The sequence below is a fragment of the Vanellus vanellus genome (assembly GCF_965231255.1).
Source record: "Vanellus vanellus genome assembly, contig: HAP1_SCAFFOLD_63, whole genome shotgun sequence".
NCBI lineage: Eukaryota > Metazoa > Chordata > Aves > Charadriiformes > Charadriidae > Vanellus > Vanellus vanellus.
The window spans coordinates 1-140934 of NW_028127298.1; the positions used below are offsets into that span (position 1 = coordinate 1).

General features: G+C 53.0%; 2 protein-coding genes across 2 annotated transcripts; one reads left to right on the forward strand and one right to left on the reverse strand.

The window, feature by feature from the left end:
* Positions 1–264: 264 nt before the first annotated feature.
* LOC309685368 (electroneutral sodium bicarbonate exchanger 1-like) lies at positions 265–53695 on the reverse strand (the record flags this gene model as incomplete). Its single annotated transcript, XM_082501142.1, has 11 exons — positions 265–399; positions 496–669; positions 1941–2009; positions 2801–3052; positions 3649–3810; positions 4164–4277; positions 4980–5123; positions 6310–6484; positions 7366–7499; positions 7634–7808; positions 53667–53695. Coding segments are annotated over 11 exons (1563 nt in total), but the record flags the coding sequence as incomplete, so codon positions are not given.
* Positions 53696–53877: 182 nt separating this feature from the next.
* LOC309685359 (electroneutral sodium bicarbonate exchanger 1-like) lies at positions 53878–82890 on the forward strand (the record flags this gene model as incomplete). The annotated part of the gene is made up of 24 exons (XM_082501135.1): positions 53878–53901; positions 68302–68383; positions 69066–69209; positions 69613–69748; positions 69939–70099; positions 71048–71236; positions 71383–71492; positions 71624–71781; positions 72155–72242; positions 72676–72822; positions 72987–73078; positions 73568–73742; positions 73877–74010; positions 74897–75142; positions 75245–75350; positions 76243–76404; positions 77107–77220; positions 77574–77735; positions 78334–78585; positions 80036–80104; positions 81368–81541; positions 81642–81776; positions 82195–82292; positions 82803–82890. 24 exons carry the CDS (start codon positions 53878–53880, stop codon positions 82888–82890), a joined length of 3246 nt encoding a protein of 1081 aa, XP_082357261.1.
* Between the last annotated feature and the right edge of the window lie 58044 nt (positions 82891–140934).

The window sequence follows — 140934 nt, forward strand, 5'->3', positions numbered from 1 at the left end:
GGTTAAAACCACCCTTACGAGCAAATCTTTCCATCATAATTATAATGTTGATTATAAATGGCACCTTTAAAAATTATACCGCTATTCAAGTGTTAAGCTCACTGCTAATTTAAAAACAAGGTTATGATGCGGGATCCAGGCTGTCAGGATCTATTTCTATTGAGTTCGGATCTTCCCCCAACATTTCAAGAGAAGCTGTGACAGAAAGAGGCAATCTCAGAGCCCGAGGGAGACATCCAGCCCCGAGCACCCAGCAAGCATCACCTCTTCTTCTTTGGCTTCATTTTTGGCATCGGCCAACTTCTTCCTGCTTTCTGGCATAAGGTCATCCAAAAAGCTGAGCTCCCGCTTTGAGAAGCAGAAGTCCATCACTTTCCGGACAAACACGAGAGCCAAAACCTTCATAAAATAAGAAGGAAGAGGGGGTGAGGTCTGAGATGATGTTACATCTCCGACGCTGCAAACGTCCCGCTGCTGAGCGGCACCGGCTCTTACCATCATGGGAAAGATGATGGCAGCACGGGACACCTTGATGGCCCAGAGCAGGACGAGGCAGATGAGCTGGATCAAGGTGAAGAAATGCACCTTCCGCAAGGGAACGTGCCGCAGGTAGATGAAATCCGGCTGGTGTTTTGCCGGCATCCAAAAGAGCTTCAAGCGGTCGAAGAACTGCAAAATAAAAGCAGAAAAGTTACCCCTTGGGGCTGTGGAAAGTTTCTGGCCCTGTTGGGACGTGGAAGGAGTTTTCAGGATCTCACGTGCAGTGAGAAATCCTGGATCCCACTTTGTTCCTCCCAGGAGCAGCACCCGTTTTCCCTTTGCTCCATCTATAAACCAGTGTGTCCATGAGAGCTGCCCACCAAATTGCAATTATTCCACATCCTTCTATTATAGAATCACAGAAGGGTTTAGGTTGGAAGGGACCTCGAACACCAGCCAGTCCCACCCCCTGCCCTGGGCAGGGACACCTCCCACCAGCCCAGGTTGCTCCAAGCCCCGACCAACCTGGCCTTGAACACCTCCAGGGATGGGGCAGCCACAGATTCTCAGGGCAACCTGCGCTGGTGCCTCGCCACCCTCACAGGAAAAATTTCTCCCTGATATCTCAATCTGCCCTCTGTCAGTGTCAAACCATCCCCCCTCGTCCCATCGCTCCCCTCCCTCATCCAGAGTCCCTCCCCAGCTCTCCTGGAGCCCCTTTAGGCACTGGAAGGGGCTCTGAGGGCTCCCCGGAGCCTTCTCTTCTCCGGGCTGAACACCCCCAACTCTCCCAGCCTGTCCTCCCAGCAGAGGGGCTCCAGCCCTCCCAGCAGCTCCAGGGCCTCCTCTGGCCCCGCTCCACCAGGTCCATGGCTCTCCTGTGCTGTGGTCCCAGAGTTGGAGGCAGCACTGCAGGGGGTCTCCCCAGAGCAGAGCACAGCAGAGGGCACAATCCCCCCTCGCCCTGCCGGCCACACTGCTGATGCAGCCCAGGATGCGGTCGGCCTTCTGGGCTGTGATCGCGCATTGCCGGCTCACGGTGAGCTTCTCATCAGTCCGCACCCCCAGGTCCTCCTCAGACCATCTCACCCCCCCTCCCTGTTCTTCTATAAAAATATATGTTTAATATATTCTATTCTTCTGTTTGTTATTTGGCATTTCTCAGCCCACTGAATCCCCCAGCGAGGATTCCCACCGGCAGTAGAAATCGCCTTCACTTTGCACTGAATTCCCCCATTTTCACCACACCAAACACTGCCCTGTCCCAAACTGTGACGCAGAGCGCGCTGAACTTGCCTGGTCCTCCCGCCCTACGTACCTCCTGTGCCCCCACCAATCTTCTCCTTATACAAAATACTTTCACTGCCTGCTTTTGGGGAGGTTTTCTCCCACACCACTGCTTTTTTCCTGCTTCTCTGGAGATGACACAGCAGGGAGCCGCACGCTGTAAGAGTCCATACCTGAATCCCTCTGAGCGACGACACACCCATGTAGAGAAAGACACCGTAAAGCACAGGCATGGGTATAAACTGGGAAATTAAAAAAAAAGAATGAAATAATTTATTTTTTTAATTGCTTTTTCAGTATTACTGCTCTCTTCTAGAGGCACTGCCTAAAATTGCCTAAAGCTTTCCAGTTTCCACAGGGTTGGAGATGTGTCACCTCTTAACCTGTAGAGGTTTTGTGCGTGCGAGTGAGTGAGTGAATGCTCTGCTTTAGGCTGAGCTTCTGAGTTACGTTTCATTAGAATAATCCTATTTTCCTGAAAGGTTGGAGGAAAATAGGTCATTTCACCAATGAAACTGTACACCACGTTCTGTGATGGGAGAAGAACATTTCTACACATTTTTGTGGCAACACGCAAAAGCGAAGTGCCTCCTTTTAGCCTTGAGCTGTGGTGACTTTGTGGGAGGAACACACAAGGAAGCCCACGGGGATGATTTTGGTGTGTTTAGCTACTGGGAACGGCTGTTGGGAGGCATTTGGGGGAGCCAATTGCATCCCATAAGGTGCTGCCTGCTTGAAAGAGAGCAGTGTACTGGTCTGAATCCGCTTCATCGTAACCCATAAACACAGGTGGGCCTGAGAGACACCTGGGAATTAAAGCAGTTGTCCTGCTCGCTTGCCTCGAGGACACCAAACTGGGGTGTGAAGGGCTGGAAAGGGTAACTGAGGCTGGTTCCCACCGTGGGCCAAGCCTCAAGGTTTGGGATCACCTCCTTCTCTGCTCCACACCTACTCAGGCCTGGAGGGAGGGGATGGTTTTTGTCAAACCTCCAAAAAGCTCACGCTTGTTGGGCGTTTTGCATTTTCCTCTTACCTTTAACACCGAAGTGAAGAAGACAGAGCAGCCCATGAGCACAAAGATCATCAAGCCGGTGACTCTCTGCTCTCGTATCCCCAGAAACTTGGGTTGTTCTCCTGGAGCTGAGCAGCCAGACTCCACTTTGAGGCTATTGACGTGGGTGATGGACAGGACAGTCGCAGCCACAAACCAGGGCAGCCCCATCACGGAGCACACCCCGAGCATCACGGCCACCATGAAAAGGTCCAGGTGGTACCCGCATCCTTTCTGTGGGCAGCAAAACAAGGAACAGAGCATCCCACAGCACAAGAGCGAGGACAACGTCGCGCCTCAGACTCAAACCCTACTTGGGCGCAAGTCACCCTCTTGAAAATTTAAGAGAAGAATTGGCAAAAATAAGGATGGATCCGGTCTTTGCGCAAGCACCTTGCATGAAAATCTGGCAGGAGTTCAGACCAAGTGGATTTGGGAGGTTTGTGCAATAGCTACTTCTCAAACAAACACACAAACAAACAGACTATTTTCATTCATAAAGAAATTTCTACTGCTTGTAAGCAAGATGTGACCCTGAGTTATCCCTGGCAGTGCGTCAAAACAGTTCGTTCCCCCAGCTCCTGCTGGCATTCTGAAACAAAAACACGCTTCTATAGTGCTCGAAAATTAATTTGTTCCTCCAAAAGATTGCTCATCTGAACTGCCCTCGTTTGCTCCCTGTGACATCACTAATCCAGCAGAGCATCCTGCCACACAGCCTGACATTGTCCCAAACCAACGCCTTCACAAAGCACTTGGCATAGGAGCTTCTCCCCACACCTGCAGCCCAGAGTGGGGTGGGGATGGGGTCAGCTCTTGCAGCCCCTTACCTTCAGCTTGTGCTCCTTCCTGTTGACAATGACAGCCGTGATCTGCTGATCCATGAATATCAAGATGGTGCAGAGCAGAGCTGGGATGGGCGCGGCCAACACCGTCCACCAAGGGTTGGGCCCTATGGGGTTGACCAACCACCCGCGGTTGTCTCTGGTAGGCTGCAACAAAGCCAAAACACACATCAGGATCAACTCCCAGCCCAGCCACTTCACTGGCTTTGATTTTCCTCTCCATCGCTGTGCCGCCTCATCTCCTGGCCCTGCCTTCATGTCACCCTCTCCTACGGGGTTCAGCAGTGCCAGCGTCCTCGTCGCAAGCACCTATAGATACTTCTGTAGGTATCAAGTTTTGGGGCTGGTGTCTTCTTTCCAGAAGGAAATGATGCATTCGGAGGTGGAAGAGGAGATGGTAACACCACCAGCATCCCCAGACTCAGCCCTGTCCTGTCCCAGCATCACCCTGTGGCATCCCCAAGGGCCGAAAGTGGCTCCACACCAAAACACCCCATTACCTTGAACATGTGGGGGACGTGGAGCTTCGGCGATGGGATCCCAACCAGGAAGTCAATGAGGACCATGACGACGATGATGAGGAAGACACCAAAGTCACTTACTGTGGACCGTACCTGGGGCAAGAAAGCAGAGCTGAAAGGGACAGCACAAACGGGGCCATACCGTGAGATGGAAAAGTTAAAGACATCAACAGCATTAAGGCTGGTTAACAAATTCCCACCACTCTGAGAAGATGCAGCCAAATCCCTCGTTTGGATAGTGTTGCTGTGTTTGTACCTGCAAGATCTGGTGTCAGGCAATAAAAAAAGTTTAATTAGGTGGAAAAGGGTGGTTTAAATTCAAACTTAAAAAAAAAGCCAATAAATATTAAAAAATAACGAAACAGACGTCTGCCACTACAGCTGCACTCACAGCTACAATGGGAATAAGGCACTGAGGCATCATTTGCTCCTCAAAAGGAAGAAACAGTGTCTTTTGTGTCTTTTTCTATGGCAGTTCCTCATTTGAATCAACTTTCCCCTTGGGCACACAAGGTGAAAAAAACCACAAATGAAAATACAACAAACAACCAACTTTGGAAGACCGATTTCCCACTGCCTGGGGAAAAAACCACTCCGGGGCAGGTCACGAGGCAGGTGGGAAACACTACGATTGTTTTGCACTCCTGGAAATGAGTGAGGGACATCCAAGTTTGGCCTTCAAGGTCCAATATTTCCCAGTTTGACCAAGCGGTGGCAAACACTGCTTAGTGCTCCGGGAAAGCCATTTTGGGAAATGAGTGTGGAGACTGCTGCTGGCCACCGTCTTCTACCTACTCTGGTCGGGAAGTAGCGGCTGGTTTTAAACTTCTTCAATAAGCCCGACAGGACAAAGGTGGAGAAGAAGAGGATGCAGCACCAGAAGAGGACATCGGGCGTGTAGGGGCCATCGTGTCCACAGGCAGGTCCACGAAACTCTCCATGCAAATACCGACATTCCTGGGGAAACAGCATCAGGACACAAAGGTAGTGCACATGCGTCAAGGAAACCTCAGATAACTAGGGGGTTTGGAGGATCTTGCTCCAAGATCTGTGACCTCGGGACTGCTGCAGCTAGCGGAGATTTATATTTAACGATCAACAGCAGCTGAATAAGTGACACATGGAACTACACAGACAGCGGAGAGAGGAGATGTGATGGGACACCGTACCACAGACCTATGGCACATCCTCTGCTTGAACAGCAGGTAACCGTGGCTGAAGAAGACACCAGAGGGGAAGGAAACACTGGGAACTCTTGGGGAGAGTGAAAGAGGGAACGGGGAAGGAGGGCTAAGACAACAGTGACAGGAAAGGAGAAGAGACAAATTGTCCCTTCCCAGGGGCAGGCTCACAGGACACGGCCAAGGGGGGTGAATATGTCCATAAGAGCGTCCCACCCTGTGCCTGAGCTCTGCTTCCAGCAACAATGGCCCAAGGGGCTGCTCAGACATGCAAGTTTATGCACGTACCTTCAGACAGCGCTGAGTAAGAAAGCAAGGCCTGGAGTTACTAGGAACCAATTAAGGAAGCTAATTACAGCCTTCAAGCATGAACTGAAGTCCTCCAACTTCTCCAATAACCAAAGCACCCACTGAACCTTGCTCCCAGACAGAAATGCTGTCCTGAGGATAACAGTTATTGCCCACCATGTCGGGGATGAGGTGGAGAGGTGGACTCTCCTTCCCAGGCCTAAGGAGGTTAAACACACTGAAGTAATGACTTTTCAGAGCAGCACTGGCACAAGTTGAAGCCCACCATCACCTGAAGGGCTCTGAGCTTTGCACCAGGCCAGTGCCCCTGGACCCCGCGGCCGCGGCACGAGGAAGCAGTGACTCGGGGCACTTACAGTCACCGTGAGGTTCTCCCAGGTGATGCCAGACACATTGATCTTGTTGCTCTCCCAGAACTGCAGGGTTTCGTTGCTGGGATGGGTCGGTGCCTCACACTTACAGCTGGGAGGAGAGAAGCCAAGACAGGGGTGAGGGGAAGGCGATGGAGGTGCAGCCCTGAGCTCCTGCCAAGGGGCAGTGGCGTTTTAGGAGGAAGAAACCCACTAGGAGATGGTGAGGAAGTCCAGCTTGCTGTGCGTGTGCACAGGGTAGGTCACTCGCAGGTGACTCAGCTTCTCCAGAGCCTCGTAGATGAAGATGATGCAGATGAGGGAGGCGAAGGCTTCTTCGGTGAAGCGGGTGATGTAGCACACCAAAGAGCTAGCGTCAGTGGCCACCAGCACTATGCAGAAGAAGGCGGTCCACAGCCCGATGCATGCCCGTAGAGAGAGATAGGAGAGCGCGTAGTCCCTGGGAAAGCAAAAGAAAACGCAGGGTGGAGAGGGCAGCAAGAGACTCCGAGCCGTGCCTTCCTTCGGGGAAAGTCGGCAGCAATTCAGGAGCGTGTCAAGGCTGCGGATGGTAAATGCAGTTTCCGGTCCTACGACAGACAGCCTCGGGGCTGTGGCACAGGGTGTGGGCCCGCAGGAGGAGAGGCTAATTAATCCTTATTTAACAATGACCTTGTGTTAATGCCTCGGAGGCTAATTGAGGTCAGGTCCCTGTTGTGGAAGGTGGTGTTCTCCCACATCACCCCGATGCCCTAACAGCGAAACCGGCTGGGTTTGCACCCAGTTACCTGCTGCCAGCAAGTTGGGGCTTCAGAATAAATTTAATTGCAATAAGGGGGTTAATCTCCCATCACAGTTGCCACAACAAAAAGACTGTCATGGAAAATATCCATTTCGCGTGAAAAGCTCCTGCTTTCTCAAAAATCATCAAAACATTGGACCAGAAAACTCTTTGGATATGTGGGTAAAATATATTTCCACTTCCAGCAAAAATCATGCAAAAAAGTGCCCGAGTTTGTACTGAGAGGAAAGCAAATCTTCCCTCATTCCCAAACCAGAGTCATTTGTCTCATCTTCCCTGTGCAGCCCATCTCGGGCATCCACATCCTTGTGGTTTCTCCTCCTGCTCTTTCACTTTAACCCTAAAAACCCCGAACCACCCATCCATCCTTCAGAGACCGAGGGCTCCTGCACCGTCACATACTAAAGCAGCAGCGCGTGATGTCTGTGACACAGAAGACAACTTAAATCTACCAACTACCACTAAGAAAAACATCTTTTCTCCATCCCTGCCTTCTTCCAAAGGCGCTCGCAGCACCTGGCCGCAGCAGCCAGCCTTACTTGCAGAATTTGTAGAGGATCTTCTCGAACACGAGGACGGGGCCGGTGCTGCCGAGGATGGTGAGAGGTTGGCCAGCAAAGAGGGAATACACCACGCCGGTCATGGATGCGCCCAGCAGCGACTCCATGGCACTCTGTCCGGGGAAGAGAGGCAGCAGCGAGTAATTAAATCATTAGGGGGAAAAAAACAAGTGCAAATTCACTGCAGCAAGGACTTTTGCATGAGTTTTGTCCTCCCCCGTGCCACCCAACAGAGAGAGGTGCTCACTATGTGGCCGTTGGTCGCCTCCCCCAGCAGTCCCCCGAAGGTGATGATGGGGGACATGCAGGCACAGTAGAGGAAGAGGAAGGACGCCAGACACTGCAGGCTCAGACCATCCCGAAAGTCACTCCAGAACCAGGGGGCTTTTCGCTTCACATCCCGGATCAAACCTCCAAAGAGCCTGGAGGAAGGAAAAAAAAAACCAAACCATTTTCGTGGAAGACAGCGTTAAGTTTTCTTGGCTGAGGAAGGACAATCGCAAGCACAGAGTAACTTCCATTGCTAAAAAGAAGTCTCCTTCTCCCATTTTAGCCCCAGTAGAAACTGAGGCATACAAAAAACCCTCCAACAAAAAGAAAAAGAGACCAAACCTGAGAGCCCGTCCCCTCTTATTGCAACAGTCCCTCACTTTGAGAAGCAGCAGAGCTCTACCTGGAGGTACTTACACATCTGCTTCCACCCCAAAGCAAGAAAACCTGTGTGCAACCATGCTGCGGCTCAGCCCAGCTGCCCAAATCTCCCACCCGCCCAGCCCAGGGGACCAAGCTGGGAACCTGGAGCCCCTTCACTGACCCAGTTAACCCCAAAACTCTGCTAGAAGGGAGGTGTGCGCTCTGATTTTAGGGGCAAACAGAAAAACACCCCACCAAACTATTTCAGTTCACACCTTCCTGTCCGCTCCAGTTCAGGACCGCTGTGCTTCTCCGGCTTGCTGTGAGAAGCGCTGTCATCGAGAGCTTCTGGCACCTTCCTTTTTTCCTGTTAAAATGGAAATAAGATAAAGATATGTCTTTGCAGCCACTGGCTTGTTTTGCTTTTTGGGCTGGGTACGTGACCTGTGAATTTGGGCCCCTGAGCAGCACCCCCAGCCATGCTGCCCTCCTGCCCGTCCCCCTCGTGCCTCCTTCTGCCGCAGCACCCACCTGCGAAGGGACGTTTTTCGGGGGCTCAATTCGGATGGAGGGATCCCACTCTCCTGGCGGCAAAACCATGACCTGATCCAGAAACTCATCGATGCCAGCCACCAGGTCAGCCCGGTTCTTGGCTTTATAGGCAACATCATGGAAAACCTGCCGTAGGAGACAACCTGGTGAGAGCATGACCCATCTCGGATGTCCTAACCAGTGCAATAAGCTCTTGGCTAAATGCAAGGTCATTTCCCCCAAATCGCCTGTTGGAAGTGGCAGGAAATATTCCCCCCAAAGCAAAAATCTGTGCATCACAGTATTTGTAACCATCTCCACCAGGCTCCCGTCCCCCATGGCACACCACAGCCTTCTGCTTCAAGCAGAGAAGTTTCACTGGCCCTGGCAATGCCACCACTGGGGACAGCGTGCTGGGGACCCTGGGGAGAAGGATGAGGCGCGGGCTGCAGCCCAGGTGGGATTTTAGCCTCCAGCAGGCAGCTAACAGGGACAACAAACCCTCTTCCTCACTACTACAGAGACAGGGAGAGGTGAAGAAAGCCCAAAAAAATGACCCGGAGATATCTCTTATCTCGTCACACCTCGTCCGTCATGATAGTAGCCATGGACCTGCCGATCTCATGGTACTGATGGGCTTTTCCTCCTGGTCCAAGCAAAACAAACAGGAACCTAGGCAAGAAAACCAAAATGAGAGAGAAGAACATGGCCTCACTCAAAGGGCGCCCAAGGAAATCCCTGGGAGCTCCCAGCCCAGAGCGTGGCTCCAGGGGGGACGTGTAGGCTCACCGACTCCAGTGATGAATTTGAAACGCATCAAAACCAAATGCAAATTTGAGGTTTGGGCCAACTTTCATTAAAATTGGCCAATGGGTTTAAAAGCTCCAGCAGGGAAGGGAGGAATGAAAGCACGGAGATGTGGGTGGGAGAAACGTGCTTGCTCCCACTGGCCGTGTTCCCCTGGGACGCCCAACTGATGCGTGCAATTTGGTGTTTTGTTGTGGTGGGTTTTTTTTTTAAATAAAAACTTTGTGCTTCTCATTCAGACCTTGTTGGGATGGGAACTTCCGTCATGCCCGAGAGGAGGACAGCTGGGCTCAGGCGGACAAATGCCACGATGGGCTGGCAAAGGAAATCCAGCTCTCCTACAAGCACATTGGACGCTTCAGCCCCGGTGGGAATTTTCTTCATGAAGCGCAGCTCCGCCTGAGCACGACAAGGGATTTTCAGGCCATTACCCCAAAAGCAAAGCCCACAGCGCTCTGCAGAACACTCTGCAGCCAAGTTTGCAAGAGTAAATCTGGCCCTAAAGGTGTAAGAAAGCTACGAGTGACTCACCTTGCTTAGATCCATCGCATTGGTGTCATGGTTCACCCCATTTTTAGCTTCTGCAGTGGTGGGAGATGGATGAGGAGTGAGTGTTTGGGCTGGGAAGAGAAAGAAAGACACTCAGAAAGACGGGCAAGGAGCAATTGGGACGCTTCTCCTTTGCCAGGAGAAGTCTAATGTGGCCAAAGCCCTGCAGAAACCTTCACCTGGTGCCAAAGCCGGCAGAAACCCTCACCAGGTACCAAACCCTGCAGGAACCCTCACCTGGCTTGTCGAGGGGATGCACGTCTAACTGCTTCTTGCTCATGTCAGCAAACGAGTGGACGATGGGGAGAAGGTTGTTTCTTTTCTTCTCATTCTGATGGTGATGCTTCTTCAAAAGCACTTCTTGAACTTTCGCCCACGTGCACTCATCAAACTCCGCAGACTGCTCTTGCTGGCCCAGGATCATATCTGGAGATGGCAACGGGAAACAAAGCCGTCAGAGCAGAAAGTCCCCAAGTCCCGACCCCTCAAGCCCCTGGCGAAGGCTGCGACACGCAGGATACCCTAACGCGGGCTCAGCCTTGCTTAGCAAGACATTTTAATGCAGTTCAGCCTTTGCAGCAAAAGGAAGAATTCTCTTTTGCTAAAAGCCATCATCAAAGTGCTTATTCATCACTCCGCTCAGATAATTATTTCCCATCCTAGATAATGACATTTTTTGCCCGATCTGGCGTTTCTCCTTCTCCATGGCTCTGTGCAAGCCTGGCCAGACCCGGGGGAGAGGGGCTAGCCCAATATTTAGGGCTGAACTGGTGCCAATCGATGGCCGCTTTGCATGTGAGCGTGACAGGCCGAATGCAGGTGTGGTAACGGGATTTATCTTCTGCCCCCAGACACCCCATCCCAGCGGGTGTAGTTCATCCTCGGCACCGAGGAGGATGAGCAGCACATTCTCCACCACTTGTTCACCGAGCTGGATGAGATCTTCCTGAAGGAGGGTGAAGATGCCGAGTGGAAGGAAACGGCAAGGTAAATCCCTGCTGCCAGCTGCAGTGGCGGCCGTGGGCTCTGCCTTCCGCTCTCTGGAACGTGAAGCTTTTGCAGCTGCAGGTGCCGATGCGCGGAGCCTTCTCCTCTTGCCGCCCCGTAGCTGCACCAAAGGGGTTGCAGAGCTGAGGCTGTTTTCTTGCAACGGGGCCGATCGTGCCCGATGTCCGCAGGTGGCTGAAGTTTGAGGAGGACGTGGAAGACGGCAGTGAGCGCTGGAGCAAGCCCTACGTGGCCATCGATTGGCACCAGTTCAGCCCTAAATATTGGGCTGGCCCCTCTCCCCCGGGTCTGGCCAGGCTTGCACAGAGCCATGGAGAAGAAGAACCATCTGTTCCACCTCTGCATAAGGATGGGCCACTTTCCTTCCCCACGTTTCCATTTTTAAAGGCAGGATCCCTCTAAGGAAGACCAGCCTCAATCCATTATGCCTTCAACTGCCTCCCAAATAATGCCACTTTCCCTCAGAAGAACAGCAAACCACACCAATCAGCCACACGGACCTGCTTGCAGAGGACCCCGGCACCCATGCAGCCCCGAGGAGGCTCATGAATGCTGCGGGGGGACTTACAGTGGTAGCCCTGCTCCATCGGGGCACAGTCCTCCCGTTCCTTCTTCCGATGCTTCTGGCGGTGGGGTCGGTGGTGCCGGTGGCTTTGCCTCACCAGCGGCATCCGCATGCCCACGGACAGGGTGTGGTGGCCTGCAAAAAAAGCAGCGTTCTCATCACTCTCGATATTGCGGAGACGGTTGACGCCGCTGCCATGATTAAACCAGCACAGCCATCCCAGGAGGAAACACCAACTTCTCTTCATTTTAGTTTCACTGCATTCCTGAATGTCAGAGACCCGTCCCTTTTTCCAAGCCTGTTTTACTCTAACTTTGCAACAACAGAGCAACAACAAGCGATGGCTCCGGGTCACCTAAAAGTGCCCTGAAAGTATCAACCCTCGTCTCAAATTCCAGCTTCAGCTGGACAACACTCAGACCTGCTCATTAAGCAGCCACAGAAGGTAATTATTTTTAAAATCTTTGTCGGCACAAGGCGACAAGAGGAGATCCAATTAGTCCTGTGATAATGAAGTCTGGAACAAAAAAAAAAGAAAATCACAGCCCTGTGTCTGCAGCCATCAAATTATTCTCCTGACCTCTCCAAGCCAAGAGCAGCCTCTGAGAAAACAAGCTGGGAACTGCCCAGCTCCGTGGCCAACACTCACACCACAGATGCCGCGGGGGCTTTTTCCCCTCTGTCTAAAAGCCACAACATTAAAAAAAATGTGAAAATAACTGTGCTTGTTTATTTAGAAGCACGCCACGTTTCGCTGCAGGTGATGCGTACACTGAGCACAGGACGCGGCAGGGACTTTGCGCAACGGGAAAACGCGTGGGGCTGGTGGCACCTCTCCCGACTCACCTTCCAGCTCCTCCTTCTCATAGTGAATATTGGCAACGGTGCTCGTTCTTCCCTGGTCCATCACCGCCTCCTCGTCGTGTCTCTGTTTAGCGAGAAGAAGAAGGTACAAGTTGGGGCCAGGTGAGGAGAGCTCCCTTACGTCCTCCCAGTCATCACCCATCCCCACGGCCACGCGAGCCAACGAGCATCACACCTCTGCATGTCTCCTCCTTCAGGCACAGCCCTAAAAACACGGACTTGGAGGAGGTTTTTTTTCCCCTACCCAAATAAAACCACCTGTAATGTCACCTGTATTGTATACACCGTGAGTCTGGAAGGATTTACTAAAAGGGGAGACAGTTGAGTGTTTCAAACCAAAACCAAGCCTCCTGCTTCATTCTTGTGGTTCCTTTCGAAAAATTAAAATAGGGATTTCCAAACTGGGGGTGGGCTGGGGTGGGGAGACCCAACCCCACACTTTTGAGCACAGCCAGTTTCATTCTCCAAACGTGATACCTGCAGGACTCACTAGATGGCACTTGGCCACAGGACATGGCCACCACCTACCTCCAAAGGCCCTCAGAACCTACAAGGGTGAAGCTTCGTCTTCAGCCCAACCAGGCTCAGGCTTCTCTTGCTGCAAGCCCGCTTTCCACACAAAACTGCATTTTTCTCCTCAAAAAAAAAAAGCCAAGGGCTGACAGCTAATGCCCTCCTTGGCTGAAATACCACTGCCAGCGCTGCACAAAGAGCATCTGTGCCTTAAAAGCTGAAGGAGAACTACAGGCGTTCTCTTCTCCCCTTGCCCCCGGGGCTGGGGAAGCATCACTGGGATCACCGCGCTCAAAGAAATAAAAAACCAACCACGTCTCACACTCGAGTCGCAACTGCAGCTTTGAAAGGGCCTCCAGGAAACCCTTCTCTTTAGAGAAGAGCAAAATACCGGAAATCTGCTTTTTATCCCCCAAATTCCTGCTTCGACCGAATGGCATCGCCTGCCGCCGCGCAGCAGCGACGCTCGGGGAAGCTCACACCTCCCACTCGCCAGCCAATTTAACGAGCAAAAGGAACAAACGTTCCCATCTGGGAATGAGCTTTTTCTGGCCCCCGAGTACTTTGTCCTTCGCCGCCGCTGCCAGGTGCCTGGAAAACATCAAAGCATCGAAACTGGGCTGGGAAAGGGGATGGCGAGATCACTTTTGAGTTTCGGAGCAGAGAGTGTTGTTCCATCTCAAGAAAACTTCTCCAAATTATTATTTTGCTGCAGCGTTTTTTTTGTCCCAGCAGGAGAGAGAGGGATTTTTGACTGTCCTGCCTCAGTTTACCTGTCTCAGTGCAACTCCTCCAGTTAGAAAGAAAAATCTTTCCCTGGGGAAGCGTTGGTGTAATTGAGGATGAGGAAAAGTACAAAGCAGAGGTTCACGTCCGGCTTTGAGTCCTCCCGGTGCCAGGGGAGGCCAAAAGCATCGCACGAGCACGCAAACTTCCCACCTCGGCCCCCTCGTCCCGTCACACGCAAGCTGGACTGGCCACCAGCAGCAGGAGGGAGGATTAATGTAATTAATCTCGAGCAAAGTGTAATTAATAACACTGATCCCAGTGTTATAAGGGGATGAGGGGCCAAACTGGGGGAGCTGCTCTGGTGACGGAGCAGGCAAACCCCCTCCTTGCCCCTCTCCATCTCCATCCTACCCAGTCGAAGCCACCGGTCCTGTGGCTCCCTCCTTTGCTATCGTGGGGGTCAGCACCGTACCCTGCGGGGACCCCTCTGGCTCCTGAGCCAGGATTTGGGCTGTGACGGGGACTGGACCCGGGAGAGGACACATCTCCAGAGCCCCAAAGTGGGGCTGTGAGGGGGGGACACACGCAGGTCACAGCTGAGCATCACCAGGACGTGACCGTCATCCCTTGCTGGCGGAGACGCAAATTCCTCTCAGTCTTTCCCGTGAGCTGTAATTTCAGGGCAGATTAATTAATTCCCCACCTCTCGTTTGCCCCCGAGAGCAGCTCCTGCAGCCGGGTCCCATGGGTGCAGCGGGGGGGCGGACAGGCCCTCCCCCAGGCTAAGGAAATGCAGAAAGATGGGGGGACCACCCAGCCACCTCCTGCCTGCACCCCAACACCAGGCGCATCCGCACAAGCGCCCGGTGGGACAATAGCTGAGGTGACCGGGTGGCATGGGCCTCTGTGGGGACAGTGGCCTTTGTCCCCCTGCTCTGAAGGGCCACAGCATCACCAGGGGTCACATTGAGATGCGGAGGAGGGGACAAGGAGGGGGGGTCTGGTGGGGAGACCCCCAACAGGCATCGCCCAGGTGCCTCCCTCCCACACCCACCTTGGGTACCCCTCACCTCCCCCTTTGAGCCCCCACCCCTCCGCCTTGCAGATGCCTTACACCCCCCTTCAGCGGCCTGCTGCCCCCCCTCCTTGCACACCCCCAGCACCCCATTTTAGACACCTACCACCCTCCTTACCCCCTCCAACCTTGCAGATGCCCTTCACTCCCCTTTCCATGGCCCTCACAGCCCCCCCCCTCCCCCCCCCGTGCAGATGCTTTGCCTCCCCCATTTGCCCCCACCCCCTGCTCCCCCTGTGTTTCCTCCCTGCCATGGGAAATGCCGCAGTGAGCAGCCATGGAGCATCCTCCAGCCACACCGGCGGCATGGCCCGCCCGGGGGTACCGGGCATCCCCCTCCCTGCCCTGGTGCCGCTGCCCCCCACCTGACAGCTGAGGACCCCATCGGCCCATTGCTGCCAGCGGGCATGGCGGGGCTGGGGGGAGATAATTGCTTGATAACGATACTCTTAAGACATCCAAACAAAACACCAACAAAAATCACTACGATCACAAAAATGAATAGGTTTCGCAATAGGCTTTGCAGCCGTCAGCTCAGGGCAAACTCAAAGCCATGCAAGATTTTGTTCAACCATCCGACTTCTATTGCCTCTCGTAGATTTCTGCCATCCAAGTAGAAGGCAAATTAATTTTTCTTATTTTCTCTTTTGACTGATTCCCTGTCCAATCAATACACCAAGGAGTAGATCGCATGTAATGCCATTCTCCGTGTTCTGCCGTCTTCCAAACGGAAGGGAACTGCATTCGAGAAAGTGCTCGAAAGCCCAGCAGTTATCACCTCTGTTTTGGACCCGCGCTTCAAGGAGATGCAGTTTCTCAGCCCCAGCCTGAGAAGCGAGCTGCACCAGCCAGTGAGAAACACGCTGTTGTGGGTTTGCAACCACTAGTCCCCATCTGCCACCCAGTCTGGGGTGCCAAACTCGGATTCCAAAGCCACAGGCGCAGATGCCGGCAGCCAGCTGCCTGCTCGCAAGGACCCATGCACCAGCGCCCCATCTCAGAGCATCTATGACATCCTTTTGGGGTAGGACCCATGGAGAGCATACCCGAGATCCACCAGCAACTGGAAAACTACATCCCGGAGCCCCTCTGCAAGCACAGCACCAGCTGCTGCGCTGGTGGAAGAAGAATGAGCATCGCTTCCCGGCCGTGGGGCGGCTGAGCCGGCAGTACCTCGCCATCCCCACCACCGCCTTCCTGCCACACCAGGCCTTCGCTGCCGGGGAAAGCACCCTGGAGCATCGGTGCACTGTCCTGGCGCCGGAGAATCTGGTCCAAATTCTGTTCTTGCATCCGCATTCTGATTTTTCAGAATGCACAATTTTTGGGATGGCGACTGAGAAATTAGGTCTTGTGGTTCCCATTGAAACACCCATTAATTCATACAACCAAAACCCAGCCAAATGAAAAGGCGATGTTAAACCTCAGCCCCGAGGGAAAAGAAATGTGCCCGACCAGGTGCTAAAAGGCGCTCTGGCAAACCACCCCCCCTCTCCAAACTGCAGTTTGCTCCAGGAAACTGACAAGTTTTCTTCCTCTGCAGCCTTAGCGAGGCTGTAGATTTTTCCACCCTGCAGGGAAAGAAACAATCCTCAAAAGCAGATGTTATTCTGCCTGCAAGTAAAGCTTTAAAATATTTTTCTTTTTTTAAAGGCAGAATGCCTAAATGGAACATCCGAGCTGGTTTCTCCATGAAAATAACACTTTGCACTTGCACAGCAAAGCAACACTCATTAACCAATCTCGGAAAGCTTCGCAGGCGTTAAGAAACACTCCAAGTAACACACCTGCGTGCACCCTGTAAGCACACGTGCAAAGAGGAATCCCCGTTTACGCACCCCGGCTATATCAAACCGCACTATTTCCCTGACAAGCCATGATGGAAACGGGCCACCCTCCCATTCCTCGGCTCCAGAGCTCCAGCGATGCCGGGATCATGCCGACCCTCAGCCGCTGCGGGCATCAGCTCTGCTAACACCCCGCTGATGGGTCAGCGACAGGAATCTGGGAGCAGGAAGGGGATTGTACCACCCAGGCTCCCCAAAATCCCCCGCACTTAAGAGGAATGCAAATCTCAGGCTCCCCTAAGCCACCACGTTTCTCACCGTGACCACTGCACTAACACCCAGAGCAGTTTTTAAGCAGCACGCACCAGGTTTAACCTCCAGCGCCTGAGAAAGTCCCTGTCCTGAGGGCTGCCGGTCCCCTCGGCCCAATGCAGGAGGCAGCAGCAAACCCCTCCAGACAGGGCAAGAGGTGCTTGGAAGAGTGACATCCAGCTAATAACCAAAAAGCACTTAAACCAACCCCAAACTTTGGAGACATTTAGTCTTGGGCCAGCAGCAGCATGTTGCTCAGTAAAGCACGCTTCCACGACTCCCCTCAATTAACCGTCACCTCCAGAGCCCGATCTCTGAAGGTGAGAAGTTCCTTTAGGTTGACTCTTGACGTCCCTTTCCCTCCCACAGGCAACGAGACCCCAAGTATTTCCACTTGAGAGTGCAGTTCCCCTTCCACAAGCACCCAGCTCGCTCTGCAGTTTTGGATTATCACACAGCAGGGAGTGCGGGAGTCGCGACAGCAGTTGCATCGATAAGCAATCTGTGCAACAGTTCCTAAAACAGGGGCTGCCCACAATCAGAAGTTGACTCTTTGGTACAAACTCCCTCCACACCAGTCATCACACAGGGGGAAAAAAAACAACCAAGCTATTGTAGGGCTCAGTATTACCCATTTCTCCACAGCTGGGCAGAAATACACACTTTTGCGGCTTTTCCCACACTGGAAAATTCAAAGCATTAGTACTAAGAAAAAGACTTCTTTTTCTAATGCCTCTGTTGGAGGGCTCCGGCACGTGGTCTGCAACGAGCGAATATCCACACAAAAACAAGCCCCAAAAGTCCCACAAAGCTGCTTTACCTCTTACGGTTTATTGCTGGGGTCCCCACCAACACCTAAACCCACGTCCCACCCCCCACACGGTACATCCTTTGCCATTTTGAACTTTGCTGCAAAACATTTTACCATTTTCCACCCCTCTTTCTTGGGAAAAGACAGAGGGAACGAGACAACTCCAAACCGCTCTCTTTTATTTGATTTGCAGTGATCTGACAACCCCAGCCCTTCCCGCTGCCTTAGGCTTTGGGAAACAATTCAAGGGTCCTCAGCCACCAGTAAGGAACGAGCTGTTATTCATGGGCGAATCAGTAGAAACAGCAGCCCCGATCATTAGGAGAAAGTCTCATTTTTCAGTCATGGATTTTCATGGGTTTTGTTTTCAGGCCACCCAAACAGGGCGCGCTTTTATAGCCATCAGCAATTAAATTCTCTGTCCCCTCCAGAAAAGCCTTTTCCTAAAGGCGCTCTCCTTCCAAGGGCAGACCCACAAAAAGAAGCCCACACTGCTTAATCCATTTCACAGAGAATTTCAAATGCAAACAACAATTAAACAGGACGTCTTTTCCCCGCTTCAGGGAAAGCCAGTAATATACACCTTGGCAACAGATTTAGCAAATCTGTCATTGTAATGCCTTTGCATTGCCCATTTCCACCTGGAGAGCAGGCTGAAAGGACTCTCATAAAAAAAAAACCAAATCAACCACAAAACATATTCCTGTCTAGGGGGTAATTTTATGAAACGATTTGAACACCTTAACGATTTGAACATCTTTTTACAGGTACAAGGCAACAAGAAACATTCTCGAGGTGAAAAAAAAGAAAACCCCACCTAGTCACCTCTTTACCCCAAAGATCTTTTCACCACATGGATTCCACCACCAATACACAGCTGCTAAATATCCCCGGCTGCTGCCGATCCGTAAGAAACCCTTCAAAATACAAGAGAACGCCGAGCCCGGCATGCTGACAGTGCTGCCAGGGCTGTGAGTCGGAGCTGGACAGAGTTGCAGCCCCTGAGGTTGAAATCAGACCCACGTTTAGGCACAACCCGGGGTTTTAAGCCTCGCTACAAACCAGCCCACTGCTTTTGAAAAAAAAAAAAACAAACAGGGAGATTCACCTCAAAAAAAAACACGTTCTCGACACCAAAGGGGCGCTGGTCCATGGCCGCCGTTGCCCTTCGGGCCAGTTCCATGGGGCTTCGCTTGACCTGGAGCAGAACTCGAGGGCGTGAGGACAACAAGCCCCCTACACAAAATCTAAAAAAAAGGAAAAGTTCAATAAGATTTGCTGTTACTCACCCACCAAAGCCTAACCACTACAACTGGCCCTTTCACAACCAGGCCTGATCGCAGAAGAAAACTGAAATATCCCAATTCCCGGTTCAAACACAAGGCGTGGAGCTGCCCAGACCCCACGTGTGGGCTGGGCAGATGGGGGGCTCTTCTTCTCAAATCCCGCAGGAAGAGAAAGGGCAGGAGTGTTTTTCCAGCCCTGGAAGAGGCTGTGGGGAGAAGGTGGGAGGGAGGAAAAGGCTGCCCAGGAGTGGAGTCGGGGGAAGGAGAGGGCTCCATCCATAGGGGAAACGCCATTCCTGGCCACACAGGAGGCTGCAGGACCACCCTGGGGATGGATTTGGGGGCTCTCCCTGAGGGAAACCCCATTCCCGGCCACGCAAGAGGCTGTGGGGACACCCCGGGAATAGGTTTGGAGACTCTCCCTGAAGGAAACCCCATTCCCGGACACACAGGAGGCTGTGGGGCCGCCCGGGGGACAGATTTGGGGGCTCTCCCTGAGGGAAACACTGCTCCCAGCCATGCAGGAGGCTGTAGGGCAACGACAGAGATGGATTTGGGGCCTCTCCCTGAGGGAAACCCCATTCCCAGCCACGCAGGAGGCTGTGGGGACACCCCGGGAACGGGTTTGGAGACTCTCCCCGAGGGAACCGCTGCTTCCAGCCTCACAGGAGGCTGTGGGGCCGCCCGGGGGACAGATTTGGGGGCTCTCCCTGAGAAGAGCCTGTGGGGAGGAGGGAGGCGGGGGCCGCCCCAGGGCCGGGGCCACTCCTGGAAGGGGAGGGGGGGATCTCCAGCCGCCCACGCGGGGCTGCCCGAAGCCTGAGGAGATGAAAAGAAGAGGAAAAAAGAGGAAAATTCCCTCCCCGCCATCGCCTCTCACAGCCCCGGCCCTCCCCGCTGCGCCTCATGGCGGCTGTGTGCGGTGTCACCTGAGCGGGGGGCGGGGGCTGAGGCAGGAAAAGGCGAGAGGGGGAGGGAAGGGCCATTTTGAATGGGAGGAGAGGGGAAGGGGGGGCGAAAGATGGGGGGAGGGGAGGAGAGAGGAAGAGAGGATGGTGGGGGGTGTGGGAGCGAGTGTGTGAGGGGAATAGGTGTTGCGTGAGGGGGGAGCGAGGGGGGAATGGCTTTTCGGGAGAGGGAGGTTTGCAGGGCTGTGAGGTGCCTGTGAGAGAGGAGGCCCCGGAGGGAGGTGAGTGGAAAGGGCTGTGTGTGAAAAGAAAAGCTCTAAGGATAGGCTGGGCTGGGGAAAGGTGGTGGGCCCTGAGGGAGGGCTTGGGGAGCGGGGCTAGAAGCGTGGGTTTGGGGGCAAAACTCTGGGAAAGAACTGCAGGAAAGGGCCAATCTGAGTATACAGTTTTCGCGAAGCTTCAAGGAAAAGGTGACCAAACGCGGCTCTTGTCCTTTTGAGAGCTGGTTTTGTCTAAATTATTCATGTGAGTGGATTTTTTCCACATGGGATGGGAACTTTCGCTTCCCGGGATAGCTGATGCCCCTGGATAACCACTGCCCGCGAAGCACTGCGAAACCCCGTGTTCAAAAATGAGAACAAAGGCCGGGTTTTGCCTCTCGGAAGGATCTCTAAGCACCGCCTCCACGTTATTTTCAGTACCTTTCTGGTTGTTTTCTTCCCCCCCATCCCCGTGATGTCCGTCGGAGGGGCTGGCGGAGCTCTGCAGGCGGATGTCCGGCTCTTTTTGGGGAAGGCTGGGCTGGTTTCGTACTCGCATTACCCGACGCGGAGAGAAGCTGTGGTGCGGGGCTCGTTCTCCTCGGCGCGGCCCCGCCCCCTCACTCGCGTTTGCCGCGGCGACGCAGGGGGGCGTGGCCCGGGTTTTCGCCTCGGCACATGCGCGGGTGGGCGGACGTGAGGGGGAGCACTTCCGGTGTACGGCGTCGGGCGGGAGCTGCGACGGTCGGTACCGGGGGAGACGGGGGGACGGGAGCCGAGGAGGGCGGGCGGGCGGCGGCGCGGAGGTGTGCAGGGCCAGTTCGGGGGGTTTGTGGGGTGGCGGGACCGGGCTGGGGGGCACGGGGGGCGGTCTGGGCCTGTTTGGGGGGGGCAGAGCTGAGTGGGGGGTCCCCGGGGGAAACAGGGCCGATTCAGGCCCCTCCCGTCCCCCGCTGCCGCCCCCTCACCCCCCGCTCGCTTCCCGCAGGTGGCGGCAGCCCCGGCCGCAGCGCAGGGTGCCCGTGGCCGGCCTGGCCGGGCGCTTGGCTCCGCTCTGGGCTCCGCTCTCAGCACCCCCCCGCCCCCGGCAGGTCAGCCCGGCCGTGCCCCCTTCGCCCGCCTCCAGCCCACGGCCGAGTCCTCCCAGGTACCCCCGAGATGGGTCGGGGGGTGTCAGCGCTGGGCCCCCTGAAGCGGGGGTGTGTGGTGGGCACGGGCATTGCTGGGAGCCCGTGGGCAGCCCTGGGACCCCCTTAAAGCCCACGGAGAGCCCCGGGGCCCCCTTGTCTCCCCCAGAGCCGACGGGGAGCCGTAGCTGTGGAGTCAGCTTAAGGAGTCTGCCCTAAGGACTGCCGCTTTTTGGAGCGTTGGGGGAGGGGGAAGGTTGTCGGTGTGGGGAGTGGAGGTGTGTGGGAGGAGTCCCGTGTCTTGAGGGAGGTTTGGGGATGTTGGGCAGATTTGGGGGAGTGGGGGAGGGGTCCCCTCACTTGGAATTCCCTGGTTCTAAACTGTGGGAGGCAGCGGGCGTAGGGGGAAGGCAGTAGAGAGGGTTGCTGTGTTTCAGTCCTTGGTTGAGAGTCAGCGACTCTGCTCCCTTGCTGCTCAGCAGACTATTGGCTCCGTGGGGCTGTTTCTCCAGGCAGGCTACGACTACAGAAACGGACCGACTTCCTCAAAAGGGTTGTTAGCGGTGACGTCTCCTGTGAATGTACTGCCTGACGTTGGATAGACCTGGCACCACGCAGCAGCTCAGAGCCCCACAGCGTATGCTGCCGCTCTCAGTTGGCTCCATCAAATCCTCTGACCTGAGAATACCAAAGGTACGGAGTTGAAACGGGCCCTTCCTCACCCGCTGAGTCAGATGAACCTTTTTGCACCCAAGTTGGCTGGGGACTGCTCCTGCCTCGCCGCCTTCAGGCGGAGCATGGCTGTGAGCAGGGGAGCTCAACACACAGTGCTTGCTGATTGCAGCCTGCTCCCTCGGGGGAGCACCCGCAGCCGTGGGATGGGAGGAGGGAGGACAGCACGAGGGCTAGAGACAAACATTTTATTTCTTTAACGTTTCACATAGGGGGTACCCCAGAGGGGTTCCCGGCCCCACACCCCACAGCCGCTCAGTATTCGGGGCACTGTTGGTCTTCTGGGCCTGGCGCTGTCACCACTTGCAGGGCTGGCAGAAGCAGACACGGCTAGTGGCATCTCCACCAGCCCTTCGGGTAGCCCCACAGCCAGGCGCAGCCCTGCCGTGGGCATCTTCCTGCCCTGCACAGCCCTGGGTCTGCCTGGCCACACTCCCTGCCCGTGGTCTTGCAGGACTCCTCTGTCTTTGCCTTCAAGGCCTGGAAAGCGCAGGTGGTCTCCCGCACCCGCTCCACCTTGTCCATGTCCATGGCTGGGGGCCTTCCGTGGGACAGTTGCTCGTCCGTGGGCCTCTGTGTCCTGTCCATCCCCTGCTGGGGAACCCACTCTTTCTCGGTCCCTGCTGGCAGCTCCTGTGGAGGCTCCTGGCTGAGGACCAGCCCCAGTTTCCCCACTGCCCCACCAGCAGCCATGGGAGAGCGGGGTTGTCCTGAGTGTGTGAGCACCACTGGCTCTGTTGCTGCACTGGGCCAGGGCTCCAGGAAGTGGTAGAGGGAGCTCTGGGAAGAGGAGCTGCTCCTCAACAGGCTGCTGCAGTCCTCCGAGTTGGCCAGCGAGCACAGGCTGCAGGGGCTCTTGCGGTGGCCCTCGGGGGGCCCAGGAGCCCGGGGGGTGCCTGGACCAGAAGGAGCTGTCCCCACTGATAGGACCTATAGGCGGGAGAGGAGGGCAGGGGGACCTGGAGGCTTGGGGGGGACAGGGGGTAGAGAGAGGCATCTCTGCTCGGATGGTATATGGTTGGCAAGGAGCCCAGTGGGTCCTGTGGGGCCCGGTGCTGCCTCCTCGCTGCCTCCTCAGTTGCCCTGCAGAGGAGGAGAGAGAAGAGAGCCCGCTGCACCCCGTCTCCTCCGCTGGAGCCCGCGGGCAGCACCCCCTCCTCAGCAGGCGGGCAGGGCTGCCCAGCGCAGGCAGGGCAGGGCACGGGCTGAGGGTCTGGGGCAGGATCTGGGGGTCTCCCACACACTCCCTGCTTCTCCTGCATCGACTTGAGCTCCCATCCTTCATCTGCTAGCCGAGAAGCTGCTGAGGGAGGGGACGGAGTGAGCGGGCGGCAGCCCCCGGCACAGCCCCGGCTCAGGGCTGCCGTGGGGTGTGGGCTGTTTGCATGGTGCTCGGTGCCAGGGCCACTCACCGCTCTGCTCCTCTGGGCGGGCTCTCGCGTCCGTCGTCCCTTGCTTTGGCTTCTTCCAGTCCTTCTGCAGGACCCCGGGAGCTGGGTGAGACGGGAGCAGCTCCCAGCCCCGCGCCGCAGCCCCCCACACCACCCCACGCTGCGGCACAGTGCGGTGCAGCAGTCGCCTACCTGGAGCCGCTTGGTCCGTAGCACAGAAGAGACCGCGCTGAGCCCCATCAAAAGCATCACGAGCGGAGCCAGGTGAGCTGTGGGGGGGACGTTGGAGTCCCTCCTGGCACCAGCTGCGGTGCAGCCGCGCAACCCTGGTGTGCCCCCCATGGGAAATGTTAAAGAAATAAAATGTTGGTCTCTATCCCTGGTGCTGTGGTTCCTCCTCCCATCCCGCGGCTGGGGCTGTGCCCACCTCAGTGCCCGGGTTGGGACAGGCTGGCACTGCTGGCACCCACCAACCTGGGGGGGTGGGGGTGTCGGGAGGTGGGTGGGCTGGAGAAAGGGAGGAAGCACCTCTTGAAACCAGCTGGGCCCTCTCCAGCCACAAAAGCCTCCCCAGAGGCACCAGAGGGGACCCCCAGATCCTTGAAGGGCTGCCCCAGACTCCCTCTGGCCTGCAAGAGTCCCCCCCAGGACCCCTTACGGACACCCCAGTGGCATCCCAAATCTGGGTTCTTTACCTGCTGGGCAAGCCAGTAACACACTGTGTGGGAGCAGCCAGCCAAGCCGGTTTCAGAGCACCAGAGGTGAGAGGCAGGGAGCTGCCATCCCACTCAGCTCCATCCCCGCCGTGCCGTGGCTGTGCAGAGAGAACTTGGGGGGAGCTGCAAAACAGCTCAGCCCGGGCTTATCTCCAGATGGCACAGAACAACCAAAACCAAATGGCCCTTAACAAACAAAATGCCCCGAGTCCCATCCCACCACTCTTCCCGTGACGCTGAGCGCCGGACATCACAAATTGGCAACAGAGACTTCGCTATGGCACCACCAGAGGGAAATATCCCAGACAGTGTAATCCACTCGGGCATAATCCTGCACCCTCACCGAGTCAGGAAATATAAACCGCAGGGTCTGGGGAGACAAATGGGGAATCCTCCAAGGATACAGCTGGCCCCTCGGAGATCCGTCCCCCCCATCCAGGACGCTGTACAGGGTAACTTCCCCGGGATGGAGCGACCTCACCTGAGAGAGAGAGGGTAAGTGACTAAGAAACACCTGTACGGTATAGGGCATGCGATTGAGTTTGTGACTGGTGCACTCTTCTAAGGCATTAATATCTAGCGCCCTTGTGGTTTGTGTTGCTACTTGTCGGGGGCATTTGTAGCTCGCAATAGTGGATCCCGCTAATTTCTTTTAAATTGCAATAGTGTTATCACCATCGCACACACAGAACTTGCAATAGTGATGTATTGGGCCCGTGAGCGAAGTCCAAAGAAATTGTTAATTTGAACCTCTCAGTGAAGCCCTTTTTCCTGTTTCGTCCCACTCCCCGAGCCACTGGGTAAAGCGACACCTGGCAAAAAACCCACCACCACCACCCCAAAAAAAACCCCACACCACATCCCCCACTCCCCACCCACCCCTTCTCCCTCCATCACAGCCATGGGGCAAACTCCCACCCCCACCCCCCCAATCTCAGCTCGGCCGTGACTCCCCCCGAGACACTGGAACGAAAGCAACGGAGAGCGAGCTCAGGCTCGTGTGAGCTGGAGAGATTTCTCTTTGTTTTTTGATGTTGTTGTCATTGGGTGGGGTTTGGTTGTTTTTTTCACAGAACACTTTGCAGTGTGCTGTCACAGCCCCCCGGGCCGGCGCTGGCACCGCCACCTCACCCCCGGCTCTCGTCCCTCCTCCTGCCCGGTGGCTTTCACCACTTTCCTTGCTTGGTTTGGTTGTGTTTTTTTTTTCCTTTTTACCTTTCTTTTTTTATATTTGGGGTTTTTGTTTCCTTTTCCTTTTTTTTTCTCTTCCCTCCCCTTTTTTCATTTTCCCTTTTTTCTTTTTCCCCTTTTTTTCTTCCCCCCCTTTTATCTCTTTTTCTGTTTGTTCTTCTTTCCCCTCTTTTTTTTTCTTCCCCCATTGTTTTCTTTTGTTTTTTTTTTTTTTTTTTTTTCTTTTTCTCTTTTCAAACATCTCTCAAGCTTTCTCCGAAGGAACGGCCCCCGGCTCTCAGCCAGCAGAAGGAGACTATGGAAGAGCTCTGGCACCCGTGGGATTGCCTTCCTTCTCCCGCCTCGCACTCAGTAGAGAGTTTGTTTTCCAACTCGTTTTTTTTTTATTAAGAAAATAAACAAAAATAATGCTCCAGCTATCAGTTTTACAAGGCATAGAAAATCTCTAAAAGGGAAACAGAAGCGCAATGTGCTGAGGTATGAAAACCTGAGGTAGTTTTTGTGTGTGGATGTGTGTGTGTCATTTGGGGTTGGGGGTTGTGTGTGTTTTACTTTTGAAATTAAAAAAAAAATAATAATTTTGCTAGTGTTTTGTTTTTTTTTTCCCCCAGCCCTGGGCTGACAACCTCTTGGAAATCTGTTTTCCCCCCCTGCCCCTCTTTTCCCACCTTCTCTCCTTGCAACCGGGATCTTTCCCCAAAGCGTTTATGGCCGAGCACGGCCTTTCTTTAACCTCTAGAAAAGCCGGCTTGTGCTAAAAAACAAACATCCCCCTCCCGCCCCCACCCCCTCTGAAGTGAAATAAATAAATAAATAAATAAAAACCTTACAAAACTTAAAAATCGCCGTTAGTTTTGTTATCGTTACATTAATTCTAAAAACTGATGAGCCGCTGCGCTGTGTGCCACAGCCCAACCTCCCCCCCTCAACGCTGGGCGAGCTCCTCTGGCCATGCCTGGGATGAAAAACCGGTGGCTTTTAGGAAATAAAAAATAAAAAATTAAAAAAAAAGAATAATAAAACCTCTCTTTCTCTCTCTCTCTGCCTCTGTTAGTCCAACTAAAGGGATAGCGTCGGGAGGCGAGGGAGGAGGAAGGGGGAGGCTGTGGGATGGAGAGAGCCCTCCCCGTACCCCTCGGCTGTGCATCCTCGCAGCGCTGCGGGGAATGGGGGTGGGGGTGTTTGGGGGGGTCTTTGGTTTGCACAGGGTGGCCGTGGTGGGGGCTCAGCCCCATCCTTACAGTGCTGGGGAGCACGGGGCTACCAGGCGCAGAGTCCCTCCCCCAGTGAGGTGCTTTGGTGCGCTGAGGTGTTAGATGGGGTGGCACAGCCCCTGCCCGCCCCGGGAGGGGGGACACCGCCTCTCCGGTGGCACTGGATGGGTGGGAGGGAGGGAGGGAGCAGAGCTCTGGGAGCCATGGAGAAAGGTGTGGGGGTGTCCCTCATCGTGGCAGCCCCCAGCAGCCCTACCCCGCCACCCGGCCACCCCAAGGGACACCCAAGCCCCATCTTGGTCCTCTCCCCGTTGGGTGATGCCCTTCCACCCACCCCAGAGGTGCGCTCCTCTCCTGCGGGGGGGACGCCCAGCGCTCGCCTGGCTAGAGAAGCACCGCGGGGGTGCTTAGGGGGCATCTGAGCTTCCCAGTTACAAGGGCGTAATTAGTGCACCATTAATAACCATTAGTAACCACTTTGGCTCTGCTAACCAACTGCGGCGAGGCCCCCACCCCGCTTTAGCACAGGCTTCCTGATGCCAACGCCTCCCCGAGCCACTGGGTAAAGCGACGCCTGGCAAGAAACCACCACCACCCCAAAAAAAAACCCCACACCACATCCTCCACTCCTCACCCACCCCTTCTCCCCCCATCACAGCCATGGTCTTATAAGTTGATCCCACAAATTGATGCGAGACAGAGTCAATTAAAAATTTGGAATATTTATTTAGCAAGCGGCAGCAAGCAAAACAGCACTGGGCAGCCCGGGAGTCTCACTCCGCCGACGGCTCGCGCCCGGTTCCCGAAAGTCCCTGGTTTTATACTCTTCTTTTTCCGGTAGAGAGGTACTCTGCATCTGCACGACACGACTTGTTGCTAGGGGGTCGTTTTCTGCTTTCCTTTTCCTCCTGGTTGTCGCAGGGATGAAAGATTCATGTCTTCCTCACATCATGTACTCTTCGTCTTCATGAGCCCCCCTCCCCTCCTCCAAGTCTTTTTCACATCCTACTTTGTTTGCATAACCTGACCTTTGCAGTTTTAGCCTTGCTCGCTCAACAGGATGCTGGCTATCTTGCAACAGCAGGTTCAGCAATTGCCTTTTTGTAAAACAATGTGACAATGCGAGTTTCTAGGTTTGGTGAACAAACAGCGCTGAGCTTATCACAATTCCCCCCTTTTACTTTTTACTATTTTGTTCATCAAACCGCTTAAGCGCTTGTGCTTGAGCTTTTATTGTGCTTGAGATAACCTACTGTCCAGACGGTCCTTGAGCGACTGGTTGGATCAGCAAATGATCTTCTGTTACTTATTACAATCCTTCCCCTCTTTTTCTTTTATTTACAAGAAATTTGCTGATCAAACCTGGACAGTACTTCACAAGCTGCATTTAACTCAGAGTTTTCATCTGGTATAATCTTCATTTCTAGTTTTGATTGCTTTATTACCATTAGTTGCACTGTTTTTAACTTGTTCTTAACAAAAGCTACAAATTTGTTAACAATAACAAGGCCCGAAGGTTAAAATTAACCACAGTATTATGAGGGGCCCTGCCAGGGTGGAAATTAAGGTAGTTAACTATGGTGCCAATTGAAGGGTTGGTGTTCATTTTTTTTTTGAGGCCGTGGTAGTGAAAGGATACCAGCTTTCATTTCCCCACTGTTTAATACCTCTCTGCCTGTCCTCGTCTACTCTCTTGCAGAGAGCAACGGGATATCAACATCTTCTCGGCAGCAGCAGGTAGTCTTCAGGGGAATTTTCTGGCTTTTCTTTTACCACGCCTTTCTCACTTTAGTAACTCTGCTGTTAATTTATCAATAATTCTTAAATATATTTCCACTTGTTTTGTTGCTGGACCTGTTTCCAGAGGAATCTTACAGCACACTGTCTTAAGGCTCAATACCAGTTAATTTCATATACCTCCCAGGGTTCAGATATTGATAGTTCTCATCCCCAAAATAATTTACAGATTTTTGCTTGACTTTCTGATTCTTGATATGTCAGATTTTTGCGACAATTCATACAGCAAGATTGCATGTTAAACGAGACACATGACCACTTCTTACCAAACTTTGCACACTTGCAAACAACCTAACATAGGTGTCCAGAAGTATGGTGCTTTATACATGGTTAAACTATCCGTTACTTCTCTTCTGGAAAAGTGCATTTACCAGTCTTGTTCCTTAATCTTACTCAAAGGTCTCTCGGTTCTGACATCATAGTCCACCTTTCTGGGAAGATAGGTCCTTTTATTCTGCTAGTGTGGGTCTATCCTTTCTCCGCTGTCCATACTGCTGTATCTGTGGTAAGTAAAACAACAAAAAGGTCCCTCCCAGCGGGGCATTAATGATGTTTCTTTCCTGGTTTTGATCAACACCTGATCTCCAGGTTGGATTCGGTGTATGGAAATGTCCAAGGGAGGTCTCTTCTTTTAGTGAGTTCTAAAATATACTCCGTTAAGATTTCATCTTCGACTTTCAGGTGTTTTACTAATATTCTGAAATTGTAAGGCATCCCATACAACAATTTAAAGGGGGATATACCAGTATCTGTTCTTGGTTGAGTTCTAATATGTAGTAAGGCTAATGGCAAACATTTAACTTAATTCATTCTCGTCTCTACCTTTAGCTTGGTTAGATGTTTCTTTATCTCCTCATTCATTCTTTCTACTTTCCCAGAACTTTGAGGATACCAGGGAGTGTGGTATTCCCATTTTGTCCCAAATAATTTAGTTGCTTCTTGATTATTTTGGAGGTAAAATGTGGGCCTCTCTTCCAAGAGAACTTTAATAACTGTTTTCGCCGTAGTTCTTACCACCGAGAAGGCTTCTACAAAGACGATCAACCAAGACTAATAGATACTGATATCTCTCAACCTTCGGTAATTCAGTAAAATCTACTTGTTTTTTTGTTTTTTTTTTTTTTTTCAAATGGTCTTTTAGCCAATTCACGCCCTTCTTGTACTTTTTCTTTAAGTTGTCTTTTATTCACTTTGTGACAGGTTAAACATCTTTCTAAGATCCTTTTTGCTAAACCGTATATCTCGACACAGGCATAGTTAGTTTCAAATTGATCTACAAGGGCTTGAATTCCTCAATGGGTTCTGCTGTGTAATTTGTTAAGTATGCCCCGGGCTAATTCTTTTGGAAGGATTTCCAAAGGTATGTACCACCTCAAAGGCATACTTGGAATCCATATAAATAGTCCCAATTTTATTTTCTAAAAGTTGTTGGTGCTTTCAACATAGCATATGATTCACAGGCTTTTGCAGACCCAGCCGTATTCAATGGCCCCGATTCTCTTATTCGAAAAGTGTACTTATCCATGATGGCATATCCTGATTTTTGTTTCCCTTCCACTACTCATGAGGAGCCGTCCACAAAGAATTTTTCTCTTTCATCTAATTCTTCTTTTTCTAAATCTTCTCTTATTTTGGTCTGTAGATTTATTAACTGGAGACAGTAGTCTTTCTTTGGGCTCTCCGTATAAAAATTGGGCCGGATTTTGAATGGAAGTCATTTCCATTTCTAATCTAGGGGAGTTAATCAGAATTTTCTCATACTTCGACAACCGACTGTCAGTAAGCCATTTATCAGCTCGTTGTTGCAACACTCCCCGGATGTTATGGGGGGTATATACTTTCAGTTCACCTCCTAAGGTGACTTTTCCAACCTCCTTTATTAATAATGCGGTTGCCACTACCACTTGCAGGCAAGTGGTCCACCCCCGCTTACAGGATCTAAGATTTTAGAATAATATCCTACAGGTTTTCTCTGCCCTGCCCATCCCTGGGTCAAATCCACATATGTTGTTCTATTATCCACATTGATGAAAAGTTGAAAGGGTTTACGGATATCAGGTAAGTTGAGGACAGGTGCTTCTATCAATTTTCTTTTTATCTCTTCCCAACGCCTCTTTTCCTCAGAGGTCTACTTTACTAGTTCATTTTTAGTTAATTTCATTCGTATAAATATTTTACTTTATTACTATAATCTTTTATCCATTGTTGACAGTACTCTAACAATTCTAATTGTCTTGTTTGCCTTTTATTAGTAGGTATTGTTAGAGGCAAGATTCCCTTTACTCTTTTGGGATTTAATTTCTAATGCCCCTTTGTAAGCCAGTGCTCTAGATATTTTACTTCTTCTGTAAACTGTAATTTAGATCTTGAAACTTTTAGTCTTTGGAGACTTAGAAAATTTAACAACTTAATGTTTTCAGTTTTAACATCTTCTTGAGTTTTTCCAGCAATTAGTAAATTATCTACATATTGTATCAGAATCAACTCGTGATTTAATTCATAGGATTCTAATAATTGCTCTAAAGCTTGTCCAAACATATTTGGGGATTCTGTAAACCCCTGGGGCAAGACGGTCCACCGTAATTGTTGTTTTCTATGTGTTTTGGGATTTTCCCATTTGAAGGCGAAATAATCCCTGCAATCTTCCTCTAAGGAGGAGGCCCAAAAGGCATCTTTTAAATTTATGACACTATACCATTTGTAATCTGGGCTTAATTGATTAAGTATAGTGTTATACCAGACAATAGGACCCATCCGGCTGCTTTACGGGCAGGATGGGAGTATTGTGAGGAGACATACAGGGTTTTAAAAGTCTTTGGGTCAAAAATCTCTAGATTATTGGTTGCAACTCTTCTCTCCCTTCTCTGGAGATGGGATATTATTTTATCTTAATTGGTTGGTCTGGGTCTCTTATGGAGACTGTGATCGGTTTAATTTTTTTTTTTTTTTTTTTTTTTTTTTTTTTCACCAATCCTGGGCTATACCAGGTTTCTGGATTAATTGTGGCTTCATGTTCCGCAGTTAATAAGCATAATTTTACTTTTAGTTTCTCCTGATCTACTCTCAAATTAATTCCTAATTTTACTATCAGGTCTCATCTCAAAAAGTTATATTCAGCTTCTGGAACTAATAAAAATGTTCTCACTCCATATTTATTTGGAGTTTCTATTGTTACACTTTTTATCAGGGGCACTTTAAAAGTTTTCCTCTTTGCACCAATTACTCGGAGTTTTTCCTTTGATTCAACACATCCAGATGGTAACCTTTGGACGGTTGATCTTTTGGCGCCCAAGTTCACAAGGAACTCGGACACTTTGTGTTGGGGACTCAATTTTAACTTCATTTAGGGCTCGGTGACTTTACGAGTCCCCAGTAAATAGAAACTTTGACCCCTCTAATCTTCATTAAAATCTTTTTGTCTTATATTCCTTTTCAACAATGTTTTTATAAATGTCGGGGGGGTTATCTTTCCTTTGATATTCACTAAAAGTTTTATTTATATTCTGTCTTTGAGGAACAGATTCTTTAATTTCTTGATCAACTCTGGTGCGCAGATCCACCATATGAGTTTTATGTTCAGTGTCTTGATTAGTCCAGTTTGGCCGCTGTAGTAGCCATTTAATGTCTGCGCCTGGACTATGTCGATGTTCACTCTCCTCTATTATAAAAATTCTTTTTTGCTTAGGGCGAACACACAAACTCTGCACCTCACTCACTCAAACACTCACTCAGTCATATAAAAGAGCCTATTACACTTCTCACTCACACCAAAAGATTTTCTAATTAAAACAATAGCTAGTTATGTGTAACTTAAATCTTAAACTATTTGCCGTTTGCCACTAATCTGCACCAAGATAGTCAGACTGTTACCACTAATCTGCACCAAGATAGTCAGACTGATCACAAATCTAAATTGGCCAATATAAACATTTTCTTATTTGTTTCTTTCTCTCCATATTTCCATACAATAGTGAATCAATTTCACTTTGTCCTTACCCCGCCTAGAAGGGGTAATCATCCTAATATTTGATCATTAAACTCAACGGACTGTCTGGTGGTATTTGGGGAAGTCTCACATGAGGTCCCAATCCACCCATGGGATCAGAGGGCTTGCTCTTCCTCTGTCCCATCTTCCGGAGTGCCTTCTTACACACACACACACGCTCCCCCTATTCGTGGCCCAGTCCCTCGCGGGAGATGGGAACCGCACTACTAAGGGGTCCGCACTCGCTTCATCCGGTGGACTACTAAGTCCGGTGGACGTCTCACATGATCACACTCCGGGATACCCAACCCCAACCGAACGGATAACCGGCCTATACTCACGCGTTCCTGCGTCTTCGTTCGGGGCTTCGTGCACAAAGATTACAGGGTTTGCCGGCTTTCTTTTGCTTGTTGCCGAACTTAGGGTTCGTCGGTAGAGGATGTGATGCGATAGCACCCAGCCAGGGCCGCTGAATTTCAGCGGGGCGCCTCCCCGTATGGGGCTTCTCACCAGATTGCCTCTATCCGAGTCACGGCACCAAAATTGTTATAAGTTGATCCCACAAATTGATGCGAGACAGAGTCAATTAAAATTTGGAATATTTATTTAGCAAGCGGCAGCAAGCAAAACAGCGATGGGCGGCCCGGGAGTCTCACTCCGCCGACGGCTCGCGCCCGGTTCCCAAAAGTCCCTGGTTTTATACTCTTCTTTTTCCGGTAGAGAGGTACTCTGCATCTGCACGACACGACTTGTTGCTAGGGGGTCGTTTTCTGCTTTCCTTTTCCTCCTGGTTGTCGCAGGGATGAAAGATTCATGTCTTCCTCACATCATGTACTCTTCGTCTTCATGAGCCCCCCTCCCCTCCTCCAAGTCTTTTTCACATCCTACTTTGTTTGCATAACCTGACCTTTGCAGTTTTAGCCTTGCCCGCTCACAGGATGCGGGCTATCTTGCAACAGCAGGTTCAGCAATTGCCTTTTTGTAAAACAATGTGACAATGCGAGTTTCTAGGTTTGGTGAACAAACAGCGCTGAGCTTATCACACCACCACCACCACCCCCAATCTCAGCTCGGCCGTGACCCCCCCGAGACACTGGAAAGAGAGCAACGGAGAGCGAGCTCAGGCTCGTGTGAGCTGGAGAGATTTCTCTTTGGTTTTTGATGTTGTCGGTGGGTGGGATTTGGTTGGTTGTTTTTCACAGAACACTTTGCAGTAGAAGACAAAAACGTGGTGTCGCAGCCCCCGGGGCCGGCGCTGGCACCGCCACCTCCCCCCACGCCCCCCCCCGCCCCCGGCTCCTGTCCCTCCTCCTGCCCGGCGGCTGTTCCCACTTTCCTTCCTTGGTTTGTTTGGTTTTTTTTTTTTCCTTTCTACCTTTTTTAATATGTGGGGTTTTCTTCTTTCTCCCTTTTGTTTTTTGCTTCCCCCTCCTTTTTTCTCTTTTTCCCCTTTTTTCTTTTTCCCTTTTTTTTGCTCCCCCCCTCCCCTTTTTTCTCTGTTTCCACCTTTTCCCCCGTTTTCACTTTTCTCCTTTTTTCACTTTTTCCCCCTTTTTTTCTCTTTTTCCCCTTTTTTCTTTTCCCACAATTCCCCCCGCCCCCCCCCTTTTTTTTTTTTCTCTCTTTAAACAAGCTCTCTCCCGAAGGAGCGGCCCCTGGCTCTCCGCTGGCAGAAGGAGCCTACGGAAGAGCTCTGGCACTGACACGGGCAGGAACACCCACTCACACATCGCAGCACAGCAGTTAGTTTGGCAACACCCCCACCCCCTGTCACAAGTGAGACCTGCACAGACAAAAGGCTCCTGAGTGAGGGCACTGGGGCAGCCCCACCTTAGAAGCAGCAGAGGAGCAGAGCCGTCCGGAGCCATCAAGAGCACAGGAAGGGCTATTCAGGGCCTCATTGTCTGCGCCGAGTGCCCGTCTGCTGAGAACCGCTCTGGCGGCTCAGAGCTCAGCCCCAGCAGCAGTCTGGAGCCAACGGGGAAAAGTACACTGGGAGGAAGACTGGCAGCCTTCCTCCACAACGCCCCGGAGAGAATGACCACAGTGATGCTTATCCCCATCGCTTTTCCAACTCGGTTCTTTTTTTATTAAAAAATTAAAAAAAAATAATACTCCAACTCTCAGGTTTCCAAGGCACACAAAATCTCTGAAAGGGAGACACAAGCGTGAGGTGCTGAGGTACCCAAACCTGCCCACGTTAGTCCAACTAAAGGGAGAGCGTCGGGAGGCGAGGGAGGAGGAAGGGGGAGGCTGTGGGATGGAGAGAGCCCTCCCCGTACCCCTCGGCTGTGCATCCTCGCAGCGCCGCGGGGAATGGGGGGCTGTGTGTTTGGGGGGGTCTTTGGTTTGCTCCCCTGACCTGCTGGGGGGGGGGGGGGGAGGAGGGTTTGGGAGGGGGGAATGTCCGGCGGCGGGGTTACATTCATCGGGCGGTGCTGGGCAGCAAGGCAGGAGCTTCCCTTGCTGTGCTGCGAGGCCGGGGCTCCCAGAGCGTGTTTCTGCTCCTGCTGCTTCACCTGCTGGAGCATTTCCCTCACCTTGCGCTGTGCAGTCTTGGGGAGGAGAGGGGAAAAGCAAGAGGTGGGGGTCAGGGCACAGCTTCTCCCCCCACCACCCACACCCGAGCTGCCACCGAGCATCTTTTCAACTTTTCACTCCAGACAAACTGTAACTAATTTCAAGTTTGTTTTTTTGGTTTGTTTTGTTTTTGCTTTTTTTTTTTTTTTTTTTTTTAACTTGTGCTTCCTACATCGCTCCTCAAGAGCGCCTGAATTTTTTTGGGGGGCCGCCCTCCCTCTCGAGTTGACAAGAGACAAGGTTATGGAAGATGCACCCAGGTGGGATGCGCGTGGCTTTGCCCGCACCAGGGAGTCCATTCACACCCTGGGTGCTGCTCTGCACGGCATTCAAAACACCCATTTTTAGATCAGTCAAGTCAATCTTCAATTTCAGCGCTCACACAGCCAGGGGGAGCTGATGAAACACCTTCAGTGCCTCTTTTGGGTGGTCCCTGTGCCCCCAAGAAGAGCGGCAGGGTGCTCGGGTGGTGCTGGGCTCAGCCACCCCGCGCCTTTCCTCGGTGGATGAAAGCGGCTGGGGAATATGGGGTAAAGCCATGGCCAAACCGTACCTGACTGGCAAAGAAATGCCCAATGATTTTAACGATGACCTCCTCGTTCTCGTCCGGGGTTTGGTCTCATGGCAAAAGGACTTCCGCACTGGTTAAGTTTTGCAGTTCATTCACCTGGAGCGAACCACAAGAGGCTTCTGTTGTGGAAGAGCCAAAATCCTCTGCTGCTGGTGTCACCATGGCACCAGGCACCCTGTGTGTGTGTCGCCCTTCCTTGGGACCAACGAGAACCACCACCCGGACATGGGGGCTGAGGGTCAAGATGTTGCTGAAACCACTGTGCACCCGGGATTTGTCCCCCTGGGGTGGGCAGGGGTGATGGGTGATGCCCAACTCTGCGTCCCCGGGGCAAAGAGGGGGGGGGCACCCATGCACCCCCCCCCCCCCCCGACTGTCTTGCCACCTTTGCCTATCACACAGCTGGAGGCAAAGGAAGGCACCTTGATGTGGGCTTCAAGCTTCACTTCTTTTGGGTTAAAGAAGTTATCCTCTTTCAGCTTCCCAAATATTCACCCCTGGGCCTGGGGAGGAGACGGACAGAAGGAAAACCATCAGGCAGTGCCCGCTGTGCCTCTCCATCCGCAGAGGGGATGATGTCCCCATGTCCAGCAGCATCAAAACCACGGTACCCAGCAAAGAGCTCCCCCGGCGCTGAGGGAGGCCAAGCCAGGCTGGCAGCACAGTGGTGACCACAGGGATGCTCTCATCTTGTCCGTTAGTGTCCCCCCCACCCAGCGCACCCTGAACTGAGCCTCGGGCGGCCCCGTGATGATAACTATCCGCTCGCTGGCCTCGGGACCTTCTGCCAGGGTGATCTGGGGAGGGATGGGGGAGAAGGAGCATGAGCACAGTGCCCACTTCGGCAAGACCTTCCCTCGGTGGGATGTCCCCCCCACAACGCAGGGCAACCTCCCCATACAGGAGCATCCCCTCCCCCCTGAGCCGGGGTGATAACTGGGGTGCTGCAGGCCTGGCCTTCTACTAACGACAGGCTGGAGAGGTGGGCACATGCCAACCTCCTGAAGTTCAGTGAGGCCAAGTGCAAGCTCCTGCACCTGGGTCGGGGCAATCCCCAGCACAAATCCAGGCTGGGCGGAGAATGGATGGAGAGCAGCCCTGGGGAGAAGGACCTGGGGGTGCTGATTGATGAGAAGCTCAACATGAGCCGGCAACACGTGATCGCAGCTCAGAAAGCCACCCGTATCCTGGGCTGCATCAGAAGAAGTGTGGCCAGCAGGGCGAGGGAGGGGATTCTGCCTCTCGGCTGCACTCTGGGGACACCTCTCTGCAGTGCTGCCTCCAGCTCAGGCGGTTCCAACAGCAGCAGGACACAGACTTGGTGGAGTGGGGCCAGAGGAGGCCCTGGAGATGCTGCGAGGGCTGGAGCCCCTCTGCTGGGAGCACAGGCTGAGAGAGTTGGGGGGTTCAGCCCAGAGAAGAGAAGGCTCCAGGGACACCTTAGAGCCCCTTCCAGTCCCTAAACGGCTACAGGAGAACTGGGGAGGGACTTTTTACAAGGGCATGGAGTGATAGGACGACAGGGAATGGCTTCAAACTGGAAGAGGGGAGATTGAGATGAGATATCAGGAAGAAATTTTTCATTGTGAGGGTGGTGAATCACTGGCCCAGGTTGCCCAGAGAAGTTGTGGCTTCCCCATCCCTGGAGGTGTTCAAGGCCAGGTTGGTCGGGGTTTCGAGCAACCTAGGGTGGTGGGAGGTGTCCCTGACCAGGGCAGCAGGGTGGACTGGATGGTCTTCAAGGTCTCTGTCAACCCATTCTATGATAATTTGGAGAGCAACACCGCAACCCGCAGACTCCCATTCCCTGCCCTCAGCAGTGGGGAGGGGAAACTGAGGCACGAAGCACAGGACCAGCCCCGCAGCACCTTCCTAACCTTGGTGGAGGCAACGCAAACCGCACCAGCTGCTTGATGTGCTGCCCCTTCTTCCCGATGATGGCCCCCACCCCCTGCGTCCCAATGAACAGGTTCACAGCCTCTTGCTCCAGCAGCTGCGGGGGCACAGAAGAGCGAGAGGGTCAGGGGACCGGCCGGACAAGGGATAAAGGAGGTGGCTGTCCCCATGCCACCATCCCATGGTAGTAGTTGCCCACCCTCCCAAGGTGCCCAAGCGAAGAAGGGGTGCCAGGCATTTACCGGGTGCTGATGGGGGAAGGTGCCAGCCAGGTGAGCTCCATACAGACCCGAGAGGTATGCTGAGGAGCTCTATGGTGGGAGAGATAATGAGGGTCAGTGACGGCCCCAGCGTGCCAGATCCTTCCCCGCCGCTCCCAGCCCCATGCACAGCAGCGTGACACCAGCGTGAGCCCAACAGGGACACGGGGACAACCCTTCAGGCCCTGAACCCCCCCCCCTCACAGAGGGTGTGTGCACCCGAGGGTGCATTGGGGTGAGCTGCAGCCCCAACCCAGCGCGATGGGGCTGGGAGGTGGATGGGGGCTCCCGGTTTCTCCCACTCCCTCCCCGCTGCCACGTTTCCACCCGTGTCCTGCCTTTGTAGGGGAAAACCAGGACACAACTCTCTCCTGCTCCGCGTTCCAGCAAGTGCAACCAGATGCTACCTGCAAACCACCATTTCTCAGGGGGAGAAGGAGCAGACCCAGCTCCCCTGCCCAGGCTGAGGGCCGCTCTCGCTCCCAGCCCTCCATTTAAACCCACCACGCCGAGGTTTCGTGCTCCTCCTCGCATTGAGCCCATGCTCCCCGTGTCCACCCTCTGCTTCAGGCCACGGGGTGCTCCACGGCTCCTACACCAACGTGTTCCCTCCTGCCCAGACACTCCTCGATGCCGGGCTGGACACTGCACCTCCTCACTTCCCTCCCTTCACCAGGAGCCTCGTTCCTTCTCCTCCATCCTTCCCACGTCTCTACAGCTCCACTGATGAAGCTACAGCCACCGATGTGATAAGCCCAGCGCTGTTTGTTCACCAAACCTAGAAACTCGCATTGTCACATTGTTTTACAAAAAGGCAATTGCTGAACCTGCTGTTGCAAGATAGCCCGCATCCTGTGAGCGGGCAAGGCTAAAACTGCAAAGGTCAGGTTATGCAAACAAAGTAGGATGTGAAAAAGACTTGGAGGAGGGGAGGGGGGCTCATGGAGACGAAGAGTACATGATGTGAGGAAGACATGAATCTTTCATCCCTGCGACAACCAGGAGGAAAAGGAAAGCAGAAAACGACCCCCTAGCAACAAGTCGTGTCGTGCCGATGCAGAGTACCTCTCTACCGGAAAAAGAAGAGTATAAAACCAAGGACTTTCGGGAACCGGGCGCGAGCCGTCGGCGGAGTGAGACTCCCGGGCCGCCCAGCGCTGTTTTGCTTGCTGCCGCTTGCTAAATAAATATTCCAAATTTTAATTGACTCTGTCTCGCATCAATTTGTGGGATCAACGTATAACAATTTTGGTGCCGTGACTCGGATAGAGGCAATCTGGTGAGAAGCCCCATACGGGGAGGCGCCCCGCTGAAATTCAGCGGCCCTGGCTGGGTGCTATCGCATCACATCCTCTACCGACGAACCCTAAGTTCGGCAACAAGCAAAAGAAAGCCGGCAAACCCTGTAATCTTTGTGCACGAAGCCCCGAACGAAGACGCAGGAACGCGTGAGTATAGGCCGGTTATCCGTTCGGTTGGGGTTGGGTATCCCGGAGTGTGATCATGTGAGACGTCCACCGGACTTAGTAGTCCACCGGATGAAGCGAGTGCGGACCCCTTAGTAGTGCGGTTCCCATCTCCCGCGAGGGACTGGGCCACGAATAGGGGGAGCGTGTGTGTGTGTGTAAGAAGGCACTCCGGAAGATGGGACAGAGGAAGAGCAAGCCCTCTGATCCCATGGGTGGATTGGGACCTCATGTGAGACTTCCCCAAATACCACCAGACAGTCCGTTGAGTTTAATGATCAAATATTAGGATGATTACCCCTTCTAGGCGGGGTAAGGACAAAGTGAAATTGATTCACTATTGTATGGAAATATGGAGAGAAAGAAACAAATAAGAAAATGTTTATATTGGCCAATTTAGATTTGTGATCAGTCTGACTATCTTGGTGCAGATTAGTAGTAAATGGCAAATAGTTTAAGATTTAAGTTACACATAACTAGCTATTGTTTTAATTAGAAAATCTTGTGGTGTGAGTGAGCAGTGTAACGGACCCTTTTATATGACTGAGTGAGTGTTTGAGTGAGTGCGGTGCAGAGTTTGTGTGTTCGCCCTAAGCGAAAAAGAATTTTTATAATAGAGGAGAGGGAACATCGACATAGTCCAGGCGCAGACATTAAATGGCTACTACAGCGGCCAAACTGGACTAATCAAGACACTGAACATAAAACTCATCTGGTGGATCTGCGCACCAGAGTTGATCAAGAAATTAAAGAATCTGTTCCTCAAGGACAGAATATAAATAAAACTCTTAGTGAATATCAAGGGAAAGATAAACCCCCCGACATTTTCAAAAACATTGTTGAAAAAGAATATAAGACAAAAAGATTTTAATGAAGATTAGGGGGGTCAAAGTTTCTATTTACTGGGGACTCGTAAAGTCACCAAGCCCTAAATGAAGTTAAAATTGAGTCCCCAACACAAAGTGTCCGAGTTCCTTGTGAACTTGGGCACCAAAAGATCAACCGTCCAAAGGTTACCATCTGGATGTGTTGAATCAAAGGAAAAACTCCGAGTAATTGGTGCAAAGAGGAAAACTTTTAAAGTGCCCCTGATAAAAAGTGTAACAATAGAAACTCCAAATAAATATGGAGTGAGAACATTTTTATTAGTTCCAGAAGCTGAATATAACTTTTTGAGACGAGACCTGATAGTAAAATTAGGAATTAATTTGAGAGTAGATCAGGAGAAACTAAAAGTAAAATTATGCTTATTAACTGCGGAACATGAAGCCACAATTAATCCAGAAACCTGGTATAGCCCAGGATTGGTGAAAAAAAAAAAAAAAAAAAAAAAAAATTAAACCGATCACAGTCTCCATAAGAGACCCAGACCAACCAATTAAGATAAAACAATATCCCATCTCCAGAGAAGGGAGAGAAGAGTTGCAACCAATAATCTAGAGATTTTTGACCCAAAGACTTTTAAAACCCTGTATGTCTCCTCACAATACTCCCATCCTGCCCGTAAAGCAGCCGGATGGGTCCTATCGTCTGGTACAACACTATACTTAATCAATTAAGCCCAGATTACAAATGGTATAGTGTCATAAATTTAAAAGATGCCTTTTGGGCCTCCTCCTTAGAGGAAGATTGCAGGGATTATTTCGCCTTCAAATGGGAAAATCCCAAAACACATAGAAAACAGCAATTACGGTGGACCGTCTTGCCCCAGGGGTTTACAGAATCCCCAAATATGTTTGGACAAGCTTTAGAGCAATTATTAGAATCCTATGAATTAAATCACGAGTTGATTCTGATACAATATGTAGATAATTTACTAATTGCTGGAAAAACTCAAGAAGATGTTAGAACTGAAAGCATTAAGTTGCTAAATTTTCTAAGTCTCCAGGGACTAAAGGTTTCAAGATCTAAATTACAGTTTACAGAAGTAGTAGTAAAATATCTAGAGCACTGGCTTACAAAGGGGCATTAGAAATTAAATCCCGAAAGAGTAAAGGGAATCTTGTCTCTAACAATACCCACTAATAAAAGGCAAATAAGACAATTAGAATTGTTAGGGTACTGTCGAATGGATAAAAGATTATAGTAATAAAGTAAAATATTTATATGAATGAAATTACCTAAAAATGAACTAGTAAAGTAGACCTCTGAGGACAAGAGGCGTTGGGAAGAGATAAAAAGAAAATTGATAGAAGCACCTGTCCTCAACTTACCTGATATCCGTAAACCCTTTCAACTTTTCATCAATGTGGATAATAGAACAACATATGTGGATTTGACCCAGGGATGGGCAGGGCAGAGAAAACCTGTAGGATATTATTCTAAAATCTTAGATCCTGTAAGCGGGGGTGGACCACTTGCCTGCAAGTGGTAGTGGCAACCGCATTATTGATAGAGGAGGTCGGAAAAGTCACCTTAGGAGGTGAACTGAAAGTATATACCCCCCGTAACATCCGGGGAGTGTTGCAACAACGAGCTGATAAATGGCTTACTGACAGTCGGTTGTTGAAGTATGAGGGAATTCTGATTAACTCCCCTAGATTAGAAATGGAAACAACTTCCATTCAAAATCCAGCCCAATTTTTATACGGAGAGCCCAAAGACAGACTACTGTCTCCAGTTAATAAATCTACAGACCAAAATAAGAGAAGATTTAGAAGAAGAAGAATTAGATGAAGGAGAAAAATTCTTTGTGGACGGCTCCTCATGAGTAGTGGAAGGGAAACAGAAATCAGGATATGCCATCATGGATAAGTACACTTTTCGAATAAGAGAATCGGGGCCATTGAATACGGCTGGGTCTGCAGAAGCCTGTGAATTATATGCTATGTTGAGAGCACTAAAACTTTTAGAGAATAAAATTGGGACTATTTATACGGATTCCAAATATGCCATTGGGGTGGTACATACTTTTGGAAATCCTTCCAAAAGAATTAGCCCGGGGCATACTTAACAAATTACACAGCAGAACCCATTGAGGAATTCAAGCCCTTGTAGATCAATTTGAAACTAACTATGCCTGTGTCGGGATATACGGTTTAGCAAAAAGTATCTTAGAAGGATGTTTAACCTGTCACAAAGTGAATAAGAGACAATTTAGAGAAAAGGTACAAGAAGGGCGTGAATTGGCTAAAAGACCATTTGAGAAAATACAAGTGCATTTTACTGAATTACTGAAGGTTGAGAGATATCAGTATCTATTGGTCTTGGTTGATCATCTTTGTAGAAGCTTTCCCGGTGGTAAGAGCTACGGCGAAAACAGTTATTAAAGTTCTCTTGGAAGAGATTTTTCCAAGATATGGGCAGATAGAGGCCCACATTTTACCTCCAAAATAATCAAGGGAACAACTAAATTATTTGGGACAAAATGGGAATACCACACTCCCTGGTATCCTCAAAGTTCTGGGAAAGTAGAAAGAATGAATGGGGAGATAAAGAAACATCTAACCAAGCTAAGGGTAGAGACGAAAATGAATTGGGTTGAATGTTTGCCATTAGCGTTACTACATATTAGAACTCAACCAAGAACAGATACTGGTATATCCCCCTTTAAAATGTTGTATGGGATGCCTTATGATTTCGGAATATTAGTAAAACACCTGAAAGTTGAAGATAAAATCTTAACGGAGTATATTTTAGAACTCACTAAAAGAAGACAGGAGCTAAGAAAGAAAGGCTTAGTCGCATAGAGACCTCCCTTGGACATTTCCATGCACCGAATCCAACCTGGAGATCAGGTGTTGATCAAAACCTGGAAAGAAACATCATTAACGCCCCGCTGGGAGGGACCTTTTTGTTGTTTTACTTAACACAGATACAGCAGTATGGACAGCGGAGAAAGGATAGACTCACACTAGCAGAATAAAAGGACCTATCTTCCCAGAAAGGTGGACTATGATGTCAGAACCGAGAGACCTTTGAGTAAGATTAAGGAACGAGACTGGTAAATGCACTTCTCCAGAAGAGGAGGAAGGGATAGTTTGACCATGTACAAAGCACCATACTTCTGGACACCTATGTTAGGTTGTTTGCAAGTGTGCAAAGTTTGGTGAGAAGTAGTCATGTGTCTCGTTTAACATGCAATCTTGCTGTATGAATTGTCGCAAAAATCTGACATATCAGGAATCAGAAAGTCAAGCAAAAATCTGTAAATTATTTTGGGGGTGAGAACTATCAATATCTGAACCCTGGGAGGTATATGAAATGAACTGGTATTGAGCCTTAAGACAGTGTGCTGTAAGATTCCTCTGGAAACAGGCCCAGCAACAAAACAGGTGGAAATATATTTAAGAATTATTGATAAATTAACAGCAGAGTTACTAAAGTGAGAAAGGCGTGGTAAAAGGAAAGCCAGAAAATTCCCCTGAAGACTACCTGCTGCTGCCGAGAAGATGTTGATATCCCGTTGCTCTCTGCACGAGAGTGGACGAGGACAGGCAGAGAGGTATTAAACAGTGGGGCAATGAAAGCTGGTATCCTTTCACTACCACGGCCTCAAGAAATGAGCACCAACCCTTCCATTGGCACCATAGTTAACTACCTTAATTTCCACCCTGGCAGGGCCCCTCATAATACTGTGGTTAATTTTAACCTTCGGGCCTTGTTATTGTTAACAGATTTGTAGCTTTTGTTAAGAACAGGTTAAAAACAGTGCAACTAATGGTAATAAAGCAATCAAAACTAGAAATGAAGATTATACCAGATGAAAACTCTGAGTTAAATGCAGCTTGTGAAGTACTGTCCAGGTTTGATCAGCAAATTTCTTGTAAATAAAAGAAAAAGAGGGGAAGGATTGTAATAAGTAACAGAAGATCATTTGCTGATGCAACCAGTCGCTCAAGGACCGTCTGGACAGTAGGTTATCTCAAGCACAATAAAAGCTCAAGCACAAGCGCTTAAGCGGTTTGATGAACAAAATAGTGAAAAGTAAAAGGGGGGAAATTGTGATAAGCTCAGCGCTGTTTGTTCACCAAACCTAGAAACTCGCATTGTCACATTGTTTTACAAAAAGGCAATTGCTGAACCTGCTGTTGCAAGATAGCCAGCATCCTGTTGAGCGAGCAAGGCTAAAACTGCAAAGGTCAGGTTATGCAAACAAAGTAGGATGTGAAAAAGACTTGGAGGAGGGGAGGGGGGCTCATGAAGACGAAGAGTACATGATGTGAGGAAGACATGAATCTTTCATCCCTGCGACAACCAGGAGGAAAAGGAAAGCAGAAAACGACCCCCTAGCAACAAGTCGTGTCGTGCAGATGCAGAGTACCTCTCTACCGGAAAAAGAAGAGTATAAAACCAGGGACTTTCGGGAACCGGGCGCGAGCCGTCGGCGGAGTGAGACTCCCGGGCTGCCCAGTGCTGTTTTGCTTGCTGCCGCTTGCTAAATAAATATTCCAAATTTTTAATTGACTCTGTCTCGCATCAATTTGTGGGATCAACTTATAAGACCATGGCTGTGATGGGGGGAGAAGGGGTGGGTGAGGAGTGGAGGATGTGGTGTGGGGTTTTTTTTTGGGGTGGTGGTGGTTTCTTGCCAGGCGTCGCTTTACCCAGTGGCTCGGGGAGGCGTTGGCATCAGGAAGCCTGTGCTAAAGCGGGGTGGGGGCCTCGCCGCAGTTGGTTAGCAGAGCCAAAGTGGTTACTAATGGTTATTAATGGTGCACTAATTACGCCCTTGTAACTGGGAAGCTCAGATGCCCCCTAAGCACCCCCGCGGTGCTTCTCTAGCCAGGCGAGCGCTGGGCGTCCCCCCCGCAGGAGAGGAGCGCACCTCTGGGGTGGGTGGAAGGGCATCACCCAACGGGGAGAGGACCAAGATGGGGCTTGGGTGTCCCTTGGGGTGGCCGGGTGGCGGGGTAGGGCTGCTGGGGGCTGCCACGATGAGGGACACCCCCACACCTTTCTCCATGGCTCCCAGAGCTCTGCTCCCTCCCTCCCTCCCACCCATCCAGTGCCACCGGAGAGGCGGTGTCCCCCCTCCCGGGGCGGGCAGGGGCTGTGCCACCCCATCTAACACCTCAGCGCACCAAAGCACCTCACTGGGGGAGGGACTCTGCGCCTGGTAGCCCCGTGCTCCCCAGCACTGTAAGGATGGGGCTGAGCCCCCACCACGGCCACCCTGTGCAAACCAAAGACCCCCCCAAACACCCCCACCCCCATTCCCCGCAGCGCTGCGAGGATGCACAGCCGAGGGGTACGGGGAGGGCTCTCTCCATCCCACAGCCTCCCCATTCCTCCTCCCTCGCCTCCCGACGCTATCCCTTTAGTTGGACTAACAGAGGCAGAGAGAGAGAGAAAGAGAGGTTTTACTATTCTTTTTTTTTAATTTTTTATTTTTTATTTCCTAAAAGCCACCGGTTTTTCATCCCAGGCATGGCCAGAGGAGCTCGCCCAGCGTTGAGGGGGGGAGGTTGGGCTGTGGCACACAGCGCAGCGGCTCATCAGTTTTTAGAATTAATGTAACGATAACAAAACTAACGGCGATTTTTAAGTTTTGTAAGGTTTTTATTTATTTATTTATTTATTTCACTTCAGAGGGGGTGGGGGCGGGAGGGGGATGTTTGTTTTTTAGCACAAGCCGGCTTTTCTAGAGGTTAAAGAAAGGCCGTGCTCGGCCATAAACGCTTTGGGGAAAGATCCCGGTTGCAAGGAGAGAAGGTGGGAAAAGAGGGGCAGGGGGGGAAAACAGATTTCCAAGAGGTTGTCAGCCCAGGGCTGGGGGAAAAAAAAAACAAAACACTAGCAAAATTATTATTTTTTTTTTAATTTCAAAAGTAAAACACACACAACCCCCAACCCCAAATGACACACACACATCCACACACAAAAACTACCTCAGGTTTTCATACCTCAGCACATTGCGCTTCTGTTTCCCTTTTAGAGATTTTCTATGCCTTGTAAAACTGATAGCTGGAGCATTATTTTTGTTTATTTTCTTAATAAAAAAAAAACGAGTTGGAAAACAAACTCTCTACTGAGTGCGAGGCGGGAGAAGGAAGGCAATCCCACGGGTGCCAGAGCTCTTCCATAGTCTCCTTCTGCTGGCTGAGAGCCGGGGGCCGTTCCTTCGGAGAAAGCTTGAGAGATGTTTGAAAAGAGAAAAAGAAAAAAAAAAAAAAAAAAAACAAAAGAAAACAATGGGGGAAGAAAAAAAAAGAGGGGAAAGAAGAACAAACAGAAAAAGAGATAAAAGGGGGGGGAAGAAAAAAAGGGGAAAAAGAAAAAAGGGAAAATGAAAAAAGGGGAGGGAAGAGAAAAAAAAAGGAAAAGGAAACAAAAACCCCAAATATAAAAAAAGAAAGGTAAAAAGGAAAAAAAAAACACAACCAAACCAAGCAAGGAAAGTGGTGAAAGCCACCGGGCAGGAGGAGGGACGAGAGCCGGGGGTGAGGTGGCGGTGCCAGCGCCGGCCCGGGGGGCTGTGACAGCACACTGCAAAGTGTTCTGTGAAAAAAACAACCAAACCCCACCCAATGACAACAACATCAAAAAACAAAGAGAAATCTCTCCAGCTCACACGAGCCTGAGCTCGCTCTCCGTTGCTTTCGTTCCAGTGTCTCGGGGGGAGTCACGGCCGAGCTGAGATTGGGGGGGTGGGGGTGGGAGTTTGCCCCATGGCTGTGATGGAGGGAGAAGGGGTGGGTGGGGAGTGGGGGATGTGGTGTGGGGTTTTTTTTGGGGTGGTGGTGGTGGGTTTTTTGCCAGGTGTCGCTTTACCCAGTGGCTCGGGGAGTGGGACGAAACAGGAAAAAGGGCTTCACTGAGAGGTTCAAATTAACAATTTCTTTGGACTTCGCTCACGGGCCCAATACATCACTATTGCAAGTTCTGTGTGTGCGATGGTGATAACACTATTGCAATTTAAAAGAAATTAGCAGGATCCACTATTGCGAGCTACAAATGCCCCCGACAAGTAGCAACACAAACCACAAGGGCGCTAGATATTAATGCCTTAGAAGAGTGCACCAGTCACAAACTCAATCGCATGCCCTATACCGTACGGATGTTTCTTAGTCACTTACCCTCTCTCTCTCAGGTGAGGTCGCTCCATCCCGGGGAAGTTACCCTGTACAGCGTCCTGGATGGGGGGGACGGATCTCCTAGGGGCCAGCTGTATCCTTGGAGGATTCCCCATTTGTCTCCCCAGACCCTGCGGTTTATATTTCCTGACTCGGTGAGGGTGCAGGATTATGCCCGAGTGGATTACACTGTCTGGGATATTTCCCTCTGGTGGTGCCATAGCGAAGTCTCTGTTGCCAATTTGTGATGTCCGGCGCTCAGCGTCACGGGAAGAGTGGTGGGATGGGACTCGGGGCATTTTGTTTGTTAAGGGCCATTTGGTTTTGGTTGTTCTGTGCCATCTGGAGATAAGCCCGGGCTGAGCTGTTTTGCAGCTCCCCCCACGTTCTCTCTGCACAGCCACGGCACGGCGGGGATGGAGCTGAGTGGGATGGCAGCTCCCTGCCTCTCACCTCTGGTGCTCTGAAACCGGCTTGGCTGGCTGCTCCCACACAGTGTGTTACTGGCTTGCCCAGCAGGTAAAGAACCCAGATTTGGGATGCCACTGGGGTGTCCGTAAGGGGTCCTGGGGGGGACTCTTGCAGGCCAGAGGGAGTCTGGGGCAGCCCTTCAAGGATCTGGGGGTCCCCTCTGGTGCCTCTGGGGAGGCTTTTGTGGCTGGAGAGGGCCCAGCTGGTTTCAAGAGGTGCTTCCTCCCTTTCTCCAGCCCACCCACCTCCCGACACCCCCACCCCCCCAGGTTGGTGGGTGCCAGCAGTGCCAGCCTGTCCCAACCCGGGCACTGAGGTGGGCACAGCCCCAGCCGCGGGATGGGAGGAGGAACCACAGCACCAGGGATAGAGACCAACATTTTATTTCTTTAACATTTCCCATGGGGGCACACCAGGGTTGCGCGGCTGCACCGCAGCTGGTGCCAGGAGGGACTCCAACGTCCCCCCCACAGCTCACCTGGCTCCGCTCGTGATGCTTTTGATGGGGCTCAGCGCGGTCTCTTCTGTGCTACGGACCAAGCGGCTCCAGGTAGGCGACTGCTGCACCGCACTGTGCCGCAGCGTGGGGTGGTGTGGGGGGCTGCGGCGCGGGGCTGGGAGCTGCTCCCGTCTCACCCAGCTCCCGGGGTCCTGCAGAAGGACTGGAAGAAGCCAAAGCAAGGGACGACGGACGCGAGAGCCCGCCCAGAGGAGCAGAGCAGTGAGTGGCCCTGGCACCGAGCACCATGCAAACAGCCCACACCCCACGGCAGCCCTGAGCCGGGGCTGTGCCGGGGGCTGCCGCCCGCTCACTCCGTCCCCTCCCTCAGCAGCTTCTCGGCTAGCAGATGAAGGATGGGAGCTCAAGTCGATGCAGGAGAAGCAGGGAGTGTGTGGGAGACCCCCAGATCCTGCCCCAGACCCTCAGCCCGTGCCCTGCCCTGCCTGCGCTGGGCAGCCCTGCCCGCCTGCTGAGGAGGGGGTGCTGCCCGCGGGCTCCAGCGGAGGAGACGGGGTGCAGCGGGCTCTCTTCTCTCTCCTCCTCTGCAGGGCAACTGAGGAGGCAGCGAGGAGGCAGCACCGGGCCCCACAGGACCCACTGGGCTCCTTGCCAACCATATACCATCCGAGCAGAGATGCCTCTCTCTACCCCCTGTCCCCCCCAAGCCTCCAGGTCCCCCTGCCCTCCTCTCCCGCCTATAGGTCCTAGCAGTGGGGACAGCTCCTTCTGGTCCAGGCACCCCCCGGGCTCCTGGGCCCCCCGAGGGCCACCGCAAGAGCCCCTGCAGCCTGTGCTCGCTGGCCAACTCGGAGGACTGCAGCAGCCTGTTGAGGAGCAGCTCCTCTTCCCAGAGCTCCCTCTACCACTTCCTGGAGCCCTGGCCCAGTGCAGCAACAGAGCCAGTGGTGCTCACACACTCAGGACAACCCCGCTCTCCCATGGCTGCTGGTGGGGCAGTGGGGAAACTGGGGCTGGTCCTCAGCCAGGAGCCTCCACAGGAGCTGCCAGCAGGGACCGAGAAAGAGTGGGTTCCCCAGCAGGGGATGGACAGGACACAGAGGCCCACGGACGAGCAACTGTCCCACGGAAGGCCCCCAGCCATGGACATGGACAAGGTGGAGCGGGTGCGGGAGACCACCTGCGCTTTCCAGGCCTTGAAGGCAAAGACAGAGGAGTCCTGCAAGACCACGGGCAGGGAGTGTGGCCAGGCAGACCCAGGGCTGTGCAGGGCAGGAAGATGCCCACGGCAGGGCTGCGCCTGGCTGTGGGGCTACCCGAAGGGCTGGTGGAGATGCCACTAGCCGTGTCTGCTTCTGCCAGCCCTGCAAGTGGTGACAGCGCCAGGCCCAGAAGACCAACAGTGCCCCGAATACTGAGCGGCTGTGGGGTGTGGGGCCGGGAACCCCTCTGGGGTACCCCCTATGTGAAACGTTAAAGAAATAAAATGTTTGTCTCTAGCCCTCGTGCTGTCCTCCCTCCTCCCATCCCACCGCTGCGGGTGCTCCCCCGAGGGAGCAGGTGCAATCAGCAAGCACTGTGTGTTGAGCTCCCCTGCTCACAGCCATGCTCCGCCTGAAGGCGGCGAGGCAGGAGCAGTCCCCAGCCAACTTGGGTGCAAAAAGGTTCATCTGACTCAGCGGGTGAGGAAGGGCCCGTTTCAACTCCGTACCTTTGGTATTCTCAGGTCAGAGGATTTGATGGAGCCAACTGAGAGCGGCAGCATACGCTGTGGGGCTCTGAGCTGCTGCGTGGTGCCAGGTCTATCCAACGTCAGGCAGTACATTCACAGGAGACGTCACCGCTAACAACCCTTTTGAGGAAGTCGGTCCGTTTCTGTAGTCGTAGCCTGCCTGGAGAAACAGCCCCACGGAGCCAATAGTCTGCTGAGCAGCAAGGGAGCAGAGTCGCTGACTCTCAACCAAGGACTGAAACACAGCAACCCTCTCTACTGCCTTCCCCCTACGCCCGCTGCCTCCCACAGTTTAGAACCAGGGAATTCCAAGTGAGGGGACCCCTCCCCCACTCCCCCAAATCTGCCCAACATCCCCAAACCTCCCTCAAGACACGGGACTCCTCCCACACACCTCCACTCCCCACACCGACAACCTTCCCCCTCCCCCAACGCTCCAAAAAGCGGCAGTCCTTAGGGCAGACTCCTTAAGCTGACTCCACAGCTACGGCTCCCCGTCGGCTCTGGGGGAGACAAGGGGGCCCCGGGGCTCTCCGTGGGCTTTAAGGGGGTCCCAGGGCTGCCCACGGGCTCCCAGCAATGCCCGTGCCCACCACACACCCCCGCTTCAGGGGGCCCAGCGCTGACACCCCCCGACCCATCTCGGGGGTACCTGGGAGGACTCGGCCGTGGGCTGGAGGCGGGCGAAGGGGGCACGGCCGGGCTGACCTGCCGGGGGCGGGGGGGTGCTGAGAGCGGAGCCCAGAGCGGAGCCAAGCGCCCGGCCAGGCCGGCCCCGGGCACCCTGCGCTGCGGCCGGGGCTGCCGCCACCTGCGGGAAGCGAGCGGGGGGTGAGGGGGCGGCAGCGGGGGACGGGAGGGGCCTGAATCGGCCCTGTTTCCCCCGGGGACCCCCCACTCAGCTCTGCCCCCCCCAAACAGGCCCAGACCGCCCCCCGTGCCCCCCAGCCCGGTCCCGCCACCCCACAAACCCCCCGAACTGGCCCTGCACACCTCCGCGCCGCCGCCCGCCCGCCCTCCTCGGCTCCCGTCCCCCCGTCTCCCCCGGTACCGACCGTCGCAGCTCCCGCCCGACGCCGTACACCGGAAGTGCTCCCCCTCACGTCCGCCCACCCGCGCATGTGCCGAGGCGAAAACCCGGGCCACGCCCCCCTGCGTCGCCGCGGCAAACGCGAGCGAGGGGGCGGGGCCGCGCCGAGGAGAACGAGCCCCGCACCACAGCTTCTCTCCGCGTCGGGTAATGCGAGTACGAAACCAGCCCAGCCTTCCCCAAAAAGAGCCGGACATCCGCCTGCAGAGCTCCGCCAGCCCCTCCGACGGACATCACGGGGATGGGGGGGAAGAAAACAACCAGAAAGGTACTGAAAATAACGTGGAGGCGGTGCTTAGAGATCCTTCCGAGAGGCAAAACCCGGCCTTTGTTCTCATTTTTGAACACGGGGTTTCGCAGTGCTTCGCGGGCAGTGGTTATCCAGGGGCATCAGCTATCCCGGGAAGCGAAAGTTCCCATCCCATGTGGAAAAAATCCACTCACATGAATAATTTAGACAAAACCAGCTCTCAAAAGGACAAGAGCCGCGTTTGGTCACCTTTTCCTTGAAGCTTCGCGAAAACTGTATACTCAGATTGGCCCTTTCCTGCAGTTCTTTCCCAGAGTTTTGCCCCCAAACCCACGCTTCTAGCCCCGCTCCCCAAGCCCTCCCTCAGGGCCCACCACCTTTCCCCAGCCCAGCCTGTCCTTAAAGCTTTTCTTTCCACACACAGCCCTTTCCACTCACCTCCCTCCGGGGCCTCCTCTCTCACAGGCACCTCACAGCCCTGCAAACCTCCCTCTCCCGAAAACCCATTCCCCCCTCACTCCCCCCTCACGCAACACCTCTTCCCCTCACACACTCGCTCCCACACCCCCCACCATCCTCTCTTCCTCTCTCCTCCCCTCCCCTCCCCCCATCTTTCGCCCCCCCTTCCCCTCTCCTCCCATTCAAAATGCCGCCGCCCTTCCCTCCCCCTCTCGCCTTTTCCTGCCTCAGCCCCCGCCCCCCGCTCAGGTGACACCGCACACAGCCGCCATGAGGCGCGGCGGGGAGGGCCGGGGCTGTGAGAGGCGATGGCGGGGAGGGAATTTTCCTCTTTTTTCCTCTTCTTTTCATCTCCTCAGGCTTCGGGCAGCCCCGCGTGGGCGGCTGGAGATCCCCCCCTCCCCTTCCAGGAGTGGCCCCGGCCCTGGGGCGGCCCCCGCCTCCCTCCTCCCCACAGGCTCTTCTCAGGGAGAGCCCCCAAATCTGTCCCCCGGGCGGCCCCACAGCCTCCTGTGAGGCTGGAAGCAGCGGTTCCCTCGGGGAGAGTCTCCAAACCCGTTCCCGGGGTGTCCCCACAGCCTCCTGCGTGGCTGGGAATGGGGTTTCCCTCAGGGAGAGGCCCCAAATCCATCTCTGTCGTTGCCCTACAGCCTCCTGCATGGCTGGGAGCAGTGTTTCCCTCAGGGAGAGCCCCCAAATCTGTCCCCCGGGCGGCCCCACAGCCTCCTGTGTGTCCGGGAATGGGGTTTCCTTCAGGGAGAGTCTCCAAACCTATTCCCGGGGTGTCCCCACAGCCTCTTGCGTGGCCGGGAATGGGGTTTCCCTCAGGGAGAGCCCCCAAATCCATCCCCAGGGTGGTCCTGCAGCCTCCTGTGTGGCCAGGAATGGCGTTTCCCCTATGGATGGAGCCCTCTCCTTCCCCCGACTCCACTCCTGGGCAGCCTTTTCCTCCCTCCCACCTTCTCCCCACAGCCTCTTCCAGGGCTGGAAAAACACTCCTGCCCTTTCTCTTCCTGCGGGATTTGAGAAGAAGAGCCCCCCGTCTGCCCAGCCCACACGTGGGGTCTGGGCAGCTCCACGCCTTGTGTTTGAACCGGGAATTGGGATATTTCAGTTTTCTTCTGCGATCAGGCCTGGTTGTGAAAGGGCCAGTTGTAGTGGTTAGGCTTTGGTGGGTGAGTAACAGCAAATCTTATTGAACTTTTCCTTTTTTTTAGATTTTGTGTAGGGGGCTTGTTGTCCTCACGCCCTCGAGTTCTGCTCCAGGTCAAGCGAAGCCCCATGGAACTGGCCCTAAGGGCAACGGCGGCCATGGACCAGCGCCCCTTCGGCATCGAGGAAGTGGTTTATTTCAAGGTGAATCTCCCTGTTTTTTTGGTTTTGTTTTGTTTTTTTTTTTTTTCAAAAGTAGGGGGCTGGTTTGTAACGAGGCTTAAAACCCCGGGTTGTGCTTAAACGTGGGGCTGATTTCAACCTCAGGGGCTGCGACTCCGTCCAGCTCTGACTCACAGCCCTGGCAGCACCGTCAGCGTGCCGGGCTCGGCGTTCTCTTGTATTTTGAAGGGTTTCTTACGGATCGGCAGCAGCCGGGGATATTTAGCAGCTGTGTATTGGTGGTGGAATCCGTGTGGTGAAAAGATCTTTGGGGTAAAGAGGTGACTAGGTGGGGTTTTTTTTGCACCTTGAGAATGTTTCTTGTTGCCTTGTACCTGTAAAAAGACGTTCAAATCGTTAGGGCTGAAGAAGATGGTAACAATCATAACCCCTCTGTTTCACAGGAATTTCACTTCTGTCCTATTTTCATAAAATTACCCCCAACACAGGAATATGTTTTGTGGATGGTTTGTTTTTTTCTTTTATGAGAGTCCTTTCAGCCTGCTCTCCAGGTGGAAATGGGCAATGCAAAGGCATTACAATGATAGATTTGCTAAATATGTTGCCAAGGTCTATATTAGTGGCTTTCCCTGAAGCGGGGAAAAGACGTCCTGTTCAATTCTATTTTGCATTTGAAAGTCTCTGTGAAATGGATTAAGCAGAGAGGGCTTCTTTTTGTGGGTCTGCCCTTGGAAGGAGAGCGCCTTTAGGAAAAGGCTTTTCTGGAGGGGACAGAGAACTTAATTGCTGATGGCTATAAAAGCGCACCCTGTTTGGGTGGCCTGAAAACAAAACCCATGAAAATCCATGACTGAAAAATGAGACTTTCTCCTAATGATTGGGGCTGGTGTTTTTACTGATTCACCAATTAGTAACGGCTCGTTCCTTACGCATGGTCCTTACTTGTAGCTGGGGACCCTTGAATTGTTTCCCAAAGCCTAATCCAGCGGGAAGTGCTGAGGTTGTCAGATTGCTGCAGATCAAATACCAGGTCAAATCGCTGCAGATCAAATAAAAGAGAGCGGTTTGGAGTTGTCTTGTTCCCTCTGTCTTTTCCCAAAAAGAGGGGTGGAAAAATGGTAAAATTTGTTACGTTGAAGGTCGGTGATAATCCAAAAGTGCAGAGCGAGCTGGGTGCCCATGGAAGGGGAACCACACTCTCAAGTGGCAATACTTGGGGTCTCGTTGCCTGTGGGAGGGAAAGGGACGTCAAGAGTCAACCTAAAGGAACTTCTCACCTTCAGAGATCGGGCTCTGGAGGTGACGGTTAATTGAGGGGAGTTGTGGAAGCGTGCCTTACTGAGCAACATGCTGCTGCTGGCCCGAGACTAAATGTCTCCAAAGTTTGGGGTTGGTTTAAGTGCTTTTTGGTTATTAGCTGGATGTCACTCTTACAAGCACCTCTTGCCCTGTCTGGAGGGGTTTGCTGCTGCCTCCTGCATTGGGCCGAGGGGACCGGCAGCCCTCAGGGCAGGGTATTTCTCAAGTGCAGAGGTTAAACCTGGTGCGTGCTGCTTAAAAACTGCTCTGGGTGTTAGTGCAGCGGTCACGGTGAGAAATGTGTTGGCTTAGGGGAGCCTGAGATTTGCATTCCTCTTAACTGCGGGGGATTTTGGGGAGCCTGGGTGGTACAATCCCCTTCCTGCTCCCAGATTCCTGTCACTGACCCGGCAGTGGGGTGTTAGCAGAGCTGATGCCCGCAGCGGCTGAGGGTCGGCATGATCCCGGCATCGCTGGAGCTCTGGAGCCAAGGAATGGGAGCGTGGCCCATTTGCATCACAGCTTGTGAGGGAAATAGTGTGGTTTGATATAGCCGGGGTGCGTAAACGGGGATTCCTCTGTGCACATGTGCTTACACGGTGCACGCATGTGTGTTACTGGGAGTGTTTCTTAATGGTTTCGAAGCTTTATGAGGTTGGTTAATGAGCGTTGCTTTGCTGTGCAAGTGCAAAGTGTTATTTTCATGGAGAAACCAGCTCAGATGTTCCGTTTGTTTTTCTGTTTTTAAAGGCAGAATGCCTATTTTAAAGCTTTCCTTGCAGGCAGAATAACATCTGTTTTTGAGGATTGTTTCTTTCCCTGCAGGGTGGAAAAATCTACAGCCTCGCTAAGGCCGCTAACATGGCCTTTTCATTTGCCTAGCTTTTGGTTGTATGAATTAATGGGTGTTTCAATGGGAACCACAAGACCTAATTTCTCAGTTGCCATCTTAAAAATTGTGCAGGGACAGAAGTGGGACAGGGAGGTGACCAGAGTGAAACGCTGAAGGCTGTTGAAGCTGGAATAAGGAACGGTGGGGCTTGTTCTGGTCACACACTATGACAATAAAAGGCCACAAGTTCCTCGTGGAGGTAAAGAACCGACAATCTGGGAGGGCGTTCAGGGTCTTGCCTGGCCGAAGGGTTTCCAGGGAAATACGGGGGTCACTCTCCATCTCATTCCTGGTGAGCTGCCTGCCTGTTAAGACCGTTACTGCATTATAACCACAGAGGCAGGCCCTGAGTTTAGGTTTGGGAAGCCATTAGCTAATTTTGTAGTTAATGCTTTTTTTTTTTTAGACTGAGTCTGTGACTCGGATCTCTCTGCTGCGGATGAGACACGTCCTTCCCTCTGCTTTGGCAATGGCCGCTTTCCTTGGGCGCAGGGACCGCACACCCCTGTGGTCCTTTCTCTGGAAGTAAATTGTGGCTGTGCCACCTTCCTGCCCGGCCTGGGGACCTTGTCCTTTACTGAGTGAGAAAGCAAGTTTTTCCCTGGAAGGAAAAAGAGATTTAAAAATCTCTGTCCTTCTGTGCAGCACTGCCATCCCAATGCGGCCTCGGGAGAGGCACCTTTCCTCCAGCGCTGGAACCATGGCAGGGAAGGGACCTGCTATATTGTTAGATGGATGAATTTTATTGTTCTTTGGCAAGAAATGAATGTGGTGACAATCGTTACCCGGTCCAGCCGGCCCTGGTGGTCAGCCCCCTCCTCCCTTTCCCTGTGGGAAGGCTCCGAGGATCTCCCGGGCTATAGGAACAGGGAGGCAGTAAGGATGCTGTGCTGGGAAGCTTTGACTGCCTTTGCTGTCTTCCTCCTGCGGATGGAGAGATGGATCCGCAGCACTTTGGAGCTCACCTTCCCCAAACTCTGAGTTTGCCATTTGTTATCCACAAATGATGCGATTTTCTGTGCAGGAAACGGGATTTTTCAGAAATTCCAGCACGGTATGGGAAGAAAACACTCCTGGAACTTTTAATGCAGGTCATTCCTTTTTGGTGTCACAATTAAAAAGCGACGTCTGTAACTTTGAAACAAATATTTGTACGTATTTGTCAATGGGTGCAATTCACGTAGCTGCTGGAAGGAGAATGGATCTTAACCACCTCTCTTATTTCAGGCTGTATCGTGATAACGCCTGGGATTGATGTCCCGCTGGAGATTTTTCTCCAGTTCCCATCTTTTGCGGCTAATTGAGCAGCAGAGATTTCCCAGCTAGACAGGCAGTGAGCTCTACGGAGGGAATGCAAGCGCGGATCCAACGTTGACAGTAATTAAACTATGTTGTTCAGAGGTTCCTACCTTTTAATGAAAGTCTGGAAAAGTGAAAAAGGATGTGCCTTTCTCCTTTGGGATTGCTTTTGTGGCAGCGGGGATGGAAACAGTCCACCGGGCTTTTGCTCCACTCCTGGCTTTGGCTTGGAAAAAGCCCGAAACGGCGCAATCCCTGAGGTGACTACTGTGACCCAGGTGAGGGGCAGCTGTGCCAGGAGATCCGGAGGGTCCATCTCCACACCTTCTGTGTGCAGTGAGAGATTTCCCCGAAAAGAGGGAAATTCTGGGAGAATGGGGAGTGGTGTGCAATGATGAGGGCGGCGAGGAAGGCTAAAGGATGGTCTTGATGATTTTTACCGTGAGCGGATTTTTTCATATATCTTTTGGGCAGAATGGCCGGGGACTTTGTGTTTAGGCCAATGAAGGTCAACTCTAAAATCTGCATTGGGCCATGAGCTCCGGCCCAGGGGTCAGAATAACCGCAAACTCTGGGAAAAGAGGGCTGAGGAGCGGGTGCATGGTTGGTTTGGCGCCGGGGCTCTGCCAGCCCTCACTGTTGCCGTTGACCTTCTCCCCGTGGCTCGGCCACTTTTCCCACTGCCCTACAGCACTGCAGAGGGTAATGGAGGGTTATTTTTGGCTGGAGTATACCCCTGTGCTGGCCAGAAATGGCCAGAGCTAGCCCAGGCTGGGCTTGCCACTCAGGCTGACCTCATGATGCCGGTTGCCGGCCTCCCGCCTTCTGCACAACATTCCGACGGTGGTCTTGGCCCGCCGTCGCAGCTCTTCTGCTGCTGGCTGTCGGTCTCAGAGTGAACCTCGCCAGTTTGCTCAGCGTTTGAGGAAGGAAGCGGCAATTTTCTTGCCCGATGGGGCGCAAAAGGGCTCACGTGGTGGAACGGTAATGCTGTTGGTGGCGAGAAGGGGCTGTGGGAGTTGTTAGAGGGCAGTTGGTGATGCTGTGCTGGGAAATAACTGCCGTACCTGACACGTCCCCTCCTTCAAAGCGGGTGCGTGCTATCGTGCTGTTCCCAGCTCTCCTTCCTCACCTCCTCTGCCTTAACGATTTCAGACACGTCAACGTCGGCAGCGACTTTCAGGCAGAGATCCCAGACCTGCAGGACAGATCCCGGTTGGAGGAGGAGGAGGAGGGAGCGTCGCTGGTGTGGAAGCCCTGGGGAGACATCGCAATGAACCCGGAAACACAGGACAGAGGTTTCTCTTAATGTTTTTCTTGTCAGGTCCCCCCCGAGATACTAAGGGTCGAAAACTTTGCATTTTCACAGCAGCTGTTTGTCCGTTGGGACCCTCTCCCTCCTTTCCTTGACTGCCTTCGTGGCTGGTAGCACCCGAGGGTGCTCAGATCTGATGGGACAGTGAACAGATAACTGGTGGCACTCTCAGTCGCGTCCTCTGGGAGAGACGGTCAGGGGTGTTTGTAGCTGTCCCACCTCAACTGCAGCGACCTCGGTAGAGGGGAGATCTGTCTCTGGAGCTTCTGGTCCCAAAGCTGCTCTGAAGGCAGAGAGAGCGATAGTGGATAACCTGCCTTTTTTGCAGTGGCTTTTCTGGGTCTCCAGTCTGTGTGCTCTGTTTGCCCTCGGCCTTGTATCGTACCTTTTCCTCTTTCTTGATGGGAACTGACTTTCTGTTGGTTTTTGTTGCATTTCTAGTGACAAATCTGCTCAACTTCGCCTGCTCCAATGTGGTGCCAGGGGGAAGAGGCAACCTGGAGCACGCCTTGCACCGCCTGCATGAAGCCCTGGTAAGAAGCAGCTATTTTCGAATTCCTGCTGGAGTAGGACAGACTTAATTACTGGGGTGAGCTGGGAGTCGCTCCTGAGTTTTCTGTTCCGCAGGCTCGAATCCCTTTGCTAAAGGGGCAGAGTTCTTGCGTGCTGCCTGTTGGCCGCCGTCTGCATTAAGGTCTTGTGGGATGACAGACCCTGTGTATCAATAAGAGCTTGTTCTGTCTCTTGTCAATTCTGACAATTTGGAGAATAGAAGTCCTCCTACTCCTGCAGGCAGCTCTGCCTGCAGCAGGGACGAGCCCAGAAGGACTCCAGCAGCGAGCAGTGGCCGTTGGGGTGCCACAGCTTGGTCCCCGGAGATCTGCGCGGGTTCTGGTTTCTTAAAACACTTCAGTGTGGATTGAGGAAATATTCCCATCGACTGCCGTGGGCGGAGGTGACCCCGACGCGCTGTTGCTGAGCATCGACTGAGCACCGTCTTCCTACAGTGGGCTGAAGAGTTGAGGTCCCTCCTGAGGGGGAATCTAAGTCTTGTTCTCTGAACTCCTGCAGGAGGGTCTGGAGATGCTGCAGTCTGGGGCACCTCAGCGACCTGAATCCCATCCCCTGGCTGATTATCATTACGCAGGTAAACTGGAAGCAGAGCTTGTTGCTTCTCCAGGAATGCGAGCGGGTACTGCCGTTCCCTTTGTTCTGATTGAAAGAAGTGATTTTTAAAAACGTGCGAGCAACGGTTCATGTTCTTCGGGGCAGGGAAAATAGTTGTTTTAATCTGTTCCGGGGGTCTTTTGGCATGGGGAGTGCCTTGTCCCTGTGTTCCAGCCCACTGCTGTCCTGTACAGTGATGCCCCACGCTGCTGTACGCTCCTCCTTTTGCATGCCGGCTTCATGGCAGCTCTGCTGGCAGCCATAACTGCTCGTGCTAACGAACTCCCTGCAGCATTGGCTAATCACTTTCCACAGGAGGAGAGATGTGGATGTGTGATGAATAACTTGTGCGGATTTCAGGTAGGCTGCGAGTGGTCTAATCATTTGCACGTGGCTGTTTCTTCCCAGGCTCAGACACTTGGACGCCCCTGGAGGAGCAGTTGTTTAAAGAGGCTTTTTATGTGCATAAGAAGAATTTCCACCTGATCCAGAAGAAGGTAAAGCCGTTAGACCAAGGCGGGTTGCGGGTTGTTAGTGTGGAGGGGAGTTTTAACCCAGAAAAGTCATCTTTTGAACGGCGTGTCGGAATCCTGTCCTTGGGATGCAGCTTCATGCTAAAAAGACACCGGTACGAAACATAATTTTCCTAATGTGTAATTACCAAAGAAATTGAATCTCTCCGGTACAAAATATGGGAAATATTAAAAGAATAATGACACATTCCGCTGACCATCGGCACGAAACGTACAGTTCTGCCCTCCCAAGGCTTCTTTACGGCCCTTTCAGAAGAAGGGGGCTCGTTTTCGGCCTGATCTCACCTGTTCATTGTGCTGTGGGGACTGCAGACAGAGGGGGGGACAGACAAAGAGCACTGGATAGATTTGTTGTGGGTCTGTGCCTTCAGTGTTTTCCTGCAGTATTTCCCTCATCGATCGCTTCTGGTTTTTTCCTGACAGATTCAGACGAAGACCGTGGCCCAGTGTGTGGAATATTACTACACCTGGAAAAAACACGTCAGGTTTGGCGCCACCCGACCAGGACAGACAGCCAAAAGGCTCCAGCGAGGCACGGATGAGGTGGAGGCGGCTGAAGAGAAGGTAAGAGAACTGCCGGGGGTGGGTGCGAGATGCCCCATGGACACATTGTCTCGGGCTCTGGGAAACGATCCCCTTTGCATTAAACTTGCTTCTGATGATTTTCGGGGATGTTTCATGACGTCCCAGTGCTCCGTCACAGGAACTGCCGGTGATCCGCCTCTGTGTGGGTCTTGCCAAAATGTTCCTTGCCAGGAAGCAGAAATGTGGCTCACAGAAATACATATTATTTAGGGGTTTTTTTTGATGGCAGCCACTGGGTAAGCATGTCACTTCAGTTCTCTGTAATTCTACTGTTCTGCTGAGGACAGTAGAAATAATATGGTTTTTCTTTCACCATCTGTCTTTGCACCCCATCCTCCCCGTCGAATTTCAGCATTGTTTTGGCTGTTTTAGCGTTTGGAGGAGCTCAGCGGGGCAGGCTGGGGCTGATAGAAGGCGTTCCACCCAGCACACAAATAAACCCCTCACTGCCTGGGCCGTTTGGGGATGTTTCCAGCCAGTTTTTCGCTTTAGCTGTCCCCCTTGCTGAGGAGAAGGAGAAATGAGCACAAGCTGTCTGGTTTACAGGCTGGTTGCAGCCCAAAGAAGAGGCGCCGGCTTGGGCCCACCAAGAAGCAGAAGAGCAGCGAAAAGACGCCCCGTGGCACAGGCAGTCCCTCCCGCCATCCCGGGGACGCTCCGCGTGGGGCTGGGGGCGCAGGCGATGCAGCTGGGTTTCCCTGCGGGCAGTGTGGAAGGTGAGCTGCTCGCTTTTTCTTCTTGAAACTCACTGCTTTGGGCTCAAACAGATGGAAACTCTCCGAGATGGCTGGGGGGGAGCAGAACTAAGGGCAGCTGGAGGATTCCCACTGTCCCGCCGCCACCTGCTGCTTTTGTTGGACTTTTAGCTGAAACCGCTGTGTTTTCCTGTGCCTTTGAACGCCTCACGGTCTCTTCCCTGAGGTGTTGGGGCACCTGTCCCATGCCGCACATGGCCACGTGTTGTCACCACCATTTGTTTAATAGCCGCTTTTCCTCTGCGCCTGTTGGAGCAACGAACCTGTCGGGATTGTTCCTGCTCAGTTCCATCCTCCTCCCGTCTCCCCTGCACTCGGGGCTCCTCCGTCTCCCGCTGACTGCAGCCACAACGGTTTCTCTCTCTCTCTTTGAAGGCCCTTTCCTCCCATTACAGGCCTGGGGCGGTTCATCTCCTTGGGCGAGAATCCCAGCGTTTCTCCTTTGTTTGGCTGAGAAAAAGGTTCCACTGAAGTTCCTTCTTGCGGTTTGCGGCCCGAGGTCTCCCGCGCTGCAGTCGCTCGTGCCAAGCGACATTGCTCGTGCCACGCAGAGCCACTCGAGTTTCAGTCCGACCCGATTTTGATCCATCGTGATGTTAATTCTCCTATTTTAATCCCCAATGATCTGCCGTGTTTAACCAACGAGGTCCCACCCAGCCGGGGGTACCGGCAGAGACTGTGTGGCACCACGCAGCAAAACGCACAAGAAACTCACAAAATTAGAAGTAATGAAACGTCATCTAACAAATTTTTTTTTCTTAGAAAAGGAGTTAAAAATCCCCATTTGTTTTTTCCCTTCCAGGGTGTTTGGGACAGTCAACGGGAGGAACGCGCATGTGAAATACCATCGCCCACGGGAGGATCGGAAGGCCCTGGAGACGTCTTCAAAGGGCGGCGAAGCCGGCAGAAGCCCAGAGGGTGACCTCCTCCCGTTGGCAACTGGGCAACTGCCGGTGCAGCCCAGCAACCAGGTCCCTTTCCTCCACTAAGAAAACCCCAACCACCATCTCTCGCCTCCAGCAGCGCCTGAGCTCTGCGGAGGGTCCACCACCACGAGGTCACCCCCGCTCCAGAAAGACCCAGAAGATAAGAACAGCAGAGAATAAGGTATTGTATTTAATAGTGTTTCCCCCTTAGGTGATAGTGACGTGTAGATTTTCGGTCTTAGTTAGGCATCTTTTAGCTCTTAGTTTTAGGCTTTAGTGTTGTTCTGATAGGAGTAAGGTTTGTTGTTCTTCTGAGAGGAGTAAGGTTTTTTTTTATGTGTTCTCCTCAATTTATTAAATTGAGCTGTTGAACGTTCAAGTCCTGGGGCTGCTCTTGCTGGGTTTGAGCCAGAAATAATCGAAGCCGTCAAAACCCGTTCTGTGCGGTTGGTGGTGCGAAGCAAAGGAGAACCTGGGCCTGCGCCACACAGTGCTGTTCCCGGGTTGGTTTTCCCACTGGAGAGCGCAGCGGCACTGCCATGACAAAGCCGGCAGCAGGATTGGGGCGGGTGAAGGCATTGGATGTCTGCGAGGCCTCTTGGTTATTTGCCAGAGTCGGCGTTGGCCTTTCGTGCTGCGCTGTAGCGCCCATCGGTGTTTGTTTGCACAAATAACGCAGCGTTTGGCAGTGACAATGGTGGTTGGGTTAGTTCAGGGAATGACATCTAAAGAAGGGGGCTGGTCTCTGCTGGCGGTGTACCGGGAGGGAGAAAAGGTTTACTTTTTGTTGCCAGGCCACCTGATTTTCATGGCTTTGGTTTTTTTTTTTTTGGTTTTTTTTTTTTGGTTTGGTTTGGTTTTTTTTTTGTGTGGCTGAATATTCCCGCCCGGTTGAAGCAAATCTGTATTTTGGTTCTGTTTTGTCTTTAAAGTATTGATCTTCAGGTCTGGGCCATAGTAAACTTCTTTCCCCGAAGCGCCCGCTTTGCAGAGCGGGTACGAACATTCTCCTTTTGTTTCCCATCACTTGTATTTATAAAAATACTACCCTAAAAGTCAGAAGAGGCATTGGCGTGTTCACACCTCTTCCCTAAGCCTGCTCCTCACTGCCGGTGCTGCCCAAGCGATGCCAAAAAGGCGGGAGTTTGGGAAAAATACCCGGCACCCTATCTAACTGTGGTGTCCAAAACCCTGCGGGTCGATTTAACCCCCCACTGACCCAGGGAAGGGCTCCACGTGCCAGTTCCTGTTCCAAGTCTTGTTGCTGTTTCACATTGATTCTAAAAAATCAGAATGTGGATGCAAGAACAGAATTTGGACCAGATTCTCCGGCACCAGGACAGTGCACCGATGCTCCAGGGCGCTTTCCCCAGCAGCGAAGGCCTGGTCTGGCAGGAGGGCGGTGGCGGGGATGGCGAGGTACTGCCGGCTCAGCCGCCCCACGGCCGGGAAGCGATGCTCGTTCTTCTTCCACCAGCTGGTGCTGTGCTTGCAGAGGGGCTCCAGGATGTAGTTTTCCAGTTGCTGGTGGATCTCGGGCATGCTCTCCATCGGGTCCTACCCCAGAAGGATGTCGTAGCTACTCTGAGACGGGGCGCTGGCGCATGGGTCCTTGCGAGCAGGCAGCTGGCTGCCGGCATCTGCGCCCGTGGCTTTGGAATCTGAGTTTGGCACCCCAGACTGGGTGGCAGATGGGGACTGGTGGTTGCAAACCCACAACAGCGTGTTTCTCACTGGCTGGTGCAACTCGCTTCTCAGGCTGGGGCTGAGAAACTGCATCTCCTTGAAGCGCGGGTCCAAAACAGAGGCGATAACTGCTGGGCTTTCGAGCACTTTCTCGAATGCAGTTCCCTTCAGTTTGGAAGACGGCAGAACACGGAGAATGGCATTACACGCGATCTCCTCCTTGGTGTATTGATTGGACAGGGAATCAGTCAAAAGAGAAAATAAGAAAAATTAATTTGTTTTCTACTTGGATGGCAGAAATCTACGAGAGGCAATAGAAGTCGGATGGTTGAACAAAATCTTGCATGGCTTTGAGTTTGCCCTGAGCTGACAGCTGCAAAGCCTATTGTGAAACCTACTCATTTTTGTGATCGTAGTGATTTTTGTTTGTGTTTTGTTTGGATGTCTTAAGAGTATCGTTATCAAGCAATTATCTCCCCCCCAGCCCCGCCATGCCCACCAGCAGCAACGGGCCGATGGGATCCTCAGCTGTCAGGTGGGGGGCAGCGGCACCAGGGCAGGGAGGGCGATGCCTGGTACCCCCGGGCGGGCCATGCCGACGGTGTGGCTGGAGAATGCTCCATGGCTGCTCACTGCGGCATTTCTCATGGCTGGGGGGAAACACGTTGGGAGCAGGGGGTGGGGGTGAATGGGGGAGGCAAAGCATCTGCAAGGGGCTGTGAGGGCCATGGAAAGGGGAGTGAAGGGCATCTGCAAGGTTGGAGGGGGTAAGGAGGGTGGTAGGTGTCTAAAATAGGGTGCTGGGGGTGTGCAAGGAGGGGGGACAGCAGGCCGCTGAAAGGGGGTGTAAGGCATCAGCAAGGCATCTGCAAGGCAGAGGGGTGGGGGCTCAAAGGGGGAGGTGAGGGGTACCCAAGTTGGGTGCGGGAGGGATGTGAGGAGGGGAGGAAGGCACCTGGGCAATGCCTGTTGGGGGTCTCCCCACCAGACCCCCCCTCCTCCGCATCTCGATGTGACCCCCTGGTGATGCTGTGGCCCTTCAGAGCAGGGGGACAAAGGCCACTGTCCCCACAGAGCCCCATGCCACCCGGTCACCTCAGCTATTGTCCCACCGGGCGCTTGCACGGATGCGCCCGGTGTTGGGGTGCAGGCAGGAGGTGGCTGGGTGGTCCCCCCCTCTTTCTGCATCTCCTTGGCCCGGGGGAGGGCCTGTCCGCCCCCCCGCTGCACCCATGGGACCCAGCTGCAGGAGGTGCTCTCGGGGGCAAACGAGAGGTGGGGAATTAATTAATCTGCCCTGAAATTACAGCTCACGGGAAAGACTGAGAGGAATTTGCGTCTCTGCCAGCAAGGGAAGACGGTCATGTCCTGGTGATGCTCAGCTGTGACCTGCGTGTGTCCCCCCCTCACAGCCCCACTTTGGGGCTCTGGAGATGTGTCCTCTCCCGGGTCCAGTCCCCGTCACAGCCCAAATCCTGGCTCAGGAGCCGGAGGGGTCCCTGCAGGGGATGGTGCTGACCCCCACGATAGCAAAGGAGGGAGCCACAGGACCGGTGGCTTCGTCTGGGTAGGATGGAGATGGAGAGGGGCGAGGAGGGGGGTCTCCTGCTCCACCACTAGAGCAGCTCCCCCAGTTTGGCCCCTCATCCCCTTATAACACTGGGATCAGTGTTATTAATTACACTTTGCGCGAGATTAATTACATCAATCCTCCCTCCTGCTGCTGGTGGCCAGTCCAGCTTGCGAGTGACGGAATGAGGGGGCTGAGATGGGAAGTTTGCCTGCTCGTGCGATGCTTTTGGCCTCCCCTGGCACCGGGAGGACTCAAAGCCGGACCTGAACCTCTGCTTTGTGCTTTTCCTCATCCTCAATTACACCAAAGCTTCCCCAGGGAAAGATTTTTCTTTCTAACTGGAGGAGTTGCACTGAGACAGGTAAACTGAGGCAGGACAGTCAAAAATCCCTCTCTCTCCTGCTGGGACAAAAAAAACCCTGCAGCAAAATAATAATTTGGAGAAGTTTTCTTGAGATGGAACAACACCCTCTGCTCCGAAACTCAAAAGTGAGCTCGCCATCCCCTTTCCCAGCCCAGTTTCGATGATTTGATGTTTTCCAAGCGCCTGGCAGTGGCGGAGAAGGACAAAGAGGGAAGGCGAAGCGTCTGAGTGCTGGTAGCCATCCTGGGATGGGATAATTTGCTTTCTGGAGGCATCTCTCTGTCCTGCTCCGTCCCATCCCAAGCCCACACATCCACAGATCCCATAGACTTATTAAATCCTTAAATCCTCCAGCGATTTCCTCAATGAAATAACCTTTCTGAGTCCATTTGGGTGTCTTAATCGGGAAAAAGAGGGTTTTGAGTGGCACCGTTTCCTTCGGTGGCATCTCTGTGCGAGGTTTGCCGCGATTTCTGCTGCAACAACTGGGGAAGGGCGATGGGATTCTCGGAGTGTCTTGCCACGGACCCGCTTGGCTTCTTTCTCCTGTATTTGTGCCTGAAGCTTTAATACTAAATAATAAAAAAGCAGCAGAGATCTGAGCTTGGATCCCGATGGGATTTTAAAGGATTAGACCTCGTTGTCACCCTCCTTCGCTGTGTTATTTTACATCCCATGTCACCTTTCAGGGCGAGCCGGGGCTGTCAACCTTTGTGCTGAGCAGCGCCGGGGAGGAAGTTCATGACAGCAAATGAATCTGTAGGCTGGAAATGAGGGATTAGCTCCGCTCGGAACATAAAGTAGGGCTGGAGATAGCTGGCGGAAGCGAGGAGAGTAAAACATGGGGCTTCCCTGGACATTTCCGTACGGCATAGGACTTGGTCTGTCTAACGAGGGTTTATGGAAGCCGCGAAGGGACGGAGGCTGTGCCGAAGGGAGACCTCCCTGAAACACCCTGATTTGATGCAGGAAATGTTGATGAAAATCAGGGCTGCCCCATAACGGGCATTTCCCCAATGGTTTGTGCCTCACGTGGTCTTTTGGCAGTTTGGGCTTTCAAATACACCCAAACACTGTGTAACACCTTTTGCCCTGCCGAGATGCAGCGTTTCCACCCCTTTTCTCTATTCTGGATAGTTTTTCCTCAAAACAGAGCAGGTTTCTCCCCATCCGCTAAGTTTTCCAAGCGGGATCAGTATTGGGGTGTATGGCTTTAAATAACTGCCGGGGTCACCCTGAACATTCCGATCCCAGCAACGGTCGCTGTTTATGTGCTGGAGATGGTGCAGACTGGGAGTCACTGGGCTGCAGTCGGAGGGTTTGGTCCCCCGATTGATCTGGAGGCTCAGTTATCCCCCAAAACCGGTGACCGACTTGAGGATGAAGCAGGAGGAGGGTCCCAAAATGACACTTCTGGAAGAGTTACAGGTGGGAGGGCTGTGCCGAGGGGCTGCGCATCCCCCCAAAAGGGGGGGAGACTTCCCAAAATCCCACTGGCATGTCACCAGAGCAGGGAAGGATGCGGGGGGACGATGCTTTGTGCCCTGCCGGGGGCAGGTTTAGCATCGTGGGTGGGAGCACGGAGCCAAAATGGTTTCTGAGAGAGAAGCAGACTTTCCCCATGTTGCTCGGGGGGGATTTGGGGAGCTGTGATGCCCAAATCGCTCCCTTTATTCCCACTCTGACACCCCTGTAACACACTCAAGCTCGCTATTGTATTTAAATTGCGATTTTATTTCAATTGTGATTGTATCTAAGTTGCGATTTAATTTAAACAGTGATTTAATTCAAATTGGGGTTTTATTTCGGTGGCGATTTTACTTAAATTGTGATTTAATTCAAATTGGTGTTTTACTTAAGTAATGATTTTACTAAAATTGCCATTTAAAGCGATTTGATTAAGCCCCTTTTGTCCCGTGCCTTTTCTGAGGATGGGGTTTGGGTTTTTGGGTTTTTTTTCCGGTAAATCTGGAGGGGAGTAGACGCATTGCTAAGAAGGGACGGAGGGTGGTGGAGATCGGCGTGGGAGAGAGGACGGGAAAGCCACAGGCGTGTCATAATCCGGCTGCCGGGTGACACGGGCGAGTGCCGGGAGGTGGCGGGGAGGTCACAGCAAGTCGGCTTTGAAATTAGTACTCGGGGGCCAGAAAAAACTCATTCCCAGATGGGAACGTTTGTTCCTTTTGCTCATTAAATTAACTGGTGAGCGGGAGGTGTGAGCTTCCCGAGCGTCGCTGCTGCGCGGCGGCAGGTGATGCCATTCAGTCGAAGCAGGGATTTGGGGGATAAAAAGCAGATTTCTGGTGTTTTGCTCTTCTCTAAAGAGAAGGGTTTCCTGGAGGCCCTTTCAAAGTTGCAGTTGCGACTCGAGTGTGAGACGTGGTTGGGTTTTTATTTCTTTGAGCGTGGTGATCCCGGTGATGCCCTTCCCCAGCCCAGGGGCAAGGGGAGAAGAGAACGCCTGTAATTCTCCTTTGGCTTTTAAGGCACAGATGCTCTTCGTGCAGCACTGGCAGTGGTATTTCAGCCAAGGAGGGCATTAGCTGTTAGCCTTTGGCTTTTCTTTTGAGGAGAAAAACGCAGTTTTGTGTGGAAAGCAGGCTTGCAGCAAGAGAAGCCCGAGCCTGGTTGGGCTGAAGTCGAAGCTTCACCCTTGCAGGTTCTTGAGGGCCTTTGGAGGTTGATGGTGGCCATGTCCTGTGGCCAAGTGCCATCTAGTGAGTCCTGCAGGTATCACTTTTGGAGAATGAAACTGGCTGTGCTCAAAAGTGTGGAGTTGGGTTCCCCCACCCCACTCCACCCCAGTTTGGAAATCCCTTTTTTAATTTTAATTTTTCGAAAGGAACCACAAGAACGAAGCAGGAGGTTTGGTTTTGGTTTGAAACACTCAACTGTCTCCCCTTTTAGTAAAGCCTTCCAGACTCACGGTATATACAATACAGGTGACATTACAGGTGGTTTTATTTGGGTATGGGAATAAAAACCTCCAAGTCCGTGTTTTTAGGGCTGTGCCTGGAGGAGGAGACACACAGAGGTGTGATGCTCTTGGGCTCGCGTGGCCGCAGGGATGGGTGATGACTGGGAGGACGTAAGGGAGCTCTCCTCACCCGGCCCCAACTTGTACCTTCTTCTCCTCACTAAACAGAGACACGACGAGGAGGCGGTGATTGACCAGGGAAGAACGAGCACCGCTGTCACTATTCACTATGAGAAGGAGGAGCTGGAAGGTGAGTCGGGAGAGGTGCCACCAGCCCCACGCGTTTTCCCGTCGCGCAAAGTCCCTGCCACGTCCTGTGCTCAGCGTATGCATCACCTGCAAATAAACAAGCACAGTTATTTTCACATTGTTTTAATATTATGGCTTTTAGACAGAGGGGAAAAAGCCCCCATGGCATCTGCGGTGTGAGCGTTGGCCACAGAGCTGGGTAGTTCCCAGCTTGTTTTCTCAGAGGCTGCTCTTGGCTTGGAGAGGTCAGGAGAATAAGTTGATGGCTGCAGACACAGGGCTGTGATTTTCTTTTTTTTTTGTTCCAGACTTCATTATCACAGGACTGATTGGATCTCCTCTTGTTGCCTTGTGCCATACAAAGATTTTAAAAATAATTACCTTCTGTGGCTGCTTAATGAGCAGGTCTGAGTGTTGTCCAGCCAAAGCTGGAATTTTAGACAAGGGTTGATATTTTCAGGGCACTTTTAGGTGACCCGGAGCCATCGCTTGTTGTTGCTCTATTGTTGCAAAGTTAAACAGGCTTGGAAAAAAGGATGTCTCTGACATTCAGGGATGCAGTGAAACTAAAATGAAGAGAAGTTGGTGTTTCCTCCTGGGATGGATGCGCTGGTTTAATCGTGGCAGCGGTGTCAACCGTCTCCACAATATCGAGAGTGATGCGAACACTGCTTTTTTCGCAGGCCACCGCACCCTGTCCGTGGGCGTGCGGATGCCGCTGGTGAGGCAAAGCCACCGGTGCCACCGGCACCACCGACCCCACCGCCAGAAGCATCGGAAGAAGGAACGGGAGAAGGACTGTGCCCCGATGGAGCAGGGCTACCACTGTAAGTCCCGCCGCAGCGTTCACGAGCCTTCTTGGGGCTGTGTGGGTGCCGGGATCCTCTGCAAGCAGGTCTGTGTGGCTGATTTGTGTGGTTTGCTGTTCTTCTGAGGGAAAGTGGCATTATTTGGGAGGCAGTTGAAGGCATAATGGATTGAGGCTGGTCTTCCTTAGAGGGATCCTGCCATTAAAAATGGAAACGTGGGGAAGGAAAGTGGCCCGTCCTTATGCAGACGTGCAATAGATGCTTCTCCTTCTCCGTGGCTCTGTGCAAGCCCGGCCAGACCCGGGGGAGAGGGGCTAGCCCAATATTTAGGGCTGAACTGGTGCCGATCGATGGCCACTTTGCGTATGAGCGTGACGGGTCGAATGCAGGTGTGGTAACGGGATTTATCTTCTGCCCCCAGACACCCCATCCCAGCGGGTGCAGTTCATCCTCAGCACCGAGGAGGACGAGCAGCATGTTCCCCACCACTTGTTCACTGAGCTGGATGAGATCTTCCTGAAGGCGGGTGAAGATGCCGAGTGGAAGGAAACGGCAAGGTAAATCCCTGCCACCGGCTGCGGTGGCAGCCGTGGGCTCTGCCTTCCGCTCTCTGGGACGTGAAGCTTTGCAGCTGCAGGTGCCAATGCGCGGAGCCTTCTCCTCTTGCCGCCCCGTAGCTGCACCAAAGAGGTTGCAGAGCTGAGGCTGTTTTCTTGCAACGGGGCTGATCGTGCCCAATGTCCGCAGGTGGCTGAAGTTTGAGGAGGACGTGGAAGATGGTGGCGAGCGCTGGAGCAAGCCCTACGTGGCCACGCTGTCCTTGCACAGCCTCTTCGAGCTGCGGAGCTGCATCAGCAACGGGATGGTGCTGCTGGATGTTTGTGCCAACAGCATTGAAGAGATCGCAGGTACTGAGCGCACTGCGACCCGCTGGGAACGGCCGAGCTCAATTTGCCGTGGTGCCCTTCACTCCCGTATCAAGCCCTGCCCCAATGGCACGTCCTTTTCCAGAACCTCCACTGTGTTTTTAAATTGTGGGTTGCTTTTTGGATGTAGACTGGGTGTACAACAGTCACATCAGCTTTTTCTCCCAGTATGGGAGCCTTTTGAAAGCAATTTGTGGGGTCAGAGAGGCGATTAGAGAATATTCTCCGGCCAGAAAGGAATGTCAGGGCTTGGCAGGCTGCTCTCAGGAACACGGAGTCTGTGTAAGAGCTGAACCTCCTTAAATAAGCTACTTACTACAAGCTGTTTCTTCCTGTTCTTGGTTTTTTTTTTTCCTATTGCCTTAACATCCAGGATTTAAGAGCTTTAAAGGCAGAGTTTATCTGGCAGGTGACCAAGCAGCATATTTCTGTGGGGAAGATAATTGAAGTTAATTGAAAAAGCGGCTTTGGAGAAATTATCTTTGACTGGCAGGTCTCCATTCAGCCCTTGCAAGAGCTGGAGAAGTCGGGGCCGTTCTTAGCACATTTCTCCCTGGGCTTGGCAAATTGCAGTGGATGGGCAAAGGAAACTCTGGGAAAGTCTGTGCTAGAGATTGCTTATAATTTGTTGACATGTGTCGAGTCTAGAAAGTCTGTCTAGAAACGCCAGATCGGGCAAAAAAATCACATTATCTAGGATGGGGAATAATTATCTGAGCGGAGTGATGAATAAGCACTTTGATGATGGCTTTTAGCAAAAGAGAATTCTTCCTTTGGCTGCAAAGGCTGAACTGCATTAAAACGTCTTGCTAAGCAAGGCTGAGCCCGCGTTAGGGTATCCTGCGTGGCGCAGCCTTCGCCGGGGGCTTGAGGGGTCGGGGCTTGGGGACTTTCTGCTCTGATGGCTTCGTTTCCCGTTGCCATCTCCAGATATGATCCTGGGCCAGCAAGAGCAGTCCACGGAGTTTGATGAGCGCACGCGGGCGAAAGTTCGAGAAGTGCTTTTGAAGAAGCATCACCATCAGAACGAGAAGAAAAGAAACAACCTTCTCCCCATCGTCTGCTCGTTTGCTGACATGAGCAAGAAGCAGTTAGACGTGCATCCCCTCGGCAAGCCAGGTGAGGGTTCCTGCAGGGTTCGGTACCCGGTGAGGGTTTCTGCCAGGCTTTGGCACCAGGTGAAGGTTTCTGCAGGGCTTTGGCCACATTAGACTTCTCCCGGCAAAGGAGAAGTGTCCCGATTGCTCCTTGCCTGTCTTTCTCAGTGTCTTTCTTTCTCCTCCCAACCCAAACACTCACTCCTCATCCATCTCCCACCACTGCAGAAGCTAAAAATGGGGTGAACCATGACAGCCATGCGATGGATCTAAGCAAGGTGAGACACTCGTAGCTTTCTTACGCCTTTAGGGCCAGATTTACTCTTGCAAACTTGGCTGCAGAGTGTTCTGCAGAGTGCGGTGGGCTTTGCTTTTGGGGTAATGGCTGAAAATCCCTTGTCGTGCCCAGGCGGAGCTGCGCTTCATGAAGAAAATTCCCACCGGGGCTGAAGCGTGCAACGTGCTCGTAGGAGAGCTGGATTTCCTTCGCCAGCCCATCGTGGCATTTGTCCGCCTGAGCCCGGCTGTCCTCCTCTCGGGCATGACGGAAGTTCCCATCCCAACGAGGTCTGAACGAGAAGTGCAAAGTTTTTATTTAAAAAATAACCACCACAACAAAACACCAAATTCACGCATCAGTTGGGCGTCCCAGGGGAACACGGCCAGTGGGAGCAAGCACGTTTCTCCCACCCACATCTCCGTGCTTTCATTTCTCCCTTCCCTGCTGGAGCTTTTAAACCCATTGGCCAATTTTAATGAAAGTTGGCCCCAAACTCAAATTTGCATTTGGTTTTGATGCATTTCAAATTCATCACTGGAGTCAGTGAGCCTACACGTCTCCCCTGGAGCCACGCTCTGGGCTGGGAGCTCCCAGGGATTTCCTTGGGCGCCCTTTGAGTGAGGCCATGTTCTTCTCTCTCATTTTGGTTTTCTTGCCTAGGTTCCTGTTTGTTTTGCTTGGACCAGGAGGAAAAGCCCATCAGTACCATGAGATCGGCAGGTCCATGGCTACTATCATGACGGATGAGGTGTGACGAGATAAGAGATATCTCTGGGTCATTTTTTGGGGGCTTCACCTCTCCCTGTCTCTGTAGTAGTGAGGAAGAGGGTTTGCTGTCCCTCTTAGCTGCCTGCAGGAGGCTAAAATCCCACCTGGGCTGCAGCCCGCGCCTCATCCTTCTCCCCAGGGTCCCCAGCACGCTGTCCCCAGTGGTGGCATTGCCAGGGCCAGTGAAACTTCTCCTCTTGAAGCAGAAGGCTGTGGTGTGCCATGGGGGACGGGAGCCTGGTGGAGATGGTTACAAATACTGTGATGCACAGATTTTTCCTTTGGGGGAATATTTCCTGCCATTTCCAACAGGCGATATGCGGAAAATGACCTTGCATTTAGCCAAGAGCTTATTGCACTGGTTAGGACATCCGAGATGGGTCGTCCTCTCACCAGGTTGTCTCCTACGGCAGGTTTTCCATGACGTTGCCTATAAAGCCAAGAACCGGGCTGACCTGGTGGCTGGCATCGATGAGTTTCTGGATCAGGTCATGGTTTTGCCGCCAGGAGAGTGGGATCCCTCCATCCGAATTGAGCCCCCGAAAAACGTCCCTTCGCAGGTGGGTGCTGCGGCAGAAGGAGGCACGAGGGGGACAGGCAGGAGGGCAGCACGGCTGGGGGTGCTCCTCAGGGGCCCAAATTCACAGGTCACGTACCCAGCCCAAAAAGCAAAACAAGCCAGTGGCTGCAAAGACATATCTTTATCTTATTTCCATTTTAACAGGAAAAAAGGAAGGTGCCAGAAGCTCTCGATGACAGCGCTTCTCACAGCAAGCCGGAGAAGCACAGCGGTCCTGAACTGGAGCGGACAGGAAGGTGTGAACTGAAATAGTTTGGTGGGGTGTTTTTCTGTTTGCCCCTAACATCTGAGTGCGCACCTCCCTTCTAGCAGAGTTTTGGGGTGAACTGGGTCAGTGAAGGGGCTCCAGGTTCCCAGCTTGGTCCCCTGGGCTGGGTGGGTGGGAGATTTGGGCAGCTGGGCTCAGCCGCAGCATGGTTGCACACAGGTTTTCTTGCTTTGGGGTGGAAGCAGATGTGTAAGTACCTCCAGGTAGAGCTCTGCTGCTTCTCAAAGTGAGGGACTGTTGCAATAAGAGGGGGTGGGCTCTCAGGTTTGGTCTCTTTTTCTTTTTGTTGGAGGGGTTTTTTGTATGCCTCAGTTTCTACTGGGGCTAAAATGGGAGAAGGAGACTTCTTTTTAGCAACAGAAGTTACTCTGTGCTTGTGATTGTCCTTCCTCAGCCAAGAAAACTTAATGCGGTCTTCCACAAAAATGGTTTATTTTTTTTTTTTTCCTTCCTCCAGGCTCTTTGGAGGTTTGATCCGGGATGTGAAGCGAAAAGCCCCCTGGTTCTGGAGTGACTTTCGGGATGGTCTGAGCCTGCAGTGTCTGGCGTCCTTCCTCTTCCTCTACTGTGCCTGCATGTCCCCCATCATCACCTTCGGGGGACTGCTGGGGGAGGCGACCAACGGCCACATAGTGAGCACCTCTCTCTGTTGGGTGGCACAGGGGAGGACAAAACTCCTGCAGAAGTCCTTGCTGCAGTGAATTTGCACTTGTGTTTTTCCCCCTAATAATTTAATTACTCACTGCTGCCTCTCTTCCCCGGACAGAGTGCCATGGAGTCGCTGCTGGGCGCATCCATGACCGGCGTGGTGTATTCCCTCTTTGCTGGCCAACCTCTCACCATCCTCGGCAGCACCGGCCCCGTCCTCGTGTTCGAGAAGATCCTCTACAAATTCTGCAAGTAAGGCTGGCTGCTGCGGCCAGGTGCTGCGAGCGCCTTTGGAAGAAGGCAGGGATGGAGAAAGGATGTTTTTCTTAGTGGTAGTTGGTAGATTTAAGTTGTCTTCTGTGTCACAGACATCACGCGCTGCTGCTTTAGTATGTGACGGTGCAGGAGCCCTTGGTCTCTGAAGGATGGATGGGTGGTTTGGGGTTTTTAGGGTTAAAGTGAAAGAGCAGGAGGAGGAGAAACCACAAGGATGTGGATGCCCGAGATGGACTGCACAGGGAAGATGAGACAAATGACTCTGGTTTGGGAATGAGGGAAGATTTGCTTTCCTCTCAGTACAAACTCGGGCACTTTTTTGCATGATTTTTGCTGGAAGTGGAAATATATTTTACCCACATATCCAAAGAGTTTTCTGGTCCAATGTTTTGATGATTTTTGAGAAAGCAGGAGCTTTTCAGGCAAAATGGATATTTTCCATGACAGTCTTTTTGTTGTGGCAACTGTGATGGGAGATTAACCCCCCTTATTGCAATTAAATTTATTATGAAGCCCCAACTTGCTGGCAGCAGGTAACTGGGTGCAAACCCAGCCGGTTTCGCTGTTAGGGCATCAGGGTGATGTGGGAGAATACCACCTTCCACAACAGGGACCTGACCTCAATTAGCCTCCGAGGCATTAACACAAGGTCATTGTTAAATAAGGATTAATTAGCCTCTCCTCCTGCGGGCCCACACCCTGTGCCGCAGCCCCGAGGCTGTCTGTCGTAGGAGGCGGAAACTGCATTTACCATCCGCAGCCTTGACACGCTCCTGAATTGCTGCCGACTTTCCCCGAAGGAAGGCACGGCTCGGAGTCTCTTGCTGCCCTCTCCACCCTGCGTTTTCTTTTGCTTTCCCAGGGACTATGCGCTCTCCTATCTCTCTCTCCGGGCATGCATCGGGCTGTGGACCGCCTTCTTCTGCATAGTGCTGGTGGCCACCGATGCTAGCTCTTTGGTGTGCTACATCACCCGCTTCACCGAAGAAGCCTTCGCCTCCCTCATCTGCATCATCTTCATCTACGAGGCTCTGGAGAAGCTGAGTCACCTGCGAGTGACCTACCCTGTGCACACGCACAGCAAGCTGGACTTCCTCACCATCTCCTAGTGGGTTTCTTCCTCCTAAAACGCCGCTGCCCCTTGGCAGGAGCTCAGGGCTGCACCTCCATCGCCTTCCCCTCACCCCCGTCTTGGCTTCTCTCCTCCCAGCTGTAAGTGTGAGGCACCGACCCATCCCAGCAACGAAACCCTGCAGTTCTGGGAGAGCAACAAGATCAATGTGTCTGGCATCACCTGGGAGAACCTCACGGTGACTGTAAGTGCCCCGAGTCACTGCTTCCTCGTGTCGCGGCCGCGGGGTCCAGGGGCACTGGCCTGGTGCAAAGCTCAGAGCCCTTCAGGTGATGATGGGCTTCCAACTGTGCCAGTGCTGCTCTGAAAAGTTGTTACTTCAGTCTAAGGTTTGGGTTTAACCCCCTTGGGCCTGGGAAGGAGAGTCCACCTCATCCCCGACATGGTGGGCAATAACTGTTATCCTCAGGACAGTGGTTCTGTCTGGGAGCAAGGTTCAGTGGGTGCTTTGGTTATTGGAGAAGTTGGAGGACTTCAGTTCATGCTTGAAGGCTGTAATTAGCTTCCTTAATTGGTTCCTAGTAACTCCAGGCCTTGCTTTCTTACTCAGCGCTGTCTGAAGGTACGTGCATAAACTTGCATGTCTGAGCAGCCCCTTGGGCCATTGTTGCTGGAATCAGAGCTCAGGCACAGGGTGGGACGCTCTTATGGACATCTTCACCCCCCTTGGCCGTGTCCTGTGAGCCCGACCCTGGGAAGGGACAATTTGTCTCTTCTCCTTTCCTGTCGCTGTTGTCTTAGCCCTCCTTCCCCGTTCCCTCCTTCCCCGTCCCCAAGAGTTTCCAGTGTTTCCTTCCCCTCTGGTGTCTTCTTCAGCCACGGTTACCTGCTGTTCAAGCAGAGGATGTGCCATAGGTCTGTGGTACGGTGTCCCATCACATCTCCTCTCTCCGCTGTCTGTGTAGTTCCATGTGTCACTTATTCAGCTGCTGTTGATCGTTAAATATAAATCTCCGCTAGCTGCAGCCATCCCGAGGTCACAGATCTTGGAGCAAGATCCTCCAAACTCCCTAGTTATCCGAGGTTTCCTTGCCGCATGTGCACTACCTTTGTGTCCTGATGCTCTGTTTCCCCAGGAATGTCGGTATTTGCATGGAGAGTTTCGTGGACCTGCCTGTGGACACGATGGCCCCTACACGCCCGATGTCCTCTTCTGGTGCTGCATCCTCTTCTTCTCCACCTTTGTCCTGTCGGGCTTATTGAAGAAGTTTAAGACCAGCCGTTACTTCCCGACCAGAGTAGGTAGAAGACGGTGGCCAGCAGCAGTCTCCACACTCATTTCCCAAAATGGCTTTCCTGGAGCACTAAGCAGTGTTTGCCACCACTTGGTCAAACTGGGAAATATTGGACCTTGAAGGCCAAACTTGGATGTCCCTCACTCATTTCCAGGAGTGCAAAACGATCGTAGCGTTTCCCACCTGCCTCGTGACCTGCCCCGGAGCAGTTTTTTGCCCAGGCAGTGGGAAATCGGGTCTTCCAAAGTTGGTTGTCTGTTGTTTTTTTGTTTGTGTTTTTTTTTCACCTGGTGTGCCCAAGGGGAAAGTTGATTCAAATGAGGAACTGCCATAGAAAAAGACACAAAAGACACTGTTTCTTCCTTTTGAGGAGTAAATGATGCCTCAGTGCCTTATTCCCATTGTAGCTGTGAGTGCAGCTGTAGTGGCAGATGTCTGTTTCCTTATTTTTTAAGTTATTGGCTTTTTTTTAGGGTTTGAATTTAAACGACCCTTTTCCACCTAATTAAACTTTTTTTATTGCCTGACACCAGATCTCGCAGGTACAAACACAGCAACAGTATCTAACCGAGGGATTTGGCTGCATCTTCTCAGAGTGGTGGGAATTTGTTAACCAGCCTTAATGCTGTTGATGTCTTTAACTTTTCCATCTCACAATATGGCCCCGTTTGTGCTGTCCCTTTCAGCTCTGCTTTCTTGCCCCAGGTACGGTCCACAGTAAGTGACTTTGGTGTCTTCCTCACCATCGTCGTCATGGTCCTCATTGACTTCCTGGTTGGGATCCCGTCGCCGAAGCTCCACGTCCCCCACATGTTCAAGGTAATGGGGTGTTTTGGTGTGGAGCCACTTTCAGCTCTTGGGGATGCCACAAGGTGATGCTGGGACAGGACAGGGCTGAGTCTGGAGATGCTGGTGGTGTTACCATCTCCTCTTCCACCTCCAAATGCATTGTTTCCTTCTGGAAAGAAGACGCCAGCCCCAAAACTTGATACCTACAGAAGTATCTATAGGTGCTTGCGACGAGGACGCTGGCACTGCTGAACCCCGTAGGAGAGGGTGACACGAAGGCAGGGCCAGGAGATGAGGCGGCACAGCGATGGAGAGGAAAATCAAAGCCAGTGAAGTGGCTGGGCTGGGAGTTGATCCTGATGTGTGTTTTGGCTTTGTTGCAGCCTACCAGAGACGACCGCGGGTGGTTGGTCAACCCCATAGGGCCCAACCCTTGGTGGACGGTGTTGGCCGCGCCCATCCCAGCTCTGCTCTGCACCATCTTGATATTCATGGACCAGCAGATCACGGCTGTCATTGTCAACAGGAAAGAGCACAAGCTGAAGGTAAGGGGCTGCAAGAGCTGACCCCATCCCCACCCCACTCTGGGCTGCAGGTGTGGGGAGAAGCTCCTATGCCAAGTGCTTTGTGAAGGCGTTGGTTTGGGACAATGTCAGGCTGTGTGGCAGGATGCTCTGCTGGATTAGTGATGTCACAGGGAGCAAACGAGGGCAGTTCAGATGAGCAATCTTTTGGAGGAACAAATTAATTTTCAAGCACTATAGAAGCGTGTTTTTGTTTCAAAACGCCAGCAGGAGCTGGGGGAACGAACTGTTTTGACACACTGCCAGGGATAACTCGGGGTCACGCCTTGCTTGCCAGTGGTAGAACTTTCTTTATGAATGAAAATAGTCTATTTTGTTTGGTTTTTTTTTTTGAGAAGTAGCTATTGCACAAACCTCCCAAATCCACTTGGTCTGAACTCCTGCCAGATTTTCACGCAAGGTGCTTGCGCAAAGACCGGATCCATCCTTATTTTTGCCAATTCTTCTCTTAAATTTTCAAGAGGGTGACTTGCGCCCAAGTAGGGTTTGAGTCTGAGGCGCGACGTTGTCCTCGCTCTTGTGCTGTGGGATGCTCTGTTCCTTGTTTTGCTGCCCACAGAAAGGATGCGGGTACCACCTGGACCTTTTCATGGTGGCCGTGATGCTCGGGGTGTGCTCCGTGATGGGGCTGCCCTGGTTTGTGGCTGCGACTGTCCTGTCCATCACCCACGTCAATAGCCTCAAAGTGGAGTCTGGCTGCTCAGCTCCAGGAGAACAACCCAAGTTTCTGGGGATACGAGAGCAGAGAGTCACCGGCTTGATGATCTTTGTGCTCATGGGCTGCTCTGTCTTCTTCACTTCGGTGTTAAAGGTAAGAGGAAAATGCAAAACGCCCAACAAGCGTGAACTTTTTGGAGGTTATACAAAAAACATCCCCTCCATCCAGGCCTGAGTAGGTGTGGAGCAGAGGAGGAGGCAATCCCAAACCTTGAGGCTTGGCCCACGGTGGGAAGCAGCCTCAGTTATACTTTCCAGCCCTTCACACCCCAGTTTGGTGTCCTCGAGGCAAGCGAGCAGGACAACTGCTTTAATTCCCAGGTGTCTCTCAGGCCCACCTGTGTTTATGGGTTCCGATGAAGCGGATTCAGACCAGTACACTGCTCTCTTTCAAGCAGGCAGCACCTTATGGGATGCAATTGGCTCCCCCAAATGCCTCCCAACAGCCTTTCCCAGTAGCTAAACACACCAAAATCATCCCCGTGGGCTTCCTTGTGTGTTCCTCCCTGTTACGGTTTGAGAGACCCATAACAATCTGTTGTCATTTAGACAATCATTCTATCACCCGATGACCCCTCCCCACCTGGGAAAGGGAAATTGGGAAAAACAAGAAAACCCGAGAGATGAACTATAAACAGATTTAATAGAATAAGATTAGATAATTAACATTAACAGCACTAAAGAACTGATATTGATCCCGACACCAATACAGAATATGCAAAGATTATACTCAGCCAATTCTATCAGTAGGAAGCTGTGCACTCCCAGCAGTGGACAGCAAATGTGGGACACTGCGAGCGCTGCGGCTTCAGGAGGAAGGGAAGGCCTCAGGGCTCCGGCACCAGGGCACGAAGTTCTCAGGATGGCAGCCATCAAGGGAGAGAGAGAACTTCGCAGCAAACTTTCTAATTTATAATGAGTGTGATGTTGATGGTATGAAATAATCCTGTTGGCCAGCTTGGGTCAAGTGCCCGGGTCTCGCTCCTCCTCATCCCTGCACCTGGCGAGCTCGAAAACACTGAGACCTTGAGACCCACACACCATAGCTGGCTGTAAAGTAAATATTTTCACAAATTCAGACACTGGAGTCTTCTAAAAAAGCGAAGATTTTCCCAAGCATTAGAAGAGAAATTAGTCCTGTGTCTCTCAAACCAGGACACTCCCACAAAATCACCTCAGCTCTAGGCTAAAAGGAGGCACTTCGCTTTTGGGTGTTGCCGCAAGAATGTGTAGAAATGTTCTTCTGCCGTCACAGAACATGGTGTACAGTAGCATGGGTGAAATGGTCTATTTTCCTCCAACCTTTCAGGAAAACAGGATTATTCTAATGAAACGTAACTCAGAAGCTCAGCCTAAAGCAGAGCATTCACTCACTCACTCGCACGCACAAAACCTCTACAGGTTAAGAGGTGACACATCTCCAACCCTGTGGAAACTGGAAAGTTTTAGGCAATTTTAGGCAGTGCCTCTAGAAGAAAGCACTAATACTGAAAAAGCAATTAAAAAAATAAATTATTGCATTCTTTTTTTTTTTAATTTCCCAGTTTATACCCATGCCTGTGCTTTACGGTGTCTTTCTCTACATGGGCGTGTCGTCACTCAGAGGGATTCAGGTATGGACTCTTACAGCGTGCAGCTCCCTGCTGTGTCATCTCCAGAGACGCAGGAAAAAAGCAGTGGTGTGGGAGAAAACCTCCCCAAAAGCAGGCAGTGAAAGTATTTTGTATAAGGAAAAGATTGGTGGGGGCACAGGAGGTACGTAGGGTGGGAGGACCAGGCAAGTTCAGCGCGCTCTGCGTCACGGTTTGGGACAGGGCAGTGTTTGGTGTGGTGAAAATGGGGGAATTCAGTGCAAAGCGAAGGCGATTTCTACTGCCGGTGGGAATCCTCGCTGGGGGATTCAGTGGGCTGAGAAATGCCAAATAACAAACAGAAGAATAGAATATATTAAAAATATATTTTTATAGAAGAACAGCGAGGGGGGGTGAGATGATCTGAGGAGGACCTGGGGGTGCGGACTGATGAGAAGCTCACCGTGAGCCGGCAATGCACGATCGCAGCCCAGAAGGCCGACCACATCCTGGGCTGCATCAGCAGTGTGGCCGGCAGGGCGAGGGGGGATTGTGCCCTCTGCTGTGCTCTGCTCTGGGGAGACCCCCTGCAGTGCTGCCTCCAGCTCGGGGGGCTGCAGCACAGGAGAGCCATGGACCTGGTGGAGCGGGGCCAGAGGAGGCCCCGGAGATGCTGGGAGGGCTGGAGCCCCTCTGCTGGGAGGACAGGCTGGGAGAGTTGGGGGTGTTCAGCCTGGAGAAGAGAAGGCTCCGGGGAGTCCAGTGCCTAAAGGGGCTCCAGGAGAGTTGGGGAGGGACTCTGGATGAGGGAGGGGAGCAATGGGACGAGGGGGGATGGTTTGACACTGACAGAGGGCAGATTGAGATGAGATATCAGGGAGAAATTTTTCCTGTGAGGGTGGTGAGGCACCAGCGCAGGTTGCCCTGAGAATCTGTGGCTGCCCCATCCCTGGAGGTGTTCAAGGCCAGGTTGGTCGGGGCTTGGAGCAACCTGGGCTGGTGGGAGGTGTCCCTGCCCAGGGCAGGGGGTGGGACTGGATGATCTTCGAGGTCCCTTCCAACCTAAACCCTTCTGTGATTCTATAATAGAAGGACGTGGAATAATTGCAATGTGGTGGGCAGCTCTCATGGACACACCGGTTTATAGATGGAGCAAAGGGAAAACGGGTGCTGCTCCCGGGAGGAACAAAGTGGGATCCAGGATTTCTCACTGCACGCGAGATCCTGAAAACTCCTTCCACGTCCCAACAGGGCCGGAAACTTTCCGCAGCCCCAAGGGGTAACTTTTCTGCTTTTATTTTGCAGTTCTTCGACCGCTTGAAGCTCTTTTGGATGCCGGCAAAACACCAGCCGGATTTCATCTACCTGCGGCACGTTCCCTTGCGGAAGGTGCATTTCTTCACTGTGATCCAGCTCATCTGCCTCGTCCTGCTCTGGGCCATCAAGGTGTCCCGTGCTGCCATCATCTTTCCCATGATGGTAAGAGCCGGTGCCGCTCGGCAGCGGGACGTTTGCAGCGTCGGAGTGAGACGTAGCATCATCTCACACCTCACCCCCTCTCCCTTCTTATTTTGTGAAGGTTTTGGCTCTCGTGTTTGTCCGGAAAGTGATGGACTTCTGCTTCTCAAAGCGGGAGCTCAGCTTTTTGGATGACCTTATGCCAGAAAGCACGAAGAAGTTGGCTGATGCCAAAAATGAAGCCAAAGAAGAAGAGGTGATGCTTGCTGGGTGCTCGGGGCTGGATGTCTCCCTCGGGCTCTGAGATTGCCTCTTTCCGTCACAGCTTCTCTTGAAATGTTGGGGGAAGATCTGAACTCAATAGAAATAGATCCTGACAGCCTGGATCCCGCATCATAACCTTGTTTTTAAATTAGCAGTGAGCTTAACACTTGAATAGCGGTATAATTTTTAAAGGTGCCATTTATAATAAACATTATAATTATGATGGAAAGATTTGCTCATAAGGGTGGTTTTAACTCCCCCCCCCAAAATGTTTGGAGTGAAAGGTCTTTCCCCGGCTGCGCTAACAGAAGGTCAGAAGGAGAGGGCAGCACGTGGGTTTTGCTGGGTGTTTAGTTTATCTCCACTTCGATCATAGACAGAGAACTTTGATTTGTCCCTTTTTATGTCAGGAGTCCCAGGAGATGATGGAAGCTGCTGCTGCAAACTCCGTTCGGCTGCAGCTGGGCAAGACCAGCAGCGCAGATATCCCAAAGCCAAGCAGCGACAGGTAAAGCCCCACCAAGCAGCAGGACCCCCGGCAAGATTAGCCTGAAGGGGGTTGGCAGAATTTTCACTGCGTTTATCTTTGCTGAGCATCCCAGCGCCATGCACTCAGCTTGGCGGGAAGAGCAAATTTATGGGCAGGGCGGGCGGCAGAGCGCTGGCACAGGCTGCCCAGAGAGGTGGGGGAGTCTCCCACTCGGGAGACATTCCAAACCCGCCTGGAGGTGTCCTGTGCCACTGCTGTAGGTGCCCCTGCTCTGGCGGGGGTGGGACTGGGGGAGCTCCAGAGGGCCCTTCCAGCCCTGACCAGTCTGGGATTCTGTGCAGAGCCTTTGCACAGAGCTGTAGCTCTGCGGCTCTCCGGCTCGCCTTCCAAACCTCCTCCTCCCGCCCAACCCGCTGTGCTTATGCGCAGCTTTGGTTCTCCTCCCCCCCGTTCCTCTTGCTGGTGCTGATGCGCTGGGTGGCGTCAGTTCCCACAGTCACAGATTGCGCTCTCAAATATTTATTGCAGGACTGATCCTTCGGAGATTAATATCTCGGATGAGGTGTCGAAAACAACCATGTGGAAGGCTCTCACTATGAGCACAGAAACAGTCTGAATCGGGGGAGGAAAGAGGTAAAGGATCGCGTGGGAACGTGGCCGTGCTCCTTTGCAAGCGGTGGCACGTGCCTACGGCTTTTTGTATTTTTTTGCCGGCAATGCCGAGCAAGCGGCGAGGGCTGCGGCACACGAACCAGCTCCTCTCTGCCGGTGCGGTCCCACGAGCGGGGCAGCAGCCCCACTGATGACGCTCTCCCTCCTTTTCTCTCTCCTCCCTCCCCCCAACTCCAGTTTTCATGTGTAGGAATCTTGACTTTGAAGGAGAGGCGTGAGAACGTGACTCGGGGATGTGCCCACGCAGACATGGGCAGAAACCGCTTTTATTTTGTTTTCCAGTTGGCGGATTCCCCTTTAAGCCACGGCGATGGTTTCAGCTGTCCTTGGTGTGCTTCAGGCATTCCCTCTCTCCAGAGCAGCAAACTGAGGTGCACATGACAGTCAGTGGGAGTTCGGTGGTGTTCCGCCTCCGTGTGTTCGTGTGTGGGTTGTTGCCGCTTTGTAGCAGTAGAGGGACTGCTGCCGCTTCATCCTTCAGTGCTATTTTTTTAATATCTCACTCCTCCTCTTCTGTTTCTCTTTTTCTTTTGTTCTCCAAAAATAAACTCTGAATGTTTCTGTTGTATGTGACGCATTCTCCACTTTCTTCTTCATCGCGACCAGGTTCTCGGGTCTGGTTTGGGGTCCTGCCTTCAGTTCGCCCTTCTGTCTCTCCCTGGCAGGAGAGGGATGCCCTCCGTGGCGGGGCAGCGCGGAGCGCCCGAGCAGTTGGGCCGAGGCGAAGGAAAAGCATTTGCTCCCTGCGCTCCAGTTTTACATTGGGGTTTTTTTTGGAATTTTTGTTTGTTTGTTTGTTTGTTTTTATTATAATTATTTTTCTTGTTTCGGCTCTGCCGTCAGCCTGGAAGCTGCAAAAGGCAGAAATGGTGCCTTCTCCTCCCCCGGCTGTTAAATTAATATAAGGCAGCGCTTCAGATCAAACCCCTCCAATCCGCCGGGTGGTGGCGGGAGCGGCCAGGCGAGACCTGGGGCTCTGTGTCCCCGGGCTGCCCCTCCGCTGCCCCTCCGCTTTCCTTCCTTTTCCCTCCCTGGCTCTCTCGCTGTGGTGTTTTTTCCTCCTCCCCTCTCCTCGCAAAGCCGCGTCTCTCTCGCAGGGTGGGATGAGCCCGGAGGCAAGTGGGAAGGTGCCTTTTCCTCCTCCTTTTTCCTGCCCCTTTGCAGGAAGAAGCTGTTGAGCAGAGATGGTTCTCGTGCTCTCTTCCCATCTCGGGGGGGTCGTTGGGCTGCGGCGTGGGGCCACAGAGCCCGGGAGGAGAGGACAACCCCGAAGAAAAGGTCCCCTTGCCGCCCTCCACCAGCAGCGGTGGGATGGGTGCAGGGACCCTCCTGCCATCGGCTTATCCCGTCCCCCGTGGGAGCCTTTTTCTGCAGCAAACCGACCCAAAACGACAACGGCACGTTGGTGCTTCTTGCTAAATGGGGAGGGGGGAGAAAAACAAATCATCTATCAGTTTGCTCTGTAAGGATGGAAGCGGCGCATCCCCAAACAGGGCCAAAATCAGGCGGCTTTTACGGGATGGGGTTTTGCAAAGCGGCTGGTGCCAGTGCCCCACGGTGACGGTCGGAGGGGGAAGAAGCTGGTTGAGCCCTTAAAAAGAGGAAAAGAAAAAGGCTCGGAGGAAGGGAAAGGTGCAGCACCGGGGTTTCCTTGCTGCTGTTCCTCCGGGATGCCCGTGCGCGTCCCCTCCACGCTGCCCTCCGGGCAGGACCGTGCTCGCTGCTCCGGCTCTGCCTCCCTGGAGGGGAAAGGTCCCGGTGCAGGAGAGTCCCCGTCTCTCCCCCCTTCCCAAAAGAAACTTTAATTTAATCGTTGCACTGGTGACCCACAGTGGCTGTGGGGCTGGGGGGCTGTGGTACCAGCCCTATTGCTGCCCTGCCCTTAAAATGGAATTATACACTTCTAATATAGGGCAATTTGGGTTTTTTTTTCCATTTTGTTTTCCTCCCTGTAAAAGGAGGGAGTGGGGCTGAGCTTCACTTCCTCCTGGCCGGGACCGGGGCCAGAGCCTGGGATGGTTTTCAGCATGTGCCAGGCATCACTCCAGCGGAGACGGAAAAGAAGAAAGTCACCCTGGAGGGAAAACGCGGCCGGTTTTGGGGCAGAGCGGGCTGAGTCCGGCTCTGCATCTCCCCCTTCCCCGGGGGCCACAAAACCTTGGCAGCTGCCTCCAAAAGTCCTTACTTAAAATCAAAGCAGATTTCCCCGGCGCGGCCCTCTCCTGCATTTGAAGCTCGGGGGTTTTTGCTGCTTACAGGGTGAGATTTTTTATTTATTTATATATTTATGTATTTATTTTTAATTAAATGAAAGCTGAGGTCTTGGTTAACAACGTGACTCTGAGCCACCTAAAAGGTGGCTGTGACCCCCCGGGCTGACTGTGGGACACAGTGCTGCGCCTGTCCCCCCCTTCGGGCCCCGTGATCCCACGGCCGGCTCCGTATTTTGGGAGGATTTAATATTTCCCTGTGCAGAGGGGAATTTTATGGGGAGGAGTCGGGAGGAAAAATCCCTCTCAAAGCTGCTGCTGTAGTTGCTTTAGGAATCAAATCCCACTGGACCCAAGCCTGGTTTCATCCCCCAAGGTCAGATCTGAAACTGGGGCCGTTCCCCACCAAGTGTCAAGGACCGGCGCAGGAAGTGCAATTCTGGGGCTCTGGTGGATTAAAGGAGCTGCTTCAGTCCCTCAAGATACCCTAAAAAAAAAACAGAACAGGGGCAGAATCCACCCAGTGTGAAGGAGTTACAGCAAGTTCTAGGAACTTTAAGCTATTGGCATAAACACACCCCTGGCTTTTCCATCATTGCTCGCCCCTTGATGATTTGCTCAGGAAGGGAAAATCCTGGGAATGGACTGACCAACATACCAATGCCTTGGAATTGCTAATAAAAGAGCTGAGGTTATTCCAACAACTTGGTCCTATACATCCAACTGACCCTGTCCATGTAGAATGGGGGTTCAGTGAACGTGGTTCTCACTGCACTTTGGCAGAAGGGACCCACACAGCTCCACTCCCCACACCGACAACCCTCCCCCTCCCCCAACGCTACAAAAAGCAGCAGTCCTTAGGGCAGACTCCTTAAGCTGACTCCACAGCTACGGCTCCCGGTGGGCTCTGGGGGAGACAAGGGGGCCCCGGGGCTCTCCGTGGGCTTTAAAGGGGTCCCAGGGCTGCCCATGGGCAGAGAGAGGGGTAGGAGAAGAAAAAAGGAGGAGAGGAGAGGAGAGGAGAGGAGAGGAGAGGAGAGGAGAGGAGAGGAGAGGAGAGGAGAGGAGAGGAGAGGAGAGGAGAGGAGAAGAGAAGAGAAGAGAGAAGAGAGAAGAGTCGAGGGGGGAGGGGAGAATGGTGGGGGGAAGGGTTGGGGGTGTGGGAGTGAGCGTGTGAGGGGGGAGTGAGGGGAATGGGTGTTTGTGAGGGGGGAATGGGTTTTCGTGAGTGGGAGAGGAGAAGGAGAGGAGGTTTGCAGGGCTGTGAGGTGCCTGTGAGAGAGGAGGCCCCGGAGGGAGGTGAGTGGAAAGGGCTGTGTGTGGAAAGAAAAGCTTTAAGGACAGGCTGGGCTGGGGAAAGGCGGTGGGCCCCGAGGGAGGGCTTGGGGAGCGGGGCTAGAAGCGTGGGTTTGGGGCAAAACTCTGGGAAAGAAACTGCAGGAAAGGGCCAATCTGAGTATACAGTTTTAGCGAAGCTTCAAGTAAAGGGTGACCAAAGGTGCCTCTTGTCCTTTTGTGGGCGGGTTTTGTCTAAGTTATTCATGCGAGTGGATTTTTGCCACACGGGATGGGAACGTTCGCTTCCCGGGATAGCTGATGCCCCTGGATAAGCACTGCCCGCGAAGCACTGCGAAACCCCGTGTTCAAAAATGAGAACAAAGGCCGTGTTTTGCCTCTCGGAAGGATCTCTAAGCACCGTCTCCACGTTATTTTCAGTACCTTTCTGGTTGTTTTCTTTCCCCCCACCCCTGTGATGTCCGTCGGGGGGGCTGGCGGAGCTCTGCAGGCGGATGTGTGGCTCATTTTGGGGAGGGCTGAGCTGATTTCAGGGAGTCCCGGCTCATTTTGCGGAGGATTGGGCTGGTTTAGGGGGGTCCCGGCGCATTTGGGGGAGGGCTGCGCTGGTTTCGGCCTCGCAGTGCCCGGGGCGGAGAGAAGCGGTGGTGCGGGGCTGAGGGGGCCTCGTCCTCCTCGGCGCGGCCCCGCCCCTCTCGCCCGCCGTTGCCGCGGCGACGCTGGGGGGCGTGGCCCGGATCTGCCCCTCGGCGCATGCGCGGGTGGGCGGACGCGAAGGAGAACGTTTCCGTTGTGCGGCGGTGGTCGGGAGCTGCGGCGTTTGGTACCGGGAGAGATGGGGGGACCGGGGCCGAGGGGGGCGGGAGCGGGAGCGGGAGCGGGAGCGGGAGCGGGAGCGGGAGCGGGGTGGGACGGGGCGGCGGCGGCGGCAGCGGCAGGAGTGGTACGGAGGTCTCCGGGGCCAGTTCGGGGGGTTTGTGGGGTGGCGGGACCGGGCTGGGGGGCTCGGGGGGCGGCCTGGGCCTCTTTGGGAGGGACAGAGCCGAGTGGGGGGTCCCCGGGGAGAACAGGGCCGATTCAGGCCCCCCCCCCCCCGTCCCCCGCTGCCCCCCCTCACCCCCCGCTCGCTCCCCGCAGGTGGCGGCAGCCCCGGCCGCAGCGCAGGGTGCCCGGGGCCGGCCTGTCCGGGCGCTTGGCTCCGCTCTGGGCTCCGCTCTCAGCCCCCCCCGGCAGGTCAGCCCGGCCGTGCCCCCTTCGCCCGCCTCCAGCCCACGGCCGAGCCCCCCCAGGTACCCCCGAGATGGGTCGGGGGGTGTCAGCGCTGGGCCCCCTGAAGCGGGGGTGGGTGGTGGGCACGGGCACTGCTGGGAGCCCGTGGGCAGCCCTGGGACCCCCTTAAAGCCCACGGAGACCCCCGGGGCCCCCTTGTCTCCCCCAGAGCCGACGGGGAGTCGTAGCTGTGGAGTCAGCTTAAGGAGTCTGCCCTAAGGACTGCTGCTTTTTGGAGCGTTGGGGGAGGGGGAGGGTTGGCGGTGTGGGGAGTGGAGGTGTGTGGGAGGAGTACCGTATCTTTGGGGAGCTTTGGGGATGTTGGGCAGATTTGGGGGAGTGGGGGAGGGGTCCCCTCCTTTGGAGCTCCCTGGTTCTTTTCTTCCAAACTGTGGGAGGCAGCGGGTGAAGGGGGAAGGCAATAGAGTGTGTTGCTGTACTTCAGTCCTTGGTTGAGAGTCAGCGACTCTGCTCCCTTGCTGCTCAGCAGACTATTAGCTCCGTGGGGCTCTTTCTCCAGGCAGGCTACGACTACAGAAATGGCCCCACTTCCTCGGAAGAGTTGTCAGCGGTGACGTCTCCTGTGAACGTACTGCCTGACGTTGGATAGACCTGGCACCACGCAGCAGCTCAGAGCTCCACAGCGTATGCTTCCACACTCAGTCCCGTCCCCTGCCTGGGAACCCGCTCTTTCTCGGTCCCTGTTGGCAGCTCCCGTGGAGGCTCCTGGCCCAGGACCGGCCCCAGTTTCCCCACTGCTCCATCAGCAGCCATGGGAGAGCGGGGGTGTCCTGAGTGTGTGAGCACCACTGGCTCTGTTGCTGCACTGGGCTGGGGCTCCAGGATGTCGTAGAGGGAGCTCTGAGAAGAGAAGCTGCTCCTCAACAGGCTGCTGCAGTCCTCCGAGTTGGCCAGCGAGCACAGGCTGCAGGGTGCAGCCGCGCAACCCTGGGGTGCCCGCCATGGGAAATGTTAAAGAAATAAAATGTTGGTCTCTATCCCTGGTGCTGTGGTTCATCCTGCCATCCCGCGGCTGGGGCTGTGCCCCCATCAGTGCCCGACCCAGTGGGACAGGCTGGCACTGCTGGCACCCACCAACCTGGGGGGGTGGTGGTGGTGGTGTCGGGGGAGCTGGGTGGGCTGGAGAAAGGGAGGAAGCACCTCTTGAAACCAGCTCAGCCCTCTCCAGCCACAAAACCCTCCCCAGAGGCACCAGAGGGGACCCCCAGATCCTTGAAGGGCTGCCCCAGACTCCCTCTGGCCTGCAAGAGTCCCCCCCAGGACCCCATAAGTGCCGCCCAGGACCCCTTACGGACACCCCAGTGGCGTCCCAAATCTGGGTTCTTTACGTGCTGGGCAAGCCAGTAACACACTGTGTGGGAGCAGCCAGCCAAGCCGGTTTCAGAGCACCAGAGGTGAGAGGCAGGGAGCTGCCATCCCACTCAGCTCCATCCCCGCCGTGCCTTGGCTGTGCAGAGAGAACTTGGGGGAAGCTGCAAAACAGCTCAGCCCGGGCTTATCTCCAGATGGCACAGAACAACCAAAACCAAATGGGCCTTAACAATCAAAATGCCCCGAGTCCCATCCCACCACTCTTCCCGTGACGTTGAGCGCCGGACATCACAAATTGGCGACAGAGACTTTGCTATGGCACCACCAGAGGGAAATATCCCAGATAGTGTAATCCACTCGGGCATAATCCTGCACCCTCACCGAGTCAGGAAATATAAACCGCAGGGTCTGGGGAGACAAATGGGGAATCCTCCAAGGATACAGCTGGCCCCTCGGAGATCTGTCCCCCCCATCCAGGACGCTGGAGGGGAGCATTTACAGCCGAGCACGGCGTTTCCTTTAACCTCTAGAAAAGCCGGCATTTGCTAAAAAACAAATGTTCCCCTCCCGCCCCGGCCCCCTCTGAAAATAAATAAATAAATAAATAAAATCCTTGCAGAACTTAAAAATCGCCGTTAGTTTCGTTAGCGTTACATTAATTTTAAAAACTGACGAGCCGCTGCGCTGTGTGCCGCAGCCCAACCTCCCCCCCTCAATGCTGGGTGAGCTCTTCTGGCCATGCCTGGGATGAAAAACGGGTGGCTTTTAGGAAATAAAAAATTAAAAAAAAAAAGAAGAATAATAAAACCTCTCTTTCTCTCTCTCTCTGCCTGTGTTAGTCCAACTAAAGGGACAGCGTCGGGAGGCGAGGGAGGAGGAAGGGGGAGGCTGTGGGATGGAGAGAGCCCTCCCCGTACCCCTCGGCTGTGCATCCTCGCAGTGCCACGGGGAATGGGGGTGGGGGGGTCTGTGTGGGGGTCTTTGGTTTGCACAGGGTGGCTGTGGTGGGGGCTCAGCCCCATCCTTACAGTGCTGGGGCGCACGGGACTACCAGGCACAGGGTCCCTCCCCCAGTGAGGTGCTTTGGTGCGTTGAGGTGTTAGATGGGGTGGCACCAGCCCATGCCCGCCCCGGGAGGGGGGACACCACCTCTCCGGTGGCACTGGATGGGTGGGAGGGAGGGAGGGAGGGAGGGAGCAGAGCTGTGGGAGCCATGGAGAAAGGCGTGGGGGTGTCCCTCATCGTGGCAGCCCTACCCGGCCACCCCAAGGGACACCCAAGCCCCATCTTGGTCCTCTCCCCGTTGGGTGACGCCCTTCCAACCACCCCAGAGGTGCGCTCCTCTCCTGCGGGGGGGACGCCCAGCACTCGCCTGGCTAGAGAAGCACCGGGGGGGGTGGTTAGGGGGCATCTGAGCTTCCCAGTTACACGGGCGTAATTAGTGCACCATTAATAACCATTAGTAACCACTTTGGCTCTGCTAACCAACTGCGGTGAGGCCCCCACCCCGCTTTAGCACAGGCTTCCTGATGCCAACACCTCCCACAGCCACTGGGTAAAGGGACGCCTGGCAAAAAACCACCACCCCCCAAAAAAACCCACAGCACATCCCCCACTCCCCACCCACCCCTTCTCCTCCCATCACAGCCATGGGGCAAACTCCCACCACCACTCCCCCCAATCTCAGCTCGGCCGTGACCCCCCCCGAGACACTGGAAAGAGAGCAACGGAGAGCGAGCTCAGGCTCGTGTGAGCTGGAGAGATTTCTCTTTGGGTTTTGATGTTGTCGGTGGGTGGGATTTGGTTGGTTGTTTTTCACAGAACACTTTGCAGCAGAGGACAAAAACGTGGTGTCGCAGCCCCCGGGGCCGGCGCTGGCACCGCCACCTCCCCCCATGCCCCGACCCCCCGGCTCCTGTCCCTCCTCCTGCCCGGCGGCTGTTCCCACTTTCCTTCCTTGGTTTGTTTGTTTTTTTTTCTTTTCTACCTTTGTTTTTTAATATGTGGGGGTTTCTTCTTTCTCCCTTTTGTTTTTCGCTTCCCCCTCCTTTTTTCTCTTTTTTCCCTTTTTTTCTTTTTCCCTTTTTTTTGCCTTTTCCCCCTTTTTTCTGTTTCTCCTTTTCCCCGTTTTACTTTTTCTCTTTTTTTACTTTTTTCCTCTTTTTCCTCTTTGTTCTTTTTCCCTTTGTTTTTTTCCTTATCTCCCTTTTTTCTCTGTTTCTCCCTTTCCCCCGTTTTCACTTTTCTTATTTTTTCACTTTTTTCCCCTTTTTTTCTCTTTTTTCCCCTTTTTTCTTTTCCCACTTCCCCCCCCCCGCCCCCCCCGCCCCCCCCGCTTTTTTTTTTTCCTCTCTTTAAACAAGCTCTCTCCTGAAGGAGCGGCCCCTGGCTCTCCGCTGGCAGAAGGAGCCTACGGAAGAGCTCTGGCACTGACACGGGCAGGAACACCCACTCCCACATCGCAACACAGCAGTTAGTTTGGCAACACCCCCACCCCCTGTCACAAGTGAGACCTGCACAGACAAAAGGCTCCTGAGTGAGGGCACTGGGGCAGCCCCACCTTAGAAGCAGCAGAGGAGCAGAGCCATCCGGGGCCATCAAGAGCACAGGAAGGGCTATTCAGGGCCTCATTGTCTGCGCCGAGTGACCGTCTGCTGAGAACCGCTCTGGCGGCTCAGAGCTCAGCCCCAGCAGCAGTCTGGAGCCAACGGGGAAAAGTACACTGGGAGGAAGACTGGCAGCCTTCCTCCACAACGCCCCGGAGAGAATGACCACAGTGCTGCCTATCCCCATCGCTTTTCCAACTCGTTTCTTTTTTTATTAGAAAATTAATAAAAAAACCCTCCAACTCTCAGGTTTCCAAGGCATACAGAATCTCTAAAAGGGAGACACAAGCGTGAGGTGCTGAGGTACCCAAACCTGCCCACGTTAGTCCAACTAAAGGGATAGCGTCGGGAGGCGAGGGAGGAGGAAGGGGGAGGCTGTGGGATGGAGAGAGCCCTCCCCGTACCCCTCGGCTGTGCATCCTCGCAGCGCCGCGGGGAATGGGGGGCTGTGTGTTTGGGGGGGTCTTTGGTTTGCTCCCCTGACCTGCTGGGGGGGGGGGGAGGGGGGGGGGATGTCTGGCGGCGGGGTTACAGTCATCGGGCGGTGCTGGGCGGCACGGCGGGAGCCTCCCTTGCTGTGCTGCGAGGCCGGGGCTCCCGGAGTGTGTTTCTGCTCCTGCTGCTTCACCTGCTGGAGCATTTCCCTCATCTGGCGCTGTGCAGTTATGGAAGATGCACCCAGGTGGGATGCGGGTGGCTTTGCCTGCACAGAGGAGTCCATTCACACCCTGGGCGCTGCTCTGCACGGCCTCCAGAACACACATTTTTAGCTCAATCGAGCCAATCTTCAATTTCAGCACTTGCACAGCCGGGGGGAAGCTACCGAAACACCTTCAGTGCCTCTTGGGGGCACAGGGACCACCCAAAAGAAGAGTGGCAGGGTGCTCGGGTGGTGCTGGGCTCAGCAAGCCCCACGCCTTTCCTCGGTGGATGAAAGCGGCCGGGGAAGATCAGGTAAAGCCACGGCCAAACCGTACCTGACTGGCAAAGAAATGCCCAATGATTTTAACGATGACCTCCTCGTTCTTGTCTGGGGTTTGGTCTCGTGGCACAATGACTGCTGCGCTGGTTAAGTTTTGCAGTTCGTTTACCTGGAGCGAACCACAAGAGGGTGACGCCCTTCCACCCACCCCGGAGCTGCGCTCCTCTCCTGCGGGGGGGACGCCCAGCGCTCGCCTGGCTAGAGAAGCACCGGGGCGGGGGTGGGGTGGTTAGGGGGCATCTGAGCTTCCGCATTACAGGGGCGTAATTAGTGTGCCATTAATAACCATGAATAACCACTTTGGCTTTGCTAACCAACTGCCCCCACCCCGCTTTAGCGCAGGCTTCGTGATGCACACGCCTCCCTGTGTGGGAGCAGCCAGCCAAGCCGGTTTCAGAGCACCAGAGGTGAGAGGCAGGGAGCTGCCATCCCACTCAGCTCCATCCCCGCCGTGCCGTGGCTGTGCAGAGAGAACTTGGGGGGAGCTGCAAAACAGCTCAGCCCGGGCTTATCTCCAGATGGCACAGAACAACCAAAACCAAATGGCCCTTAACAATCAAAATGCCCCGAGTCCCATCCCACCACTCTTCCCGTGACGCTGAGCGCCGGACATCACAAACTGGCAACAGAGACTTCGCTATGGCACCACCAGAGGGAAATATCCCAGACAGTGTAATCCACTCGGGCATAATCCTGCACCCTCACCGAGTCAGGAAATATAAACCACAGGGTCTGGGGAGACAAATGGGGAGTCCTCCAAGGATACAGCTGTCCCCTAGGAGATCTGTCCCCCCCATCCAGGACGCTGGACGTTACAGGGTAACTTCCCCGGGATGGAGCGACCTCACCTGAGAGAGAGAGGGTAAGTGACTAAGAAACATCCGTACGGTATAGGGCATGCGATTGAGTTTGTGACTGGTGCACTCTTCTAAGGCATTAATATCTAGCGCCCTTGTGGTTTGTGTTGCTACTTGTTGGGGGCATTTGTAGCTCGCAATAGTGGATCCCGCTAATTTCTTTTAAACCGCAATAGTGCAATCGCCATCGCACACACAGAACTTGCAATAGTGACGTATTGGACCTGTGAGTGAAGTCCAAAGAAATTGTTAATTTGAACCTCTCAGTGAAGTCCTTTTTCCCGTTTCATCACGCTCCCCGAGCCACTGGGTAAAGCAACACCTGGCAAAAAAACCCACACCACCCTCAAAAACCCCACACCACATCCCCCACTCCCCACCCACCCCTTCTCCCCCCATCACAGCCATGGGGCAAACTCCCACCACCACCCCACTCTCAGCTCAGCTATGACCCACCCCCCCCTCCCCCCCCCCCCCGAGTCACTGGAAAGAGAGCAGCGGAGAGCGAGCTCAGGCTCTTGTGAGCTGGAGAGATTCCTCTTTGTTTTTTGATGTTGTTGTCGTTGGATGGGATTTGTTTGTTTTTTTTTCACAGAACACTTTGCAGTGTGGTGTCACAGCCCCCGGGGCCGGCGCTGGCACCGCCCCCTCACCGCTGGCTCTCGTCCCTCCTCTTGCCCGACGGCTTTCACCACTTACTTTGCTTGGGTTTTTTAGGGGTTTTTTTCCTTTCTACCTTTCTTTTTTTTTATTTGGGGTTGTTGGTTTTTTTCCCTTTTTTTTTTCTTTTCCCCCCTTTTTATCTCTTTTTCCCTTTTTTCTTCTTTCCCCTCGTTTTTTTCCTCCCCCCCTTGTTTTCTTTTATTTTTTTTTTCTTTTTCTCTTTTTAAACATCTCTCAAGCTTTCTCCGAAGGAACAGCCCCTGGCTCTCAGCCAGCAGAAGGAGACTATGGAAGAGCTCTGGCACCCGTGGGATTGCTTTCCTTCTCCCGCCTCGCACTCAGTAGAGCGTGTTTTCCAACTCTTTTTTTTTTTATTAAGAAAAGAAACAAAAATAATGTGCCAGCTATCAGTTTTGTAAGGCACACAAAATCTCTAAAAGGGAAACAGAAGCGCAATGTGCTGAGGTAAACCCTGAGGTAGTTTTTGTGTGTGGTTGTGTGTGTGTCATCTGGGGTTGAGGGTTGTATGCGTTTTATTTTTGAAATTAAAAAAAAAAAATATTATTTTGCTAGTGTGTTTTTTTTTTCCCCCCAGCCCTGGGCTGACAACCTCTTGGAAATCTGGCTTTCCACCCCTGCCCCTCTTTCCCCCTTCTCTCCTTACAACCGGGATCATTCCCCAAAGTGTTTACGGCCGAGCACGGCCTTTCCTTTAACCTGTAGAAAAGCCGGCTTGTGCTAAAAAATAAACATCCTCCTCCTGCCCCCACCCCCTCTGAAATGAAATAAATAAAGAATTAAAATCCTTAAAAAACTTAAAAATCGCCGTTAGTTTCGTTATTGTTACATTAATTCTAAAAACTGATGAGCCGCTGCGCTGCGTGACGCAGCCCAACCTCCCCCCCTGAACACTGGGTGAGCTCCTCTGGCCATGCCTGGGATGAAAACCGGGTGGCTTTTAGGAAATAAAAAAATTTTTAAAAAAGAATAATAAAAACTCTCTTTCTCTCTCTCTCTGCCTATGTTAGTCCAACTAAAGGGATAGTGTCGGGAGGTGATGGAGAGAGCCTTCCCCACACCCCTCGGTTGCGCATCCTCACAGTGCCACGTGGAATGGGGGGGGAGGGGGGAGGTGTGTTTGGGAGGGCTCTTTGGTTTGCTCCCCTGACCTGCTGGGGGTGGGGGAGGGGGGGCAAAGTCTGGCAGTGGGGTTACATTCATTGGGCAGTGCTGGGCATCATGGCGGGAGCCTCCCTTGCTGTGCTGCGAGGCCGGGGCTCCCGGAGCGTGTTTCTGCTCCTGCTGCTTCCCCTGCTGGAGCATTTCCCTCATCTTGCGCTGTGCAGTCTTGGGGAGGAGAGGGGAAAAGCAAGAGGTGGGGGTCAGGGCACTGTTTCTCCCCCTACCACCCACCCCCAAGCCCCCACCGAGCATCTCGCCACTCCCAACTTGTCACTCTGGACAAGCTGTAAGTAATTTCAAGGGGTTTTTTTTTTGTTTGTTTGGTTTTTTTTGTTTGTTTGTTTTTTGGGTTTTTTTTTTTTTTTTTTTTTTTTAAACTTGTGCTTCCTCCATCGCTCCTCAAGACCACCTGAATTTTTCTGGGTGGCCACCATCCCTCTCGAGTGGACAGGAGACAAGGTTATGGAAGATGCACCCAGGTGCGATGCGCGTGGCTTTGCCCGCACCGAGGAGTCCATTCACACCCTGGGTGCCGCTCTGCACAGCATTCAAAACACCCATTTTTAGCTCAATCGAGCCAATCTTCAATTTCAGCACTCCCACAGCCGGGGGGAGCTACCGAAACACCTTCAGTGCCTCTTGGGGGCACAGGGACCACCTGAAAGAAGAGCGGCAGGACGCTCGGGTGGTGCTGGGCTCAGCACACACTGCGCCTTTCCTCGGTGGACGGAAGCAGCCGGGGAATATTGGGTAAAGCCACGGCCAAACCGTACTTGACTGGCAAAGAAATGCCCAATGATTTTAATGATGACCTCCTCGTTCTTGTCCAGGGTTTGGTCTCGTGGCACAAGGACTTCCACACTGGTTAAAATTTGCAGTTCATTCACCTGGAGCGAACCACAAGAGGGTTTTGTTGTGGAAGAGCCAAAATGCTCTGCTGCCGGTGTCACCACGGCACCAGGCACCCTGTGTGTCTCCCCCTTCCTTGGGACCAACGAGAACCACCACCAGGACATAGGGGCTGAGGGTCAAGACATCGCCGAAACCACTGTGCACCCGGGATTTGTCCCCCTGGGGTGGGCAGGGGTGACGGCTGATGCCCAACTCTGCGTCCCCGGGGCACCACCACCTACCATCTTGCCACCTTTGCCTATAACATGGCCGGTGGCGAAAGAAGGCACCTTGATGTGGGCTTCAAGCTTCACGTCTTTCGCGTTTTCCTCTTTCATCTTCCCAAAATATTCACCCCTGGGCCTGGGGAGGAGACGGACAGAAAGGAAAACCATCAGGCAGCACCCACTGTGCCTCTCCATCCCCAAAGCTGACGATGTCCCCATGTCCAGCAGCATCAAAACCACTGTACCCAGCAAAGAGCTCCCCTGGCGCTGAGGGAGGCCAAGGCAGGCTGCCAGCACAGTGGTGACCACAGGGATGCCCTCGACTTGTCCCTTACTGTCGCCGCCCCCATAGCCCCCACCCAGCGCACCTTGAACTGAGCCTCAGGCAGCCCCGTGATGACCATCCGCTCGCTGCCCTCGGGACCTTCTGCCGGGGCGAGCTGGGGAGCGATGAGGGAGAGGGAGCATGAGCGCAGCCCCCACTTCAGCAAGACCTTCCCTTGGTGGGATGTCCCCCCCCAGCGCAGGGCAACTGCCCCATGCAGGAGCATCCCCTCCCACCCGAGCCGGGCTGATAACCGGGGTGCTGCAGGCCTGGCCTTCTACTAATGACAGGCTGGAGAGGTGGGCACATGCCAACCTCATGAAGTTCAATGAGGCCCAGTGCAAGGTCCTACACATGGGTCGGGGCAATCCCCAGCAAAAATCCAGGCTGGGCGGAGAATGGATGGAGAGCAGCCCTGAGGAGAAGGAGCTGGCGGTGCTGATTGATGAGAAGCTCAACATGAGATGGCAAGAGAAGCTGTGGCTGCCCCATTCCTGGAGGTGTTCAAGGCCAGGTTGGTCAGGGTTTGGAGCAACCTGGGCGGGTGGGAGGTGTCCCTGACCAGGGCAGCAGGGTGGACTGGATGGTCTTCAAGGTCTCTGTCAACCGAAACCATTCTATGATAATTTGGGGAGCAACACTGTAACCCACAGACTCCCATTCCCTGCCCTCGGCAGTGGGGAGGGGAAACTGAGGCACAAAACGCAGGACCAGCCCCACGGCCCCTTCCTCACCTTGATGGAGGCACCCAAAAACCGCACCAGCTGCTTGATGTGCTGCCCCTTCTTCCCGATGATGGCCCCCACCGCCTGCATCCCGATGAACAGGTTCACAACCTCTTGCTCCGGCAGCTGAAGGGGCACAGAAGAGCGAGAGGGTCAGGGGACCAGCCAGACAAGGGACAAGGGAGGTGGCTGTCCCCATGCTACCATCCCATGGTAGTAGCTGCTTACCCTCCCAAGGTGCCCAAGTGAAGATCTCCTGGAAAGGGGTACCAGGCACTTACTGTGTGCTGATGGCGGAAGGCACCGGCCGGGGGGGGCTCCATACACACCCAAGAGGTACATCGAGGAGCCCTATGGTTGGAGAGAAAACGAGGGTCAGCGACGGCCCCAGCGTGCCAGACCCTTCCCGGCCACTCCCAGTCCCACACAGAGCAGTGTGCCACCACTGTGAGCCCAGCAGGGACACGGGGACAACCCTTCAGGCCCTGAAACCCCCCCTCACAGAGAGTGGGTGCACCCGAGGGTGCATTGGGGTGAGCTGCAGCCCCGACCCAGCGCGATGGGGCTGGGAGGCAGACAGGGGCTCCCAGTTACCCCCACACCCCCCTCACTGCCATGTTTTCGTCTGTGTCCTGCCTTTGTAGGGGAAAACCAGGACACAACTCTCTCCTGCTCTGCATTCCAGCAAGTGCAACCAGATGCTACCTGCAAACCACCATTGCTCACATGGAGGACGAGCAGACCCAGCTCCCCTGCCCAGGCTGGACGCTGCTCTCGCTCCCAGCCCTCCATTTAAACCCACCACGCCGAGGTTTTGTGCTCCTCCTCGCATTGAGCTCACACTCCCCGTGTCCACCCTCTGCTTCGGGCCACGGGCTGCTCCACGGCTCCTACACCAACGTGTCCCCTCCTGCCCAGACACTCCTCGACGCCGGGCTGGACACTGCACCTCCTCACTTCCTTCCCTTCACCAGGAGCCTCGTTCCTTCTCCTCCATCCTTCCCACGACTCTACAGCTCCACAGACGAAGCTACAGCCCAAGACACCAGCTCCTGCTCAGGACATTTGCTCCTCTTACACTTAAAAACCCCTCTGGAAAAGCCTCTCCGCCACGGGGCTGCAGCAACACCCGCACATGTCCACCCCCCGTTAACGACGGGCGAGCACCGCATTGAAAAGCCCCCTTAGGAGCAAGGGCAGGGCGAGGCAGCGCCCCAAGAGCCAGCCAACCCCCCGCACACAGCTCAGCGCTCACCACACGCTCGCCGGCCCCCGCAGCAGCGGCTCGAGCGGGACTGCCCGCGGCCGGCGGTCGGGCGCCGCTCCGTCACAGCCGCTCACCATGGTGGAACGCCGAACGCAGTCCGCGTCCTTCCAGTCGCGCCGCAGCCATGGCGCAGCCGGATGCGGCTACCGGAGCTCCGCGCCAGAGGGGCGCAAAGCGCCGTGCGAGCGCGGAGGAAAGGGCTCGGTAAGCCCGGGATTGGCATTCCCTCACCCACCGCGGGCAGAGGAGGCAGGAGGGGGCGCGCAAGAGCCCGCGCCGCCGGGCGGTGCCGCTCGCTTCAGTCCTGCGGGACGCCGGAAAGCTTCTCCGCTCTCGGGGGGGCCCTCCGCTCTCTGGGAGGCTTCTGGGGGGCCCCTCCGTCTCTGGAGGGCTTCTGGGGGGCCCCTCCGGCCTTTGTGGGGGCCTCTCCCTGAGGGCCTCTTCCCCTCCTCCGGGCACCCCCCGCCTCCCGGCGCCCAGCTGCCAGCCGGGGCCCGGCTCGAGGCTTTCGGAGAAGGGCCAGCGCCTCCCCCAGACACAGGAGGGCGAGGCTTGACGGCGACGGCCCGGCCCCACCGCAGGGCAGGGGCAGAAGCGGGCCGGGCGGCCGCTAACGGCTCCCTCAGGCAGAGCACAGACGGCGGCGCGCCTGCGCGCGCGCACCCACCGCCCCGCCCCTCTCTCCCCCCTCAGCCTCCCCTCCACTAATGGCTGCGGGGGCCCCTCGTCGCCCTCCTCGCCGCCCCCGGCCCCGCCGCCGCGCAAGAGGCCGTCCCCCAGGTCAGCGAGCCGCCCCGCCGCCTCAGGGCCGCCCCCGGGCATCGCCCCGGCGTCCACTCCCCCCGGCGCCGACTCACGGAATCACGGAGTTCTCCGAATTGGAAGGGACCTCTAGAGATCATCTAGACCATCTCCCAGTCGTCCCCCCCCCATCTCCCCGGCCAGAAGCAATGATATCAGCAGGGTTTGGGGGCATAACAGTTTCAAAGAAATTACTTTGTGTGAGAACGACCATAGAATTCTTCAAAGAATCCTTGCCGTCTGTCATGACATTTGGGGGGGCAAATAGAGGCAAAAACCCACCTAGGACCAACCTTTGTGCTCCATTCCCAAAGGACAAAGTGATTGAAGTGGGTGTATGCCCGAGTTGCTTTCCCACCTTTTATTTCCTGTCCTTCTTAGACTTTTCTTTGCAACTCAGTGTAGTGATTTACAAAATGAACTTAAGTTTTTGGCGATAGGAACAAATGTAAAATGTTAGGAAGCATTAAAAGAGGCCTAATGTGCTGCAGCGGGATAATTAGCTCTCTGCGAGCGGTCGTTGGCTGGGAGAGGTTGGGGGGTGTTGAGGAGGGCTGCAGTTAGGTGTATGTGCCTGAGATGATCCCAGGGGCGCTTGGAGGGGGAGACCTTCGGGATAGGAAAGGTAACTTTGGAAGTTTGGGCCCTGTGAAGGGAAGTCAGCCTGCTGGGAGCTTCCCTAGGGTTGCAAAACACTGTTGTGTGTGTTCTTTCCTCAGCGTTTGCATAGTTGTGGATGATGATGATGACGAGACTCCGCCGAAAAAGCAAAAATCAGGTATCGCACATTACACAAGTACTGAATATGCCCGATTTTTCTGAGGTTTCGTGTCCCTTGGAAAAGTCTGGCTTTTGTGCTCTGGCATTGTTCCTGAAACTGTGGCTTTTCAAGCTGTTCTTTCCTTGTGGCTATCTATCCCTATAGCCAATGGCTTGAGGGTGTATGGTGGGGCTTAGCCCTCTGTATGACGTTATCTGCGGTGACTGTGGCAGGGCACAATACTTTTACTGCCAGCAGGAGATAGCCCAGGTCTCTGGTGGTGAGCCCACGCGTGTCAGCAGAAAGAGTATTTTAAATCAAAGCTGTGTGCTCCCTCCTATCTGTATTCGCAATGTACCTCTGTTGGGTTTCTATCATATTCTTATATGGCCTGTCTTTGTTTTTTAGATTGTTCCATCTCCGAGCAGAAAGAGAAAGTTGAAGTTTCTGCTGTGGTGCAGTTGCCGACCAAGGCAACCAAACGCCCGGCGGCCTCCGTCAGCAAAGATGCTCCAGGCACAGAGTCTGCGGAAGAGGTTAGCGAGGGGTTTGAAATATTAGGATCTGTGCAAGGTGCAAGAGCAAGCAGCTCTCCCTAATGCATCTTGAGGTTGAGCCTGCTCTGAGCCTGTACAGCTGTAGGTGGTTCTTTTCCATTTCTAGCAGGCAGCTATAATGTGGGCTGGGTTTGCCTTACTCAAGTCTGCGTTATTCTCTTTCTCGAGTTTGTGGTTAAGGAATCAAAATACACTACCTGAGAAGAAAAACTGCGTACTTCCTGTGGATAAACCTCTTTCTGCTCATTATCCACCAGCCCAGGAGAGGATACCTGTAGGACTTTGGCTCTGTAAAAATGAGCCACCGACTGCTTGACTCCCTAGTTTGGTTCAAAGGTGTAGTGCTCTTTTTCTTATTACCCCATGGAATTAGAGGCCTAAGAGACTGTCGGGCTCTAATTGTTCATTCCTGAGGGAGTCGTTAACTCTTATTTGTACAAGATGTATTTTTCAAGGGCTGAACTATCACACTTTGGAATGTTTAGGAGCTGACTGCACATATGAGAGCCTGTATTCAAAAATTAAAGCGTACCCGTCAAAGGTCCTGCAAAGATTGGCATTCTTCTGCAATCTGACCCAGCAAGTCATGGTCCCCGAGTCATAGCAGAGCTGACTAAGTCTCAGGAAGTGTGTTTGCTTGGATTCACATTCAGGTTACACTCATGTTGGTACTTTTTTTGTTTTCTTTTAAGATTCGGTCCACTTCTTTTGAGCCTTCAACTAAAAGACCAAGATTTTCATCGCTCGATGTAGCAATGCTGCAAATTGGTAAGGCTGACATCAAGTTATACGACTTGTTTCATTTTCTCCCTACCTTGTGTACCGTCCAAGCCTACCCCTGGGGTTCTGTACAGATTATTGCAGGCATGGGACGAGGCAGCATCTGGGAAGACTTGAGCGTGACCTCTGTTTCTTACCTGCATCCTTGCATTGCTTCTGGAGTGGGGACGGGCGTTTATCTTGTCATCTCAGTGCCAGAGCTGCCTTGGATGCAGTCCTTCCATTCTGATAGGTCCACTGTTAGCTTGCCAGAAGTAAATTGTTTTCAATGCTCCTTTTAGGTAGTAGATCCCGAGAAGCCTTTTGTATTTCAGGTTTTGGCTGGCAATACCTTGTTCGCACAACTTGCTGTAGTTGCCGGTGTGAAAACCTGAAAATGTCCTCAAGTGACATAACAGAAATAATATGATGATGTGAGAGAGAAAATGACAATTTATCTCTGTTGAAGCTCGTTACTGTAAACTCATGAACCTCTTCAGTTTCCTTTGAGAGTTCCTGATGCCTTACGCTCTTCTCTCATAGGTCAAATTCCGTGTGGAACACATGCTCACCTCACGAAGGAAACGCTATCCCGTCCTCACAAGATAATTCCACGTCTGAGGTAAAAATCCTTCTGTTTTCTTTGACTTCTTCCCCGAAAGGTTTACTGCCTATGGTAAGGGAGGTCTCCAGCTGCTTCCCCCCCGAAGAACCAATTTTCAACTTTTTCTTTAAACCCAGCTACTTAATTGACACAGGAGATTAGCTAGAGATTAAAGGTCTGCGGTAAGAGGAAGTGTCGAACTTGAGAGGAGGCTGAGGACACAATCAACAGCTTATCTTCATCTGAAAGTCATGAACACCTCGTGTCTGTCTCCATCATCATCGGTGTACGTGCTTGACAAAGTAGTTGGTGGTGGAGGTGCATATTGGAATGTTCTCTGGATACCATTTCTTTTGCCGTTGATGTTTTCAGCACAATCCGGAATGGCAAAAAAAAGCATCAAAGCTGCTCCAGACAGCTTCTTACCCCTGAGGCCGCCCATGAAGGAGCGCGCTGCGCCAGAATCCGCCACTTCAGATGAAAATCCATATCATGAAAATGATACAGAAAACAGTTTCTCATGTAATTTTGTGTGCACTGAGTTTAAGTGCACTGCATTTGAGAGCGGGTCAAGACTCTGCTTTGGGCGTCTAATCTGCCAGTCGTTGCTTATTGTGGTTTGGCTCATATTTTGGAGCAGATCTGGAGCATGAGAAAGAGATTCCTTTCAGAGGAAGGTAAACCAGAGAAGGTTCCTGGGGAACATGTCTAATGCACTCCAACTGCTACTGAGCATATAGTCCCTGAGGTCAGAGCAGGGCAGGTCTGAAGTAAAATGTCCCAGCAGTGTGGATGCTGTGGACATTGCCATTCTCAGCGTCAGCATAACCTTTAACAAATAGATTGAGCAGAATTGGTCAAGGCTGGTTGAAATGAACGCTGTCTTGTCCCGCAGAGTAAAGTGGCCTCCTCAGGTTGATGCAGATATTTGTCGGATGTGCAAAGGATATTTTTTTCTTTTCAAAGAAAAACCCCAAAAGCCACTGTGAATTGGTATACACTGATAACAAATGCCCCACATATAAAAATTGTGATTCTCCTCTGTTGTTTGTTTCCTGCCCCAAAGTGTTCAAGCCTCCTCCAAGGAACCAGTGGCGACTGTGAGTCACCGGGAAGAACCAAAATACGGAGGAGACGTCTATCCACGTGCAACACTCAGGACCGGTGAGTATCCCCATGATTCCAATCCGTTCCACTTTGTAGGTAGACTTCAAATCAGAATAGGGCATTTCTTATACACTGGCAGATGATGTTCAAAGCGCTTGCCAGAATTCGAACTTCCTGACCATACAGTCAGCATTCGAAGTTTTTCTTTTTTTTTTTTATTTATCACTCAGAAATGGAGAGCTGTGTATATCTGATGGTGATTGAAAATCGACTTCTTGTTTTCTTACTACTTCTTTTCTGTGCAGGTGTCGAATGTATAGATGTTTGCTGCCCGCAGTGGTCACAGAGAGGTGATACGATCAGGTAGAGTCTCTTTTAATGTAGTAATGAGTAGCTACCTTGCGGCTCCGGAATTGCTCGCAAGCCAGTTGCATCTCCAACACAGCTGCCATGCGAGAGCCGTGCTGCGTGACAAAGAGGGTTGTGCTGGTGTGGTGTTTGCTGTGGGAAGAAAGCCAGTAAGGGTGCGAGTGGTGGCCGTCCCAAGTTGTCCTTGGATGTGCAGAATCCGTTTTTGCTTGTGAGTCGTTCTGCCGAGCCATCAATGAGCTGACATTTCACTTCTTTCACTTGGAAACCCGCATCCTAAGCAGAAGGATTAGAGAGCTTGTAAAGCCTGGTGGGACTTGAGGCAGTTTTGGGGACTTTGTAAGTCCCAAAGGATGCCTGGGGTTTGCCTAGGAGGGGGAAAAAGGCAGCGTGCAGTTGGGTTTGAGAGGCCAGCGGCCTCATTGGTATTGGCTGTCTGAGCTGGCAGGACTGTGAGTTGCGACGGCTTTGCGGTCTTTATGGAAACAGGTCTTGGTTTCCCGAAGCTCACTCTGTTTGGGTGCAAGTCTAGTTGCAGATGTTCCTGTTATACCTTGCAGTAGAACACCCAGCGTGCAGTGTTTATCAGCAGCAGATCACAAAGCACTCGACAGAGGAAGTGCTGGTTGCTTCCCTGTTTTCCAAATAATGCAACTGATAAAGAGAAGGAAAAGGAGTCTTGTACAAGTAGATGGGAAAAAAAAACCAAACTTCCAAAGCTCCCAGCTCTTCATTCTATCCCAGTCTTGCTGCTAAGAAAGACCGGTGCTGGAAGTTGAGGCGATATTGTCACATGTTGATGTGTGCAACCGGGGCTAGTCAGAATAGGCCTTGCAAAAGCCTTTCTTGTCCAGAGGGTGAATTCTTGAGAATTCCATGGGACAGGACGGATATAGAGCTCACTTCTCTCTCTCCCTCTCCTGGCAGGTACTGCACACCAGAAGAAAACTCTGCGGAAGAGGAAGGAGCAGTGAAAGAAACCATCGCAGGGGTAAGCTTGTGTTATTCCCAAGGAAAATAGAGCTCTTTGTGGTCAGAAACTTCAACAAATCTGTGCTTGATTGCTAGCTTAACGTCCGTTTGTCTAACAGAGGCAGCGTGGCACAGAAATCTTAGAAGATGCCTTATTCCGAGGACACCCTACACCTGTTCCGTCCAAAAAGTCAGCCAGCCTCGATGTGGAGGAAAAGAAAGTGCCAAGATTGGGAAAAACAGCGGAACGCTTTCCTCCGCTCACAGAGGTACCGTAGGCGACAGTCTGTGAGACAAAAGAGAAGGTTGTGGCAGAGCTGCAAGGAAGTCCTCTTCTTCTCGGTGGTTCTTAAGGCGCTTTGAAATCTGAAGAACTTGCATTGAACCTGTTAGCGAGTGGCTGTGGTTGTGGCTTCACAGTGCGAGGGTCAGCACTAAAGCTGGTTTGAAGGATTTTGTGTGCTCCCCGCGCTCCTTCAGTTGTGCTGCCCTAAGGGTTTGTGGGCCTTCTGTTAGCGGGACGGCTGCCTCAGTTTCCCCCTTTGCCGTTCCCTTTGAAGTCCCCCACCTTCACGTTCTTTCAGGCTCCTGACTTAGCTGCCTCGGTACGGAGGATGCCCGCTGGGGTTGGCTTAAACCTGGGTATTGCGAGGGCCGCAGCAGCACCTGGGAAAGGGGGTTGCCAGAGTTGTGTTCCATTTTCAGCTGCTTGAGCGTGTTTGCTAAGTTGACGGGTTTTATCCCCACGTCCTTGGTGAAAAGAAACGGCAGCAAGCCTGGGCTGTGAAGTTCAAAGTTAGGATGCTGAAACCAACCAAGCAAGGCAAAAGCGCTATCGCTCACTGAGGCAGGAAACCGTCGAAGGCAGTTGCTCTGTCACCTGAGCTGAATTTACAGGCCGTGTTTCAGTGGAAAGCTGCCCCCAGGTCAGCGTGCTCCATGCTCTGTTTCACAAGTCCTTCCCCATTTAATTGTTCCTTTCAGGCCATGGAGAGAGAGGTCAGTGCCGCATTTGGCAAAGGTGAGCCAGATGAGATCATGAGCAGTGCCTTCAAACTAAAGGTCACTCGCGAAGACATCCGCACGCTCAGGAACCTTTGCTGGCTAAACGATGAGGTAAAACCAGCTGCAGCACAGGGCTAGTCTCACTCAGCCTTTATTGAAAAATACCCCTCCGCCCTGTACAGAAGTCGCGTCAACGTTCTTTGACGACCTCCGCTGCAGAGCCTAGAAATCTCTGTACACTTCTTATTTGAGGTGTTGAAGGGTCGAGCGTTTCGGGAAGTTCCGTTACTTCTTGTATGACGCAGCTTCCCGGAGTTCGTCCGGGTTATTGGCGTGGGTGGCAGGTGTTTTGATCAAACTGCCGATGTAGCCCCGTGTGAAATCCTGGGAACAAAAGCCTCCAGCTGAGGCTGGAGTTCTCTGCGCTGCGTGCTTAAGGGTGGCCAGAACAGAGGTGGTGCTGTATTTTTCGTTGGGGAAGGCAGCGTCTTATTTTGACACCTCACGTTTCCTCTTTATGGTGCAGGTCGTTAATTTCTACATGAGTCTGGTGATGGAAAGAGGCAAGAAGGAAGGCTATCCAGCAGTCCACGCGTTTAGTACTTTCTTTTATGCCAAACTAACATCTGGGGGCTACGAGTCGGTCAGAAGGTGGACCAAGAGTGTCGATGTCTTTAAGCAGGACATCCTCTTCGTGCCTGTGAACTCGCGAGCACACTGGACACTAGCCGTGAGTCCCACGGGCTTTTTCTTTAGAATTGGACGGGGAGCAAAAACTGGCAAGAGAAGTCATGTAGGTGTTGGGGGGTGTGCGGCACAAGGTTGTGCTTTGCCTAACGGTCACCTTTTAATAACAGGTCATAGATCTGAGGAAGAACACGATCACGTACTTGGACTCGCTTGGGCAGAAAGGGGACAAGATTTGTCAGACTTTGCTGTAAGTAACCGCTCCGTCACTGCTTTTCTGGTGTGAATGAGGAGAGGGGTTTTAGATTTAGTCCCTGTAAGGCGACTGCCAGTTTTCACGTGGCTTGTAGATAACCAAGCAGGAATCTTGGAGTTGCTTGCTGCGACTTGTCTGGCATCGACTGCTTATCTGCTGTCACAGCGTCCCCTGCACCCAGGGTCTGGGGTGCCTGGATTCTGCCACCTTCCCGTGAGAGGCACAGCCAAATACGCCATAGCCCCGTGGCACACGTGTGCCGACTTTGTTAGTTCTTGACCATTAGCTCACAGCCTCTCCCCGTGTTTGTAAGTTTCAGATTGGGATTTTTCCTCAAAATCAGCCTTAAATCAGCTGCGGTGAGGATCCTCTGACATTTTACCGTCCTGCCGTCCGTCTTCCTGTGATCCTTCAGCCGCTTTATTTTGTTGTTGGCCTAAATTACAGAGATGAAAAGGGATTTTTTTTTTTTTCCTTTTGTTTTAACCAGCCAATACCTGCAAAAAGAAAGCTGGGAAAAAAGACAGCTGGAGCTGGATGTTTCAGAGTGGACTCTTCACAGCATGGAGCCACGTGTACGTGAGCACCACTTGGGTTTGAAATGGGAACTGTAAGTGCTTCTTTGGGGCCCAGATCCTGGCACGTGACAAAGAAAGGGTTGAGCTGATGTTCCTCGAGGAGTTGATAGTAAAAAGCAGTCCCTAAAGACCGGATTTAAGAAAGGTCACTTAAGAAAGAGGCGGTGCGAACCTTGAGACACCTCGCAGGGGGGAGGGCTGCTGCGCCTTCTGGGCCTGCCAAAAATTTGGATCGTAGTGTCCGAGTCCGGGAGGCAGAGGGGAGGGATGGTGAGCAGTGAACTGGGTCTGTTCCTCGTGGGCGGGAGTGGGTATCGGGGATTAGGCAAGTAGGGTCAGGAGTGTGCGGTGAGCGCAGTGTCGGTGTGGGTAATGTGCGCTGCTTCCAAGTTGCTTTTCTTTTGAGACAGAGGGAAATCCTCCATCTTCTTTGCATTCCTTAGGAGATCCCTCAGCAGCTGAATGGAAGCGACTGCGGCGTCTTTATGTGTAAATACGCAGATTACATCGCCAGAGAGAAACCGTTCAACTTTAGCCAGGTGAGTGAAGGTCATAAACCCCTCCAGCCCCTCTCGCCCAGGGACAGGAGCCGGGGAGGTTAGGCAGCAGCTCTTCATTGTGTCCGGGGCAGGGGCTGAGGTTTCGTACCCCGTTTCGGTGCGTAGTTGCTGGGATCAGAACTTCCAAGTGGCCTGGGCAGGGCAGAGCTGTGGTTCTCCATCCCCGCCTTTGGGAGCTGCTGCCGGTGAGATTCCTCTTGGGCAAGATACTGCTGCCAGCGGGTTTGGCATATCTGGGCTCGGTATCTTTTGGAGAAATGGCTTCTACCCTTTGACCAGTCAAGACACCGCTTCTTTTTCTTGATTTCGTTTTAGACGGGTCTTTTATTAGCGTGCTTGTAAGCTGTCGCGCGGTCAAGTCAATCTGGTTTTGTCGGGTTGTCGTGTCACCCTCTTAGGAACCGCGTGGGGTGTTGTACCCAAACGGTTGACAGTTCCTAAAGGGAACTTCCTATTAAGGACTCCGCTGGGCGTTTATGCGTGTTTGCCGCCTCTTTCTACCGTGACGTCATTATTTAATTTCTCTTTTCTTTCTCTTCTCTTTTCAGACTCACATGCCATACTTCCGGAAGAAGATGGTGTGGGAGATAATCCACCAACAGCTGCTGTGACACGTGGACTCTTAGAGCTCTTCTTTTGATTACGTTTCTTCGACCTTAGTTACTTTTCTTAGGCCTTTAGTTAGTTTTCTTAGACCTTTAGTTACATTTCTTAGACGAATTTTCCTCTTTAGGTTATGAAGTAGAAGTTAAGATGGTTTATTCCCCCCACCTCCCTTATTTTGGAGACAGTAACTCTGGGGTTTTGGTACACAAGTTTTCCTCTTTAGCTTATGAAGGAGAAGTTAAGATGGTTTGTTCCCCCCACCTCCCTTATTTTGGAGACAGTAACTCTGGGGTTTTGGTACACAAGTTTTCCTCTTTAGCTTATGAAGGAGAAGTTAAGATGGTTTATTCCCCCCACCTCCCTTATTTTGGAGACAGTAACTCTGGGGTTTTGGTACACAAGTTTTCCTCTTCAAGTTATGAAGTAGTGGTTAAGACAGTTTATTTCCCCACCACCACCCCCCACCCCCCCTTATTTTGGAGACAGTAACTCTCTTTGAAATTAGCTAACGCACCTTAAGCAAAAGCCAGAAAGATGGGTGTGACCTCGTTAAGGGCAGAGTGAAGAAGGAACATCGTCAACTTCCATGGCTGAGCCGCACGCTCGCGCCTCGCAGCGCACGCGACCACGTTACAGACAAATGGGAAACATCTGTGGTGGTGGTTACAGTCGTGTTTGCCCAACTTACCTTCCCAAGGACAACGTGCTGAACTACCGTCTCCTCAAAGAGAGTTTTCCTCTGTTTCTGGAATATCTACCATCTCCTTGATTCCTAAAACTGGATTTGTCACGACCACGGAAAGAAAGCGTTTACCATCTCTTGATTTCTCACCAAAGCCCCTGTCCTTTGGGCTGGTTTGGGGTTGGCTTTTTTTGCTGCCTCCAGGGAGTGATCTAATGTGAAAAGAGAAGTATTTATTTCTTTATATAATATAAATATTTATTTTAATAAAAAGAGCCTTAATGGAAGGAAACTCTCCCTGTGTCCTGGTTTGAGGTAAAAGAGAACCAATTTTGTTCAGTAACTTGGCTTCTTAGCTGGGCCTCTTCTACCAACTGAAATTAACTGCCTATTGTGCCGTCAGCGTTCACTCTCTCAGAGCGATAAGAGCAATGGTTACAGCTGATGCCCAGGCATGGGATGCAGAGAGGCTCTTGCTTATACTCATTGCTATAACCCCCACGGCCAACCAGCTTTGTTATTTGCCCCGTTGGAGGGTCGGAAGCGGAAAAGCATAGTGGGGTCCCACCTGCGGGGAGGAGCGACAGGACAGGTGACCCAAAACTGACCAACAGGGTATTCCATCCCATCTGCCTCATGCTCAGTAGAAAAGAGACCAAAGGGATCAAAGGGTTCTTCTACCTGGGGAATGTTTACTTCGCCCTTTGATAATTATGCTGATGTGACCCCATCAGAGCTGGGGCATGGCAACCTTCTGGGCTCTGAGGATAAGGACTGGTACCTTGTTAAGATCGTGATTTTGTTGTTGATGCTCCTGAATGTGGTGCAGGGGTGGTTTCTTGTGAAACATCTGTGCAGGGGGAGCTGGAGGGGACCGTGCGCTGCCGCCACTCAGACCCGCGCAGCCGCTCGGCGATCTGCAGCGGCGCGAACCGCGGCCCCGCCCGGCCCGGCCGCAGCTGCCCCCCCCGGAGCAACGGCACCACCGGCAGCCGCCTCCCCCACGGCACCGGCGCCACCGGCAGCTGCCCCCCCCGGAGCAACGGCGCCACCGGCAGCCGTCTTCCGCACCGCCACGGCACAGGCGCCTCCGCCGCCGCCTGCACCGGCACCGGCACCCGCACCACCGGCAGCCGCCCCCCCCACCGCAACAACACCGGCCCCTCCGCCGCCCGTCCCGGCACAAGCCGCGCCCCCCCCTGCAGCGGCACAAGCCACGCCGCCGCCTCTCCCGGCACAACCTACTGCAGCCACTACAACCAGTACCAAAACTACTCCAACTCCATCAAAATCGGTACAAGCTGCCCCGGTAACCAGGAGCAGGAAGAGGAGGTCAACTCCTTCCCCTGCCCCTTACCACAAAGACCACCTCAAGTCACATAGCTTGGGGGAGAGTTCTGAACAAGATCCAGGGGAGGGTCCTTCAAGACCACAGAAGGGAAAGAGACCTTTGAAAACAGACAAAGGCCAGAGTCCTTCTAGAGCAGATGCTGGAGAGGCCCCTTCTGGGGCAGCCTCACCACAGGAGGACTCAGATGTAGAGGGAGTTGTTCAATCCTTCTCCGTGAAAGATCTGAGAAGTATCAGGAAGGACTTTAGTCGTCATGAAGGCGAAACACTTGTCTCCTGGTTGCTCCGATGCTGGGATAGCGGGGCAGATACCGTAGATTGAGATGGCAGAGAAGCTTGGCAATTGGGAAACCTGGCCAAGGATGGAGGGATTGATAAAGAAATTGGGAGAAAGACAAGCACTCTCAGTCTCTGGAGGCGACTGGTGTCAGCCATAAAGCGCAGGTATCCCTTCAAGGACGATATCGAATGCCGTCCAAGTAAATGGACCAACATGGGAAAAGGTATTAAGTACCTGAGAGAACTGCCTGTGCGAGAGGTGATTTATAGTGATGGGCAAGCGACAGTAGACCCTGATGAAATGCCATGCAAACGATCTCTGCTCAAAAAGTTTGTACAAAGTGCACCATCAACATATTCCCACCCATTGTCAACAATGGTCTGGGGAGGATCCGATACTGACACACCAACTGTAAATGAAGGGGTTAAGAAGGTACGACAGTATGAAGACAGTCTCTCTGGTCCCTTCTCTGTGGCAGCCATAGAAAAGCTGACTGTGACCACCGAGAAAATGACTGAGAAACTGACTGAGAAAATAGAGCAAATGACCCAGAGATTAGTTGAGCAAACCGATAAACTGTTTGATAAACTAACCAAGGTGGAGGAAAAACTCCATGCTTTCCCTGTACAGACTCATGTTGCAGCTGCTAAGAGGAAACGCCCTCCTACTCAAGAGAAAAACCACCCTCCGACTCAAGACAAATCAAAGCTGATGCGAGATATCCTGTGGGTTTGCCTCTGTGAATATGCAGAAGACATGAAGAAGAGGGATGGAGAACCTACCTCAGCCCTACAGGCACGGGTGCTTGAGTTGCAAAATGAAGCCGATAGAAGAAAGGATTCTTACAGGAAGAAGGTTGCTCCAACCTACGGTAGGCGATCCTACGGACCAGGTAGGAACCAATCTGATAATCGTAGGTACTACGGTCAACAGTAGAGGTGCCCTGCCTCCAGCCAGGAGGAGGAGAGGGACAACCGAATTTATTGGACTGTGTGGATTCGACGGCCTGGCACATGAGAGCCACAAAAGTATAAAGCCCTGGTGGACACTGGTGCACAGTGGTGGTGCTTTTTTTTTTGCTGTCTCCAGGGAGTTATCTAATGTGAAAAAAAAAGTATTTATTTCTTTATATGATTTAATTATTTATTTTCATAAAAAGAGCCTTAAGGGAACGAACCTCTACCTGGTAATGAGAGAGGGTGATTTATTCTTTTTTTTTTATTTAACTGAAAAAAAGTTGGATGTAGCGATGTGGATTTTCGCTCCCTCACAATCCCCCAGGAAGAGGATTGGAGCCAGGAGGAGCATCGGAGCACAGAAGCCGCGAAGCGATGGTCACACAGTGCTGCAGGGGCAATCGGGGTTTCGTTCAGTGGTGAGATGAGCAAGCAGCATCCCGAAAATCCGCCCCTGGAGAGGGGTCAGCGGTGTACGGACGCTCTCTGTGTTCTGTAAGCCCCCTTTGGGGAGCCCCTGCTGCCCCCTTGGCAGTGCCCGGGTGGCTGTGACTGCTGAAAGCTGGTTTGGTGCGTTGAGGTGTTAGGTGGGGTGGCAGCAGCCCCTGCCCGCCCCGGGAGGGGGGACACCACCTCTCCGGTGGCACTGGATGGGTGGGAGGGAGGGAGGGAGCACAGCTCTGGAAGCCATGGAGAAAGGCGTGGGGGTGTCCCTCATCGTGGCAGCCCCCAGCAGCCCTACCCCGCCACACGGCCACCCCAAGGACACCCAAGCCCCATCTTGGTCCCCTCCCTCTTGGGTGATGCCCTTCCACCCGCCCTGGAGGTGCGCTCCTCTCCTGCAGGGGGGGACGCCCAGCACTCGCCTGGCTAGAGAAGCACCGGGGGGGTGCTTAGGGGGCATCTGAGCTTCCCAGTTACACAGGCATAATTAGGGCGCCCTTAAGAACCATTAATAACCACTTTGGCTCTGCTAACCAACTGCGGCAAGGCCCCCACCCCGCTTTAGCGCAGGCTTTGTGATGCCAACACCTCCCTGAGCCACTGGGTAAAGCGACGCCTGGCAAAAAAACACCATCACCCAAAGAAAACCCCACACCACATCCCCCACTCCCCGCCCACCCCTTCTCCCCCCATCACAGCCATGGGACAAACTCCCACCACCACCACACCCCAATCTCAGCTCGGCCGTGACACCCCCAAGACACTGGAAAGAGAGCAACGGAGAGCGAGCTCAGGCTCGTGTGAGCTGGAGAGATTTCTCTTTGGTTTTTGATGTTGTCCTTGGATGGGGTTTGGTTGGTTGTTTTTCACACAACACTTTGCAGTAGAGGACAAAAACGTGGTGTCGCAGCCCCCGGGGTCGGCGCTGGCACTGCCACCTCCCCCCCCCAGCTCCTGTCCCTCCTCTTGCCCCGCAGCTGTTCCCACTTTCCTTGCTTGGTTTGGTTGGTTTTTTTTCCTTTCTACCTTTCTTTTTTAATATGTTTTCGCTTCCCCCTTTTTTCTCTTTTACCCCTTTTTTCTTTTGACCTTTTTTGCTTTTTCCCCCTTTTTTTCTTTTTCTCTTTTTTCTTTTCCCACTTTTTTTTTCCTCCTTTCCCTCTTTTTTTTCCCCCCTTTTCTCTTTTTAAACATTTCTCAAGCTTTCTCCTGAAGGAACGGCCCCTGGCTCTCCGCTAGCAGAAGGAGCCTACGGAAGAGCTCTGGCACTGACATGGGCAGGAACACCCACAAGTGAGAACTGGATAGACAAAAGGCTCCTCAATGATGACACTGGGGCAGCCCGACCTTAGAAGCAGCAGAGGAGCAGAGCCACCCAGAGAACAGGAAGGGCTATTCAGGGCCTTATTGTCTGCGCGAAGTAACCATCTGCTGAGAACCGGTCTGGCGGCTCAGAGCTCAGCCACAGCAGCACTCTTGAGCCAAAGGGGAAAAGTACACCGGCAGGAAGACTGGGAGCCTTCCTCCACAACAACCCACAGATCATGACCAGAGTGGTGCCTATTCCCAGCCTACACTAATGAATACGTACGCCTTTGCATCAGAAAGGAACGCTTGCTTTACCAGCCCCTGGGCGAGTTGGGAGCCATCCCCCTTGCACCCAGCGCTGCAATAAACATGCTGCTTTGTAACTCGCCCCGAGTTGGGGAGTTTCTTTCCACACGTCAGCACCCCTGGGATTGCTTTCCTTCTCCCGCCTCGCACTCGCTCGACATGGTTTTTTCCAACTCGTTTCTTTTTTATTAAAAAAATTAATAAAAAAATGCTCCAACTCTCAGTTTTACAAGGCACACAAAATCTCTAAAAGGGAAACACAAGCGTGAGGTGTTGAGGTACCAAAACCTGCCCCTGTTAGTCCAACTAAAGGGACAGCGTCGGGAGGCGACGGAGGAGGAAGGGGGAGGCTGTGGGATGGAGAGAGCCCTCCCCGTACCCCTCAGCTGCGCATCCTCGCAGCGCCGCGGGAATGGGGGGCTGTGTGTCTGGGCGGGTCTTTGGTTTGCTCCCCTGACCTGCTGGGGGTGGTGGAGGAGGTTGGAGGGGGCTGTCCGGCAGTGGGGTTACATTCATCAGGCGGTGCTGGGCGGCACGACAGGAGCATCACTTGCTGTGCTGCGAGGCCGGGGCTCCCGGAGCGTGTTTCTGCTCCTGCTGCTTCACCTGCTGGACCATTTCCCTCATCTTGCGCTGTGCAGTCTTGGGGAGGAGAAGGGAAAAGCAAGAGTTGGGGGTCAGGGCACTGTTTCTCCCACCACCACCCACCCCTGAGCCCCCACCGAGCATCTCACCGCTCCCAACTTTTCACCCCGGACAAGCCCTAATTAATTTCAGGTTTCTGGGTTTTTTTAACTTGTGCTTCCTCCATCGCTCCTTGAGAGAGGCTCAATTTTTTGGGGGGGGGCCGCCATCCCGCTCGAGTGCACAGGAGACAAGGTTATGGAAGATGAACCCAGGTGGGATGCGGGTGGCTTTGCCCGCACCGAGGAGTCCATTCACAATGTCCTCACGTCCAGCAGCATCAAAACCACGGTACCCAGCCAAGAGCTCCCCTGGCGCTGAGGGAGGCCAAGCCAGGCTGGCAGCACAGTGCTGACCACAGGGACGCTCTCAACTTGGCCCTTACTGACCCCACACCCACAGCCCCCACCCAGCGCACCTTGAACTGAGCCTCGGGCGGCCCTGTGATGATGACCATGCGCTCGCTGCCCTTGGGACCTTCTGCCGGTGCAATCTGGGGAAGTATGGGGGAGAAGGAGCGTGAGTGCAGCCACCGCTTCAGCAAGACCTTCCCTCGGTGGCATGTCCCCCCACAACGCAGGGCAATCCCCCCATGCAGGAGCATCCCCTCCCACCCGAGCCGGGCTCATAACCAGGGTGCTGCAGGCCTGGCCTTCTACTAAACACAGGCGGGAGAGGTGGGCCCATGCCAACGGGTACAGGAGAGCTGGGGAGAGACTTTTTACAAGGGCATGGGGTGACAGGACGAGGCGGAGTGCCTTCAAAGTGGAAGAGGGGACATTTAGAGGAGATAACAGGAAGAAATTTTTCACTGTGAGGGTGGTGAATCACTGGCCCAGCTTGCCCAGAGAAGCTGTGGCTGCCCTAGCCCTGGAGGTGTTCAAGGCCAGGTTGGATGGGGCTTGGAGCAACCTGGGCTGGGGGGAGGTGTCCCTGAACAGGGCAGGGGGGTGGGACTCCATGATCTTCAAGGTCCCTTCCAACCTCAACCGTTCTGTGATAAGTTGGGGAGCAAAACTGCTCCCCGCACACTCCCATTCCCTGACCTCGGCAGTGCAGAGGGGAAACTGAGGCACGAAGCGCAGGACCAGCCCCGCAGCGCCTTCCTCACCTTGATGGAGGCACCCGCAAACCGCACCAGCTGCTTGATGTGCTGCCCCTTCTTCCCGATGATGGCCCCCACCGCCTGCGTCCCGATGAACACGTTCACAACCTCTTGCTCCGGAAGCTGCGGGGGCATGGAAGAGTGAGAGGGTCAGGGCACCAGCTGGACAGGGGACAAAGGAGGTGGCTGTCCCCATCCCACCATCCCATGGTAGTGGTTGCCCACTCTCCCAAGGTGCCCCAGCAAAGATCTCCTGGAGAGGGGGGACAGGCACCTAAAGGGTGCTGATGTGGGAAGGCGCTGGCTGGGGGAGCTCCGCCGAGAGCTGGCTGAGAGCTCCGCCGAGGAGCTCTATGGTGGGAGAGAAAATGAGGGTCAGTGATGGCCCCAGCATGCCAGACCCTTCCCGGCCACCCCCAGACCCACGCACAGCAGCAAGATACCACCATAAGCCCGGCAGGGACACGGGGACAACCCTTCAGGCCCTCAAACCCCCCCTCACAGAGCGTGGGTGCATCTGAGCTGCATCCAGCGCCATGGGGCTGGGAGGCAGACGGGGGCTCCCAGTTACCCCCACTCCCCCCACGCTGCCACCTTGCCGCCCGTGTCCCGCATCTGCAGGGGAAAACCACGACACAACTCTCTCCTGCTCTGCATTCCAGCAAGTGCAACCGGATGCTACCTGCAAACCACCACTGCTCAGCTGGAGGACGAGCAGACCCGGCTCCCCTGCCCAGCCTGGACGCCGCTCTCGCTCCCAGCCCTGGAAAAAAAGCCTCTCCAGGACGGGGCTGCAGCAACACCCGCACATTTCCACCCCACAGGAAACAGCTCGTTAACGAGGGGCGAGCACCGCATTTCAAAGCCCCCTTAGGAGCAAGGCAGCGCCCCAAGAGCCAGCCCAACCCCCCCGCACACAGCTCAGCACTCACCACACGCTCGCCGGCCCCCGCAGCAGCGGCTCGAGCGGGGCTGCCCGCGGCCGGCGGTCGGGCGCCGCTCCGTCACAGCCGCTCACCATGGTGGAACGCCGAACGCAGTCCGCGTCCTTCCAGTCGCACCGCAGCCATGGCGCAGCCGGGTGCAGCGAGCGCAGCTCCCCGCCAGAGGGGCGCAAAGCGCCGTGCGAGCGCGGAGGAAAGGGCTCGGTAAGCCCGGGATTGGCATTCCCTCACCCACCGAGGGCAGAGGAGGCAGGAGGGGGCGCGCGAGAGCCCGCGCCGCCGGCCGCTGTCGCTCGCCTCAGGCCTGCGGGACGCCGAAAGGCTTCTCCGCTCTCCGAGGGGCCCCTCCGCTCTCTGGGAGGCTTCTGGGGGGCCCCTCCGTCTCTGGAGGGCTTCTGGGGGGCCCCTCCGGCCTCCGTGGGGGCCTCTCCCCGAAGGCCTCTTCCCCTCCTCCGGGCACTCCCCGGCCTCCCGGCGCCCAGCTGCCAGCCGGGGCCCGGCTCGGGGCTTCCGGAGAAGGGCAAGCGCCTCCCCCAGACAGAGCAGGGCCAGGCGGGACGGCGCCGGCCCGGCCCCACCGCAGGGCAGGGGCAGAAGCGGGCCGGGCGGCCGCTAACGGCTCCCTCAGGCAGAGCACAGACGGCGGCGCGCCTGCGCGCGCGCACCCACCGCCCCGCCCCTCTCTCCCCCCTCAGCCTCCCCTCCACTAATGGCTGCGGGGGGCCCTCGTCGCCCTCCTCGCCGCCCCCGGCCCCGCCGCCGCGCAAGAGGCCGCCCCCCAGGGCAGCGAGCCGCCCCGCCGCCTCAGGGCCGCCCCCGGGCATCGCCCCGGCGCCCACTCCCCCCCCATCTCCCCGGCCAGAAGCAATGCTATCAGCAGGGGTCGGGGGCATAACAGTTCAAGAGAAATTCCTTTGTGTAAGAAAGACCAAAGAGTTCTTCAAAGGATCCGGCTGTCCTGACATTTGGGGGGGCAAAGAGAGGAAAAAACCCACCTGGGACCAACCTGTGTGCTCCATTCCCAAAGGACAAAGTGATTGAAGTGGGTGTATGCCCGAGTTGCTTTCCCACCTTTTATGTCCTGTCCTCCTTAGACTTTTCTTTGCAACTCAGTGTAGGGATTTCCGAAACGAACTTAATTTGTTGGCGATAGGAAGAAAGGTAAAATGTTGGGAAGCATTAACGGAATGAGCCAAAGAGGCCTAATGTGCTGCAGCGGGATCATTAGCTCTCTGCGAGCGGTCGTTGGCTGGGAGAGGTTGGGGGGCGTTGAGGAGGGCTGCAGTTAGGTGTATGTGCCTGAGATGATCCCAGGGGCGCTTGGAGGGGGAGACCTTTGGGATAGGAAAAGTAACTTGGGAAGTTTGGGCCCTGTGAAGGGAAGTCAGCCTGCTGGGAGCTTCCCTAGGGTTGCAAAACACTGTTGTGTGTGTTCTTTCCTCAGCGTTTGCATAGTTGTGGATGATGATGATGACGAGACTCCGCCGAAAAAGCAAAAATCAGGTATCGCGCATTACACAAGTACTGAATATGCCCGATTTTTCTGAGGTTTCGTGTCCCTTGGAAAAGTCTGGCTTTTGTGCTCTGGCATTGTTCCTGAAACGGTGGCTTTTCAAGCTGTTGGCTTCTTGCCTTGTGGCTCTCTATGCCTATAGCCAATGGCTTGAGGGTGTCCGGTAGGGCTTAGCCCTATAGATGACGGACGTTCTCTGCGGTGACTGTGGCAGGGCCCAATACTTTTACTGCCAGCAGGAGATAGCCCAGGTCTCTGGCGCTGAGCCCGCGCCTGTCAGCAGAAAGAGTATCTTAAATCCAAGCTGTGTGCTCCCTCCTGTCTGTATTCGCAATGTACCTCTGTTGGTTTTCTAGCCTGTTCTTATACGGCCTGTCTTTGTTTTTTAGATTATTCCATCTCTGAGCAGAAAGAGAAAGTTGACGTTTCTGCAGTGCTGCAGTTGCCGACCAAGGCAACCAAACGCCCGGCGGCTTCCGTCAGCGAAGATGCTGCCGGCACAGAGTCTGCGGAAGAGGTTAGCGAGGGCTTTGAAATATTAGGATCTGTGCAAGGTGCGAGAGCAAGCAGCTCTCCCTACTGCATCTTGAGGTTGAGCCTGCTCTGAGCCTGTACAGCAGTAGGTGGTTCTTTTGCATTTCTAGCAGGCAGCTCTAATGTGGGCTGGGTTTGCCTTACTCAAGTCTGCGTTATTCTCTTTCTCGAGTTTGTGGTTAAGGAATCAAAATACACTACCTTACAAGAAAAACTGCGTACTTCCTGTGGATAAACCTCTTTCTGCTCATTAGCCACCAGCCCAGGAGAGGATTCCTGTAGGACTTTGGCTCTGTAAAAATGAGCCACCTACTGCTTGACTCCCTAGTTTGGTTCAAAGGTGTAGTGCTATTTTTCTTATTACCCCATGGAATTAGAGGCCTAAGAGACTGTCGGGCTCTAATTCTTCATTCCTGAGAGAGTCGTTAACTCTTATTTGTACAAAATATATTTTTCAAGGGCTGAATTATCACACTTTGGAATGTTTAGGAGCTGACTGCACGTATGAGAGCCTGTATTCAAAAATTAAAGCGTACCTGTCAAAGGTCCTGCAAAGATTGGCATTCTTCTGCAATCTGACCCAGCAAGTCATGGTCCGCAAGTCATAGCAGAGCTGACTAAGTCTCAGGAAGTGTGTTTGCTTGGATTCTCATTCAGGTTATACTCACATTGGTACTTTTTTTTTTGTTTTCTTTTAAGATTCGGTCCACTTCTTTTGAGCCTTCAAGTAAAAGACCAAGATTTTCATCGCTCGATGTAGCAATGCTACAAATTGGTAAGGCTGACATCAAGTTATACGACTTGTTTCATTTTCACCCTACCTTGTGTACCGTCCAAGCCTACCCCTGGGGTTCTGTACAGATTATTGCAGGCACGGGACAAGGCAGCATCTGGGAAGACTTGAGCGTGACCTCTGTTTCTTACCTGCATCCTTGCATTGCTTCTGGAGTGGGGCCGGGCATTTAGCTTGTCATCTCAGTACCAGAGCTGCCTTGGATGCAGTCCTTCCATTCTGATAGGTCCACTGTTAGCTTGCCAGAAGTAAATTGTTTTCAATGCTTCTTTTAAGTAGTAGATCCCGAGAAGCCTTTTGTATTTCAGGTTTCGGCTGGCAATACCTTGTGCGCGCAACTTGCTGCAGTTGCCGGTGTGAAAACCTGAAAATGTCCTCAAGTGACATAACAGAAATAATATGATGATGTGAGAGAGAAAATGACAGTTTATCTTTGTTGAAGCTCGTTACTGTAAACTCATGAACCTCTTCAGTTTCCTTTTAGAGTTCCTGATGTCTTATGCTCTTCCCTCGTAGGTCAGATGCCGTGTGGAACCCATGCTCACCTGACGAAGGAACCACTATCCCATCCTCACAAGATAATTCCACGTCTGAGGTAAAAATCCTTCTGTTTTCTTTGACTTCTTCCCCAAAAGGTTTACTGCCTATGGTAAGGGAGGTCTCCAGCTGCTTCCCCCCTGAAGAACCAATTTTCAACTTTTTCTTTAAACCCAGCTACTTAATTGACGCAGGAGATTAGGTAGAGATTAAAGGTCTGCAGTAAGAGGAAGTGTTGAACTTGAGAGGAGGCTGAGGACACAATCAACAGCGTATCTTCATCTGAAAGTCATGAACATCTCGTGTCTGTCTCCATCATCATCGGTGTACGTGCTTGACAAAGTAGTTGGTGGTGGAGGTGCATATTGGAATGTTCTCTGGATACCATTTCTTTTGCCGTTGATGTTTTCAGCACAATCCGGAATGGCAAACAGAGCATCAAAGCTGGTCCAGACAGCTTCTTACCCCTGAGGCCGCCCATTAAGGAGCGCGCTGCGCCAGAATCCGCCACTTCAGATGAAAATCCATATCATGAAAATGATACAGAAAACAGTTTCTCATGTAATTTTGTGTGCACTGAGTTTAAGTGCACTGCATTTGAGAGCGGGTCAAGACTCTGCTTTGGGCGTCTAATCTGCCAGTCGTTGCTTATTGTGGTTTGGCTCATATTTTGGAGCAGATCTGGAGCATGAGAAAGAGATTCCTTTCAGAGGAAGCTAAACCAGAGAAGGTTCCTGGGGAACGTGTCTAATGCACTCCAACTGCTACTGAGCATATAGTCCCTGAGGTCAGAGCAGGGCAGGTCTGAAGTAAAATGTCCCAGCAGTGTGGATGTTGTGGACATTGCCATTCTCAGCGTCAGCATAACCTTTAACAAATAGATTGAGCAGAATTGGTCAGGGCTGGTTGAAATGAACGCTGTCTTGTCCCACAGAGTAAAGTGGCCTCCTCAGGTTGATGCAGATATTTGTCGGATGTGCAAAGAATATTTTGTTCTTTTCAAAGAAAAACCCCAAAAGCCACTGTGAATTGGTATACACTGATAACAAATGCCCCACATATAAAAATTGTGATTCTCCTCTGTTGTTTGTTTCCTGCCCCAAAGCGTTCAAGCCTCCTCTAAGGAACCAGTGACGACTGTGAGTCACCTGGAAGAACCAAAATACGGAGGAGAGGTCTATCCACGTCCAACACTAAGGACCGGTGAGTATCCCCCTGATTCCAATCCGTTCCACTTTGTAGGTAGACTTCAAATCGGAATAGGGCATTTCTTATACACTGGCAGATGATGTTCAAAGCGCTTGCCAGAATTCAAACTTCCTGACCATACAGTCAGCATTCAAAGTTTTTCTTTTTTTTTTTAATTATCACTCAGAAATGGAGAGCTATGTACATCCAATGGTGATTGAAAATCAACTTCTTGTTTTCTTACTACTTCTTTTCTGTGCAGGTGTCGAATGTATAGATGTTTGCTGCCCGCAGTGGTCGCAGAGAGGTGATACGATCAGGTAGAGTCTCTTTTAATGTAGTAATGAGTAGCTACCTTGCGGCTCCGGAATTGCTCGCAAGCCAGTTGCATCTCCAACACAGCTGCCATGCGAGAGCCGTGCTGCGTGACAAAGAGGGTTGTGCTGGTGTGGTGTTTGCTGTGGGAAGAAAGCCAGTAAGGGTGCGAGTGGTGGCCGTCCCAAGTTGTCCTTGGATGTGCAGAATCCGTTTTTGTTTGTGAGTCGTTCTGCCGAGCCATCAATGAGCTGACATTTCATTTCTTTCACTTGGAAACTCGCATCCTGAGCATAAGGATTAGAGAGCTTGTAAAGCCTGGTGGGACTTGAGGCAGTTTTTGGGACTTAGAGGATGCGTGGGGTTTGACTAGGAGGGGGAAAAAAGCAGCGTGCGGTTGGGTTTGAGAGGCCAGCAGCCTCTCTCAAAGGGGTCTTTTGGTGACAATGCGAATTCTTGTTTTTGAAGCAGGGACATATATCTGGACAACTTTAATGTCTGTGTATTTGTTTGCTCTTCAGAGTCTGTGTGGTTTGAATGACAATCCTCTCCAAATGGGGATAGTCACTCTCTTGACTGGCCTGTAGAAGGCAAGTAAACATCCTGTGGCTGTCCCATTTGGAATTCAGTGTGCTGGCCTTAGTTTCCCGAAGCTCACTCTGTTTGGATGCAAGTCTAGTTGCAGATGTTCCTGTTACACCTTGCAGTAGAACACCCAGCGTGCAGTGTTTATCAGCAGCAGATCACAAAGCACTCGACAGAGGAAGTGCTGGTTGCTTCCCTGTTTTCCAAATAATGCAACTGATAAAGAGAAGGAAAAGGAGTCTTGTACAAGTAAATGGGAAAAAAAAAAATTGCAAAGCTCCCAGCTCTTCATTCTATCCCAGTCCTGCTGCTAAGAAAGAACGGTGCTGGACGTTGAGGCGATATTGTCACGTGTTGATGTGTGCAACTGGGGCTGTAGTCAGAATAAGCCTTGAAAAAGCCTTTCTTGTCCAGAAGGTGAATTCCTGAGAATTCCATGGGAGAGGATGGATACAAAGCTCACTTCTCTCTCTCCCTCTCCTGGCAGGTACTGCACACCAGAGGAAAACTCTGAGGAAGAGGAAGGAGCAGCGAAACAAACCATCGCGGGGGTAAGATTGTGTTATTCACAAGGAAAATAGAGCTATTTGTGATCAGAAACTTCAGCACTCTCCACTTCACATGACTTCCTCAACAATATCTGTATTTGCCCAGGTTGTTTTTCCCAGGGAAAGTGGGAGCATTATTTGATGAGTAGCGCTGTCGCAAAGTGTTTTCCGCTGCCGTTAATTTTGTTTCTGGACTATTAGGAGCACACTACACTATAGCATTTTGATTCTTCCCCTTTCATGTGTTGGGTATAGCCTCAAAATCTTTAGCGCACAGCCTTAGTTGACCTGCAAAGCTGGACTGGGGTGTCTTTAGTCTTATCTTGTTTGCTGGGATGGGAAGTACATCCCTGACTTCCACCTCTGGTCAGGATTGAGGTCAAAAATAAAATTTTAATCATGGAAATCATAAATAGTAGTCTCACTCTCAACTTAATACCTACACGTGGAGGCTTTGCTGGGGTTCTTAACGCTAGCCCAAGCCAAACGAGCTCTCTGCCTCTCTTGCCTCCAAGTGCAGCACTCCATGGGTGCACAGTTGGAATGCAGTCGTCAATAAAAAGTCACTTTGGGGTTTGCTGTTTGGATGTGTGTACAAAAACCCTTCCAGTTTCCTATATAAGCAAGATTTTCTGTCCTATTCCCAAGCAAACAAATCTGTGCTTGATTGCTAGCTTAACGTCCGTTTGTCTAACAGAGGCAGCGTGGCACTGAAATCTCAGAAGATGCGTTATTCCGAGGACACCCAACACGTGTTCAGTCCAAAAAGTCAGCCAGCCTCAATGTGGAAGGAAAGAAAGTGCCAGGCTTGGGAAAAACAGCGGAACGCTTTCCTCCGCTCACAGAGGTACCACAGCCGACAGTCTGTTAGACAAAAGAGAAGGTTGTGACAGAGCTGCAGGGAACTCCTCTTAGAAGAACTTGCTTTGAACCTGTTAGCGAGTGTCTGCGGCTGTGACTTCGCAGTGCGAGGGTCAGCACTAAAGCTGGTTTGAAGGATTTCGTGTGCTCCAGCGCTCCTTCAGTTGTGCTGCCTTGAGGGTTTGTGGGCCTTCTGTTAGCAGGACAAAAAATGAGTCCAGGTTGAACACCAGTCTCCAGAGCAGTGCTAACCCGACTCATCCAGTTCTATTGGATGTGCCTCTTGTCCTACCGTGGTGATAGAACCTGAAAGATCAGCTTGTGCTGATCCGTGGTGCCGTCCACCGGGGAGTGGGAGTTCAGTTTCCCCTGCTTGTATGAATTTTGGCTGCTTTTATTCTTCGGAGTTGCAGTCTAATTGAGCTCCCCCCGCCTTTTCCTGCCTGTTGAGGATGGACTCGGAAAGGGCGAGCAAATGCAGAGTTTACAAGGTCTGCAGCGTTGATGCTGGGTACAAGGGAAACCGGGTGGTTTTCTTATTTTGCTCGCCCAGATTCAAGCAAGAAGATGCTATTGCAGATCAGAGTATTTTATACCACCATCCGTAGTGGTTTCTTTGCATTCCCTAGGCAGACTTAGATGGGAACGTGCAAATTGGGACCAGTTGTGTGCACAAGCTGGACTCCCCATTGCCTGACTCCAGTGTAGCTGCCTCAGTTTCCCCCTTTCCCGTTCCCTTTGAAGTCCCCCACCTTCACACTGTTTCAGGCCCCTGACTTAGCTGCCTCGGTACGGAGGATGCCCGCTGGGGTTGGCTTAAACCTGGGTATTGCGAGGGCCGCAGGAGCACATGGGAAAGTGGTTTGCCAAACTTGTGTTCCGTCTTCAGCTGCTTTAGCGTGTTTGCTGAGTTTACGGGTTTTATCCCAACATCCTTGGTGAAATGAAATGGCAGCAAGCCTGGGCTCTAAAGTTCAAAGTTGGGATGCTGAAAGCAACCAAGCAAGGCAAAAGCGCTATCGCTCACTGAGGCAGGAAACCATCGAAGGCAGTTGCTCTGTCACCTGAGCTGAATTTACAGGCCGTGTTTCAGTGGAAAGCTGCCCCCAGGTCAGCGTGCTCCATGCGCTGTTTCACAAGTCCTTCCCCGTTGAATTGTTCCTTTCAGGCCATGGAGAGAGAGGTCAGTGCCGCATTTGGCAAAGGTGAGCCAGATGAGATCATGAGCAGTGCCTTCAAACTAAAGGTCACTCGGGAGGACATCCGCACGCTCAGGAACCTTTGCTGGCTAAACGATGAGGTAAAACCAGCTGCAGCACAGGGACAGTCTCATTCAGCCTTTATTGAAAAATACCCCTCCGCCGTGTACAGAAGTCCCGTCAACGTTCTTTGACGACCTCCGCGGCAGAGCCTAGAAATCTCTGTACAGGTCTTATTTGAGGTATTGAAGGGTCGAGCGTTTCTGGAAGTTCCGTTACTTCTTGTATGATGCAGCTTCCAGGAGTTCGTCCGGGTTATTGGCGTGGGGGGCAGGTGTTTTGATCAAACTGCCGATGTAACCCCATGTGAAATTCTGGGAACAAAAGCCTCCAGCTGAGGCTGGAGTTCTCTCCGCTGCGTGCTTAAGGGTGGCCAGAAAAGACGCGGTGCTGTATTTTTGGTTGGGGAAGGCAGCGTCTTATTTTGACACCTCACGTTTCCTCTTTATGGTACAGGTGGTTAATTTCTACATGGGTCTGCTGATGGAAAGAGGCAAGAAGGAAGGATATCCAGCGGTCCACGCGTTCAGTACTTTCTTTTATGCCAAACTAACATCTGGGGGCTACGAAGCAGTAAGAAGATGGACCAGAAGTGTCGATGTCTTCAAGCAGGACATCATCTTCGTGCCTGTGAACTTGCAAGCACACTGGACACTAGCCGTGAGTCCCACGGGCTTTTTCTTTAGAATTGGACAGGGAGCAAAAACTGGCAAGAGAAGTCATTTAGGTGTTGGGGGTTGTGTGGCAGAAGGTTGTGCTTTGTCTAATGGTCACCTTTTAATAACAGGTCATAGATCTCAGGAAGAATACGATCACGTACTTGGACTCGCTGGGCCAGAAAGGGGACAAGATTTGTCAGACTTTGCTGTAAGTAACCGCTCCGTCACTGCTTTTATGGTGTGAATGAGGAGAGGGATTTTAGATTGAGTCCCTGTAAGGCGACTGCAAGTTTTCACATGGCTTGTAGATAACCAACCCGGAATCTTGGCGTTGCTTGCTGCGACTTGTCTGGCATCGGCTGCTTATCTGGTGTCACAGCGTCCCCTGCACCCAGGGTCTGGGGTGCCTGGATTCTGCCGCCTTCCCGTGATAGGCACAGCCAAATACGCCATAGCCCCATGGCACACGTGTACCGGCTTTGTTAGTTGGATCCCAGTATGTGGGATGAAGGCACCCGGTGGAATTATGGCATTACAGTTCCCTGCTTGATTTGTCTCTTGGTCCTCTGATAACATGTGATTTGGGGTTTTTTGACCTCTCTGAAGCAATGAACTTAGGTTTGTGTGGAAGCCTCTGTTGGAATTGTTGGTCTCATTCTTGACCATTAGCTCACAGCCTCTCAGCGTGTTTATAAATTGAAGATTGGGATTTTTCCTCCCAAATCAGCCTTAAATCAGTTGCTGTGAGGATCCTCTGACGTTTTCCCGTCCTGCCGTTCATCTTCCTGTGATTCTTCAGCCACTTTATTTTGTTGTTGGCCTAAATTACAGAGACGAAAAGGGATTTTTTTTTCCCCTTTTGTTTTAACCAGCCAATACCTGCAAAAAGAAAGCCGGGAAAAAAGAAACCTGGAGCTGAATGTTTCGGAGTGGACTCTTCACAGCATGGAGCCACGTGTATGTGAGCACCACTTGGGTTTGAAATGGGAACTGTCAGTGCTTCTTTGGGGCCCAGATCCTGGCACGTGACAAAGAAAGGGTTGAGCTGATGTTTCTCGAGGAGTTGATAGTAAAAAGCAGTCCCTAAAGACTGGATTTAAGAAAGGTCACTTGAGAAAGATGCCGTGCGAACCTCGAGACACCTCGCAGGGAGGAGGGCTGCTGCCCCTTCTGGGGTTGCCAAGAATTTGGGTTGTAGGGTCCGAGTCCAGGAGGCAGAGGGGAGGGATGGTGAGCAGTGAACTGGGTCTGTTCCTCGTGGGCGGGAGTGGGTATTCGGGATTACGCAAGTAGGGTCAGGAGTGTGCGGTGAGCGCAGTGTCGGTGTGGGTAATGTGCGCTACTTCCAAGTTGCTTTTCTTTTGAGACAGAGGGAAATCCTCCATCTTCTTTGCATTCCTTAGGAGATCCCTCAGCAGCTGAACGGAAGCGACTGCGGCGTCTTTATGTGTAAATACGCAGAGTACATCTCCAGAGAGAAACCGTTCAACTTTACCCAGGTGAGTGAAGGTCATAAACCCCTCCAGCCCCTTTCGCGCAGGGACAGGAGCCAGGGAGGTTACGCAGCAGCTCTTAATTGTGTCCGGGGCAGGGGCTGAGGTTTCGTGCCCCGTTTCGGTGCGTAGTTGCTGGGATCAGAACTTCCAAGTGGCCTGGGCAGGGCAGAGCTGTGGTTCTCCATCCCCGCTTTTGGGAGCTGCTGCCGGTGAGATTCCTCTTGGGCAAGATACTGCCGCCAGCGGGTTTGGCATATCTGGGCTCGGTATCTTTTGGAGAAATGGCTTCTACCCTTTGACCAGTCAAGACACTGCTTATTTTTATTGATTTTGTTTTATAGCATTTTGTTTGTTAGCGTGCTTGTAAGCTGTCGCGCAGTCAAGCCAATCTGGTTTTGTCGTGTTGTTGTGTCACCCTCTTAGGAACCACATGGGGTGTTGTACCCAAATGGTTGACAGTTCCTAAAGGGAACTTCCTATTAAGGACTCCGCTGGGCGTTTATGCCGCTTTGCCGCCTCTTTCTACCGTGACGTCGTAATTTAATGGATTTCTCTTCTCTTTTCAGACTCACATGCCATACTTCCGCAAGAAGATGGTGTGGGAGATAATCCACCAACAGCTGCTGTGACATGTGGACTATTAGAGTTCTTATTTTAATTACGTTTCTTAGACCTTAGTTACATTTCTTAGACCTTTAGTTAGTTTTCTTAGACCTTTAGTTACATTTCTTAGACAAATTTTCCTCTTTAGGTTATGAAGTAGAAGTTAAGATGGTTTATTCCCCCCACCTCCCTTATTTTGGAGACAGTAACTCTGGGGTTTTGGGGTTTTTTTTTGCCAACACCACCAACAGCTGCTGTGAGATGTGCACTATTAGAACAACGCTGTGATCACCTCCGGGTGACTAGTTGTTATTGCAGTTACATTTCTTAGACCTTATTTGGAACAGCAGCAGGCACACAAATTTTCCTCTTCAAGTTATGAAGTAGTGGGTTAAGACAGTTTATTTCCCTCCCACCCCCCTTATTTTGGAGACAGTAACTCTCTTTGAAATTAGCTAACGCACCTTAAGCGAGAGCCAGAAAGATGGGTGTGACCTCGTTAAGGGCAGAGTGAAGAAGGAACATCGAACTTCCATGGCTGAGCCGCACGCTCGCGCCTCGCAGCGCACGCGACCACGTTACAGACAAATGGGAAACATCTGTGGTGGTGGTTACAGTCGTGTTTGCCCAACTTACCTTCCCAAGGACAACATGCTGAACTACCGTCTCCTCAAAGAGAGTTTTCCTCTGTTTCTGGAATATCTACCGTCTACTTGATTCCTAAAACTGGATTTGTCATGACCACGGAAAGAAAGCGTATTTTAATAAAAAGAGCCTTAATGGAACGAAACTCTACCTCTGTCCTGGTTTGAGGTAAAACAGAACCAATTTTGTTCAGTAACTTCGCTTCTTAGCGGGGCCTCTTCTAACTACTGAAGTTAACTGCATATTGTGCAGACAGTGTTCACTCTCTCAGAGAGGTCAGACCAATGGTTACAGCTGATGCCCGGGCGTGGGATGCAGAGAGGCTCTGCTTATACTCATTGCTATAACCCCCACGGCCAAACAACTTTGTGATTTGCCCCGTTGGAGGGTCGGAAGCGGAAAAGCATAGTGGGGTCCCACCTGCAGGGAGGAGCGGACAGGACAGGTGACCCCAAACTGACCAACAGGGTATTCCATCCCATCTGCCTCATGCTCAGTATAAAAGCTGAGGGATCAAAGGGTCAGTGCTCTTCCTTCAATGGCCGATGTCTGAGGGGGACTCAGCCTGGGACTGCCCCAGTGCCAGCCGGTGACGTGATTGTCATCTCGGGAGCTTGATACGGTTTTGTATATATTTTTCATTATTTCTTTTTATTTTATTATTAATATTTCATTAAAGTAGTTTAGTTCCTTCTAAACTCCTAAGTCTCTTTTTCCTCCTCTGCCTCTCTCTTTGAAGAGGGGTAGAGGGGAGCATCTGTCGGTCCCGTTTGGGGTCCCCCAGGTCCCCAGTGGTGGATTTGGCCTAAACCATGACAGATTAATTGGCGCCCAACGTGGGGCCCGAGCAGTGCTCCACCAGAGCTGTGATAAGTTGCCCGAATAGTTTGAATTCCAGTTTGCTCAGAGATTAGAACAGACAGCTTGCATCATGTCGTTCTTAGACGAAATCGTGTATCATGCCTTTAAACAGCTTTGTTGGACCTTAATGCAGTCAACTTGGTTTAACCTGCCAAAGGTGTTGCAAACTTCATTTATTCTTTGTCTTTTTATGCGAAGGTTTAAAGGTGCTGTTTTGGTGTGGTTCGCAATTCAGATGTATAACACGATGAGTTGGGTAACGGCTCTACCTGTATATCTCGGGCATCAGGTGATGGATTCTGTTATTAATTATACTTTCGGTTCTACCTGGGGAATGTTTACTTCGCCCTTTGATACTTATGCTGATGTGACACTCTCAGAGCTGGGGCATGGAAACCTTTTGGGCTCTGGTACCTTCTCAAGATCGTGATTTTGTTGTTGGTGCTCCTGAATGTGTTGCAGGGGTGGTTTCATAGGAAACATGGGCACAGGGGAAGCCGTAGGGGACCATGCGCTGCCGCCACTCAGACCCGCGCAGCCGCTCGGCGATCTGCAGCGGTGCAAACCGCAGCCCCGCCCGGCCCGGCCGCAACCGCCCCCCCACCACAGCGGCACCGGCATCACTGGCAGCCGCCCCCCCCACCGCAACAACACCGGCCCCTCCGCCGCCCGTCCCGGCACAAGCCGCGCCCCCCCCTGCAGCGGCACAAGCCACGCCGCCGCCTCTCCCGGCACAACCTACTGCAGCCACTACAACCAGTACCAAAACTACTCCAACTCCATCAAAATCGGTACAAGCTGCCCCGGTAACCAGGAGCAGGAAGAGGAGGTCAACTCCTTCCCCTGCCCCTTACGACAAAGACCACCTCAAGTCACATAGCTTGGGGGAGAGTTCTGAACAAGATCCAGGGGAGGGTCCTTCAAGACCACAGAAGGGAAAGAGACCTTTGAAAACAGACAAAGGCCAGAGTCCTTCTAGAGCAGATGCTGGAGAGGCCCCTTCTGGGGCAGCCTCACCACAGGAGGACTCAGATGTAGAGGGAGTTGTTAAATCCTTCTCTAGGAAAGATCTGAGAAATATCAGGAAGGACTTTAGTCGTCATGAAGGCGAAACACTTGTCTCCTGGTTGCTCCGATGCTGGGATAGCGGGGCAGATACCCTAGACTGAGATGGCAGAGAAGCTAGGCGATTGGGAAACCTGGCCAAGGATGGAGGGATTGATAAAGAAATTGGGAGAAAGACAAGCACTCTCAGTCTCTGGAGGCGACTGGTGTCAGCCATAAAGTGCAGGTATCCCTTCAAGGACGATATCGAATGCCGTCCAAGTAAATGGACCAACATGGGAAAAGGTATTAAGTACCTGAGAGAACTGCCTGTGCGAGAGGTGATTTATAGTGATGGGCAAGCGACAGTAGACCCTGATGAAATGCCATGCAAACGATCTCTGCTCAAAAAGTTTGTACAAAGTGCACCATCAACATATTCCCACACATTGTCAACAATGGTCTGGGGAGGATCCGATACTGACACACCAACTGTAAATGAAGGGGTTAAGAAGGTACGACAGTATGAAGACAGTCTCTCTGGTCCCTTCTCTGTGGCAGCCATAGAAAAGCTGACTGTGACCACCGAGAAAATGACTGAGAAACTGACTGAGAAAATAGAGCAAATGACCCAGAGATTAGTTGAGCAAACCAATAAACTGTTTGATAAACTAACCAAGGTGGAGGAAAAACTCCATGCTTTCCCTGTACAGACTCATGTTGCAGCTGCTAAGAGGAAACGCCCTCCTACTCAAGAGAAAAACCACCCTCCGACTCAAGACAAATCAAAGCTGATGCGAGATATCCTGTGGGTTTGCCTCTGTGAATATGCAGAAGACATGAAGAAGAGGGATGGAGAACCTACCTCAGCCCTACAGGCACAGGTGCTTGAGTTGCAAAATGAAGCCGATAGAAGAAAGGATTCTTACAGGAAGAAGGTTGCTCCAACCTACGGTAGGCGATCCTACGGACCAGGTAGGAACCAATCTGATAATCGTAGGTACTACGGTCAACAGTAGAGGTGCCCTGCCTCCAGCCAGGAGGAGGAGAGGGACAACCGACTGTATTGGACTGTGTGGATTCGGTGGCCTGGCACATGAGAGCCACAAAAGTATAAAGCCCTGGTGGACACTGGTGCACAGTGGTGGTGCTTTTTTTTTTGCTGTCTCCAGGGAGTTATCTAATGTGAAAAGAGAAGTATTTATTTCTTTATAGAATTTAAATATTTATTTTCATAAAAAGAGCCTTAAGGGAACGAACCTCTACCTGGTAATGAGAGAGGGTGATTTATTCTTTTTTTTTTATTTAACTGAAAAAAAGTTGGATGTAGCGATGTGGATTTTCGCTCCCTCACAATCCCCCAGGAAGAGGATTGGAGCCAGGAGGAGCATCGGAGCACAGAAGCGGCGAAGCGATGGTCACACAGTGCTGCAGGGGCAATCGGGGTGTCGTTCAGTGATGAGATGAGCAAGCAGCATCCCAAAAATCCGCCCCTGGAGAGGGGTCAGCGGTGTACGGACGCTCTCTGTGTTCTGTAAACCCCCTGTGGGGAGCCCCTGCTGCCCCCTTGGCAGCGCCCGGGTGGCTGTGACTGCTGAAAGCTGGTTTGGTGCGTTGAGGTGTTAGGTGGGGTGGCAGCAGCCCCTGCCCGCCCCGGGAGGGGGGACACCACCTCTCCGGTGGCACTGGATGGGTGGGAGGGAGGGAGGGAGCACAGCTCTGGGAGCCATGGAGAAAGGCGTGGGGGTGTCCCTCATCGTGGCAGCCCCCAGCAGCCCTACCCCGCCACACGGCCACCCCAAGGACACCCAAGCCCCATCTTGGTCCTCTCCCTCTTGGGTGATGCCCTTCTACCCACCCTGGAGGTGCGCTCCTCTCCTGCAGGGGGGGACGCCCAGCACTCGCCTGGCTAGAGAAGCACCGGGGGGGGTGCTTCGGGGGCATCTGAGCTTCCCAGTTACACGGGCATAATTAGGGCGCCCTTAAGAACCATTAATAACCACTTTGGCTCTGCTAACCAACTGCGGCGAGGCCCCCACCCCGCTTTAGCGCAGGCTTTGTGATGCCAACACCTCCCTGAGCCACTGGGTAAAGCGACGCCTGGCAAAAAAACACCATCACCCAAAGAAAACCCCACACCACATCCCCCACTCCCCGCCCACCCCTTCTCCCCCCATCACAGCCATGGGACAAACTCCCACCACCACCACACCCCAATCTCAGCTCGGCCATGACACCCCCAAGACACTGGAAAGAAAGCAACCAAGAGCAAGCTCAGGCTCCTGTGAGCTGCAGAGATTTCTCTTTGGTTTTTGATGTTGTCCTTGGATGGGGTTTGGTTGGTTGTTTTTCACACAACACTTTGCAGTAGAGGACAAAAACGTGGTGTCGCAGCCCCCGGGGTCAGCGCCGGCACTGCCACCTCCCCCCCCCAGCTCCTGTCCCTCCTCTTGCCCCGCAGCTGTTCCCACTTTCCTTGCTTGGTTTGGTTGTTTTTTTTTCCTTTCTACCTTTCTTTTTTAATGTTTTCGCTTCCCCCTTTTTTCTCTTTTACCCCTTTTTTCTTTTGACCTTTTTTGCTTTTTCCCCCTTTTTTTCTTTTTCTCTTTTTTCTTTTCCCACTTTTTTTTTCCTCCTTTCCCTCTTTTTTTTCCCCCCTTTTCTCTTTTTAAACATTTCTCAAGCTTTCTCCTGAAGGAACGGCCCCTGGCTCTCCGCTAGCAGAAGGAGCCTACGGAAGAGCTCTGGCACTGACATGGGCAGGAACACCCACAAGTGAGAACTGGATAGACAAAAGGCTCCTCAATGATGACACTGGGGCAGCCCGACCTTAGAAGCAGCAGAGGAGCAGAGCCACCCAGAGAACAGGAAGGGCTATTCAGGGCCTTATTGTCTGCGCGAAGTAACCATCTGCTGAGAACCGGTCTGGCGGCTCAGAGCTCAGCCACAGCAGCACTCTTGAGCCAAAGGGGAAAAGTACACCGGCAGGAAGACTGGGAGCCTTCCTCCACAACAACCCACAGATCATGACCAGAGTGGTGCCTATTCCCAGCCTACACTAATGAATACGTACGCCTTTGCATCAGAAAGGAACGCTTGCTTTACCAGCCCCTGGGCGAGTTGGGAGCCATCCCCCTTGCACCCAGCGCTGCAATAAACATGCTGCTTTGTAACTCGCCCCGAGTTGGGGAGTTTCTTTCCGCACGTCAGCACCCCTGGGATTGCTTTCCTTCTCCCGCCTCGCACTCGCTCGACATGGTTTTTTCCAACTCATTCTTTTTTATTAAAAAAATTAATAAAAAAATGCTCCAACTCTCAGTTTTACAAGGCACACAAAATCTCTAAAAGGGAAACACAAGCGTGAGGTGTTGAGGTACCAAAACCTGCCCCTGTTAGTCCAACTAAAGGGACAGCGTCGGGAGGCGACGGAGGAGGAAGGAGGAGGCTGTGGGATGGAGAGAGCCCTCCCCGTACCCCTCAGCTGCGCATCCTCGCAGCGCCGCGGGAATGGGGGGCTGTGTGTCTGGGCGGGTCTTTGGTTTGCTCCCCTGACCTGCTGGGGGTGGTGGAGGAGGTTGGAGGGGGCTGTCCGGCAGTGGGGTTACATTCATCAGGCGGTGCTGGGCGGCACGACAGGAGCATCACTTGCTGTGCTGCGAGGCCGGGGCTCCCGGAGCGTGTTTCTGCTCCTGCTGCTTCACCTGCTGGACCATTTCCCTCATCTTGCACTGTGCAGTCTTGGGGAGGAGAAGGGAAAAGCAAGAGTTGGGGGTCAGGGCACTGTTTCTCCCACCACCACCCACCCCTGAGCCCCCACCGAGCATCTCACCGCTCCCAACTTTTCACCCCGGACAAGCCCTAATTAATTTCAGGTTTCTGGGTTTTTTTAACTTGTGCTTCCTCCATCGCTCCTTGAGAGAGGCTCAATTTTTTGGGGGGGGGCCGCCATCCCGCTCGAGTGCACAGGAGACAAGGTTATGGAAGATGAACCCAGGTGGGATGCGGGTGGCTTTGCCCGCACCGAGGAGTCCATTCACAATGTCCTCACGTCCAGCAGCATCAAAACCACGGTACCCAGCCAAGAGCTCCCCTGGCGCTGAGGGAGGCCAAGCCAGGCTGGCAGCACAGTGCTGACCACAGGGACGCTCTCAACTTGGCCCTTACTGACCCCACACCCACAGCCCCCACCCAGCGCACCTTGAACTGAGCCTCGGGCGGCCCTGTGATGATGACCATGCGCTCGCTGCCCTTGGGACCTTCTGCCGGTGCAATCTGGGGAAGTATGGGGGAGAAGGAGCGTGAGTGCAGCCACCGCTTCAGCAAGACCTTCCCTCGGTGGCATGTCCCCCCACAACGCAGGGCAATCCCCCCATGCAGGAGCATCCCCTCCCACCCGAGCCGGGCTCATAACCAGGGTGCTGCAGGCCTGGCCTTCTACTAAACACAGGCGGGAGAGGTGGGCCCATGCCAACGGGTACAGGAGAGCTGGGGAGAGACTTTTTACAAGGGCATGGGGTGACAGGACGAGGCGGAGTGCCTTCAAAGTGGAAGAGGGGACATTTAGAGGAGATAACAGGAAGAAATTTTTCACTGTGAGGGTGGTGAATCACTGGCCCAGCTTGCCCAGAGAAGCTGTGGCTGCCCTAGCCCTGGAGGTGTTCAAGGCCAGGTTGGATGGGGCTTGGAGCAACCTGGGCTGGGGGGAGGTGTCCCTGAACAGGGCAGGGGGGTGGGACTCCATGATCTTCAAGGTCCCTTCCAACCTCAACCGTTCTGTGATAAGTTGGGGAGCAAAACTGCTCCCCGCACACTCCCATTCCCTGACCTCGGCAGTGCAGAGGGGAAACTGAGGCACGAAGCGCAGGACCAGCCCCGCAGCGCCTTCCTCACCTTGATGGAGGCACCCGCAAACCGCACCAGCTGCTTGATGTGCTGCCCCTTCTTCCCGATGATGGCCCCCACCGCCTGCGTCCCGATGAACACGTTCACAACCTCTTGCTCCGGAAGCTGCGGGGGCATGGAAGAGTGAGAGGGTCAGGGCACCAGCTGGACAGGGGACAAAGGAGGTGGCTGTCCCCATCCCACCATCCCATGGTAGTGGTTGCCCACCCTACCAAGGTGCCCCAGCAAAGATCTCCTGGAGAGGGGGGACAGGCACCTAAAGGGTGCTGATGTGGGAAGGCGCTGGCTGGGGGAGCTCCGCCGAGAGCTGGCTGAGAGCTCCGCCGAGGAGCTCTATGGTGGGAGAGAAAATGAGGGTCAGTGATGGCCCCAGCATGCCAGACCCTTCCCGGCCACCCCCAGACCCACGCACAGCAGCAAGATACCACCATAAGCCCGGCAGGGACACGGGGACAACCCTTCAGGCCCTCAAACCCCCCCTCACAGAGCGTGGGTGCATCTGAGCTGCATCCAGCGCCATGGGGCTGGGAGGCAGACGGGGGCTCCCAGTTACCCCCACTCCCCCCACGCTGCCACCTTGCCGCCCGTGTCCCGCATCTGCAGGGGAAAACCACGACACAACTCTCTCCTGCTCTGCATTCCAGCAAGTGCAACCGGATGCTACCTGCAAACCACCACTGCTCAGCTGGAGGACGAGCAGACCCGGCTCCCCTGCCCAGCCTGGACGCCGCTCTCGCTCCCAGCCCTGGAAAAAAAGCCTCTCCAGGACGGGGCTGCAGCAACACCCGCACATTTCCACCCCACAGGAAACAGCTCGTTAACGAGGGGCGAGCACCGCATTTCAAAGCCCCCTTAGGAGCAAGGCAGCGCCCCAAGAGCCAGCCCAACCCCCCAGCACACAGCTCAGCACTCACCACACGCTCGCCGGCCCCCGCAGCAGCGGCTCGAGCGGGGCTGCCCGCGGCCGGCGGTCGGGCGCCGCTCCGTCACAGCCGCTCACCATGGTGGAACGCCGAACGCAGTCCGCGTCCTTCCAGTCGCACCGCAGCCATGGCGCAGCCGGGTGCAGCGAGCGCAGCTCCCCGCCAGAGGGGCGCAAAGCGCCGTGCGAGCGCGGAGGAAAGGGCTCGGTAAGCCCGGGATTGGCATTCCCTCACCCACCGAGGGCAGAGGAGGCAGGAGGGGGCGCGCGAGAGCCCGCGCCGCCGGCCGCTGTCGCTCGCCTCAGGCCTGCGGGACGCCGAAAGGCTTCTCCGCTCTCCGAGGGGCCCCTCCGCTCTCTGGGAGGCTTCTGGGGGGCCCCTCCGTCTCTGGAGGGCTTCTGGGGGGCCCCTCCGGCCTCCGTGGGGGCCTCTCCCCGAAGGCCTCTTCCCCTCCTCCGGGCACTCCCCGGCCTCCCGGCGCCCAGCTGCCAGCCGGGGCCCGGCTCGGGGCTTCCGGAGAAGGGCAAGCGCCTCCCCCAGACAGAGCAGGGCCAGGCGGGACGGCGCCGGCCCGGCCCCACCGCAGGGCAGGGGCAGAAGCGGGCCGGGCGGCCGCTAACGGCTCCCTCAGGCAGAGCACAGACGGCGGCGCGCCTGCGCGCGCGCACCCACCGCCCCGCCCCTCTCTCCCCCCTCAGCCTCCCCTCCACTAATGGCTGCGGGGGGCCCTCGTCGCCCTCCTCGCCGCCCCCGGCCCCGCCGCCGCGCAAGAGGCCGCCCCCCAGGGCAGCGAGCCGCCCCGCCGCCTCAGGGCCGCCCCCGGGCATCGCCCCGGCGCCCACTCCCCCCCCATCTCCCCGGCCAGAAGCAATGCTATCAGCAGGGGTCGGGGGCATAACAGTTCAAGAGAAATTCCTTTGTGTAAGAAAGACCAAAGAGTTCTTCAAAGGATCCGGCTGTCCTGACATTTGGGGGGGCAAAGAGAGGAAAAAACCCACCTGGGACCAACCTGTGTGCTCCATTCCCAAAGGACAAAGTGATTGAAGTGGGTGTATGCCCGAGTTGCTTTCCCACCTTTTATGTCCTGTCCTCCTTAGACTTTTCTTTGCAACTCAGTGTAGGGATTTCCGAAACGAACTTAATTTGTTGGCGATAGGAAGAAAGGTAAAATGTTGGGAAGCATTAACGGAATGAGCCAAAGAGGCCTAATGTGCTGCAGCGGGATCATTAGCTCTCTGCGAGCGGTCGTTGGCTGGGAGAGGTTGGGGGGCGTTGAGGAGGGCTGCAGTTAGGTGTATGTGCCTGAGATGATCCCAGGGGCGCTTGGAGGGGGAGACCTTTGGGATAGGAAAAGTAACTTGGGAAGTTTGGGCCCTGTGAAGGGAAGTCAGCCTGCTGGGAGCTTCCCTAGGGTTGCAAAACACTGTTGTGTGTGTTCTTTCCTCAGCGTTTGCATAGTTGTGGATGATGATGATGACGAGACTCCGCCGAAAAAGCAAAAATCAGGTATCGCGCATTACACAAGTACTGAATATGCCCGATTTTTCTGAGGTTTCGTGTCCCTTGGAAAAGTCTGGCTTTTGTGCTCTGGCATTGTTCCTGAAACGGTGGCTTTTCAAGCTGTTGGCTTCTTGCCTTGTGGCTCTCTATGCCTATAGCCAATGGCTTGAGGGTGTCCGGTAGGGCTTAGCCCTATAGATGACGGACGTTCTCTGCGGTGACTGTGGCAGGGCCCAATACTTTTACTGCCAGCAGGAGATAGCCCAGGTCTCTGGCGCTGAGCCCGCGCCTGTCAGCAGAAAGAGTATCTTAAATCCAAGCTGTGTGCTCCCTCCTGTCTGTATTCGCAATGTACCTCTGTTGGTTTTCTAGCCTGTTCTTATACGGCCTGTCTTTGTTTTTTAGATTCTTCCATCTCTGAGCAGAAAGAGAAAGTTGACGTTTCTGCAGTGCTGCAGTTGCCGACCAAGGCAACCAAACGCCCGGCGGCTTCCGTCAGCGAAGATGCTGCCGGCACAGAGTCTGCGGAAGAGGTTAGCGAGGGCTTTGAAATGTTAGGGTCTGTGCAAGGTGCGAGAGCAAGCGGCTCTCCCTACTGCATCTTGAGGTTGAGCCTGCTCTGAGCCTGTACAGCAGTAGGTGGTTCTTTTGCATTTCTAGCAGGCAGCTCTAATGTGGGCTGGGTTTGCCTTACTCAAGTCTGCGTTATTCTCTTTCTCGAGTTTGTGGTTAAGGAATCAAAATACACTACCTTACAAGAAAAACTGCGTACTTCCTGTGGATAAACCTCTTTCTGCTCATTAGCCACCAGCCCAGGAGAGGATTCCTGTAGGACTTTGGCTCTGTAAAAATGAGCCACCTACTGCTTGACTCCCTAGTTTGGTTCAAAGGTGTAGTGCTATTTTTCTTATTACCCCATGGAATTAGAGGCCTAAGAGACTGTCGGGCTCTAATTCTTCATTCCTGAGAGAGTCGTTAACTCTTATTTGTACAAAATATATTTTTCAAGGGCTGAATTATCACACTTTGGAATGTTTAGGAGCTGACTGCACGTATGAGAGCCTGTATTCAAAAATTAAAGCGTACCTGTCAAAGGTCCTGCAAAGATTGGCATTCTTCTGCAATCTGACCCAGCAAGTCATGGTCCGCAAGTCATAGCAGAGCTGACTAAGTCTCAGGAAGTGTGTTTGCTTGGATTCTCATTCAGGTTATACTCACATTGGTACTTTTTTTTTGTTTTCTTTTAAGATTCGGTCCACTTCTTTTGAGCCTTCAAGTAAAAGACCAAGATTTTCATCGCTCGATGTAGCAATGCTACAAATTGGTAAGGCTGACATCAAGTTATACGACTTGTTTCATTTTCACCCTACCTTGTGTACCGTCCAAGCCTACCCCTGGGGTTCTGTACAGATTATTGCAGGCACAGGACAAGGCAGCATCTGGGAAGACTTGAGCGTGACCTCTGTTTCTTACCTGCATCCTTGCATTGCTTCTGGAGTGGGGCCGGGCATTTAGCTTGTCATCTCAGTACCAGAGCTGCCTTGGATGCAGTCCTTCCATTCTGATAGGTCCACTGTTAGCTTGCCAGAAGTAAATTGTTTTCAATGCTTCTTTTAAGTAGTAGATCCCGAGAAGCCTTTTGTATTTCAGGTTTCGGCTGGCAATACCTTGTGCGCGCAACTTGCTGCAGTTGCCGGTGTGAAAACCTGAAAATGTCCTCAAGTGACATAACAGAAATAATATGATGATGTGAGAGAGAAAATGACAGTTTATCTTTGTTGAAGCTCGTTACTGTAAACTCATGAACCTCTTCAGTTTCCTTTTAGAGTTCCTGATGTCTTATGCTCTTCCCTCGTAGGTCAGATGCCGTGTGGAACCCATGCTCACCTGACGAAGGAACCACTATCCCATCCTCACAAGATAATTCCACGTCTGAGGTAAAAATCCTTCTGTTTTCTTTGACTTCTTCCCCAAAAGGTTTACTGCCTATGGTAAGGGAGGTCTCCAGCTGCTTCCCCCCTGAAGAACCAATTTTCAACTTTTTCTTTAAACCCAGCTACTTAATTGGCGCAGGAGATTAGGTAGAGATTAAAGGTCTGCAGTAAGAGGAAGTGTTGAACTTGAGAGGAGGCTGAGGACACAATCAACAGCGTATCTTCATCTGAAAGTCATGAACATCTCGTGTCTGTCTCCATCATCATCGGTGTACGTGCTTGACAAAGTAGTTGGTGGTGGAGGTGCATATTGGAATGTTCTCTGGATACCATTTCTTTTGCCGTTGATGTTTTCAGCACAATCCGGAATGGCAAACAGAGCATCAAAGCTGGTCCAGACAGCTTCTTACCCCTGAGGCCGCCCATTAAGGAGCGCGCTGCGCCAGAATCCGCCACTTCAGATGAAAATCCATATCATGAAAATGATACAGAAAACAGTTTCTCATGTAATTTTGTGTGCACTGAGTTTAAGTGCACTGCATTTGAGAGCGGGTCAAGCCTCTGCTTTGGGCGTCTAATCTGCCAGTCGTTGCTTATTGTGGTTTGGCTCATATTTTGGAGCAGATCTGGAGCATGAGAAAGAGATTCCTTTCAGAGGAAGCTAAACCAGAGAAGGTTCCTGGGGAACGTGTCTAATGCACTCCAACTGCTACTGAGCATATAGTCCCTGAGGTCAGAGCAGGGCAGGTCTGAAGTAAAATGTCCCAGCAGTGTGGATGTTGTGGACATTGCCATTCTCAGCGTCAGCATAACCTTTAACAAATAGATTGAGCAGAATTGGTCAGGGCTGGTTGAAATGAACGCTGTCTTGTCCCACAGAGTAAAGTGGCCTCCTCAGGTTGATGCAGATATTTGTCGGATGTGCAAAGAATATTTTGTTCTTTTCAAAGAAAAACCCCAAAAGCCACTGTGAATTGGTATACACTGATAACAAATGCCCCACATATAAAAATTGTGATTCTCCTCTGTTGTTTGTTTCCTGCCCCAAAGCGTTCAAGCCTCCTCTAAGGAACCAGTGACGACTGTGAGTCACCTGGAAGAACCAAAATACGGAGGAGAGGTCTATCCACGTCCAACACTAAGGACCGGTGAGTATCCCCCTGATTCCAATCCGTTCCACTTTGTAGGTAGACTTCAAATCGGAATAGGGCATTTCTTATACACTGGCAGATGATGTTCAAAGCGCTTGCCAGAATTCAAACTTCCTGACCATACAGTCAGCATTCAAAGTTTTTCTTTTTTTTTTTAATTATCACTCAGAAATGGAGAGCTATGTACATCCAATGGTGATTGAAAATCAACTTCTTGTTTTCTTACTACTTCTTTTCTGTGCAGGTGTCGAATGTATAGATGTTTGCTGCCCGCAGTGGTCGCAGAGAGGTGATACGATCAGGTAGAGTCTCTTTTAATGTAGTAATGAGTAGCTACCTTGCGGCTCCGGAATTGCTCGCAAGCCAGTTGCATCTCCAACACAGCTGCCATGCGAGAGCCGTGCTGCGTGACAAAGAGGGTTGTGCTGGTGTGGTGTTTGCTGTGGGAAGAAAGCCAGTAAGGGTGCGAGTGGTGGCCGTCCCAAGTTGTCCTTGGATGTGCAGAATCCGTTTTTGTTTGTGAGTCGTTCTGCCGAGCCATCAATGAGCTGACATTTCATTTCTTTCACTTGGAAACTCGCATCCTGAGCATAAGGATTAGAGAGCTTGTAAAGCCTGGTGGGAC